We start from the raw sequence: 103,065 nt of genomic DNA on the forward strand, positions 1-103,065 counted from the left end.
TTGGCTTCAGCTGCTCCCAGCCTTGCTTCTCTGTTTTTAATTCCATGCCCCCAGGAAGGAACATTAACAGAGCCTGCCTCGGACTAATTCTGAGGCTTCCCCATACTGAGGACATGCTGTTTCTATTTTCTTAGACTGGAAGTTATTAAGTCAATTTAAGCAATTTCAAAATAGTTTCCAAATATAGACATGCCCTTATAGTCCTGGTCTTCACAACATCCTCTGGCAAGGAGTTCCACAGGTTGACTGTGTGAAGAAATATTTCCTTTTGTTTGTTTTCAACCTGCTAATATCATGGCGCACCCTTAGTTCTTCTATTATGAGAAGAAGAAAAATCTCTTTCCTTATTTACAGTCTCAACAACAGCCATGATGTATAGACCTCTATTTTATCTCCATTTTGTCTCCATTTTTCTAAGGTGAAAAGTCCCAATCTCTTCTCATATGGCAGTTGATCCAAACTTTCATAATTTTTGTTGTGCTTTTCTGGACTGTTTCCAGTGCCAATGGGAGCTGCCTGCCTGAAGCCCTCCCCCCTCCACTCAGGCTCTTATTCCCCCAGGCACCTGACACCTGCAGCCTGTGCAGAGAAGCAGCTGTCTGAGAAATGTGCTGGGGTGTTGGCCAGGGCTCAGCCAGGTGAGTCTCCCAGCCAGAGCCTGCCTCTGGCACCCCAGCCCCTCCTCTGGCTGGACCTTGGCAAGTCCAACATCCCCCAAGTGGTGGTGGCCTGCGGTGGCCTCCAGAATAGTTGTGGCCTGTGGTGGCCTCCAGAATAGTTGTGAGCATAAGGAATCTCTTGCTCCCAGCATCTTGCCGCCCAGCTTCTGCCCAGTCAGCAGCAGCCACAGCCCCTTTCGACCACTGGATCAGCGCGGGAAGGGAGGTGGGAATGGGGCCATTCTGCTCACAGCGCACTACATCATATCCTGCACGTGCAGGCTGCCTGCGCACAGCATCCCAGCCTGCACATGCTAGCAGCTGGCTGCTGAGCACAGGGAGTGGCTCTGGCATCGGCGAGGGCTTCATGTGCGGTGGCAGCTCACATTTTCCTAGGTCCTCCTGGCTTAGCTGGCTACGACACTTGTGCTACAAGTAAGAAATCTTGGGTTCAACTCGCACTGGTACCATCTTGTAGATTCTGCTCACATTTTTCTATTTCCTTCTGGGACACAGAAGAGGCCTCCCCTGGCCACCCATGGAACTGCTGGTTCAGGAAAAGGCTGATTGGGGAGGAACATTGGAAAGAAAGAAACCACAAGCCTGGAGCAGGTGCAGAGGTTGCTTTGCCTGGCACTGGCAGGCAGGGCTCTGACTGCAATTGCTGGGACAGGTGAGCCAGCGCCAAGTGCCCTTGTGATTCCCTGGGGGTTTCAGTGCCCAGAGACCCTGCAAGTGCAACCTCTGCAGCTCCTGCAACTGTGGAGAGTGACTCTCGTCCCCCCTCCCTTGGGATGGGCAATGGCAACAGGTGGAGGAGCTGGGAGAGGAGTCCCAGAGAGCAGCCCCATGACTAAGCTGGTCAAGCAGCTGCTGGGTATGGGGGAGGTGAGGGAGGCAGCCCCCAGTGGTGCCTGGCCAATGTGTCTGCTATTCCTGACATCCCTCCCTACGTAGCTGGAGTTGGCCATGTCCCCACAGCAGGAGGCCAAAGGGGGCAAAGAGCAGAAGTGCTGGAAGCTGGTGCAGGTGGCCTCTGGGTTTGATTTAGTGAGTCTTAGTTGGACTTGCTAAATCAAACGCTGTAAGATCGATTGTGGCCATTCATCCCCAGGTCCTTGTTCTTCTGCAGGACACGGCCAAAGGAGAGTAAGGATGAGCCAATGGGCATCCAGATCAGATCACACCCTTGTTGAACGGATGGAAACAGAAACCAGACACACACACAGAGCGGGTTTGAATTGGTTCCAGCTGAGGGACGGGTTTGTCTGGTTTATGTGCATTGGCACTAGAGCACGTGAGGGGTTTGTGGTCATTTGAAGAATCCCTGTTCAATAGAAATCCAAAGTGTGACACACCTGGAGATGTAAAAGTTTCATTTCAATTGATGAGCTTTTTAAGGGGGCTCTTGTTTCACCCCCAGAGCAACCGTGTGTTTGCATCCAGTGTTGGGAACTGAGCAGGAAACGAGGCTTTTGTGTGACTCACATCTCAGGTGGGAGGGACCCTCACTGACCCCAGAGTGTGACTGGTCCTAACAAGGAATTTGCCCTGAAAGCAGCAGAGCTGGGGCAGGACAGGGAGTCCTGGGAGATGAAGCAGCTGGAGGGAGCCAGGAGAGCAGAGGCCAGCCTGAGAGCTGAGAGTCAGAGGTGCCCACTCCACTTTCCCACCACAGGTCCCATGGTGTAAGGGGCAGCACTCAGGACTCTGAATCCTGCCATCTGAGTTCAAATCTCAGTGGGACCTGCTGGGGCCGAGCAGATTGGTACAAGTTTCAGGTGCTTCAACTTCTATGCACTGAGGTTCAACACAGAAAATTTTGTTCCTCTTGCTGGGTGTCTGAGACCCCTGGAGCTCCATCTCCAGACTGAGCAGGCAGGCGGGAAGGGCCTGATGCCATCATAGCTGAAGGGCAGGTCACCCGCTCGGCCCCTGAGCTCAGCCCCTGCTGGAGGCAGCTAGACAGTGTGAGCGGGTTAGAGGGGGGATTGGGGGAAGGGTCTTGGGTCCTGGCTCCCAGTCATGCACCTTGGCACAAAGACCAACAGCCCCTGCACAAAGTGCATTGTGGGAATAAGAGTTGGGGCAGCAGGAAAGGGGCTGGCCCCTCAGCACCAGGGCACAGGCAGGAGAAGGTGGGAGTGAATCCTGCTACCTCTGCCGTGGCTTGGCCCACGAGGGCTGGGGTTCAGTAATTTTTCACCCCAGCTTTGTGGGAGGCCAAGTAGGAAGGGGCCACTGCAGGTTCACAACCTCCTGGCCTGCTGTGTCTGTGGAAAGGGGGGAGAGGACACACACTTGTCACTGGGGAACAGGGCGCATGGATCCCACTAGTTCCTGCAGAAAATGAAACAGGCTGAGCATTTTAAAGAGAACAGGCCAGAGCCCTTCTCCTGTCCCTGGAGAGATGGAAATGGGGCCGTTCCGTGTGGGGAAAGAAGTGGGTGTGTCGGGAGGGGGGTTCGAGTTCAAACCTCTCCACAGACCAGAACCCCACATTAGGGGCAAGAAAGAGTCTTGAGTCAGGCAGTGGAGAACACTTGGCTCCTGTTATGCTGTGATGGGATATTAGTAATCTTTTTGCACACAGCCTGGCTAGCTCAGTTGGTAAAGCATGAAACTCTTAATCTCAGGGTCATGGGTTCAAGTTGGGAGCTGAATCAGGCAATTGAGAATGCTTGGCTCCTGCTGTCCTGTGCTGGTGTAGAAAACTTGGGGTAGCCATGCTGGCTAGCTCAGTTAGTAAACCAACATACCTTGTAGGATCATAAGTTCAAGCCCCATACTGTGCCGTGCTCTTCTTTAACTCACCTTCTCAGTCTACAAGCAATTCACTCTCAGCTTTCACTAGGCTTTTAGAAAGAAAAAGTCTAGTCCTGGGGTCCAGCTTTAGTAGAACCGGAGAGAGAACAAACTGCAATTTCCATCTTCTGAGGAGAAGGGAAGAGGATTTTCTTCTCCTCAGTTCTAGCCACATGAGCCCAGGGAGGAGAAAAAACAACCCTCCGCCCGCTGATTGTCCCCTGTCAGCTTCTGTAGTTTCACCTCCTTCCACAGCAGCTCCAGCTTTGAGCTACAAATCTCAAGGGGCTGGTGAGGAAATGAGGAGCTGGCAGCTCGGGTTAGTGGCTTCCCTGAGAACAAGAGGTGGAGTGTTCACAAGGTGCATTCCCCTCCCTTGCAAAGCAGTTTTAGAAAGAGCTAGTAACAGAATAGTCAGCCAAGTTCCACCAGCAAGTTTCACCCTTCATGTCTGTTTTTGTGGTGTAGTGGTTATCACATTTGCCTCACATGCAAAAGGTCCCTGGTTCAAAGCCAGGCAGAAATTGAGGGTCTTCTTTTATTGCCGCTCCCCCCTTGGTGCCCGAGTACGTGCAGCTCCTGCTACTCATACTGTGCCTGGGATAAGCCCAACTCCCATGCAATGGGGGGGGGGGGAGGCTGACATAAGCTGAGAATGCCCCTTGGTGCCAGCCTGGGGAAGCCAGATGGGTGAGGCCAGGCACCCGATGGACACTTGTGTCTTATCCTCTCCTGCCCTCGGAAGCAGGTGTATGGGGCCGGCTTCTCCTGCTGCTTCCCTTGTGTGACTTCCCCAAAGAGGAAGTGAGGCAGGAATGGGGCAGAGGAGGGAAGCCAAGCTGAGGGGGGCAGGACAAAAGCTCAACATTTCAGTGGGACTCAGTGGAGTGACCAGAGACCCCACCCCCTCTTGTTCTGCCAAATTCTGTGGGGTAGGGCTGGCTGTGGGGAGGCAGAGTCCTCAAAATCCAGCTTTTTTGGCTTCCTTTCCTGCAGGCTCCCCCGAGAGGGATTTGTGCCCCCTGCTGTGAGTCTGAAAATGCCTGCCCTCCTAGCAGCTCTGTCTCTTGTAGGGCAGTCTGGGAGGGGCTGGGGCCCTTGCAATGCAGAGTCAGGCCTACGCGTGGCTGCAGACAGCAGCAAAGACGTCCAAGAGGAGAAGGCTGAAAATTCAGCCTCAAACGTGCTCCGTGCTGTGGTCCTGTAAGGCGACCTTGACCCTGCAGCGCTATTTCGGGGTACGAAAGCATCTGTAATATCTACCCTGTGTGTTAACAGTGCCCCGTTATTTTGAAATACAATGGGCTCGCTAGTCCAACCTCCCTGTAAACCTCATTCCATGAGGAGGAAGGGACATTTCGGAATAGCAGGTTATTTCAAAACGTGGTGCTGTGTAAACACCGAAGCGTTTTTCAAAATAAGATGAAAATGACAACTTCTGTAGCTCAAAATGTTTACCATATGTCAACCCTCTGTCTACGCTGAACCCTAAACTTGAAATCAGATGCTACATCAGGGCTCTGTTTGCACTAGAGAGACAACACTTTAGTCCAGGGATCACATCTGCTCTTCCACAAAATTTTTCAGAAGAGCAGACATGCTTTTTTGGCATCTCTGTGAACTTCATTTTATGAAGAAGGGATGTTCCAAAAAAGGGTTTTTTTTCCCCACATTTGTCCCAGTGTAGACAGACCAAATGTCGGAAAAGCCTCTTCCAAGTAAAGAAGCAGAAAAAGCTATGCAAACTGGGGTTCATAATTTGCCCAGCTTTTTCAAAAGGACAGTGTAGTATAGACATAGCTTGAGTGTTGCACAGCACTGGTAGGAGAGATGGAGGGACGAAAGAGCACGTGGGCACTTGCAGCCTTTCAGAACAGCCCTTACCTCCACGCTCGCTGGGGTCTGCTGCGAACTGTCTGGACTAAAGCCCATCCTGGTGTCAGCCTAAGGATTTCTTGTTCTGTAAAAGCTGCCCTGGAAATGAGGAAGCAGCTAAAGTGACTCTGGTGGGATTTGAAGCCACAACCTCCAGCCACCCCATCCATGTTTCTGTGGGTGCTAGTGTCTCACCACACCATGAAACCAGACTGGAGATAGACACTGTCAGTAAACTCATATCGGAAACGCTCCTCTGGATGCTGGGCCCACCAGAGCCGTGTGCCCCTGCCATCTGCCTGCTCCATGGACATCTTCCCATTGCAGAGCGCGCCGAGCCAGACTGTGACTAGACAGCCCGTCTCTGGGCATGCAGGGGCTACGTCTACACTGCCGGCTTCTTGCTCAAGAATGGCCGTTCTTGCACAAAAACTTGAGGAGTATCAACACTGCATGCACGTTCTTGCACAAGTAAATTTACGGCAAAACGTAGGAAAAGAGGGCTTCTTGTGCAAAAGTTATTCCTCTCCCCATGAGGAATAAACCCTCTTGTGAAAGAGCTCTTGCAGAAGGTAGTATGAATGGGCAACAGGGCTTTTTGTGTAAGTAACCTCTATGGCTAAAATGGCCATCAGAGCTTTCTTGCACAAGAGAGTGTGCACACTGCCACGGACATTCTTCTGCAAAAGCACATGGTAGTATGGACGTGCTCTTGCACAAGACATTTTGCACAAGAACTCTTGCACAAAACAGTTCTTGTGTAAGAAGCCTGCAGGGTAGATGTAGCCAAGGGGTGTTTGGGTTTGTTACAAGCACTGAGCTTTGTACAACAGCCCAGGGAACATTGTGAAAAGCCAAAACCTACCCGCCCTGGGTGTCCCTGGCCAGCCTGCGAGTGGCACAAAGGTTCCTGGCAGTGCTGGCTTTGGGTAGCTTGAAACAAAGCTTCACAGCTCAGATGAGGTGGCTGAGTGGTTAAGGTGATGGACTGCTAATCCATTGTGCTCTACACATGTGGGTTCGAATCCCCTCCTCATTGGATATTCGCAGCCCTTCCTCTTGCTTCTCCCAGATCTCTCTTCAGTTCAGTGCCAGCCCCTCCCACTGCAGCCTGGGGAAAGGGGAAATCTCCACAGAGACACTCCCAGCTGGGACCCTCAATCCCTTCTGCCCTCAAGGGGAAACCTCACAAAGGAGACTCCAGGCAGCCAGGCCATGGGGGTCTCTGAGATGCCCTGCAGCCTGTCCCACCTGGCTGTTGCCATGGCCCCTCTGTGAGGTCACTGCCTCTCAACCAATGAGCTGAGGTGCTGCAAAAGGCCCTTGTGATGTCACTGCTGCCTCCCAGGGCTCATGTCCTGCCCCTGGCCAGCCCCTTGGCATGTGTGAGCTGCTCTCCCTGCCCTCCTTACTAAGGGCTGGTTCTGGGGCTCAAGCAGGGAACATCAAAAGCTGCTCAGGAGGCCACATGCCCCCAAGGTCACCTTTTAAATATCATGATCTATCCCGTCCCTTCCCCAAGACCCCACCCCTTTGCTGAGCCCCTGCCCTCCCCAAACCTTTCCATGGACTCTTGGTTACTAATGGACACTCTCCACTAATGACATAATCACACCCCAGCCATTTTGCTAAGGCTGCAGCTGGGGAGAACAGTTTCATTTAAATAAACAGTTTAAGCATTTGAACTGTCTCATGTTAGTTGATCAAACTTCATTTTAAAGAAAGGAAAACATTACGGCCAGCACACAAGGTTTCAATGTTGCTTTATTTATGGCAGGGGTAGGGAACTTTTGTGGGTCGGGGGCCACTGACCCGCAGAAAAATCGGGGAGCACAAAAGTGAGAAACAAAAAACCTCTTCTAAAGGCCCTCAGCCCTCTCTGATGTGGCCCCCAACTAAGACACCTCAGGCCTCTGGCGTTCCAGCCCCCATGGCGTGAGGGGAGGGACAGGCAGGACTGAGGTTCACATTTACTTTTCTCGGGCTGCAGAACTAGTGGATTTTGTGGACCTGCTTAGTCTATTGGTTTCTAATCAAAAACCTGAACCACTCAGCCGCCTCAGCTCTGATCTTAGCAGTGTCAGAGGGCCAGGTAAATTGGTAAATAATCCCAGTGCCCAGGCCTGATGGCACCTGCCCCACAGAATTCACACGGCAAACTTGGATCCCAGAGCACAGGGGAAGTTGGGGGCTCATTGCTGGGCCGTGGGGTGAAGCATCAAACCAGCCCCCTCCTGTGGGGCTGTGAGTGTTGCTGTCCCTGCTGTACAGACAGGGCCAGGGAGCCATTCACTAAAGAGGCCAAGGTCACTCAGAGAGTTAGAGCCAAGATCTGCCCCCAGCTCCCTGCCCCACCCACTGACGCTCTCACTACCTGTCTGCCATGGGGCTGTTTGCATTGGCCTCGCTGTTCTGAAACCAGGGTTAAGCCACGGCTGAGGCTCTGGGCAGGGGGCTGGGTATGGGGGGGGGTCTGAGTGTGGGAGGGGGAGCATGTGTTCCTCTGGCTCAGCTTTTCCCTTTCTTCTACCCCAGCAATTGCCCTGCTGCAAAGCAGAGAGAAGAGATGACTGGTGCTGTGAGCTGCAGTGCAATGGAAAGGGTGTTGGATTTCTAAGCTGTAGCCATCAGTATAAGCCAGACCAGCCATTTAAAGATTGTGGGTTCAAATCTCCCTGATTTCCAGGGCAGCTTTTACAGAACAGACCTGCCCCTGTTGCAAGATGACAGGGAGCTTGTGATCCCAAGACCGCTGTGTGAGACTCCCCTGGAGGGGGTCACAGCTCACAGGAGAGAGTCCCTGGGCCACTGAGACCTGCCGCCAGGCCAGCGCGAGCATCAGGAAGCGCCAAGCCCAAGGGACCCTAGCGGGAGCGCCCCGATACCCAGCGCCGGACCCCTGCCCCGCAGCGAGTAACGGCCCCAACGGCCCCTCACAATGGCTCCCGGCACAGGGAGCACGGCGCATGCGCAGTAACCGCGGCGCAGTCTGGTCCCTTTCCCTGCCCGTGAGCCGAAAACCCGACTGCGGCGGCGTAGAATGGCCCGTCAGACCGCGCATGCGCAGCAGGCCCGTGACTCCAGCGCCAGGTCTTAGCTCAGACAGGGCGCTGCTTGGCCACGCCCCGGGCCAGAGGCTACTTCCGCTTCTCGGAGCCCGGGCCGGCTCGCAGGTGGGGCGGGGCTTTTGCAGCGCGTGTAGCGACCCGGGGGATTCCCTCCCTGCCGGGCTGGGAGCGGGGGCGTGTCCCGAGGTGGGCGGGGCCGGCGCGCGCTGCTGGGGTTGCAGGGTTCGCTCTGGGCCCCACGTGGCGGGGGGGGGGGGGGGGGGGAGGCTGCGGCGGCGGCATGGTCGAGGGATGCCCACGTGGGCCAGTCCTGGATTCTGCCCAGAGCGTCTGGTTGGACCCGGGGCGGAGGGGGACGGGGGATGCTCACCTGAGAGGCGGTGCCACTGTGGGCTCCTGCCTGGTCACTGCATGCGCAGCGTTTCTGGCGCAGCCTTTGCCCGTGTCTCTGCCCGCGCGCTGTGTGTGTCCCGACGGGGAGGCAGGGGACGGGGCTGGGGTGGTCGGGGCAGACTCAGGTCTGGTGGGGGAAGGGGTGCCAGGTAAACTCTGCAACACCGAGAGCAAAGCCCCAGTGCCGGGGGCAGGGCTGTTAAAGCAGCTTCCCCGGGGGGATGAGGCGCGAGTCAGAGAGTGGTCCTGGCCAGGGACCTTTGTATTTGCTTCAACATTTATTTTAATCCCTTATTCACCTGGGAGGCGCTGGGCAGGCTCAGGAGGCTGCAGACCCTCCCGCCCGGCCCACTCGAGTTGTGTGTTTGTGCTGCTGCATTTGAAAGGTGTTTAAAATATAAAAAGGGAGCTAAAGACAGGACAGAGTCTCATCGCTTTTCTCTTGTCTTATTCCCGGGACTCACAGAATTGCTCTCCTGTCTCTGCAACCCATTTTCATTGTTTTCCTCTGTGCAAATGCAATGCCTTGTACTGTAACTACTCTATGCAATGCAACTCAAAGTCCTACTACTTTGAAACAAATATAAGTAAAAATCAAAGTAATCTTCTGTAAAACTACTTCAGTGAAAGTACAAAAGTATCCTATCTTAATTGTACTTAAGTATGCAAAGGTAAAAATTACTTGTCCTATGGAACCCTATGCTTAACCACCCGAGTTCTTGCAGGTCACCACTAACACACACAAACACGTGCTATATAAACACTTATAATATAAATCTGTATTATATGCACACCTATACTATACATTTTTCAATGATGGAATTTAACGATACTCACTGCCTTCATTTATAAAGATGAAGAGGGACCAAATTAAATACAAGTCAGATTACAGAAATGTATGTATTTTGTCCACATTCACAGTGTGCATTTTTCCGTTGTCATGATTAATTTCCAAAATGTTTGTTCAACCATAAGAGCTTCTTTTTTCAAATGTACCAATCCTTGCTTGTCTCTGAAAAAATGAGTCCCATCACACGGAAGAATCTCTCTCAGGCAGCTGCTGGAGACTGAGGTCTGTTGGCCCTGGCGCACAGCTCCCTAATTCTAGAAAAAGAGTGCAGCAGCTCCATGGTCTCTTCTGAAGACGCCAAATACCGATCAAGCTTCTTTTTAGTTTCATTTGTCTAAAATGACAGTCTTACCTTTTCTAATCCCAGTTTCATGCATGTTCCAAGTGGTCCTAATATTTGGCATCAAGATGTCAGTTGCTATTAGCTCCAGGTCCTTAATTATTTCACCAAAACATTTCTGAATGGTGCACTGAAGTGCATCTACCAGTGGCCTCAAGAGGGCATCCTGTTCCTTTGCAGTTTTGAAACCATCAAGTATAATTTAAACTTAAAAAACAACAAATGGTCTCGTAACACTTTATAGACAACAAAACAGATAGATGGTATCATGAGCTTTTGTGGGAACAACCCACTACTTCAGCTGACCAGAGTTTTAAGTTTAGGCTGTACAGACCTATTTATTTTGGCTCTGCACAGCCTAAACTCAAAACTCCAGTCATCTGAAGTGGGCTGTGCCCATGAAAGCTCGTGATACCACATATATGTTTTGTTAATCTATAAAGTGCTACCAGACTGTTAGTCTGTACAGGATAAACTGAAAAAAAAAATCTCTGCTACCCCCTAATGCTGGTATAATTTATGCAGCTGCACTCCATTCCATTAGTGTACTTATCTGTGCTTGGATAATATTTAGTGCTTTCACCAATGGGCCCATAACCATGGCATATTCTGCCAATAAAACCAGCTCTGCTAGATTCAGCCTTTTGACCAACCAATAAGTAATGTTAATAAAAATACAGAATGATCAGCAGGGGGAGTTTTTTAGCAAAAAGAATAGCATAAAGCGAAGAACTGCTTCTTGCATACTAATTTGGAGTCCTGGGAACACATTTCTCATGGACCTTTGTTGTTCATTCCGAATGCACCGAATTCTCTCCACAGCCATGAACACAGAGTTCCATCCTTTCTGGCATGGCCGAATGAACTGTGGCTTGCATTCTGCTTCCACCATTTTTGCTCCAATTGCTGAGTGTTCAATTTTAATTTATAGTGCTTAGCATCTGGCAAAAGTGGGCCTGGCCATCTTTTTTTAGGTGTCATTTGTTTCTTCTTGTACCACATCTATAAATGAAACTAGATTCTGCAACTGGCAGGCTCAATGTTGGTGTTTTGGTACAATTTCTTCATGGTTGTTATCGCTGTCAGGGACATCTTCAGTTTTCTGAAATTCAGCTCATCAACATGAAACCCTGTTGTTGAAAACACAGTTAAAAGACACCTCCTCCTCCCCCCCCCCCCCCCAAAAAAACCCCAAACAACATTAATATGTCCCGCAATTGATATATCATGCTGGGAATAATACACTGAGGGGACCCTGGGAGAAGCTGTCTCCCCACCCCCGAGCCACACATCCTCTGGTCCATCCCTCTCTCCTGCCCCCTGCACTCCAGGCCCCCCATCCAGCCCCCAGCTGCTCTCCACACCTGAGGATTCCCCTGCTCTTGGCCCCATGACTGCACCATGCCAAGCAGCGGGGCTGGCAGTGGGGCAGCCGTTCCAGCCAGGCACTGGAGGAACTGAGTGAGAGGGGGGGCAGAAGGGAAGGGGCTTGGATTAAAGTTAGGGAGCCTAGTCAGTGGCTCGCTTAGTATGAGAGAGGCATTGAAATTGATACCCACGTTCTCCAATGGTGTGGGGTCCCTATTTTTTTCACAAGCAGAGCCATCCAGAGGGCGAAGAGCCTCTAGTGGCCCCTCTCTCTTTCTACTCACTCACCTCAAAAGCCAGCCATGGCTTAGTTCCAAATCTGTAAACCTCACTGCATGAGGGATAATGCCTCTTCCGAAATAGCTATTTTGCAATAGCCATAGTGTGGATGCTCCACTGCTGCTATTTCAAAATATCTCCTGCCCAAGGCCATTCAAAGTCATTATTCCCCAGTGCCTCCTGGGGATCTAAGTCGAGGTAGAGCATCCACTGGTGGCTTCTTGTGCAACAACTCTTTTGCAGAATAGTTCTTGTGCAAAAGGTCTTGCACAAGAGAGCATCCACACTGCCATGTGCTTTTGTGCAAGAGAGGTGCTTTTCCGCAAGGGCATCCATAGCAGTGTGGACGCCCTCTTGCACAAGAAAGCACTGATAGCCATTTCAGATAGGGGTTTCTTGCACAAGAAATTAATGTTGCCTGCCGACACTGCCCTCTTGTGGAAGAGCTCTTGCACAAAAGGATTTTTCCTCGTGGGGAGAGGAATAACTCTTACGGAAGAAGACCTGTTTTCTGATGCTGTACTGTAAATTTACTTGTGCAAGAACATGCGTGCAGTATAGATGCTCTGCAAGTTTTTGTGCAAAAAGCCTGCAGTGTAGACGTAACCCCCGAGATGGATTGCAGCAGAAATCTCCACCTGAGTGAAGACATGGACTAATGCTGCAATTAATTAGACGTCAACACTAAGGGTGTGTCTAGACTACTGAGTTTTGTCGACAAAAGTGGACTTTTCTCAACAAAACTATACCAGGGTCTACACTACCGCTGAGTTCTGTCGACAGAAGGTGTTATTGCCTGTAGGGTTGCGTCTAGACTACAGGGTTTTGTCGACAAAGCAGCTTGCTTTGTCGACAGAACTGAATGTGTCTAGACGCTCTATGTCGACAAAACCCTGTAGTCTAGACATACCCTAACAGTCCCACTGCTGGTAACTCAGAGAGGCCCTTGTTGCCCTAGGAAGGGGTATGGCCAAAACATAGGCCTCACCGTGAGCAGGATTTGAACCTGCACAGGGAAACCCTATTGGATTTCAAGTCCAATGCCTTAACTGCTCGGCCACCACAGCTGCATGTATTAGGGAGGACCAGGGAAGCTGGTAAATAATTCCAGTGCACAGTCCGAACATCACCTGCCATAGAATTCACACAGCAAACCATTTCAACAGCTGTGCAGAGGAGTTCTGGCTGTTCTCGTCTTAGGCTGCCTTGGAGGTGAGTTCTGCTTCAAGGTCTTCTCTCCTCTTCCTTTCCTTTCTCTTCTCTTCTCCCCTTTTCCTTCTTGCTGGTCTCCTTCTTGGACCTCAGTTTATATAGAGAAACTCAATACTGCTTAGTTCTTCCTTAACCAATTCTTTTAGTATAATTTCACTAACCGAACATAACATACTGTAACAGAATTACCTAACCAATCAAACCCCACCACCTTAGTTGATTTACACCTAGCAAAATCAATTATACAGCAGACAGTAAAAGATCCAAACCAGACAGCGATCACACAGACAAACAACAGGAAAGTGAGGACAAGAATCATAGAATGTCGATTTCACAGCCACAACTATTGGTAATCAGTCTTTTGCCAGACAAAATGCTGTTAAGTTTTCTCTACTCACCATGAGATCTGTTTCCTGCCTGGTGACAGTGGGTGCCACTAGGATAAGACCCCCCCCCCCCCCCTCCAGCCTTGTGTAACACTATTTAAATGTCATATAGCTAGAATATGAGCATGTGACTCCAGGCTTTACAACTAATTGCTGCTGCTCTTTTATCTGGCTGCAGAAGAAGGCTTCAGTTTAGACCTACTGAATACCTACAGGCCTTCCAATAGGGTTACAGAAAAACCACATTGCTACATAGGACCTTTCCAGGCCAAAGATAGCAGGACCCACAAGCACTCACAAATGGAGGTAAATACAATTGCAAAGGGACTCACACCCTTAATCTTTTGATCCAAAGTCAGACACCTTATCCTTTAGGCCACACACTCTTGTGTCGGCTACGATTGGACACCCTGAAATGTGTAAGTAGGGAGTAGTTTCCCTAGTCCATCAGGTTTTATTATTTTCCCTGTTTGGCGGTTTAGAAATCACGTCTGAGCTGGTGAATTATTCTTATTGCAGCCCAGGGATTTTTCCTGAGTGTATGTTACTTCATGGCTCTCTACCACCTAGGCTATCTCCATACTGCATCTCTCTTCTGCAAAAGTTCATACAAATGAAGTACTGATTAGCATATTGCCATGCTCATTTGCATAATTAGTTGGGGTCTGTTTTTGCACAAGAGGCTTTTGCGCAAAGAGGGTCTGTGTAGACTGGCGTTCTTCCTGCTTCCCCTGGCTCCAGCCTGGCCTTGGATCTCTTTGCTCTCAGCCCCATGGGGCTGGGGAAATGCAGGGGGCCATTTCAGAGTCTGGTTGGGGGTGGCGACCTGTCCATGCCGTGATGGGGGAGGGGAGAGTGTCACACGGCTTCTACTAGAGCTCGTATTTAAGTAAAAACAAAAAATAAACAAGCAGCTGGGATAGGGCAGCTGGAGGGAACCAGGAGAGCAGAGGCAGCCTGAGAGCTGAGAGTCCCAGGTGCCCACCAAAAACATCAGCTGTTTGTCCCATGCTGCAAGGGGCAGCACTCAGGGCTCTGAACTTTGCAACCTGAGTTCAACTGTCAGTGGGATTTTCCTAGGCTGGTTGTTGAAAAACCCTCCTGCCTTAGATTTCTTGTTCTCAGGCTGGTGAGAAGAGATTTTTGTGCTTTCTGCTGGGTGTCTGGTGCCCACTGGCGTTCGGTCTCTCATCCGGCTGGCTCAGATGAGCTGGGGCCATGAAACCTACCAGCCTAGCTAGAGATGCAGGGGGCTGAGTTTGTGTTTCTTGCTCCTTCCCCTGATGCCCTCAGATCTGGTCCCAGCAGCTGCCAGGCTCTGCCTATTGCCCCCTGGCCTCTGCTAACCCATCCATTGGGTGTGGAGCTACTGGCTTGGGATCTGTCTGGGAGAGCGAGCAGCACAAGTGAGAGGCTGGCCCAAAATTCACTCAAACTGTTTGGTTTTTTGTGGATCTGCTCCTCCTGCACCCCAAGAGAAATTGAAACACAAGAGAAGCAGCCAACTATTTTACTTTTTCTGTAACATGAATGGATCTAGCTCAGGGGTCCTTCTGCATGGGAAGCACCCCTGTGCTCCTGGGTTCTTCTGCCCCTCGCCTGCGATGCCATCCACCTGGGGGAGCAATTGCCCTGACACTTGTAGATGGGCCAACATGGACAAACCAGTGACACTCAGGCACCTTCGATAGCTCAGCTGGTAGAGCGGCAGACTGTAGTGTGTGCTTAGCAAGTTATCCTTAGGTTGCACTGCAATTGACAAAAAGATTGTGGGTACGAGCTACCAATCACATTTCTTTGGCTGCACAGGCCTTGAGACCCCTCCCAGACTGATGGGGAATGGCTGCACTTTGGAATTGAAAGGTGTTGTCTGGGACCATTAATTAGAACAGTTTTGGACACACTTTTTTTTTTCCAGAAGATGATTTTCTGACATTTGGCCCATCTACACGGGCCCAAATGTGGGGAAAATCTTCTCTTTGGGAAGAGCCTTATTCCTAATAAAATGAGGAATACAGGCCTTCCGAAAGAACACGCCCACTGTTTTGGAAACTGATCTCAAAATGTTGACCCATTCAATGGACACGGCAGAGTTTTTCACAGATACAAAAGATATCCTGGAAAAGCTCGATATTTGGAATATAGCCAAGAAGGGTATCTGTATTGGAGGTATTGCCAGACAGGGCACTGTGGCTTAGCTGGCTAAAGCACTTACCTTGTAAGCAGGAGATCCTGGGTTTAAATCCTAGTGATACCTTGCTGTAGCTTTTGCTCATATTTTCCTGCATCCTTCTGGGACACAGAAGAGGCCTCCCCTGGCCACCCATGAAACTGATGGTTCAGGAAAAGGCTGACTGGGGAGGCGCATTGGGAAGAAGGAAACCACAAGCCTGGAGAGGGTGCAGAGGCTGCTGTGCCTGGCACTGGCAAGGCAGGGCTCTGACTGCAATTGCTGGGACAGGAGAGCCAGCACCACACGCCCTTGTGATACCCTGGGGCTGTCAGCGCCCAGAGAACCTGCCAGGGATGTGAATGTAGACACATGAAATTGAAAATGAAAGAGGGATTTAAATATGCTGCACTTCATTTGTATATTCACACACCAGTGCTATTTGAAAATACTTTATTTTGAAAATATAGTATTAAATATGAAATAAGCGTATCAACAGCGTTTTGTATTTCAAAATAAAGTATTTTGAAATACAAAATGCTGTTGAGATACGCTTATTTCGGGAGCCAACCCTTCCTCAGAAATAACCCTTAAACCGCATTTTATAAGGAGTAAGGGTACTTTTGAAAGAAGGGTTTTCTTTTGAAATAACTGCGTCTAGACAGCGCCTGTTCTTTCTAAATAGCGCATTTTGAAATAGCGGCCAGACGTGATAATGCAAATCCCCATTTAATTTGCAATTTCACTCAGCTGAATTTGCATTTGTCTCTCAAAAGAGGAATGACGAGTAGACAAACCCTCACATAGGGGAGATGCAGAGATCAGAATTTCCCGCCTCCCTCAGCTTGTTTGGCTCCTTTGCCCCATTTCCTGCCTCCATGCCTGAGCTGACCCAATGGCTGAAAGGGACAACAGCTGCTGATTGGTTGGGGCGGGGCGGGGGGAAGATGGGCAACAAGACCCTGGAAGCAAGAAGGACCAAGGTCCAACTCTTTCTGGGCCACTTGGCCTTAGATCCTGGCCACCCAGCATTCACTCTGATGAGGCCATAATCTGTGAAGGGGGAATTTAGACTGAATCTCCTCTGAGCTGGAATCCCAGCTCCCACAAGGCTCACTGGAAGGGGACAGCCCAGTAGGGACTGAAAACCACTGCTCTGGGTGACGTTAGAATTCACAGCCTCAGCATGTCTCCTGTGCACACTGCCTTATAAGTACTGTGCGCTGATCCATTGCGCAACTGGAGCAGATGTTTGAGAATTTTCTCCAAAGTCCTTACATTGAGAAAGTGAAGAAGCACAAAGTAGAACTGAGTGAGAGAGGCAAGAAGATCAGTATTCAAGGATTTATACAAACCAACTTTTCCCCAGTAGGGCCCACTGAGATTTGAACTCAGCTTATAGAATTCAAACTCCTGAACCCTGCCCCTTACTCTATGGGAACAACACACTGTGCTGTGCTTGAGGTTCTCAGCTGGTAGCTGGTACTCTACTGTCCTTGCTTTTTCCATTCAGCTGCTTCACCTCTCCAGACCCTGCTCCATTTGTAGGCAGCCTCACGGGAATGAGCTGGCTCCCTCTCTGCAGAAGAAGGAGAAAAATTGCCCTGTCCCTCCTGCTTAGCTGGCTGGCCCTAGATAAGATCACATGAGATTATCCAAACACATCCCCATAGCCACTGTTCTATATCTAGGGCCAGCAGTGGGTGGGCATTAATCAAGGAGGCAACAACTCACAGGAAGAAGTCAGGGACAGGGCTAATCAGATGGTCTTGACTTGGCCAAGCTGTGGCCATAACCAGCAAGGTAAGGATCAAACACAGGAATAATACCAGCTCAGCAGATATGTTCCTGCCCTATGTTGTCACATGCTAAAGCCTGGGATTGAATCAGGGACCTTTAGATCTTCAGTATAATACTCTGCCAACTGAGCTACTTTGGCTGCTGGATACAGACCTCTCTGGCCTGTGATTCTCTATCTGGGATGTTTGGCAGCCGTGCTGCACAAAATAGACATCATCATGCCCTGCCCAGGAAGGCAAGACTGGCCTTTCTACAGCATCCCTCCCCCACATCCAAGGTTCCCTATAAGCCAGGCCTGGGCAATATAGGCCAGTGGACTGGATCCAGCCCATGAAGCCACCGAAGAAGCCTCAGGCAGATTCCCTGCTTCCCCTGCCCCCCACACACAGCTGAGAGAAGGAGCTGCAGGGCCCTCTGTTTTTCACAGCTGAAGCCCTGGCACATCCCAACAAGCTCTTATTCACCAAGGAATACAATCTGTGCTGCCCATGCAGGGAAGGAGCTGCCTGAGAATTGTGCTTGGCAGGTCTCCCAGCCAGAGCCTGCCTCTGACATCCCAGCACCTCCACCTTCCTTCCCTCAACCCACTGGCACACCCTGTGATAGAGAAGGGCAAAGACCAGGCAGGTTTCATGACAAGGCTGGTTTACCTGACTGGGAATCGAACCCAGGCCACAGCAGTGACCGTGCTGAATCCCAGCCACTAGATCACCAGGAAGACAAGCACCTGCACTGCTTGCTCAGCTACACTAGCTCTTCTCAGGCCACTTTCTGTCCCCTTCAGGACATGGGTCCATTCTCAGAGAAGGCGCGTGATGACGGCGTATTTTGCAGCTCCAGGTTCTACCAGAAGGTGCCTCCCAGCTCTTTCCCCCGACCGCACTCTCAGGGCCGGAGACGTGGACCTGCCCCTGTGCATCGTTCGGGATGCCACCTGCCCTTTGCTCCCTGGGCTGATGAAGCCCTACACAGGACAGCCCTAAAGCAAGGAACGTTTCTCAGGCAGGCTCAGCAGGGTCCGTATTGATGTGGAGGAGCCTTCGGGCCCTTTAAAGAGAGATTCCGCTGTCTGCTCCCCTGGCTGGATCTTGGTGAGTTGAACGTCCCCCAAGTGTCCTCTAGAATAGTTGTGAGAACAAGGCAGAGACATTCCTGCTCCCTGCACAGCTGGCCCGGTCACGCAAACCCTGCTGCTTCAGCCCCTTGCCAGTCTCATTCCTACTCTTCCCTGCCGCCCCATCTTTTAAGTGGCATACCGGGCAATGTTCTCATGATGATCTGACAACCCTTCAATGATGGGAATGCCCAGCCTCTTGTTCTTAGTCACCCAGCCTGCCTCTTTCTAGTACAAACTCCCTGTCCCAAAGGCAGAGCTACAAGCAGCTCAAACTCTGTTGCATTTAAGAGCAGCCTCTGGAGTCAGATCCTGCAGCTTTAAGCAGAGCTCCAGTATGAAATCCAGGGAGTTCAAACTCTCCCACTGCCTTGCCAGTCACAGTGGCCTCTGCAACCACTCCAGGCTTGTGGTTTCCTTCTTCCCAACATTCCTCCCCAATCAGCCTTTTCCTGAACCAGCAGTTCTATGGGTAGCCAGGAGAGATCTCTTCTGTGTTTCAGAAGGACTTAGCAAAATATGAACAAAGACTACAACAAGGTACCACTGAGAGTTGCATCCTAGATATCTTGTTCACAAGGCAGGTGCTTTAACCAGCTAAGCCATGGTGCCTTCCCTGGACAGGGCTGTTCTGGTTTATGGTCCAGGACAACACCTTGGACTCAAAAAATGAGGAGTAACATTAATTCGAACCAAGGGCTTTGGTTTGAACTACCGTGTCCAGGCACACACTTACTGGTTCAAATCAGCTGTGATTTGGACTAGCGAGCCAGGCGAGATCTTGCTAATGAAGCAGGGGATATTTATCTCCACTTCATTAGCAATTTTGGTCACCTACATTTGCATCTCTAGTCCGAACTAGGGAGCAAATGTAGATGTACCCAAACAGGACTCCGAACTGAGCCCATTAAATAACAGAATATTTAATTTCCATCATAAAGTGTAACAACGATTTCATTTCATGTAGCAATATGAATCATCATAGCTTGTTTGCTAACTCAAGAAGCTGGACAATTTTGTTTTATGGCTCAAAGGAACAGTCCCTGTAAGATACCAAATAGGTATGGAATGTGTTGCAGAGTTAATGTTCTTTTTATTTGATTTCATACTAAACATATGAAGTCATGTACCTTGTTAACTATCCCTTGTTTCAGAATTTTTTCTTCTATCAAATTATAAAACTATATTTAGCTAAGCTCTTTGTGAGTAACTGGTGGGTACCACAGTAGCCCACATCCGCACAAGCGCAAACAACCTCACTAGTGGTGCACATTATGAAACTCACTCTGCCCATTGGTAGCCACTGGAACACCCTGAGAAAAGCAGCAGGAATGGGGCCAAGTGCAAGTCAGGCTAAGGGGGGCAGGCAAAACTCATTTTGCCTTGCAGGGCCACAGAGAGCAGCATCTCTCTTGTATACTGCCACAGAAAAATGTGCCTGAGAGAAGCATCAGCCTTAGAAAGCTGCAGACACTTGCCAAAGTAGTTCAGTTGAGAGAGTGTTAGACTGAAGATTTAAAAGGTCCTGGTTCAATCCCTGGCTTTGGCAGAAGCCTTTATCGAGATGGCTTAGTCTAGTTTGGCATCTCTGTGTCAGCCGACGGTCAGGGCAGCGTGTGTGTGTATGTGTTTCCGAGAAAAGGTTTAACGTCCGTGTCTTTACTGCTAGGACCAGGGTCCCGTCGCAGAGGGTAGCCAGCAGGCCAACAGATGCCCCTTATTTATAGGAAGAGCTTATTACACCTCAGATTTTAGCTGCTAGAACACAGGATTCCTTCGCAGAGGGCAGCCTGGGAAAGACTGAGAGGTGCCTCAACGGACCTGTCACCTGAGAGTGACACACATCCAAATGCCCAAGCTCTTCCTATACCTGTCCCTTATGACCGGCTGAAGTTCTTTTAAATTGTGCTTGGTTCTGTTACAACAACTGAAGGAGTCAGGTTAAAATCTTAAACAGTTACTGGTTTATTAAAAAGACTTATAAAAGCATATGGTTCAATGGGTATTGCTCTCTTTAACTGTTAGCAAATACAGATTTTAAAAATGGTTACAAAGAAAATAAAGATAGAAAATAGAATTAATGGTACCAAGTGACAGCTTAATTTTTAAAGAGCTCTAAGTTTATGTGTACACTTAAGGCAAAGGACCACATCCAGGTACAATTTTTACCCCCTTCTGTGCCTCTCGACTCCAGCGTGTCAGGCCAGGGCTGGTCTCTCAATTCCTAGGAAAGACGAATACGGGGTGGGTGTCACCTTGGAAGATCAAACATCTAACCCAACCAGCAGATAGATGGTAGATTGACACTCTCCAAGTAAATGTGCTGCTGGACCCATCTTTATACCCCTGGGGGTCCGTATCCTCTTTCTTATCTAAGAGGCCAAATTCTACTGGTCCGTTTTGTGGCACCAGTTCTTACAAGCAAGTTTCAAGTTAATTTACACTTGCAAGAGAGATTGTGAGTACCAGACATTTTTTACTGGGCGAGAGATTACTCCCCCTGCGGACGGCTGTGTGTTCGTATCAATATGGGTTAAGTCAAGGGCACTCCTTGGCAGCCTCTTGGTCAGCAATTGGCATATCTCTATTTACAGCCATTCACGGTCACACAGCCTGGGCCTTTTGCTCTGTGTGCCCTGTATGCTCCAGGCAAGCAAAAATGGATGTTACAAGGGGGGTTCCTGTCTGGCTACACTCTGGTAAGCAAACATCTGGGCTATGTCTACACTTTTGGGTTCTTGTGCAAGAAGTTTTGCACAAGAACACGTCCACACTGCCATGTGTGAGCTGTGCTTTTGTGCAAGTGCATCCATGGCGGTGTGGATGCTCTCTTGTGCAAGAACTTTCCAATGGCCATTTTAGCCATAGGGCTTTCTTGCACAAGAAACCCCTGCCGAGCATCCACCCTGCCCTCTTGTGCAAGAGCCCCTGTGCAAGAGGGCTTACACCTGTTAAAAAAAGTGCGGCATGGTAAGAGAGGGCTTATTGTAGCTCTTGCACAATAAGCCCTCTCTTACCATGCCGCACTGTAAATCTTTTTGCGCAAGAGCAAGCGGGCAGCGTGGACGCTCTGCGGATTCTTGCACAAGAACCCGCCAGTGTAGACATAGCTCTGCAGTTGAGTTTAAAAACTGTATCAAGAGGCCGGGAATGACATTATAAAGACAATATTTCAGGGTTAGAAACTGGAGAGGGGATTTTATGCCACCTCAGAGATTGTTGACACAGAACACGGCTCTTGGCTTCAGCTGCTCCCAGCTATCGTGGAAGAAACACATGCTACCTTTAGGGTTCAAGACAGACAAAACCACCTTAATAATCCAGCTTTGGGGGGGGGGTTGTCACAGATGGCAGGGAGTCATCCCTTACCAATACAAGCCCCTTCCTCACACTCAAATGCCTGAGATATTTATACCTTCTTACAAAGTCACAGTGGAAATTTAAAGAGAAAAGAGGAAGGAAGGCACTTTATCCTTAAATGGTAATCTCTGCTTGACCTGATAACAAATTGCAAGCAGTGCAATTTTTGTTTGTTTGTTTAACAGCATTGTGGTTTCTTGCTCAACTTGCTTAGGAAGCTCGCTTCTGACGCAGGATGCACTGCGTATGATTCAGTCTTTGTCCAGGCTAGTGAGGCCTACCTCCACAGTATGTATTGGAAATAAATATTTTACTTAATTTAAAATAAAGTTTGATCAACTAACATGAGAAGGTTAAAAGGTTTAATCTCTTTAATAATTTAAATGCAACTGCCCAGATGCAGCCCTAGAAAAATGGCTTGAGTAATTGTGTCATTAACAGTGAGTTTCCATTAGCAACAGTAATCTACAGAAGGTTTGCAGAGGGCAGGGCTGTGATTAGCTGGGCAGGGCCGGGCCTGAGCACCGCTGAGGGAATCCACTCAGGGCAAATTGCTCAAAACCAGGACTGCTGACAGCCCTTGACTGGAGACCTTTCCAAAATAGGCCACAAACCAGTCACACTGAGCACTTCAGCTGCCAATCCAGCCTGCAGGAAGCCTCATGAGCAAAACCCCTCCAATATCCCAGCTCTTCCTATGCCACAATCAGCCCTGGGCTTACACACAGGTGAGGGGTTATAGAGCCCAATCTCTCCAACCCAGAACAGATCCACCCAGTTCCAAAGAACCAGCCATGAATCCCTGGTCAATTTATACTTCAGATCTTACCCACAAGATCACAGTGGACCAATCCTTTAGAATCTAAAGGATTATTAATAAAAGAAAGAAAAGGTTGAGAGTAGGGCTGTTAAGGAGAATACATTATATACATCAATCAGCAAGTTCTTGATGCAGTATCTTAGTGGAGATGTTACAAACTACTAGCATAAGTATTTGGCGTACATCCTATGTCAGGATGGGTCAGCAATCCTTCCCATGTCTCTGTCCTTAGCAAGGCTGCATCTAGGATAAGTAGCAAGACGGAAGACAAGATGGAGCCCCCCTCATAGCATTTGATATTCATTTCTGGTGTCTCCCAAGCTGGAGCTAGTCACATGGTCAAGTGACCTGTTTCATATGCCAGCAGCCATTGTGCCCTGGCTGCTTTGCAGCTTTCCACACGCATTCCTCAGCTGTGTATTGGCCACCCTGAGAACCATTGTCCTTGGAGCCATACGCATTAGCATAGTAACTCATTGGACATTCCTTCCTCATGACAGGCAGTCCATACACAACATCAGCAGAGCCCATAGTCATAACTCTGATACAAACTCCAAACAAGTACATGAATACCACACATAGAATCAGCACAATATCAGCTTTCATTTGACACCTCGCATGGCCCACTTTGTACCAAATTTGGGGCAAACAGTTTCCCGTGAGCACAGCAATGATCTTAAGGTGAGTTTGCTCACCTTAAAATTCAATAACGTGACAGGGGCCTCAAGAAAGGGTTGGGGTCTTGAAGAAGGATCTGTGATGCAGAAATAGGCAGAAGTCTGTCCTGGGGGAAGGTGCAGTGTGTGGCCAAGAGAGAGGATGCAAGAAAAAAGGAGGGTGTCAGTGCAAGCTGGGGGTGCTGGCTGCTGGGGGGAAGGGAATTGAGGAGATTGGGAGGGAGTGTCTGGGAAGGACAGCAAATATTACCTGGCTTTGGGCCCCCTTGAAGCAACATCTCCAGTCACACTGTCCTTGTCACACTGGAGGGAGGCTCTACTGCTGCAGCAGCAGCCACACAGACTAGGACCAGCCCCGGACACCAGAGGCACCACTACTGCACCCATTCACTCCATGGCTGGAGGTGTTGCTGTTGCAGCCATGCAGCCCAGGACCAGCCCCAGAGGCAGCCCTGACATGGCCATGTGGCCCTAGAGGCCAGCAGTGCAGTGGCAGCAGTGCCTCTAGTGCTGGCCTCAGGTTCTGTGGCAAAGACTCAACCTAGCGCTGCCTCCTCTCTAGTGGCTACAAAGCACGAAGAGGGGTGGGGCTAAGCTCCTTCCCCCTCAGCACATGCTCATTTGGAGGTGGGGCCTGGCACTGCCTTGTGGACAGGATCAAAGTCTTAGGAAGGCTGAATTCTGCCAACTGAGAACATTTTGCTCACCACTACTATAGGGTTTCTCACCTATGTGGGTTCAACTATATACAAGGCTTGAACTATCACTATAGCATATCCCAAAGTCAGAGAAGTTAAATGATTTCACTCCTGTGAGAGTTCTCATTGATAACTAGATGTGACCTCTGACTGCAACATTTCCTACAGTGAGAGCAGTTGAATAGCTTCTTCCGTATGGGTTTTCCTATGTCTAACAAGGGTATTGGTCTGACTGAAGCTTTTCCCACAGTCAGAACAGCTGAAGGGTTTCTCTCCCGTGTGAACTCTCCTATGGATAACAAGCTGTGACCGGTCACTGAATCTTTTCCCATAATCAGAGCAGGTGAAAGGTTTCTCCCCTATGTGGGCTCTCCTATGGATAACAAGGGTTGAAATGTCACTGAAGCTTTTCCCACAGTCAGAGCAGCTGAAAGGTTTCTCTCCTGTGTGGGCTCTCCTATGGGTAACAAGGTATGACCGCTGACTGAAGCTTTTCCCACAGTCAGAGCAGCTGAAGGGTTTCTCTCCTGTGTGGGCTCTCCTATGCTTGGCAAGGGTTGACCTGTGACTGAAGCTTTTCCCACAGTCAGAGCAGCTGAAGAGTTTCTCTCCTGTGTGGACTCTCCTATGGATAACAAGGTGTGACTTGTGACTGAAGCTTTTCCCACAGTCAGAGTAGCTGTAGGGTTTCTCTCCTGTTTGGGCTCTTTCATGTTTAATAGGAGTTACACAGTCACTGCAAGCACAAGGTGAATGTTGATGGGGGATTTCCTTTTGAACAGTTTCTGTGATTGTTTTCAACCTTCTGCTCCTTTGACTGGATTTATCCTGTCCTGCTTCTGGATGGTTTCCCTGCTGCCTTTGTAGACTATGCTGACTCTCACGAGTCTCTCCTTGCTCAGGACTCTGAGAAACATGCCCTTCATATCTTTCCACTAACACCCAACATGGAGCCATTTGCTCAGGTCCTTCCTGCTGAAGATTCCTCTCACTGTTCTCATTTAGCATCCCATCACCTGCTGGGATAGACAGAGAAACCACACAGGAGTCATTCCCTGTGCTGAGCTGAAATAAAAATTCTGAATTGTGAATAGAAAATGGGGACAAAGCCAAAGAATGGCTGGAAACATACAATAATCATGAGCTGAGTTCACTCTGCTCCCCCATTACTCTTTTCCCATCCGGCACTCTGAGCTTGGAGTTGAAGACAGGCTGAAGGGCCAGTCAGACTTGATGAAAACACACAACCAACATCTGCTATGAGAACACAGCCATTGGTTTGAGTCAATTTAGCTGATTTCTCACCTGTGTGGGTGTCACTGATGATCTCCCCTTCCTCACAGCCTTGGAGATCCGGGATCTGCAGCTCTTCCCTTTGCTCCACCCAGAAGAGCACATGAGCTTTGGAGACTGGAAATCCTATTCAGGGAGCTATTAACCAAGTGCTGATCTTGTTCATTAAGGTCTGTGCCATTCCTGCTTCCAAAGCCAGGATCTGAGTCTCCTACCCAGAGAGGCTCCTTCCCCACCTTCCAGAGACTGGTCTCTGGCTGCTACAAGATCCCAGGACACACTAATTCCATCCTCCCTCCGCCCCACCACCATATTGGGAATAGCCCAGTTGACTCCCATGGGAAACTGAGCGCTCTGCTGCACTCTCCAGTATACAACTCAGTCTCCCTTAGGGCCTGTTCTATACTTGGGCAGGACAGGAACACACTGCTCATAAGGGGAGAGCTCTAGGATTTTCAGGACTGATGGACACCTCTAGCCAGGACTCATATTTGAGCTGCCACATGTGAGGTCACTAGGGCTGGGAGGGAAAGGATCCAGCAGAGCTCTAGAGCCCTATGGGCTCTGTCCACAAAGCTCTTGGCTGGGGGCTGGACTTGCCCTGCTCTTGGGCTCAGGTGCTCTACTTGAGCCAGAAGGAGGCAGGGGAATTGTCTGATCAGGAAAATGAATCCTTGGCTGGCCACTTCAGGTACTGCCTATGGTCTGCACTCCTGATCCTGACTGACTGTGCCAGGGTGGGCCCTGTCAGCTTCCCACAACAACTGTCAGTCCTGCAGACAGCCAGGGCAGTGCCGGCCTGTTCCTGTGGCCAGCCAAGGTGGAGACAGGATGGGCTGCTTCTCTGCTCCTTGTAGATGCTCCTGCAGCTCAGCTCCCCTTCTGCAGTCTTGTTTCAGTCTTGTCAGCAACATCAGCCCTCCTCTTGTGGCCAATTGGGCCTGCCATTTGGTGCCCCTCTGGCTTGCACAGAATCTACCAGAGGCAGGGAAGGACTCTGAGTTGGCACCTTCCTTCCAGAGACTCAGTACAATAGCACAAGGAGATCCTGCAGACGCTAAGAACAGCTGCACCCAGCCTCACAACTCTGGTCCCTGCTGTTCCTGCCTGGGCCCTTCCACTGACACTCCGGCCAAGGCACAACATGGACAAGATGGTGGGAACCACAATGAGAGCTTGGCTGTGGGAAGAGCAGAACCGCTATTATGTCACTGAACCTCCTCTCACACAGCAGCCAGGATTACTGGGACAGATACTGCTGATATTGGGGGTTCGGGCAATGAGGGACCCTGAACCAAACCCAACCCAGCTGCTCCAGAGCCCACCCAGCTTCTGTTACACAATTGGGATAGGAATCCTCACCGAGCCAGCTCACAGCCTCGTAATTCTCCTGCATCACATCCCTGTAGAGGGCTCTCTGGCCCGTGTCCAGCAGAGCCCATTCCTCCTCAGAGAAATACACAGCCACCTCCTCAAAGTTCACTGGCTCCACCACGGCTATTTCCTGTCCCTGGCTCTGCAGGCCGAGGGCTGAGCAGGAGACAGACATAGGTGTTCTGCAGCCTGTCAGGGGGAGAAGGGGAATTGGAGACATTTCAAAAAGGGTTTTAATCCTTTCCACACCTCAATTCTGCCCAGACTCTGTCCCTGGTGGAAAACATGCTGGACTCTGCAGTTTTGGGTAAACGTTGAGTCTAGCTATTCCATAAACTCCACATACGAGTTAGATCTGAAGGCCGTATTTATTTCTCTCAATACCTGGCTTGAGTTACATTACTTTGCCTGTAACAATGGGATTCAGTTCTCAACACCCAGGCTGTGTCTACATTGGCACCCTTTTCCGGAAAAGGGATGCTAATGAGACCAGTCGGAATTGCAAATGCCGCAGGGACTTAAATTTTCCCCGCGGCATGTGCATGAACATGGCTGCCGCTTTTTTCCGGCTTGGGGCTTTGCCGGAAAAAAGCTCCATTCTAGACAGGGATCTTTCAGAAAATAAAGCCTTTTCTGGAAGATCCCTTATTCCTCTTAAAATCAGGAATAAGGGATTTTCCGGAAAAGGCTTTATTTTCCGAAAGATCCCTGTCTAGACTGGTGCTTTTTTCCGGCAAAGCCCCAAGCCGGAAAAAAGCAGCAGCCATGTTCATGCAAATGCTGCAGGGAAAATTTAAGTCCCTGCGGCATTTGCAATTCCGAAGTGTCTCATTAGCATCCCTTTTCCGGAAAAGGGTGCCAATGTAGACACAGCCCCAGTGTTTCTGCTAACAAGCCAAATATTCATCTGCCTGAATGTGGACATAGGTTTAATTTAATTTCGGCTGCTGTATTTATAATCTTTAGTCTTCATACATTGATTTGCAGCCCAAACTTCGGATATCTCATCTGACACAGACTTTATAAATCCTCTCCATAAGAGAGAGGAAATAAAGTTAATATGAGGTTTCAAATGCATATTATTAAACATGTGTGCCGAGAGTGTTTGCAGGATAAGGCCTTACAATTCATGGATTCATGGCATCAGAAGATATCCTTAGCCATGCAGTCTGTCCCCTCTGCAGCACAAGCCATTATACTTAGCCCAGCTACCCAGGCACAAAGCTGTTTCCCCACAGCATGTTTTCTAGAAAGTTGCCTAGTGTTGATTGGAAGACATAAAGAGATGGAGAACTTTGCTCATTTGTTTCAGCAGCTAATCCTTTTACCAATAAAATTGTTGTGCCTTCTCTCTAGCCTGAAATTCTTCGGCTGCAGCTTTCAGTTATTGACTCTCACTGAACTGTATCCACTAGACCAGGGGTGGGAAATTCATTTTGTTTGGGTGAAGGGGAGGGCACTCCAAGATTTTGGAAAGTGGTTGGGAGCTGCACTCTTCCAAGACATTAAGCAGGAAATGGAGCGTATGGGATGGATATTGGGAGAAGAAGGGAGCTTTGGGTAAAGGGTTGGGATGCAGGAGGGAAAGAGAGGTCTGGAAAGGAGTTTCGGTGAAGGAGGCAGGTGTGATCTGGGGCACTGGATTAGCAACTACTCATGAGATTTAAAGTAAAGTTAATATAGAGAAGCAGCTAAGTGGACAAATAAGGGGCTGAGGGTTACTTGGATGCAGGAAGAGAAGAAAGAGTTTGGGTATGTGGAGTGGGAGCCATGAGGAGTAACAGTAGTTCAAATTACAGATCCTGATTCGAACTATCTACTCCGTGCCGCATGTAGCCGCGGGCACGGAGTATGCACTAAGGGGGATTTAAAAATGGCGGCACCTGGCAAGATGCAAATGAAGCCCGGGATATTTAAATCCCAGGCTTCATTTGCAACTTCAAATGCCTACATTAGCCACCCTTGTTTGAACGAGGGTGGCAGTGTAGACATACCCTGAGGCAGGAAGGGAGCCTGCTCAACCCTCACACAGGCTGCGGAGCCATGTGGGCATGTGAATAACTATGAGCGAAAGGGGAGGGGGCACAGTGCTTCCTTTCTGGCCAGAAACCAGCCAATGAGATTGTCCTGGGGGTGGAAGCAGTGCCTGTAGCCTTTCCACTTCACCTCCGGGCTCACCTTCGCTTTGAGTGGCTTGCAGATGGGAAGTAGCAAGCATGGAACTAGCCCATGGCCACCAAGCATCAGTGGGCTGCATCCGATGTCCTGGCGCGCTAGATGGGCTGTATTTTGCCCAGGCCTGCACTAGACCGAAGCGCCCTTGCGTATCCAGCAGTTTCTCACCATAAACAAACTGATACCGTGGAAGCCAGTCAGCTCTCAGCCTATTTATTGTTTGAAACCAACCCCATATTGAAACTGACTGAGCAGTGAAATCTGAGCCTGAAGCTGGCATCTGTTGTGTGCTTTAACTTCACCTCTTTAGCATCACACCCGTAGATCAGGGTTTCTCAAAGTGTCTGCAGGTCCCCATGCAGTGTCTCTGGGGCTCCTCACTGATCAGTGGGTGAGATTTAGGGCTGTGAGCACCGTGGTCATTGGGTTTCGTTGGTAACTTCAATGACAATCCCATGAAGATGTTTTCACGGGAATTCTCTCATCATTTAAAGAATCTCCACCTGCAAACTCACCTTGTCTGAAAGCTCCCAGGGATTTTCCTCTTGCTCTCTCCAGTGCAGAGGACAGAGTGTCTGGTGGAGGAAGGGATAAGAGAGGTGAGATTCCAGGCTCTCCTATTTATAACAATGTCCCCAAGCTGAACTCTGCATTTCACTTGTATCAGAGACCAGAGACACACTCAAGTGTTTAGTATGAAAAGGTCTGAAACCTTCTGTGTCCTCTCTCGCTTGGGCACCTCCCAGCAATGGAGCCAACATCTCTGCAGCCTCATCCCTGCCCAGGAGACACAAACTGAAAGTGAGATTTACTTTTCCCTCCTCATCCCCTCCCACCTGGTTTCTCTCAGTCACTTACCACCTCTTGTTATAACCTAGACCTGTGCTGGGGCGAAGACGTTGCCATGACATTAACTTTACCTATTTTGATCCCTTGACACCAACGGGAGGCTCAGAGTTTGTAAACCCCTGGTTCTATCTGCAAGCAGTGGACTCTGTTTGCTCAGTGCCTCTAAGGAGAGCAGCATGATGGGGCCGTCATTCTCCATGTGGGAATCGAGGCAGGGGATGGTTGGCTTCAGAGGCCAGATTGAATAGTTTCTAATAGTTAAACAACTTTCCCCTACTCCATCCCTTCTAGGTACCTTTGAATTCCCTCAGAGACTCCGACAGAGCAATCGTTTTCTGGGAGAAAGCATTGACTTGTTCTTCCAGTTCAGGGGAAATCTCCTCTGGCAGCTGGAACTGCCCCGTCTCACACCTGGACAGAAACAATTCCATGTGATTCTATTTCATTTACAGATGATAAGATTTGGCTAGGAAGTCTCAGCTCTAACAGGCCTGGAGTTAGAATTCCTTGAATTCCCCCAGCCTGAGAGCAGGGGCAACACAGTCCATGGCTGTGCAACCTTCTCCTGAAAGGTCCAATTGCTGTTCTTCACCTCTGGCCCGGAGACACCAGCTGGGGACAAAAGTGGAATTGAGTTTCAATGGCGAATTCACTCTTTAGCTTCCAGGCAATGAGGGACAGGATGTTCCCAGGTGAAGGGCTGCAGGAATCTGCCCACTAGGAACCAGACTGAGACACGAGCTTCTCCCTCCCCTGCTCCTTCCACACAGGTCTCCAAACAGCCCTCAGGTAGGACAGACTCTGTGTCCCTGCTGCCCTGGTCTAAATGTACCCAGTGTCCAGCAGTGAGAGACCCATATTCCAGCCCCACAGTCCTGAGGCAGCCAGTCCCCAGGGAGGTGACAGCCATAGGAAATATCTGAAGTCAGACTGTGCCCCTGAATGGGGAATTCCAGAGTCTGCTGTGCAAGGGTGAGACCCTCAGAATTAAGTGAGTCAGAGACATTTCTATCCAACATCTGGCTGTAGGGCCTTGGGGAGATGTGGTGCCAACATCAGCTCCAAGCTCTTTCCCTGCACTGTGCAGTGTGAAAGGAGTGCGAGACACCTACCAGTTCAAGGTGTTTTTTATGTCCTAGAGAAAAGAGACAGAAAAGAATCTCAGCTGCACTGGACACACACAGGGAAGGCATTTTGCAAATATGGGGAAGAGACGCCCTGACCTGGTCCCAGGGCCATAGATTCCGTGATCTAATGGGGCTTTGCCATTTCTAATAGCTTGGGGCCTGTGACTCTGCAAAGCACAACAGTCACTCGCATGGCAGCAATGCACACGCCGAGTTACACCCAGATCGGATGGCTGGACCCCAGTGCTTGTGCCTGCATAGTGGGTCTCCCTAGCTGAGGAGCAGAAGTTATGAGGGGTGGGAGAGAGGAGCTGTGAGGGGATGGGGGCAGGGCGAGAGGGGGAGGGTTGAGGGAGACAGGTGTCCAGTTTGGGACTGGAAGCCCCTGGCCCAACAGGCTCCTGGAGATGCCAGGCAGCGCCACTGGCCCAGGCTGTCAAAAACCCAGTTGGTGGCTCCACAGGCTCCCTACCAGCCCCTGTGCAGCCTGTGGGGAAGTCCCTGAGTCGGCATATCCGGCTCTTAGCATTGGAGCAACTGGGGGGGGGGGGGGGGAAATCAGCTGGGCCAGGGCAGGGCAAGAACCACTCTTGGGCAGAACAGTGAACAGGGTTGGCCACTGACCAGGCTCCCTAACTTTAATCCAAGCCCCTTCCCTTCTGCCCCCCTCTCGCACCCAGTTCCTCCAGTGCCTGGCTGGAACGGCTGCCCCACTGCCAGCCCTGCTGCTTGGCATGGTGCAGTCATGGGGCCAAGAGCAGGGGAATCCTCAGGTGTGGAGAACAGTTGGGGCTGGATGGGGGGCCTGGAGTGCAGGGGGCAGGAGAGAGGGATGGGCCAGAAGATGTCTGGCTCGGGGGTGAAGTCACAGCTTCTCCCAGGATCCCCTCAATGTATTGTTCCCAGCATGGTATATCAATTGGGGGACATATTAATGTGGCTTGGGTTTTTTTGGGGGAGGGAGGGGGAGGAGGTGTCTTTCATCTGTGTTTTCAACAACAGGGTTTCATGTTGATAAGCTGAATTTCAGAAAACTGATGACGTCCCCGACAGTGATAACAACCGTGAAATAATTGTACCAAAACACCAACACTGAGCCTGCCACTTGCAGAATCTAGTTTCATTTATAGATGTAGTACATGAAGAATCAAATGACCCACTTTTGCCAGGCCCACTTTTGCCAGATGCTAAGCACTATAAATTAAAATTGAACACTCAGCAATTGGAGCAAAAATGGTGGAAGCAGAATGCAAGCCACAGTTCATTTGGTCATGCCAGAAAGGATGGAACTCTGTGTTCACGGCTGTGGAGAGAACTCAGTGCATTCAGAATGAACAAGAAAGGTCCATGAGAAATGTGTTCCCAGGACTCAAAATTAGTATGCAAGAAGTAGTTCTTCGCTTTATGCTTTTCTTTTTGTTAAAGCCCTCCCCCCACCCCCCGCTGATCTTTCTGTATTTTTATTAACATTACGTATTGGCTGTTCAAAAGGCTGAATCTAGCAGAGCTGGTTTTATTGGCAGAATATGCCATGGTTATGGGCCCATTGGTGAAAGCACTACATATTATCCAAGCACAGAGAAGTACACTAATGGAATGGAGTGCAGCTGCGTAAATAATACCAGCTTCAGGGGGTAGCAGAGTTTTTTTTGTCTCTTTATCCTGTGCAGACCAACAGTCTGGTAGCATTTTATAGATTAACAAAACATATATGTGGTATCACGAGCTTTCATGGGAACAGCCCACTACTTCAGATGACTGGAGTTTTGAGTTTAGGCTGTGCAGAGCCAAAATAAATAGGTCTGTACAGCCTAAACTCAAAACTCTGGTAATCTGAAGTAGTGGGCTGTGCCCACGAAGGCTCATGATACCATCTATCTGTTTTGTCTATAAAGTGCTACCAGGCCATTTGTTGTTTTTTAGGTTTAAATTATACTTGATGGTTTCAAAACTGCAAAGGAACAAGATGCCCTCTTGAGGCCACTGGTAGATGCACTTCAGTGCACCATTCAGAAATGTTTTGGTGAAATAATTAAGGACCTGGAGCTAATAGCAACTGACATCTTGATGCCAAATATTAGGACCACTTGGAACACACATGAAACTGGGATTAGAAAAGGTAAGACTGTCATTTTAGACAAATGAAACTACAAAGAAGCTTGATGGGTATTTGGCGTCTTCAGGAGAGACCATGGAGCTGCTGCACTCTTTTTCTAGAATTAGGGAGCTGTGCGCCAGGGCCAACAGACCTCAGTCTCCAGCAGCTGCCTGAGAGAGATTCTTCCGTGTGATGGGACTCATTTTTTCATAGACAAGCAAGGATTGATCAATTTGAAAAAAGATGCTCCTATGGTTGAACAAACATTTTGGAAATTAATCATTACAACGGAAATATGCACACCGTGAATGTGGACAAAATAAATACATTTCTGTAATCTGACTTGTATTTAATTTGGTCCCTCTTCATCTTTATAAATGAAGGCAGTGAGTATCGTTAAATTCCATCATTGAAAAATGTATAGTATAGGTGTGCATATAATATAGAATTATAAGTGTTTATATAGCTCGTGTTTGTGTGTGTTAGTGGTGACCAGCAAGAACTCGGGTAGTTAAGCATAGGGTTCCATAGGACAACTAATGTTTACCTTTGCATACTTAAGTACAATTAAGATATGATGCTTTTGAACTTTCACTGAAGTAGTTTTACAGAATATTACTTTGATTTTTACTTACATTTGTTTCGAAGTAGCAGGACTTTGAGTTGCATTGCACAGAGTAGTGACAGTACAAGGCATTGCATTTGCACAGAGGAAAACAATGAAAATGGGCTGCAGAGACAGGAGAGCAATTCTGAGAGTCCCGGGAATAAGACAAGAGAAAAGCGATGAGACTCTGTCCTGTCTTTAGCTCCCTTTTTACATTGCAAACACCTTTCAAATGCAGCAGCACAAACACACAACTCGAGTGGGCCGGGCGAAGTGCAGGAGGGTCTGCAGCCTCCTGAGCCTGCCCAGCGCCTCCCAGGTGAATAAGGGATTAAAATAAATGTTGAAGGAAATACAAAGGCCCCTGGCCAGGGCCACTCTGTGACTCGCGCCTCATCCCCACTGGGGAAGCTGCTTTAACCCCCCCCCCCGGGGCTTTGCTCTCGGTGTTGCAGAGTTTACCTGGCGCCCCTCCCCTCACCAGAGCTGAGTCTGCCCAGACTCCGCCCCCTGCATCTGCCCCGTCCCCCGCCAAGTCCACGTGAAGCCGCTTCCCCCTCGAGACACTCACAGCGCGCGGGCAGAGAGACGGGCCAGGGCTCCGCCAGAACCGCTGCGCATGCGCAGTGCCCAGGCAGGAGCCCACAGTGGTCTCTCAGGTGAGCATCCCCCGCCCCCCTCCACCCCGGGACCCACCAGACGCGCTGGACAGAAGCCGGGACTGGCCCACGTGGGCATCTCTCGGCCCCGCCCCCGCAACAAAGGGCCGGTCCCAGCGCCCCGCGCGCGCACCCGCCGCAGCCTCCCCGCCCGCGCAGCCACGTGGGGCCCAGAGCGAACCCTGCAACCCCAGCAGCGCGCGCCGGCCCCGCCCACCTCGGGACACGCCCCCGCTCCCAGCCCGGCAGGGAGGGAATCCCCCGGGTCGCTACACGCGCTGCAAAAGCCCCGCCCCACCTGCGAGCCGGCCCGGGCTCCGAGAAGCGGAAGTAGCCTCTGGCCCGGGGCGTGGCCAAGCAGCGCCCGGTCTGAGCTAAGACCTGGCGCCGGCGTCTGAGCGGAGTCACGGAGCTGCTGCGCATGCGCGGTCTGACGGGCCATTCTACTCCGCCGCGGCCGGGTTTCCGGCTCCGCGCGCGGGCAGGGAAAGGGACCAGACTTCGCCGCGGTTACTGCGCATGCGCCGCGCTCCCTGAGCCGGGAGCCGTTGTGAGGGGCTGTTATTCGCTCCGGGGCGGAGGGGCCGTGCTGGTGGGTCCGGCGCTGGGTATCGCCCGCTAGGGGCGGGTCCGGCTGGGCAATGGCCCCCCCGCCGCTGCGGTCGCCCCCCCGCCTCGGGCTCTTGGCGCTTCCTGATGCTCGCGCTGGGCTGGCGGGGGGTGGTGCTAGGGGTGTGAGGGGCTGCAGAGTGTGCGGGGGGGGGCCCTGGCCTGAGGGGCGCAGCGATGGGGGGGCGGTTCTGGCCGGGGCAGTTAGCGGGGGAGGCCCAATGGACCCTGCAGGGGGGGAGCGAAGCTTTTGGGGCTTTTTCGGTTTTTAATTTAGATGTTTTTTTTTCCCTCAGTGCTGGTAACTCACCCCCGTCCCCCCACAGACCTGCCCCTCCACTGCCCCAGTCCCCCAGCCCAGAGGCAGCCATGGCTGCAGAGAGCCCCGTGGAAAGTGTCCGGGAGGAAGCGCCGCGTCCCGTCTGTCTGGAGGATTTCACAGCCCCTGTCACTCTGGAGTGTGGGCAAAATTCCTGCCAGGCCCCCCTCAGCCCTCAGGGCAGAGACACTGAGCAGCAGGGACCCCTCCAGCCCAACCTGCAGCTGGCAAACGTGGTGGAACTAGCCAAGCCGCTGAGTTTCCAGGCAGCAAAGAGAGCAAGACGGGACGGGGTGTGCGGGGAGCACCAGGAGGCTCTGAAGCTGTTCTGTGAAGAGGATCAAACTCCCAGCTGTGTGGTGTGTGACAGATCCCAGGCTCACATGGTGGTGCCCTTACAGGAAGCTGCCCAGGAGTACAAGGTACAGAGTGGCTGTCCAGTGTGAAGGGAAATAACATTGTGTTTTAATTACAGGCTAATTTCACTGACTGTTACCAGCCACACATGTGAACCAACCGGTGTAAAGCAGTGGTCTCCAGCCTTTTAAAGTAACACTTTTTGAATTTAAGTGCAATCCAGGATCTACCTCAAACCCAAATACCCTTGCCCCACCTCCTTTGTGACCCTTTTCCGAGGCCCCGCCTCTGCTCATTGCATCCCTTCTCCCTCCCCCATCTTATCTCCCTTTCATCAGGCAGGGGCAGAGGGTTGGAGTGCAGGAGGGGGTTCAGGCTCTGTAAGGGAGTTTGAGTTCAGGGGGCTCAGGGTTAGAGAACGGGCTTGGGGTGTGGGAGAGGTACATGACTAGAACAGGGATTCAGGATACAGGCTCCAGCTGCACACTGCTTACCACAGGTGGCTCCTCTGTGGAGGTGCACTGGGGCTAAGGAAGGCTCGCCCCTGCACCACTCTCAAAAGCAGCTTACAGACTCCCTCTGTTTCTGGAGATAGACTGCAGGGTGGGAGAAGGAAACAGCTCCAAGGCAAAGGGCAGGAGATATGCAGCAGCAGAGAGAGGGGGCAGCTGATTGGTGGCTGGTTGGTGACCACTTCTGTAAAGCCTTCATGATCCAAGAGATGCTGTAAAAAGTAAATGTTCTGGCTTTGTGGCAACTTATGTCAGGTCTTTACAGATACCTGATGTGGGAAATGTTTCTCTGAGGCTCTAAATCCTGAAACCCAGCCCTCACTGGTGGCAGGAAGGGTGTTTGCACTAGGGAAGATGTTAATAATCAGAGAGGTTTAGATTGCAGGAGCTACAGGCCACTCTGTCAGTGAGCTGCCTTGGGACTGTAGAAGAGGAGGTTACAAGCTGTTACTGATTGGATGACCAGGAATAATAATCTGTCATTTGCCTTATAGAGCCGCAATGACATCTGGGCCCTGCACAATACCCAGCATGGGAAAGTCCCTGCTCTGAGCAGATCGCAGTCCAGTTAGACAAACTGGGAAGGGAAGGTGGGGCAGCAAGTTGCTCATAGTCGCCAAACACATCAGGGATAGAGTTCGGTCCTGGACCCTAATCCAATTGTTAGACTACACTGCTCCCTGTCCCTCAGCATCACTGAACAGTGATGAAATGTGGCTGTTAGGAGAGAAAGATGCCTTGATAAAGCCCTAGGCTCGGCAGGGAGAAGAGGTTTCCCACTGGCATGCTGAATTTCTGGTCTGCTCTGTGAGGGGTTAAACTCTGATGCAGCAGCTGGCACTAGATGAGGTTGCTGGGCTGGATGCTGTGTGGGGCCCCGAGCACCTTCACTCCACCCATAGCAGGGTTTCAGGAAGCACAGGTCTATGCCAGGCAGAACTGGGATTCAACTGGATTGTAGCAAGAGTTCAAACTGGTTAACTGATGAGCTAATGTTTATCGGTGCCAAATACCGGTTAAACTCCCCACTGCCCCTGAAGTTCCCACTTGCCTCTGGCAGCTAACGTCAGTCTGTAGCTGCTGGGCGTTCCCATTGGCCAGCAGTTCTTGTGGCCACCCTGGCAGACCTCACAAGAGATCCCTGGCCCCAGGAGAGCCCATTTCCGCTACCAACCCTGCCTGTCAGCAGGTTAAAAAATACTGTCTCCGATAAAATTGTAATCGGTTACGTGATTAGAATTATTAACCACCTGCATCATTCTTTATGAAGGTGCCACCACCGATCTGTCCCCCATGGTCGTAGGTGTCCTGCTGCATCCGCAGTCTTATCCTGTGTATTTTTCTATGGACAAAGCCATGTCCAGGGCTGAGTCCCTGCTGGACAAGGGCAGAGTTCCACAAAACTGGGACTCTCTTAAAGGCAGATAAATGGTCTCCCAACATCTAATGTGGTTTGCCCTCGTGCTTATATGTTTCTTCAGGAAAAATTGGAGACTCATTTGAAGACTCTGAGGGAGGAGAGAGAAAAGCTGCAGAGAAGGAAAACAGCAGCAGAAGGGAAAAGCCAGGAGTATCTGGTAAGTGCTTGTGGCTATGGACCAACAGGGACTGGCAGTGGGAGGGCTGTGTTAGGAGGCAGACTCCTGTGTGGCCTTGGTGAGGTTGGGCTTGTTTGTGTTTCTCCTGGATCATGAATTGCTGGCTGAGATCCATGTGTAGAAAGGCCTTGAGCATCCGTGTCAGTGCATGAGTTAATGTCCATCCTTTGTGGCTTTCCCACTCATCCTCCCCAAGTGAGCTGAATGTGCCGCTGAAGGACTGTCTGCTCACTTGGTGCATTTATATGTTTGCTTCTTTTTCCTCCCTGGGTATCTCTGTCAGGCTGGTGCTGAGTCCTGCCTCCTGGTGCTCTGGATATGAATTCCCAGAGCCCGTGAATAACAAAAGATTCTGCCCATGACAGACATGGGAACATCCCTTTCAGAGGGACACGGGGCAAAGGAGATGCTGGGAGAGACACATCTACCTAGTAATCACAAAGAGGCAAACTTTAGAGCTTTCCAAGAAATTCTCCCTACTGCGCATTCAGCTCCCCGTGAAAGGGCCGTGGGCTCCATCCATGCCCCTGACCAGCCCTTTCCCTGTTTTCACACAGAAATGGACCCAAGCCAAGAGACAGATAATTGTGGCTGTGTTTCAGCAGCTGCTGCAGTTTCTGAAGGAACAAAAGCAGCGACTCCTAGCCCAGCTTGAGAAATTAGATGAGGAGATTGTGAGGTTCCAGTTTGACACTGTCAGGAACCTCTCTGTGCAGATTTCCCGTATCAGCGAGGGGATCGGGGAGCTGGAGGGGACATGTCAGAAGCCAGAAAGGGAATTCCTGCAGGTGAGACTGAGGGACAAACATCCCAGCTCCTCACACAGCGAAGAGAGGCTCCTGAATCAGACGTGCTCGGTCCCAGTTGACAGATCTCAGTGTAACACCTTGTGCATTGCTGCCATGTGAATGACTCTTGTGCTTTGTAGAGTTACAGGCACAGATCTATTAGAGATGGCAAAGCCCCATTCACTCAGGGGATCCATGTTCCTGGGGCCAGGGCAGGGCCTCTCTTCCTAGGTTTGCAAAATCCCTTCTCAGAGGTCCCCTGTGTGTGTCCAATGGGGCTGAGATTCTTTTCTGTGTCTTTTTTTCTAGGACGTCAGAAGCGCCCTGAGTAGGTACGTGGCTCTCCCTCTCTTCACACTGCACAGAGCAGGGAAAAGGCTTGGAGCGGATGTTAGCAGCACATCTCCCCAGAGCTCTACAGCCAGATGTTAGACATGAATTTCTCTGACGCATTTAATTCTGAGGGTCTCATCCTCGCACTTTAGACTCTGGAATTCCCCATTCAGGATCAAGTGTTTCTTAGAGCTGTCACCTCCTTGGGGATTGGTTGCCGCCGGACTGTGGGGTGGAACATGGGCCTGTCACTGCTGGGCACTGAGCACATTCAGCCCAGGACAGCAGGGATCAAGAGTCTGTCCCACTCGAGGGCTGTTTGGAGACCTGTGCGGAAGGAGCTGGGGAGCTGGTGTCTCAGTCAAGTCCCTAGTGGACAGATTCCTTCAGCCCTTCACGTGGGAACCTCCTTTCCCTCAGCATCTAGAGGCCAAGGAGTGAGTTGGCCATGGAGACTCTATTCCCCTTTACTCCCCCAGCCAGTCTCCCCAGGGCAGAAGTGAAGAACAGAAATGGGATCTTTGAGGGGAAGGTTGCATGGCCATTAGATGTGTTGTCCCTGCTCTCAGGCTGGGAGAATTGGAGGCCTGTTAGAGCTGAGACTTACTAGCCAGAACTTACCAGCAGTAAGTGACATACAATCACAGTGAATTGTTTCTGTCCAGGTGTGAGACGGGGCAATTCCAGCTGCTGGAAGAGATTTCCCCTGAACTAGAAGAACAAGTCAGAGGTTTCTCCCAGAAAACGATTGCTCTGTCGGAGACTCTGAGGGAATTCAAAGGTACCTAGAAGGGATGGATGAGGGGAAAGTGTTTCAAGTATCTGAGACCATTGAATCTGGCCTCTGAAGCCAACCTTCCCCTGCCTCAATTCCCACATGGAGAATGACGGCCCCATCACACTGCTCTCCTTAGAGACACTGAGCGAACAGACCCAACTGTTCTTATGTTCTTATGTATGTTCTTATGTAACTGCTTGCAGATAGAGCCAGGGGTTTGCAAACTCTGAACCTCCCATTCAGAGATCAAAATGGCCAAAGTTACTGTGATGGCCACGTGTCCCACCACCACTGCTCCAGGATATGATAAGAGGTAGTAAGTGAGTGAGAAGCCAAGTGGGCGGGGGTGAGGAGGGAAGAGTAAATCTTATTTACAGCTTGTCTCTCCTGGGACAGGTGTGAGGCTGCAGGGATATTGGCTCCATTGCTGGGAGGTGCCCCAGTGAGAGGAAATGAAAGTTTCAGACTCTTTCATATTAAATACCTGAGTGTGTGTGTATCTGGTCTCTGATACAATTGAAACGCAGAGTTCAGAGTGGGATATTGTTATAAAAAGGAGAGCCTGGAATCTCACCTCTCTTCTCCCTTCCCCCATTAGACACGCTGCCCTCTGCACTGGAGAGAGCAAGAGGAAAGTCCCTTGGAGCTTGCAGACAGGGTGAGTTTGCTGGTGGAGATTCTTTAAATGAGAAAATTCTTTAAGTGATGTGAGAATTCCTGTGAAAACATCTTCATGGGATTTTCATTGAAGTTACCAACCAAACCCAGCGAGCACGGTGCACAGAGCCTTGAATCACCCAGTGATCAGTGAGGAGCCCCAGGGGTGCTGCATGGTGACCTGTGGACATTTGGAGAAACACTGGTCTATATGTTTGTGATGCTAAAGGGGTGAAGTTAAAGCACAAAACGTTCGGCACCTTCAGGCTCAGATTTCACTGCTCAGTTTCAATATGGGGTTGGTTTCAAACAATAAATAGGCTGAAAGACTCCTTCACCCAAACTCCCTCCTAGACCCCCTCTATCTGTCCTGTATCCCAAACCGTTACCCCAAGCATCCTCCTTCTCCCAATGCCCATCCCGGATCCTCCATTTCCTGCATTTATGTCATGGAAAAGTGCAGCTCTCAGCCACTTTCTATTTGGCCCCCCATGAAAATTTGGCCCACCTCTTCGAATGGATATGGCTCAGTGAGAGCCAATAATTGAAAGCTGAAGCCAGACTCTTTCAGACTAGAGGAGAGGCACAAATGTTTGATAGGGAAGCGGATTAGCTGCTGAAACAAATGAACAAAGAACTGGTGGATTCTCCCATCTCTTGATGTCTTCAAATCACTGGGGGACTTTCTAGAAAATACACTGTGGGGAAACAGCTTTGTGCCTTCGTAACCGGATTAAGTGTAATGGCTTGTGCCACAGAGGGGGTCAGACTGTATGACTGAGGATATCTTCTGATCTCATGAATCTTAAGATCTCATCCTGCAAACACTCAGTGCAAGTGTTTAATAATAAGCACACGTATTTAATAATAACACCACCATTCAGCTGCTTAACGTCACTGATTCTCTATTTTGGAAAGGGATTATAACGTCTCTGTGAGATGAGAGCAATGTTTGTGCTGCAAATCTGTGAATGAAGACTAAGAGTTTTAAATACAACAGCCTGCATTTAACCTATGTCTATGTTCAGGCAGGTGAATATGTGCCTTATCAGAAACACTGGGTGCTGAGAACTAAATCCCATTGTTGCAGATGCAGTAATCTTGTAACTCAAGCCAGGTGCAAAGAGAAATGAATATGGATTTGGGATCTAAGTCCCGTGTGCTGTTAATGGAATATGTAGACTAAAACTTTTGTCCACAGTGGCAGAGTCTAACGTGTGTCACGTCACTAGGGACAGACTGTGGGGAGAATGGGGGTGTGGAAAGGATTAAAGCCCCTTCTGAAATGTCTTTAATTGGCCTTCTCCCCTGCGAGGCTGCAGAACACCCATGTCTGTCTCTAGGGGTACGTCTCCAGAGGCATGTAGATTAGGCTACCAGACATAGTAAAATGAAGCGGCGATTTAAATAATCGCCGCTTCATTTAAATTTACATGGCTGCCGCGCTGAGCTGACAAACAGCTGATTTGCATGAAGCCGGCCGGCGCCATTTTTAAATGCCGGCTAGTTCAAACCCCGTGCCACGCGTCTAGACGCGGCACGGAGTAGCTAATCCGAACTAGCTACTCCGTGCCGCGTCTAGCCGTGCGGCACAGGGTTCGAACTAGCCGGCATTTAAAAATGGCGCCGGCCGGCTTCATGCAAATGAAGCCTGGGAAATTCAAATCCTGGGCTTCATTTGCAACTGCGGATGACTATATTACCCCCGCTAGTTCGAACTAGCGGGGTAGTGTAGACATACCCTATGACATGCTGTTCTTGCCAGTGGGAGGGGCTGGATGCTGGGGCTGAGGGAGGGTGGGTGAGGCAGTTCACGCTCTGTGAGTATTTTATCCGAGGTAGCTCTGTAGTAGAGAAACATGAGCAGAGCTCTCCTTGCATTTCAGGCACAGGTTGGGTTTCCTTTCAAAAGTTCAGCTTCACACTCTCTGGGGCTCACTTGCCTCTGTGTGCAGTGGAGCTAAATCACATCATCTGTGTTGTCTTTTTAGAGTGAAATATCTTTGGGTAGGGACTTTTTCTTCCTGTGTGAATGTCTGGCTTCATGTTCAGGAGAGCTGTGTTCACTTCTCTGCCCATCACAGTCTTCCTGTGTGACCTTGATCAAATCCCTTAGACTCTCTAGCTGTGTCTAGACTGGCAAGATTTTGCACAAAAGTGGCCACTTTTGCGCAAAAACTTGCCAGCTGTCTACACTGGCTCCTTGAATTTGCGCAAGAACACTGACGATCTAATGTATGATTGTCAGCTTTCTTGCACAAATACACTGACGCTCCCTCTCGGGAAAAAGCCCTCTTGCACAAATGCTTTTGCGCAAGAGAGCCAGTGTAGATAGGTTAAAACTGTTTTGCGCAAAAAAGCCCCAATGGCGAAAATGGCCACCGGAGCTTTCTTGCGCCAAACCACGTCTAGGTTGGCACTGATGCTTTTGCACAAAAGCATCTGTGCCAATCTAGATGCTCTTTTCCGCAAATGCTTTTAACGGAAAAACGTTTCAGTTAAAAGCATTTGTGGAAAATCATGCCAGTCTAGACGCAGCCTCTGTGTGCAGTCACCTCTCTCTTTAATAGCTATTATAGTGTGTCCCTGTTTCTCAGGGCTGGGAAATATACCTACATTAAAGAGGGATAATGCTTAGCACAGTGGGGTCCTAATTTATACCAGAGTTCCCAGGTGCTGCTGTGATTGATAGTTTTGCTTCCCGCAGCAACTGCAGTGCCATTAGAATTGCTGCTAGTGCCACAGAGCGTTGTTATGGCTGTTCAGGGTGGCTCTTTCTGGAGCTCTGATGCCAGCAGCACTGGCAGAGCCTGCGGCTTATCCATGCAGCACAGTTCAGGATTGCCGCTAAGAAAGATCCAGGCTCCATTTGGAGGCTAAGGCACTTGGCCAAGTTTATTGTGAAAAGGAGCAGGATGCTAGTGTCCCAGCTCCTTAGGCACAGGTATAGTGAGACTTGTGCCAACCCAATAACGGTACCAATAAGTCAGCAGTGAGAATGCTGCCCCTCAGCCAGCATCAACATGCCCCTCCTGTGACTTCTCATATATTGACACAAACAAGATGCATGTTCCATGTGTTCTACCCCCTTAGCCTTCTGCCTGTTTGTTTGAACAAAACATCCGTATCCATTATCCCCTCATCCCGCTCTTGTGCACAAGGGTCAGTGTCTTTCTGAGCCATCTCTTAGGATTGTGTTTGCAGCTACTGTGGAGATGTGTGTTGATTGGCCTCTTCCTGCTCAGGAATGCGCTTTCCTGGTTAGTTGGTCCCCAGTGTTCCACCATTCTGCCAAAGCCCAGCCTGTTCTAGTTCAAAAAGAATGGACATACACAGCTGCAATAAACCTTTTGCGAAGTGTGCTGAGTACCACGTCAATGTGAATGTTCTGATGTGATGACTATGATTATTTTATTTAACAGCAGTAGCACAGTGATCTCCATGGTCATGTCACAGGTGGATCTTCTGAACAGAAAATGAAGTTCCAAGAAGGGGTGGGGCCAAAGCTGAGGGAAACACGCTCACAAGGTGTAAAGGTGATAGATGCTGTGCAGCCCTGGAGGGGCACCAAATCAAAGGCCAGGCTGGCCACAAGAGCCGGACTGGGAAACCACACAAAGGCTGCTGCTGGCAGAGTAGAACGGAGGCTGCAGAGGGGGAGCTGAGCAACTGCCACAAGCACCGGAGAAGCAGCACGGCCCAGCTCTGCCCTGGTTTGCTCCAACAGAAGCCCAGCACCACCGTGGGCAGCCATGAGAATGGCAACTGTTGTGGGCAGCTGGCAGGGCCCACCCAGACACAGGCATTTGGGATCAGGTGTGTGGCACATAAGCAGGGCGTGAAGCAAGCAGCCAAGGATTCACTTAGATGCTCAGGCAACTTCCTCTGCCTCCTCCTGGCCCAAGTAGAACATCTGAGCCAAAGATCAGGGCAAGCCCAGTCCACCAGCCAGGGGTTTTGTGGACAGAGACTTGGGGAGCTAGACATCTCCTGGGTCCTTCATCTCCAAGTCCTAGTGACCTGCCATGTGGCAGCTGCAGTCTGAGCCCTACCTGGGGACCTTGGTGTCACACCTTCATGCCCTCACTAGAACTCCCCTTCTGAGCAGTGTGTTGCTGTCCAGCTGTGGGATTCTGGGCGGATGGACCAGGCTGTGAGGGGATCTGAGTTGTACCCTAGAGAGTGCAGCAGAGCGCATAGCTGCCCTGAGGAATGAGCTTTGCCATTCCCAAGGTGGGGGAGTGATGCATCTTTACTGCAGGTGAGTGTGTCCTGGGATCTTGTACCAGCCAGAGCCCAGTCTCTGCAAGGTGGGGAAAGGAGCCTCTCTGGGTGGGGGACTCGGATCCTGGCTCTGGAAGCAGTAATGGCAAAATCCTTAATGAACAAGATCAGCACTTGGTTCATTGCTCTCCAAACAGGATTTCCAGTCTCTGAAACTGATGTGCTCTCCTGGGTGGAGCAAGAGGAGGAGCTGCGGGTCCCAGATCCTGCAAGCTGTGAGGAAGGAGAGATCATCAGCAATACCCAGACAGGTGAGCAATCAGTTAAACTGACTCAGAAACCAATTTCTGTCTCCTTATAGCGGATGTAACTTGTGTGTTTTCATGAACTCTGACTGACTGTTCAGCTTGTCTTCAACTCCAGTCAGAGTGTGGTGGGCGAGGAAAGGCTGGGTTCTCTTCTCTGTGGAAGGGTTGTAAAGGAGGACAACGAACTCAGCTCCTGATAATTTGACCATTATTTGAGCGTGTATCCCCTTTTCTATTCCGCTTTTAGAGTTTCCTTGCAGTTCATCGTGGAGAATAACTCCTGTCTGGATCATTCCTTTGTTCCAACAGGTGACGGGACACTGACTGAGAACCATGAGAAGAGCCTTCAGCAGGAAGGACTGGAGCAAGTGTCTCCATGTGGACTATTACTGAGACGATCTGAAGGACATGTTTTCCAGATACGTGAGCAAGGAGAGAGCTGTGAGAGTCAGTATAGCCCAAAAAAGCAGCAGGGAAACCATCTAGGAGAGGGTAACTCCAGTAGCAGAAGCACAGGGGAGAGAAGCACAGAAACCGTCCAACAGGAAATCCCCCATCAACAGTCATCCTGCACGTGTAGTGACTGTGTAACTCTTCTTGAACATCAAAGGGTCCATACGGGAGAGAAGCCCTTCAAGTGCTCTGACTCTGCGAAAAGCTTCAGTGAGCACTCACACTTTACAGACCATCAGAAAATACATACAAGAGATGCACCCCATAACTGCTCTGACTGTGGGAAAAACTTCAATACAAATTCACACTTGGTTATCCATAGGATGGCTCATACAGGAGAGAAGCCTTTCAATTGCTCTGCGTGTGGGAAAAGCTTCGGTCAGAAGTCAAACCTTGTTACCCATAGGAAGAGCCACACAGGAGAGAAACCCTTCCATTGCTCTGACTGTGGGAAAAACTTCAGTAGTAGCTCAAGCCTTGTTGCCCATAGGCGGAGCCACACAGGGGAGAAACCTTTCAGTTGCTCTGACTGCGAGAAAAGCTTCAGTCAGATTTCACACCTTGTTAGACATAGGAGGACCCACACAGGGGAAAAACCCTTCTACTGCTCTGACTGCGGGAAAAGCTTCAGTAGTAATGGAGAACTTATTACCCATTGGAGGATCCACACAGGAGAGAAACCTTTCAATTGCTCTGACTGCGGAAAAAGCTTCAGTCAGAAGTCAAACCTTGTCACCCATAGGAAGAGCCACACAGGAGAGAAACCTTTCCATTGCTCTGACTGTGGACAAAGCTTCAGTATCAGCACAAGCCTTGTTAGTCATAGGATGACCCACACAGGAGAGAAACCCTTCTACTGCTCTGACTGTGGGAAAAGCTTCCGTAGAAGCTCAAACCTTGTTACCCATAGGAGGAGCCACACAGGAGAGAAACCTTTCAATTGCTCTGACTGCGGGAAAAGTTTCAGTCACAGCTCAAGCCTTTTTGACCATAGGAGGACCCACACAGGAGAGAAACCTTTCGATTGCTCTGACTGCGGGAAAAGCTTCAAAAGAAACTCAGAGCTTGTTACCCATAGCAGGATCCACACAGGAGAGAAACCTTACAATTGCTCTGACTGCGGGAAAAGCTTCAGTCACCGCGCAAGCCTTTTATACCATAAGAGGACTCACACAGGAAAGAAACTTTTCAATTGCTCTGACTGCGGGAAAAGCGTCAGTCAGTGCTCCTGCGTTACTAGCCATCAGAATTCATACAAGAGTGTTGCCTTATAAAAGCTCTGATTGCAGAAAAGGCTTCAAACACAGGTCAGACTTTGTTAAAGATTAGACAGTCCACAGAGGGGAGAAAACCATTCAGTTATTCTGACTGTGGGGAAATCTTCAGTCAGAGCTCAAATCTTCTTAGCCTTTGGAGGACCCACAGAGGGAAGAAACGTATACCCTGAGTTCCCTTTAAGCTGCCTGGCCAGGTGGCTGTGGTCCCAGAAGACCCCTTGGGGAGGGCCTCCTGGGGTACTGACCTGTCCTCTGCCACTCACCTTTCTGCTCTCTGGGGCTTCTCATCACCCGGTCCTGCTGGGGCAGCTCCTTAGTCTCCCATGGCCAAAGCCCTGAGCTGAGATTCCTGCCCCCATCCCTGCCTCTGAGCAGCGGTACAGATGCTGAACCTCTTCAGGTCTGAGGAGAGAGCAGTTTAGGGCCCAGCTTCCTGGGATTGCACTCCCCAAAAAACGGGGTAAGCCCCATTTAGCAATGAAAGGGGAATGTGCACACTGATTGCTCCCATAGGTAGTAATTGTTTACACTGGGCTTGATAGTAAGTAAAAGTGGTTTTATTAAGTACAAGCTGTAGGATTTAAGTGGTGATAAGTGAGAACAGGCAGAGCAAAGCAGATTACAAACTCAAAGGTAAAAAAAAATGCTTTGTTAGTGCTACACTGAAACTTCAGTACAAACTTCTACAAAGTCCCCCTAAAACCTCTTTTCCAGCTGCCCCTCCAAACCAGGGCTCTCTCCCACCCTGGGGTCTTTGGCTCCTTCCTTCAGATGCGGCCCAGCCAAAAGACGAAGTACTCCAGGTGGTTGTTATTTCCAAATAACGGCTTGCTGTGTAGACATGCACTGTAATTCCGAAATAAGGCTGCTCTGTAGATGCATCCCAAGGGTCACTCACCGGTGGCCTGGGCTCCCCAGATTCATGAATCCCAGTGTGGTTTCTGTGGTCCTAAGTCCGGCTTCTGAGGGCTGCAGGAGAAAGACCTGGTGTGGACAGGGAAATCCCAATGAACCTCCCGGCAGAGCGTGACTGGTACCATCTCAGAGCCCTGGTTCCGTCTCTGGGTATAGTTCCTGCTGGGCCTTTTTGGACTACTCCAGATCATTTGTTCAGGTGAACTTGTGTTTTTGTTTTAGTAGAATGACATATAGAACTTTTTAACTAACACAGACATGTAATGAGGAAAGAAATAAAGCAGGTTTAGCCACTGCAGAAGAAAACAAGTAAGTTTATTTATTTCCTAGATTCTGAGTCTTAAAAGATTTCCTTATGTTTCACTCTTATAAATGTGAACGTGTTGAATAACCTACCCTGTGTTGTGGGTTTTGTCTCTCTGTGAAGGCCATTGGGTCATGCACTTTGATCTCTGGTTAGTTAGATGTGCAGACAGCACAACACAAATGAGAACTTACCAGAATAATGCATCTGAGGGAGTGGGTCTTTGCCCACGAAAGTTTATGCTCCAACACGTCAGTTAGTCTATAAGGTGCCACAGGACTCCTCGCCGCTTTTGCAGATTCAGACTAACACGGCTACCCCTCTGATAACTTACCAGAATGTTCATTGTATTTTAACCATATGCTAGCCTTTGCCACAAGCTCTGTGTGCAGTTTAAGCAATGACAATGGTCAGTGTCTCTCAGCAGTGGGGCTGTAGCAAAGGAAGATTGGGGGGGGGCGGGTGGGCATGACAGCTGCCCTGACACTGTGACATCCTCCCCCTGCCCCCCAGAGATGCCCCTGTCTGCAGGTTTCTAATCTCCAAACCAAAGCCCTCCAGGCCCGGTATAGCTGAGCTGGGCCAGCTACAGCCTGGCCACCGGGCTGCTATCTCAGTGCAGACATATCCAGAGTGATTCCTTTTGAGTTGGTGTCTCAGGGAGTCTCTCCACTTTCCAGCCCCCTATATGTGAGTGCTGCTCTCTGGGGGTTCCTGGAAGAGTTGGGCTGGGGGCAGGACCGGCCCGAGCCATTCTTGTACACGGGGCAGCGGGCGCATGTTGCATGCATGCCTCTGCCCCATGGCGGAAACCTATAGGGGCACCTGATGTGGCATCCTTTACCTCTTCAATCAGGTGCCTCCATAGGTTGGCACCCCTGCTAGCCCATGAATTAATCCGGCACTGGCTGGGGGTGCAAAGTGCCAGGGTCAGCGGTGTGGAGATGGGGACAAGAGTTTATCTTTGTTTCTCCTTTGCAAATAAAGCAGATGGTTAGTTTCTCCCACTCCTGAGCTATGTCTACACTCGTGGCTTCTTGCGCAAGAAAACGTCCACCCTGCCATCTGCGAGTTGTGCTTTTGTGCAAGAGCGCCCATGGCAGTGTAGGCGCTTTCTTGCGCAAGAAAGCTCTGATGGCCATTTTAGCCATAGGGCTTTCTTGTGCAAGAAATCCCTGCCGAGCGTCCACACTGCCCTCTTGCGCAAGAGCTCCTGTGCAAGAGGGCTTACACTTGTTAAAAAAGAGCGTAGTTCTTGCGCAAGAAGCCCTCTCTTATCACGCCGTACTGTAAATTTACTTGCGCAAGATCAGGCACGGAGTGAGGACGCTCTGCGGATTGTTGCCCAAAAACGGCTGTACTTGCGCAAGAAGCCGCGAGTGTAGACATAGCCCTGGTGTCCTTTGTTCTGCAGTAACTGACTCCCACCATCCCATGGCTGCTGCCGGAGATCCCCAGCTGTGAACCCCTCTCCTGGAGGCTGGGGCTTGTGCCATTCTATGCAGGAACCCCAGGGCCGGATTAAGGCATGGGCGGGCTGGATTAAGGCATGGGCTAGCCAGGCAGCTGCCTGGGGCGCCTGATATAAGGGGCTTTGTGCCCCCTTACAGTTGATAACTGCCATCAGGCACCACGCCCCCATATCGCGAGCTGCAGCAGCTCCCACCAGCCACCCTGCAGCGGTTGCCTGAGGCAGGGGCTGTGTTAACCCCTGCAGCGCTGGCCAGCAGCACCGTTCCCCCCGCGGCTGTGGGGTCCTACACGGCCAGCCTTAGCTTGCTCCCAGTGGCACCAGGCTGAGCACCAGCGGTGGTGGCTGGGCAAGGCACATGCCTCCTGCCGTTGCCAGCTCCCTGCGCCCTCTCCCACATTCCGGGCAGGGGCTGGGCCACGCATGTGCCCTTCCCCAACCCAGGGTGCCAGAATGGCTCGGTCTGGCCCTGAGGAAAACCCCTCCAAGGGGAAGCAGGGATGCTGCTGTGGTGTCCCTGAGAACAGTCAACCCACTTGTCTGTTGACCCAGGGGGGCAGCAGCCTGTGGCTCATTTCCCTTTCCTCACCTTGGCGGGGACACGGCTGGGAGTGAGGGTGTTCTCTTTCTCAGGGGGCTCTGACCAGTGGGCTGGGACTGGGCTTGGCAGAAATCTTTCCCAGAGACACAGGCTGGGGAGATGTTTGTGGGGAAGCATTTTGTAAATGTGGATGGATGTAAACTGTTCCTGCAAGTGGGGGGGTTGAAGCTTTGGTTTAAAAATTTCCTCTGTCCTGTTGTTTCTGCTCCGTGGTGTTATCCCATTTGTCTGCCATGCAAAAGGTCTGTGTCAAACCCAGGCGGAAAGAGCCCCCCTCTTTCTCCATTCAATTCCTTCTCTGCCCGCTCCTGTCTCTCACAGCCCCAGCTGCTTTGCCTTCTGCCCCGGTGTGTACCCTTCCCTGGCACTCTAATACCATGGGAAGGGATCCTTTGCCAGCTTCTTAACTAGTAGCTCAGTTAGGGCATGTTTTCATCGCAGGGCAAAAGTCAAACTAAGATACACAACTTCAACTACTTGTTTGTGTAGCTGAACTTCTCTTTTGACAGCAGGTAGTGGAAGGAAGAGAACTCCCTTTGACTTCCCTTACTCTCCTTGAAATGGGGGTTACTGGAGTCAGAGTAGGAAATCTGCCAACTTGTACTTAATTGGAAATTACAGCTTGCTGTGTAGACAGGCACTTTATTTCCAAATAACACTCCAGTGTAGACATGCTCTTATTGTCCCATCACAGAGCCAATGCTGAAGGACAGGAAGCTACAGAGTGCTGAAGGGGAGCAATCAGATACTGAGGTGTTCCCCCCCCTTCTTTCTTGGTTGGGGGTGGGGGTGAATTTGCTTCTGCTCTCCTATGAGGCTGGAAATGTCAGTCAGTGTCCTCCCTCCTGGGTTCTACTAGAGAAATCAGACACTTTTCCTACCTGAGAGCTGGAGAAAGCTAAGACTGAATTGCCATGTAACTGAAGGGAAGTCATTGTCTAGTATGGGGCTTGAACCTATGCCTCTGAAATTAAGAGTCACATACTCTACCAACTGAGCTAGCCACTCTGTGTGCAGTGTCCTTCCTGCAATACCCTGTCACAGGATAGAGGATCAGCGCGTTCTCAAAGGCTTGATTCAAGGCTCTGTCCTGTCCCCAGTGGGGTGCTCTGGTCTGTGTGGGGAGGCCTAGGCACACTGGCCTCTTTTACCACAAGAATGGCCCCATTTCAGTCTCTCAAGTAATAGGAGAAGAGTCCGTAGCAGCAAGGGAAGGTCCCCTGAGTGAAACCAGGCAGAAACGCCACGTCTCACGTTCTGCAGCAACCCTTTCTGCCCTGGCAGGCACTGCCCCTTCTCGCACTGGCCTGGGCCTGGCATCCCTCTCCTCCCAGCACCACAGAAAGCCCCTTGGCATGAGCCTGGGAAAGCTAGAGGCCCCAGACCTGTTGCCCCCAAGAGGCTTGTGCCTTGGCCTCCTCTGCCCATGGCGGCCGGCTCTCCCGGCTGCCCCCTGAGCGCTGCTGGCCAAAGGAGGCAGCAAGGCAGGAGTGGGGAAAAGAAGCAAGTCCCACTGAGGCCGACAGCTCAGGCTTAAGCCTCCAGCCCCAGCACAAAACCTTCAGCCCGGCCTCTGTTGCTCCCTCCTCAGAGGGGAGGAAGAAGCCCTGTTGCCTCAGGCCGGGGGAGGCAACAGGAGGCCTCCTCTCACAGCCTTACACTTTGCTTCCATGCCGGCTAGAGTTGCCAGGGGTCCAGTTCTGAACCGGACTGTCCAGTATTTGAACTTTCTGTTTGGGAAACAAACTGAGAGAGTGTAAATGAGGAAATAGAAATGTCGGGTATTTTCTAAATAAGCTGGAATGTAGAATGTAGATTGCGAGGTAGTGTCAAGTAAATCCAGTATTTCTGTGGAACCATCTGGCAACCCTAATGCCGGCAATGGCAGGGGCCAGGGAACTCCCAGGCTGGTCGCAGCCTCAGCCACTTCCTGCTTCATGGCCCAGGCCCAGGCAGTCCAGGTGGGTCTCTGTGGGGCCCCGAGACATTTTGTTTGCTGTTGTCCAGGCGCAGGAGGCCCAGATTCTGCAACACTCACAGGCCCCACAGGAGGGGGCTGGTTTGATGCTTCACCCCACAGCCCTGCAACAAGCCCCCTAACTAACCCTGTGTTCTGAGAGCCCCGTTTGCTGTGTGAATTCTGTGGGGCAGGTTATGTCAGGCCTGGGCACAAGCAGGGTTCAGAACCAACCCACAAGTAAATTCCCGCTCAAGAGGATTGAGTGGTGTTGTTTGCCAGCCATATAAGTGTCCCACTCACATGCCCAAACTTTCTCCATACCCCACTCACAGTTGCTGCCCTTGCTCAGGGCAGATAAGAGCTCAGGGGTGGTTTTCAGTCCCAGGGACTCCAACCCAAACCCTGAGATCCAGGGGTTTATAATCGAGATGATCAATGTTTGCTGCACTTTTCCCTCCCCCCAGCAACACTAAATCTCAAGGTAAATCCTACAGTCCCAGCGGCTGGGGGAGATGTGCATTTTAGAGCCTCTGCCCACTGAGCTGTAGCTTTCTGTGCCCAGGGAGCCAGACACCCCCAGGGCTGGAGGGAAATGGGGAATGGCTGCACTTTGGGAGTCAAAGGTGTGGTCTGGGACCATAGAGTAGAACAGTTTCACCAAGCTTCCTGAGGAGGGCACCATGGCTTAGCTGGCTAAAGCACATGCCTCATAAACAGGAGATCCTGGGTTCAATTCCCAGTGGTACCTTGCTGTAGCCTTTGCTCACATTTTCTTATGTCTTCCTGGAACACAGAAGAGGCCTCCCCTGGCCACCCATGGAACTGCTGGTTCAGGAAAAGGCTGATTGGGGAGGAGTGTTGGGAAGAAGGAAATCCCAAGCCTGGAGTGGGTACAGAGGCTACTGTGACTGGCACTGGCAAGGCAGGGTTCTTGCTGCAATTGCTGGGACAGAAAAGCCAGCAGCACATGTCCTTGTGATTCCTGGGTGGGGGGTCAGCACCCAGAGATCCTATAAGTGCAAAGCTCCAGGAGCTATGGCACTTGCTCCAGTGGTGCAAAAGTCCAATGCACAGTACTTATAAGGCAGCACTTGTGGGAGACATGTTGAGGCTGTGAGTTCAAACCTCATGTGGAGTAATGGTTTTTACACCTTGCTGCTCTGGCCCCTTCCAGTGAATGCTGGGGGAGCTGGGATTCCAGCTCATTGGAGGGTCTTTGTTGCCCATTTTCTCCCCCCACCCCCATCAGCAGCTGCTGTCCCTTTCAGCCATTGGAGAAGCTCATGAACAGAGACAAGCTACTTTGTTCCATTTCCCACTTCTTTTCCTGGGCTGACCCAGTGGCTGAAAGGGGCTGCAGCTGCTGCCGGGGGTGGGGAAGATGTGCAACAAGACCCTAGCCACCCAGCATTCACTCTGATGAGGCCATAATATGTGAAGTGGGAATTTTCACTGATCCCTTCCTTTGGGGTGGAATCCCAGCTCTCCCAGAGTTCGCTGCAAGGCATGGGTTCCCAAACTGGGAGGGGGGATGCCCCTGGAGGGCACATGAGGTGACCCAGCCCTCCTCCCATCAAGTTGTTTATTTTTTTTTTTTTTTTTGCTCAACAAGTTTTGCTGCTATTTTGGATAATTGCTCAGAGTCCTTGAGGCAGTTGCCAAAGTAGCTCAGTTGGGAGATCATTAGACTAAAGGTCTGTGGTTCAATTCCTGGCTTTGGCAGAAGTCTTTGCCAATATGGCATAGTCTGTTTTGGCATCTCTCCATCTCTGGTAAGCAAACATCTGCAGTCAGAGTTCAAAGGCTGAACCAAAAGGCCCGGAATTACATCATAAAGACGATGATATTTCAGGATTAGAAACTGGAGAGGGGATTTCATGCCACTTCCGAGGTTGTTGACACAGTAGAACAGGGCTCTTGGCTTCAACTGCTCCCAGCCTTGCGTCTCTGTTTTTAATTCCATGCCCCCAGAAAGGAACAGTAACAGAGCCTGCCTCGGACTAATTCTGAGGCTTCCCCATACTGAGGACATGCTATTTCTGTTTTCTTAGACTGTAAGTTATTAAGTCGATTTAAGCAATTTCAAAATAGTTTCCAAGTATAGACATGCCCTTATAGTCCTGGTCTTCACAACATCCTCTGGCAAGGAGTTCCACAGGTTGACTGTGTGAAGAAATATTTCCTTTTGTTTGTTTTCAACCTGCTAATATCATGGCGCACCCTTAGTTCTTCTATTATGAGAAGAAGAAAAATCTCTTTCCTTATTTACAGTCTCAACAACAGCCATGATGTATAGACCTCTATTTTATCTCCATTTTGTCTCCATTTTTCTAAGGTGAAAAGTCCCAATCTCTTCTCATATGGCAGTTGATCCAAACTTTCATAATTTTTGTTGTGCTTTTCTGGACTGTTTCCAGTGCCAATGGGAGCTGCCTGCCTGAAGCCCTCCCCCCTCCACTCAGGCTCTTATTCCCCCAGGCACTTGACACCTGCAGCCTGTGTAAGAAAGGAGCTGCCTGGAAAATGTGCTGGGGTGTTGGCCAGGACTCAGCCAGGTGAGTCTCCCAGACAGAGCCTGCCTCTGGCACCCCAACCCCTCCCTTCCCTCAATCCGTTGCCCCTTCCCATGATGAAAGAGCAAAGACTTAGCAGAATTCATGAATACAGAGGAGGCTATTTTCCCTGACTGGGAGCCCAACCCCGGCCGCAGCAGTGGAAGTGCTCAATCCTAGCCACTTGACAGACACAAACCTGCAGTGTTTGCTCAGCTACACTAGTCATTCCCAGGCCACTTTCTCTCCCTTTCAGGATGTGGGTCCATTCTCGGAGAAGGCGCATGATGCCGGCATAGTTTGTAGCTCCAGGCTCTACCAGAAGATGCTCCCCAGCACTTCTCCCCTGGCTGCACCCTCAGGGCCGGAGATGTGGACCTGCCCCTCTGCATCATGGGGGATGCTGCCTGCCCTTTGCTCCCGGGCTGATGAAGCACTAGACAGGACATGCTGCCTAAAGCCAGGAACGTTTCCCAGGAAGGCTCAGCTGGGCCCGCATTGGTGTGGAGGCACCTTCAGGCCCCTCAAAGGGAGGTTCCGCTGTCTGCTCCCCTGGCTGGACCTTGGCGAGTCGAATGTCTCCCAAGTGGTGGTGGCCTGGGGTGGCCTCCAGAATAGTTGTGAGCACAAGGGGGAGATGTTTCTGCCAGGGTGGGGGCCAGAGGCTGAGCAGCTCGCAAGGGCCCTTCAGCAGCAGTACACAGCTGCCATCCAGCAGCCCGTCAGGGGGCTTGTGCATCTGAGAGGCCCTGAGGGAGAATTCCAGACAAGGACACCTGTGAGACTCTCCCCTGGGTGCCCCCACAAGGGGTTTCTGTATTGCCCCTCTGTGCCTCCCACCCTCCGCTCCACACCCCCCCTTCCCCTGCCCACCCGTCCCACTTTCTGTTCCCGCCTCCTCTGCTGGTAAAACGAACAGGACTTTACCCTGCTGAAAGAACAAACTCTCTGGATTTTATGTGGGGAATGTAAAACTGGGGAGGAGCTGGAGAAAGAACCTGGAAAACGGGAGGCGGCTGGTGGAAAGGGGAGGAAGTCTCAGTGATGGGGCTGGGACTAGCCACTGACTCGGGTGGTCCCACTGCCTCATACGCAGGGAGCTCGGCAGCCATGGGGAGAAGCTGGAGGAGGAGGGACAGGTGTGGGTTCAGGAGGGGATTTGAACAGGAGAGAGTTTGGGTTGGGGGGAGCTGCCGGGCTATTGAAGCAGGCGACCAGGTGGTTGGCACCAGCACTGTGGGTTGGGTACATGCTCTAAGCCTCCTGGACATATTGAGCCTCCCTCTGTGCCTTGTGCTGGGGAGCCTGCCCCCCACAGGGAGCCTTGGGGCAGCCACTGCTGTAGCAGGAATTCAGGCATCAGGTCACCCCACTGGGGACAATGGAGGGAAGAGAAGAGTTTCCCTGCTATTGGGGGAAGCTGGCCAGGCCAAGGCCCTTTTAGCCTCTGGGTCCGTGCAGGCTGGAGCCTCCTCCTACCAGTTCTCTGGCCTGAGTCCTGCAAAGCTCTCAGCCTTTTGCTTGTTTCTGCTTCCCTGGCCATAGCAGGTGGCAAAATTAGGGCAAGTCAAGAAATCAAACAACCCCGTGGCCAGCATGGGACTTGAACCCATGGCCTTGGTGTTATTAGCCAGCCCTGTTAAATGAGAAGGTCACAAGTGGCCCTTTCAAGAAAGGTGCCTCAGACAGTTGCAGTGACATCTCTGCAGCTGCCAAGGGCTCTTCTCTGATAGGGCTACTAGAAACTCACTGTCATGGGCTGGCTAGTCCAGCTGGTTTGAGGTTTGGTCAAGATGGCTGGCGGTCGACATGGTGCACTGAGACTCAGGGCAAAGAGGCAGCCAGAATCTCTTGCTGCCAGTATCTTGCCACCCAGCTTCTGCCCAGTCAGCAGCAGCCGCAGCCCCTTTCGGCCACTGGGTCAGCACGGGAAGGGAGGCAGGAATGGGGTCATGCCATTCCGCTCACAGCACACTACATCATATCCTGCATGTGCAGGCTGCCTGCACACAGCATCCCAGCCTGCACATGCTAGCAGCTGGCTGCTGAGCACAGGGACTGGCTCCAGCAGCGATGAGGGCTTCATGTGCGGTGGCAGCTCACATTTTCCTAGGTCCTCCTGGGACACAGGAGAGGCCTCCCCTGGTCACTTATGGAACTGCTGGTTCAGGAAAAGGCTGATTGGGGAGGAGTGTCGCAAAGAAGGAAACCACAAGCCTGGAGCGGGTGCAGAGGCTGCTGTGTCTGGCACTGGCAAGGCAGGGCTCTGACTGCAATTGCTGGGACAGGAGAGCCAGCACCAAGTGCCCTTGTAATTCCCTGGGGGTTCCTGTGCTCAGAGAGCCTGAGGGTGCAACCTCTGCAGCCATGGAGAGTTAGGGTACTTGGGCATCAGGTGCTTTTCACTTGTGGTTTCCTTCTTTCCAACACTCCTCTCTGATCAGCCTTTTTTTGAACCAACAGTTCTATAAGTGGCCAGGGGAGGCCTCTTCTGTATCCCAGAAACACATAGGAAAATGTGATCAAAGGCCACAGCAAGGCACCACTGGGAATTGAACCCAGGATCTCCTGTTTACAAGACAGGTGCTGTAGCCAACTGAGCCATGGTGCCCTCCCCAGGAAGCTTGGTGAAACTGTTCTATTGTATGGTCCCAGACAACATCTTTGACGCCCAAAGTGCAGCCAATCCCCATTTCCCTCCAGCCCTTGCAGTGTCTGGTTCGCTGAGCACAGACGGCTACAGCTCAGTGGGCAGCGGCTCTGACATGCTCATCTCCCCCAGCTGCTGGGGCTGTAGAGTGGCCTTTGAGGTTTGGCCTAGATGTGGGGAGGGAGAAGTGCAACAAACATTAATCAGCTGGCTTGTAAATCCCTTGGCCCTAGGGTTTGGGTTAGAGCCTCCAGAAGGGGACGTGGCCTTCTTCAATTTGCTCCCTTCCTGAGGACACAGAATTAAGGAAAGAGAATTTCTTAACCCCACAGCAATTGGAGTTGGCCAAGGAGTTAGTAACAAAACTTTTGTCAACATTTAAGTAGAGGCAAGGAAACTCTCAGGGGTGTTTCTGTGAGTTTCTAGACCAAGGTTCATTCAAGTGGTTTGTTTTTTTGTGGACCTGCCCTGACCGCACCCCTAGAGACTCTGGAACAAAGAAGACACGTGAGAAGAACCCAACTTTCTTCCTTTTGCTGTGACATGGATGGATCTAGCTCAGGTTTCACTCAAGGGGTCCGTCTGCATGTGAAGTACCTGTGTAGGGATAACATATAAAGGTATTAAAAATGATTCCTCCAAGTGGAAGTGACTCCCCATAATTTGTTCTCCACAACTTAAAGTGTTTAGATTTATTATTATTATTATTTCTTAAGATTGTTAAATGTTTAAAGATTGTTAAATGTAATATTAGGTCATGTAACTTAAAACTGTTAAAAATATAATACTATGTAGCCAGAAACAGCTCCCCTTCTCTGTGTCCCAGGGCACGCTCAAACTTATTGTTACACAATTGACGCCCATTCTCTTCAAAGCATTGTGAAGCAATTAACCCTAATCACAAAGTGAAACATTGTAACTATAACAGTAACTCAGCACTCAGAGAGAGAATGTTTTAAGAAATGCCACCCAGAAACTTGTGACTTTTTGTAACTACAACTCTTGTATATGTAAAGTAGTTATTATACAAAATACTGTATGGGAAACATGAATTAGGGAATGCATGTAAGAAAGAGAGTGCTTGGACGATGAATGAATGGTTTTGAGAGGTGCCAGCCTGAGAATTCAGCATCAAAGGGCTGAAGAAGGCATCAGGTGCCAGTGCAACAAAAAGGTGTCAAGTGGAGAAAACCAAGTACTGGAGGCCCACCCTATGAGATCACTGACGAGCACCTGACAGCCACCCTGGACATCAGCATGATGCAGCAATTCCCATAGACTGGCATAGGAAGAAATTCCTATAAGAACTGGACTAAAAGACTATGGAGTCAGAGTCCAAGGTTCTGCTGCCAGCCCACCAGGAGCTTCAGATGCGCATCTGATCAGGACTTTGCTCCCCACTACCCTCACTTGTGTACAGAATACCCAGCCAGTATTCTGTCATAAGCAACTTCCAGGCTGGTAACTATAACAACTACATAGAACCTGAATGAATGGATGAATGATTGAATGAATGAATGTGTTTATATATATATATATATATATATATATATATATATATATATATATATATATATATATATATATATATATAAAAGTGTATAAGGGTTAAGTAGTGATAGGAATAAGTAGCTAAACCACATTGTTTGCTTCTCTCTTTTCTTTATTCTTTATTATTATCTTTACAATAAATGTGGCTTTTTGCCTTATCCCCCTCATAAGATCCTGCTTGCTTTTATTGGTACAACACCTGTGACAGCACCTGGCTCCTCTGCCCCTCATCAGCAATGCCATATACTTGGGGGAGCATGTGCCCCGAGACTTGTAGAAGGGACAACCTGGACCAGCTACTTTTAGTCAGGCTCCCTTCAATAGCTCAGCTGGCAGAGCAGTGGACTGTAGTAAGTGCTTAGCAAGTGATCCTTAGGTTGCTGGTTCAACTCCACCTCAAAGGAGTGATTGTTGTTCCTCCAGCCTGGCCTCAGCAGAAGGCAATCAAGGTGGTTGCCTTGGGTCTATGTCTTCAGAGCTCTCTACTGCAATTGACAGAAAGATTGTGGGTACAAGCTGCCAATCACATTTCTTGGGCTGCACAGGTTCTCTCCACACAGAAAAGTTCTTTTGGAACAATGGCCGTTATTCCACAATAATAATGCAAGAGTCTACACAGCAATTCCGTTATTTTGAAATAATTCTGAAGTAACAGATGGCTTGTTTCGACTTCTGCAAACCTCATTCTACAAAGAATAACGCCTATTCCAAATTAGCTATTTTAAAAAAAGGCCTGTGTAGCTGCGCCACTGCTGCTAGTTTGAACTAGCCCCTCCCCGGGGCCATTCTAAGTTATTCTTCCAGGGGCTCTAAATCGAGGTAGCTCATCTATACTGGGGAGCCTGCCTCGGACTATGCTGAGGTTTCCCTGCAGTGTAGACGTGCTAGTTCGAAATAAGATATTTTGTAATAACTATTCAAGACCAGCTTTTTCCAAAATAAATGTGCCATGTAGTCGTAGCCAGAAGGATGAAGCAGAAGGAGGGAAGCCAGAAGTGCAGAGGCCAGCCTGAAAACTCAGTATTCCATATGGCTACACACATAGATTTGTAGCTCAAAGCTGGAGCTGCTGTGGAAGGAGGTGAAGCTACAGAAGCTGACAGAGGACAATCAGCGGGTGGAGGGTTGTTTTTTCTCCTCCCTGGGCTCATGTGGCTAGAACTGAGGAGAAGAAAATCCTCTTCTCTTCTCCTCAGAAGATGGAAAATGCAGTTTGTTCTCTCTCCGGTTCTACTAAAGCTGGACCCCAGGACTAGACTTTTTCTTTCTAGAACCCTGGTGAAAGCTGAAAGTGAATTGCTTGTAGACTGTGAGTTAAAGAAGGTCACCACCTAGCATGGGGTTTGAACTTATGACCCTGAGTTATGCTTTACCAACTGAGCTAGCCAAGCTTTATGCTGCAGTAGTCCCCCATCCCAGGACCATCTCTCTAGTAACGGGTAAAGAGGCCCGTTTCTGGATTTCTTTTAGTGTAGCAAGGGGAGATGGAGGAAAATCAACCCCCTTTCCAAGCTTTGTTCTCACGGCACCAAGTGCACTGCAGAGAAAGCCCTTGAGTGTTAAAGGGCGTCGGGGAGCCCAGAGCAGAGGGATCCCCTCGACACACAAACACAGTCCCAGCCCCAAGACTCCCCCCATCCCAAATCCTGTGCCCTGACTGCTCTACCTTCCACATCCTCACCCGTCTTGCACAAAAGAGCGTCCACACTGCCATGAGAGCTCTTGCGCAAAAGCACAGCGTGCACGTGGAAGTGTGGACGTTTTCTTGCGCACGACTTGTTGCACAAGAATCCTTGCACAAGATGTTCTTGCGCAAGAAGCCGCGAGTGTAGACATAGCCTTAGAGATATATCTAAAAGGAGAAGATGTTAATACAAAGTTATATGAGAGTGATAATATTACAGGGAATTATACACAGTTGTCTGTATATGCAAATATAGATGCAAATATCTTCTTTCACATTGATGGGCATGAATACAAAGATTAAGGCAAGACTACACAACACACAGGTCCTAAGTAAATCAGTTCTGCTGATGTTAATAAAATGCAATATTTTCCCCATTTCCAACCATATGACAGCAGTTTTAATGAGCAAGGGCAATCCAGGAATTTAACTACTAAAACACATCTCAGCAGAAATTGCAGAAGAGGCTCTTGCTCAAGAAGGAGCTGTCTACGCTGCCCCTTCTTGCACAAGAAAAACGCTTTTGTGCAATGCCGTTACATCTATTACCTTTCAGGAAGAACAGCATTGCACAGGAGGGTTTTTCTTGTGCCAGAAGGGGCAGTGTAGATGCTCCTTCTGGCACAACAGCCTCTTCTGAAACAAATGGTGGCCCATTAGGTATGCAAATGATGCTCAGCGATATTCCATGCTTAGCCTCATTTGCATATTACTCACACAAAAAGCCGCGAGTGTAGACATAGCCCTAGGCAGGTTAGGCTGAGGTGGGAGGAGGCAGCGCTGGGGTTGAGGCTCCTCAGTGGTGCCTTGGTAGGGACCAGTGCAGTGCAGCCACATAGGCCAAGGCCAATGGCAGCACCTCCAGCCCCTGGGACATCTGTGGCCTTTGCTGCAAGGGGACACAAAACCAGGTAAGACCCCCCCCCCGATGCTCAAATCCCCCAAGACCCAGCAGCCCCAGCTTGCTCCAACACCTTCCGTTCTCCCCACCCTCTCTCCTGGCCACACACGGCACTTCTTGGCGCTTCTCAAGCCAGGCCCTGCAAGGAGCCACCAGGGCAGGAACCAGCCCTTGGAGCTCGGCTTGCACCGGAACCGGAACTTTCCCACCACATCACACTTGACAAGAGGCGACTTGTTCCCCTTCTTCTACCTCACGTCTCCCTTGTCTCTGTTCCCTTCAAAGGTTTCCTCTGCCTCAGGACCCACCTCCTCAGGGCGCTGTCCCTCTGCCACTGGGCTGGGAGTGGGAGACTCCACTGTCTCTGCACTTGGGCTGAGAAGTCTCACTGGGACTCGTCTGTTGATGGCGTTAGTCAGCCCGATGGCCAGCCGGATCCATTCCGTAGAGCTGCCTGAGAGGGAGCTTTCCCAGGTATTTCCTGGGGCTTTGTGTAGGGGGATTGGGCTTGGCCATCTTCTCTGCTGGAAATGCCTCTTCTTTGGTAAGCAGCTCCCAGGAGTTCATGGAACTTCTTCTTCTCAGCTTGGGAAAGGGACAAGCAAGGGGCGATGGGACAGGGGTTTATGTGATAATGACAGGGGTGCAGAAAGCAAATAAGAAATTATTTTTTCACCTACTTAAGAACCAGGGTGACAGAATAAAACTGGTTAGTAACCAAGTTAAAAAGGAAGCATTTTTGCTCCCAGTGGAACTCCTTCCCAGAGGATGTTGTGAAGATGAAATCTATAAGAAAGTCCAAAAAAGAACTGGATGATTTAATGTAAATGTCAATCAATGGCATTTAACCAGGATGGACAGGGCTGGTGTCCCTAGCTGGTGTATTCCAGAAGCTGGGAATGGAGGGATCACTTAATAACTGTCTGTCCTGAGGATTCCCTCGGGACAATGAAATTGGCTGCTGTCATGAGACAGGATCCTGGGCTAGCTGGACAACTGGCAAGGCCCAGTCTGGTTGCTTTGATGTCCTGTGGAAGGCTAGTGTAGGTGAGCAAAGATGCTTGTGCCTTGTGTCCCTGATGCTCTAGTGGTTAGGTTCCAGTTCTCCCACTGCTGTGGCTTTGGTTCAATTCCCACTCAGGGAAACTGTCCTCAACTTTCACATAACAGTTCCCTTGCCATTTTTCTCTCCACATGTTACAGCAGCTGTGACCCAAAAGGTTAACTCAAGTCCTCTTTCCCACCTCGCCCACACTGCTAAGACAACACTTGCCATTTTCAGAAGGGGCAGAGCTGGGTGACTCTAACCGCCCCTCCCCTCTCCTGCATAGGCGCACACAGCACTAGCCCAGTGCAGTGTTCAGTTTTGCTGTTGAAGGAGACAACCCAGAATTGGCTCCAGCCCCCACTCAGTAACCTGGGGAAATGTCCCACCAGGCCTGGGCCCCTTGGAGAGGCAACGATTCCCCACTGGCCAGGGCAGAGCCTCCCTCTGACACAGTCATGGAGCCTTCTCCCCCTGGTCCTGCCTCCCCCTTCACTCAGCTCTCACTGCTCGGTGCTACCAGGGAGGGGCCTCACTGCGAGAGCCGCCTGGGCAGGTTCCTGCCACAGAGACACGTCCCAGAACAGGACGGATGCTCAGACCGACACTGAGTGTAGCTCAGAGCTGGGGTGAGACAGGGAAGGACAAAAGGGTCTAACGGCACCTGCAGCCTTTCAGAACAGCCACCAGCTGCACCCAAAACAGCCACCAGCCCTTCCCTCCACCCTCGCTGGGCACTGTCTGGACTCAGGCCTCCCCTGTGCCAGCCTAAGGGCTCTGGAGAGGACAGGGCAGCTCCAGGAGCAGAGTCCTTTTTTCTGCAGTAGTTCAAACCCAGCCCCTTGGTTCGAACTAACATTACTCCTCATTTTTTGCCCTCTGTGCCTCCCCCGCTCCAAACACACCCCAACACCCCCTTCCCACTTTCCTCTCCCCCTCCCGGTAACACAAACAGGACTTTGCCCTGTTGAAAGAACAAACTCTCTGTTTTTTATGTGGGAAATGGGAAATGTAGAACTGGGGAGGGGCTGGGGAAAGAACCTGGGAGGGGGAGGAGGAGGAGGCTGGGAGGAAGGGCTAAGGCTGGCACCTTCCTCTGATGGTCCCACTGCCTCATGTCAGGGGCCTCAGCAGTGCTGGGTGGCTCCAGGGGGAGAAGCTGGTTCAGGGGAACTTGAGCTGCTGGGCCACTGAATCAGGCCACCAGCAGCAGCCTCTGTGCAGGACACACAGGCTCCAGGCCTCCCAGTCATATTGAGTCTCCCCGTGTGGCTTGGGCTCCAGAGCCTGCCCCCCAGCTGGTGCCTTGATGCCTTGAGGTAGCCACTGCAGCATCAGTTTAAAGGAGCAAAGGAGCAAACAACAGCAGTGATGTTGTGGTTGGGCATCAGTTCCCCTGCTTTTGGGGACAGGAAGCCAGGCCCAGGCCCTTTTAGCCACTGGGGCTGTGCAGACTGGAGCCTCCCCCTACCAGATCTCTGCCCTGCTTCCTGCAAAGCTCACATTTTGCTTATTTCTGCTTTCCTTTCCTTTCAATAGCAGGCAGCTAACAGAAGGGAAGTCACCAAACCAAACACGCCTATGGCCAGCATGGGGTTTGAACCTATGACCTTGGCATTATTAGCACCATGCTCTAACTAACTGAGCTAGCCATCCTACCAAAATGCACTTCACCAGTGGCCCTTTCAAGAAAGGTGCCTCAGACACCTGCAGGGACATAACTGTGATGTGCTTGGCTAGTCCAGCTGGTTTGAGGGTTGGTCAAGGTGGCTGGCAGCTGGCATGGCACATGGAGACCCAGGGCAAAGAGGCAGCCGGAATCTCTTTGTGCCAGCACCTTGCCTCCCAGCTTCTTCCCTGTCAGCAGCAGCCGCAGCCCCTTTCGGCCACTGGGTCAGCCCAGGAAGGGAGGCAGGAATGGGGCCTCAGATTCCAGGGTTCCGAGTTGTGAGCGCTGCCCTCGACACCATGGGATCTGAACCAACCACCCCTCACTCAACTGAGCCAAACTGGTGCCCCAGCTCATGCCCCCTGGGACCAGCTTTACCTGGTTTCCTTCCACCCAGAGCCCCCTTCTTCTCCTGGGCTGCGAGGAGCATCACTAGAATCCTTTCTCATATCCCAGCACAGGGCCATCTGTCCAGTGACAGGAGACGGGGCTGGTTTCAGGATTTCTTTTAGCCCAGCAACAAGCAAGGGGAGATGGAAGAAAATCAACGCCGTTTGAAAGCTTTGTGTGACAGAAGGGGTGTGAGCTGAGGAGCCTGCCTCTTCTAAAGAGTCACGTTACCGAATTTGTGGGAAGCAGCCAGATCACTGCTGCACTCATAGGTGGGGATGTTGGCCCCAAAAATGGTATAAAAGGGGGCCATCTGGGGTGTTGAATAGAAGCTCACTGTCTGCTAATCATATGTACGCTAGTCATGTGATTGTATAATGTCTGTGTGTGTAGTTAGGAATCTGTAATCTGTGTGGATACTGAATATTTCTCTGCATGTGGTTGAGCAGTGGGCAGAGCCCGGCCTATGGACATGCTAATTAGAGAGGCCCTTTTGGACAATGGCACTCAATGGGCCAAGGACACACCTAAAGAATGAGGGCTGAGCCTAAGGGCTGCCAGCAAGGAACAAGGGGATAGGCTGCTGGCCAGGTGTCCTGCTGCAGCCAAGAAGAGACCAGGAAGGATGTATAAAGCGGCCATGTGGCTGACTCCATCTTGGTACTCAGCTCAGCACTTCATCCCAGAGGCAGCAATGCAGGGATCGAAGAGCTGGAAAGAACTGCGGACCCATCCTGATCCTAGGATGCGCAACAAGGACTTAAGTCAGCAGCTGTAACATCTCTGCTAGAGCCTGCATTGAGAACTGGGAGATTCTATCCTTTAACAACCTTACTCTGATGCTTTTCTTTATTGTAGTAATAAACCTATAGATGTTAGATGCTAAAGGATTGTCTCAGTGTGATTTGTGGGTAAGGTCCAAAGGGTAAATTGACCAGGGATCTGTGGCTGGTTTCTTGGAACCAGAAAGAACTTGTTCGGGGTAGGTGGGATTGGGTTCTAAGACCCCCCCCCCCACCTGTGTATGAGGCCAGGGGCCATCTGGGGCATGGATATTGCTGGGGTGTCAGAGGGGTTTTGCTCGTGAGGCTTCAGGCAGGCAGCTGAAGCGCTCTGTGGGACTGGTTTGTGGCCTGTTTGGAGAGGTCACCAGTCTGGGGGCAGTAAGGAGCCCCGAAGTTGAGCAATTCACCCTGAGCGGACGCCCTCAGCTGTGCCCAGATACGGCCCGGTTGGTCACAGAAGGGGCATTTGGGTACACCCAGGGGCAGCAAGAATTCAGGCCCTCAGGCCAGTGCATTGAGGACAGTGTGTGATCCCTTCCAGAAGCATTTTCTGCTCCCACTGGGGAAGGCAGCTGGGCAGGACCAGCCTGCAGCTCACGTCCCTTTCAGCCCCAGGTGCAGGAGGTAACAGAGAGGGGAGGAAAGTCCATGGCCAGAGCCTCCTCCCAGCAGTCTGGCCTGGCACAAAATCTATACATGATGGAGCATCTCCAAGCAGAGCTATGGCCTGTTCTCTGAAAAGTGCTCAGCTGTTTCATGTTTCATTTTTTTGCAGGCCCATTGCATGTGTCCCTGGTGGCTTCATTTACAGTTTTCAATCTTTACATTTGCATCCCTTCTTGGAAAGAGGGTACAAGTGTAAACATACCCTACGTAGCGAGAGTTGGCTTCCTTCAGTTGAGCCTGGCTGTGTCCCTACTGCAGGAACCCAAAGGAAGCAAAGAGTAGAACTACTGGAAGCTGGTGGGGTACCCTCTGAATTTGATTTGATTTAGTGAGTCTTAGTTGGACTTGCTAAATCAAACTCCAAAGGATTGATTGCAGCCATTCCTCTTCTACTGGGTGTGATTCGTGTTCTTCTGCACAGGACAGCCCATGCAGACCAAGGACCTGCCAACAGGAATTCAGATCTCAGCTTTGTTGAATTGATGGGAATAGAAATCAGACACACAGCAGGTTTGAACTTGTTTCAGTTGAGAGATGGGTTTGCCTGGTTTACAGGCATTAACACATTAGGCGTTTATAGTAATCGCTGCACAAGAGAAACCCAGAATGTGACACACCTGAAGATACAAAGGTTTCATTGAAGTTGATCAACCTTTTGGGAGCACTTGGAGTTGAACCAGGGACCACTTTGCCTGTAGTCAAACACTCTCCCACTGAGCTACACCCCCATTACATTTGCTTGTTTGCATCCAGTGTTAGGAAATTAGCCACTGGGAGCACATTCTGCAGGAGCAGGTGGTGCCTTGCACACATGGTGTGGGGGGACGGCCCTTTATGAGGTCAGACATGTGTGGTGTCCCCCCACCTACGATCAGCATGATGTGTCACGATAGCGCATCATCCCCTGTGCTTCCGCCTGCCCTTTGTGTGTTGCAACCTCACAGCACTCACCTGATGTTCCCTCCCCAGTGCCCGAAGACATTTGGGAGGCCTCTTGTATCTGGGGGACATGTTCCAGGGTGAGGGTCACAACGTTCCTGGAATCCTCCTTCTCCTCATCCTGGAGCTCCTGGTCATCAGGGTTGTCATCCTGAAGCTACGGCCATTGCTGCCCAGGCGTCTCCATCCCAGACTCTACAACTGACCCTGGAGACAGGGGTTCCCCAGGACTTGGTCCAGTTCCTCGCAGTATGCACAGTGCTATGGTGCTTCCCCAGTGTGGGAGCTATGCTCACAGGTCCTCACATACCCCTGCAGCAATTCCTTGACCTTGGCTCTGACTTGGTCTGGGGTGGGGGGAGGTGGCCTTTCTTTGCAAGGCCGTTAGCCATACGGCCATAAATATCTGCATTCCTCTGCCTGGACTGCCAGGCCTGCAGAGATTCCTCCTCGGACCACAGCTTTATCTCTGGCCTGGACCATGAGAGTGCCCAGCACTTGCTGCCACTTGCTTGGTCCTGCGATGTGTCCCTGGAAGGGCCAGAGGGGGTGTCTGGGGGCTTGTGCCTGTGACATGGATCTCTGAGTAGCTGGAAGCACTCGATCTTAGCTGAACGGCCGAGAAACACTTCATGACAAAAAACATGAGGGCAGCTCTTGGTCTGTATCCCTGTGCCGCACAGAGGCTATGTCTACTCTCGTGGCTTCTTGCGCGAGTAATATGCAAATGAGGCTAAGCGTGGAATATCGCTGAGCCTCATTTGCATACCTAATGAGCCACCATTTTTTTCAGAAGAGGCTCTTGCATAAGAAGGAGCATCTACACTGCCCCTTCTTGCGCAAGAAAAAGGGGCAGTTACACCTATTACTTGACAGGAAGAACGGCATTGTGCAAGAGGGTTTTTCTTTCATATTACTCGCGCAAGAAGCCACGAGTGTAGATATAGCCACAGTGTCTGACAGCCACTTTCCTGCCTCCCCCTTGGCTGCTCTTGAACTTAGCCCAGGAGACAAGAAGCTGTACTCGCCCACTCAGAAACCTCTGCTATTCCTATGCCACCCAATCCCTCACACCACAGAGAGCGACAGGGCTGTTTCTGCCCCAGCATCACCCCCCCCCTCGTCCTCCCCATGATTTTAGCCAATCGGGCAAGAAGTTATGCTTTACCCCAGACCACATGGGCACCCTTTCGCCTCAAGTGTGCTTCATGGCAGATATGGACTTTCCTCACTAATTTTCACAGGCATGCTCAGCATGGGCATTGGTGGTATAGTGGTGAGCATAGCTGTCTTCCAAGCAGTTGACCTGGGTTCAATTGCCAGTCAATGCAATGTGGAGAGGTTAGATTATGATTCTCTGCAGAGTTTTTACTTTAACCCTGGGGGAAAAAAAGGCACAAGTGGGTCCTGCTGCCTCTCACCTTGGTCCCTACAGCTGACACCTAATGGGGGCCCCTTGGGCTCTCAGGTTGGCCTCTTCTCTCCTGGCTTCCCTCCAGCCCCTTCATTGCTCAAGACTCTCTGTTGTGCCCCAGCTCTGCTGCTTTCAGGGCAAATCCCTTGTTAGGACCAGTCACAATCTGGGGTCAGTGAGGGTCCCTCCCACCTGAGACGTGTGTTACACAAAAGCCTTGTTTCCTGCTCAGTTCCTAACACTGGATGTAGAAACCAAATTCCATGGGGGTATAGCTCAGTGGTAGAGTGTTTGACAGCAGATCAAGTGGTCTTTGGTTCAACTCCAAGTTCCCCCTTGGAAAAAATTCCTTCTCATGAAAATATTTTCCTTTCCAGTCCTATCGCACTCTGGCTTTACATTGCTTGAGGTTCTTGACATTAATAAGAACCTTTAATTCAGAACTACTCAACTTTGGAAGTCTCGGGGGCCACAATGAATGGCATTTAGCCAGGATGGACAGGGAAGGTGACCCTAGCTGGTGTATTCCAGGAGCTGGGAATGGAGGGATCACTTAATAACTGTCTGTCCTGAGGATTCCCTCGGCACAATGAAATTGGCTGCTGTTGTGAGACAGGATCCTGGGCTAGTTGGACAACTGGCATGGCCCAGTCTGGCTGTTCTGATGTTCTGTTTGGCTGTTCTTGTCCCCTCTGGGCAACGGAGAATGGACCCTCCCCCCATCCTGAAGTGGACAGAAAATAGCCTGTGAAAGGCTAATGTGGGTAAGCAAAAAGGTATACTTCTTGTGTCTCTGGTGATCTAGTGGTTAGGATCCAGCACTCTCCCTGCTGTGGCCTGGATTTGATTCCCACTCAGGGAAACCAGCCTGATGTTTCACATAGACACTGCCTAGTCATTTTTCTCACCTCACTGCCACATGTTACAGCAGCTGTGATCCAAGAGATTACTTCAGGCTCCTTCCCACCTCTCCCTCACTGCTAAGACAACACTTGCCATTTTCAGAAGGGGCAGAGCTGGGTGACTCTAACTGCCCTCCCCTCTCCTGCATGGGCAGCGCTGCAGGAAGCTCTGTGGCACACACAGCACTAGCCCAGCGCAGTGTCAGGTGGGCACAAGATCCATTGGTTCAGTTTGGTTGTTGAAGGAGACAACACAGAACTGGCTCCAGCCCCGACTCAGTAACCTAGGGAAATGACCCACCAGGCCTGGGCCCCTCGGAGAGGCAACGATTCCCCACTGGCCAGGGCAGAGCCTCCCTCTTACATGTCCATGGAGTCTTCCCTTCCTGTCACCCCCCTTCCCGCACCCAGGTACTGCCTCTTCCCTTCACTCAGCTCTCACTGCTCGGTGCTGCCAGGGAGGGGCCTCACTGCGAGAGCCGCCTGGGCGGGTTCCTGCCACAGAGACACGTCCCAGAGCAGGACGGATGCTCAGACCGACACTGAGTGTTGCTCAGCGCTGGGGTGAAACAGGGAAGGACAAAAGGGTCTAATTGCACCTGCAGCCTTTCAGAACAGTCCCCGGCCCCACCCGCAAATTCCAGCCATTCCCTCCACCCTTGCTGGGCTCCCCTGGGCACTGCCTGGACTCAGGCCTTCCCGGTGCCAGCCTAAGGGCTCTGGGGAGACATGGCAGCACACTTCAGGGCAGGGGTGGGCAATGAGTTTTCATGGGGAACCACTCCCAGGGCTGCACTTTTCCATGGTATTAACGGAGGAGGTGGGGGTCTGGGATGCAGGTTGGTGCAGACAGGAGCTTGGGGCAGAGGACTGGGGTGCAGGAACGGTTGCAGCGTGTTGGGTTGTGATCTGGGGCAGAGAATTGGGGTGCAGGATCTGGGAGGGTTGGGCGTTCAGGGAGGCAGAGAGTTTGGTTTAAGTGGGGTACCAGTGGGTTGAGGGAAGGGAGGGGCTGGGGTGCCAGAGGCAGGCTCTGACTGGGAGACACTCCCAGCAGCCAAGCACATTTCTCAGGCAGCTCCTTCTTTGGCACAGATCATACCCCTGGGTGAATAAGAGCTTGTGGGGACTGGCCAGGGCTTCAAGCAGGCAGCTCCCATTGGCCACAAACAAGCTTGGAGCAGGGACCAGGCATGAAGCCTTTTCCTCTACAGCTGAGACACAAAGGGCCCAGCAGCTCCTTCTCTCAGCTGTGCATGGGGGCAGGGCGAGCAGGGAATCTGCCTGAGGCTTCTTGCTGCCATATTGGGTGGCTTCATGGGCTGGATCCAGCCCACTGGCCTGTATTGCCCAGGCCTGGCTTAGAGGGAACCTTGGCTCTGGGCTGTGAGGGTGGCCCAGCTGCCAAACATCCCGGACAGAGAATTACAGGCCAGACAAGCTTTTGCAGCAGCCAAAGTAGTTCAGTGGGGAGAGTGTTAGACTGAAGATGTAAAGGTCCCTGGTTCAATCCCAGGCTTTGGCAGGTGCTAATAACTTCAAGTTGGTGTGTTTGCTTAGAGCTGTGGTCACAAGTTGCCCTGCAGGGGTGAAAGGGGAGCTGTGCTGCAGCTGCAGCCTGGGCTCTTCCTGCTTTCCCTTGGCCCTGGTCTCAAGCAGGGCGGCTACAGGGGTGGGGTGGGAAGTCAGATCACACCACAAGAAACACTCCCTGTTGGCCTGGCTGGAACATGGCAGGTCATCAGCCTTGTTCTGCTGCTGCCCAGGTGTCTCCATCCCAGACTCCACAACTATCTCTGGGGCTCCCCACACCCTGGGATTGGGTCCAGGTCCTCACAGTATGCTCAGTGCTTCCCCAGAGGGGTGCTGGCCCTCACATACCTTTCCTGGAATTCATTTACCTTGGGTCTAACTTGTTCTAGGTGGGGGGAGGTGGCCTTTCTCTGCAGGGCCATATGTTAGATAATTTAATTTCATGGAGGTTAGGTCCATAAAAGGCTATTAGCCAGGGGATAAAATGGTGTCCTTGGCCTCTGTTTGTCAGAGGCTGGAGAACAATGGCAGGAGACAAATCGCTTGATCATTGTCCTTGGTCCACCCTCTCCAGGGTACCTGGTGGTGGCCAGGCTTGGCCTGCCTCAGGCTGCGCACTGGTAGCCGGGCTGGGTCAGGCACATGCATCCTGCTGCCACCAGCTCCGCGCATGCGCCCTCCCTCAACCCCAGGGCACAATTGAACTGTCAGCCCGGGGCACCGGAATGGCACGGTCCGGCCCTGCCTGTGATGTGTCCCTGAAGGGGTCTCTGGGGCTTGTGCCTGTGACATGGCTTTCCGGAAGGCAGAAGTGCTTGATCTTAGCCAAACGACCCAGAAACAACACTTTATGGCAAAAAACATGAGGACGGCTCTTGGTCCTCATCCCCCGGCCACACAAAGTATCCAGAAGTCACTTCCACACCTCTCCCTTGGCTGCTCTAGAGCTTAGCCCAAAGTCTGATAAAAGCTACTCTCCCACCCAACAACCTCTGGGACTCCTCTCCCGCCCGGCTCCTCACACCACGGAGAGTACAGGGCAGCTACTACCCCAGCATCACCACTCCTGATCTTTGCCAAATGGCCAAGAAGTTATGCTTTACCCAAACCACACAGGCACCCTCTCGCCTCTGGCCAGCCTCATGGCAGTCGTGGGTTTCCCTCACTAATTTTCCCAGCAGCTTTGCAGGCAGGCATTGGTGGTATAGTGGTGAGCATAGCTTCCTTCCAAGCAGTTGACCTGGGTTTGATTCCCAGCCAATGCAGTGTAAAGAGGGAGCATCAAAGCTCCATGCTGAGCTTTTACTTGAACCCTGAAAAACAGGCACAAATGGGTCCTGCAGCTGTGGGCTTCCTCTCACGGCTCTTCATCGGCTCCTAGATCATGCACAGTCATGCGGTGCCTCCCTCACATACCTCTGCTGTGATTCCTTGATCTTGGCTCTGACTTGGTCTAGGATGCAGGGGTAGGAGGAGGTGGCCATAAATGTCGGCATTCCTCCGCATGGATTGCAGGGCCTACAGAGACTCCTCATTTGACCACAGCTCCAAGAGGGTCTTTATCTGTGGCCCAGACAATGACAGTGCCTGGCGTTTGCTGCACCTTGCTTGATTTGATTCCCAGCCAATGCAAGGTGGGAAGGGAACAGGTGACCTCCTGGGGGAGATCTTATTTAACCCTGAACAACAGGCACAAGTGGGTCCCACAGCCAACGGTTCCCTCTCACCGCTTTTCATGGGGAGCAGCTCAAACAAAACTAATTTGGCTGTTGTGGGGTCTGAATGGGGCTTGTACCCGTGACCTGGGCATTATTAGCATCAAGCTCTAAACAGCTGAGCCAGCAGGCCCATTAGTAGCCCCATAATAGAGGGAAAAGAAGAGTTTTCCCTGCTATTGAGGAAAGCCGGCCAGGCCAAGGGCCTTTTAGCCACTGGGTCTGTGCAAGCCGGAGCCTCCTCCTACCAGTTTTCTGTCCTGTTGCCTGAAAAGCTCACAGTTTTTTTTGCCTATTTCTGCTTCCCTGTGTATAGCAGGCAGCTAAAGGGTGGTGGTGCACACACTCACAGGGATAGAACAGTAGCCACAGCAAACTTACCTGTGGCCAGCACAGAACTTGAATCTATGACCTTGGCATTACTAGCTCCATGCACTAACCAACCGAGCTAGCCAGCTGACCAAAACACAGCTCACAAATAGCCCTTTCAGAAAAGTGAAACTGCTCTATGGTCCCAGACAACATCTTTGACTCCCAAAGTGCAGCAATTTCCTTCCAGCTCTGGCAGCGTCTGTGGCTGAGATGCACAAAGGAAGATACAAGATCCCTGGGGGGGTCTTTGCCGGATGAACGTGCCTGAGGAAAGAAGCTGGAAGCGCAACAGACACATAAAAGGGGCACGAGGGACAGTTTGAGTCACACACATGGCAGGGGGCACAGCTCAGCCAGGGACCTTATCCACTCACAGAGCTTCCCAGCTTCTCCATGCCCCAAACCGCACCAGGCAAACTGCCCCATGGGCCTCGCCTGCACCATGCTCAGGGCCTGGGGATTTTCTGTCACTTTGCCAGACCAAATAACTAGCCCCCCACTGCTCTGGAGTCTCTACCTCTCATGGGTCTACTCATCCTCCGGCTCCGCTTTGTCTCCAGACAGACCCTGCTCTGCTACAGCCACCTCCCTCTGCCTGTCACTTTTAGAGCAAAATGTGCTCCTTCATTCTGACTTTGAATACCTGGGTTTTTAGCACTCAGATCTGCATCTAACATCAGCATTTGCTAGGGAGGGGTCTGAACACCTTCTGCAGAGAGGGAGACAGCCTGCTGTAGAGCATCCTTGCCAACTGTTTCAGGGAGCAGAGGAAGGTAAACTCTTTGTCACTGAGAAAAAAACTGTTACCCTAGGTGGGACTTGAACCCACAACTCCTGGCTTCAAAAGTCAGTTCTTTGTCCATTAGGCCACTGTGGAGAACAGGAAAAAAAAACTGCTGGATACAGAAATTCACCCTTCTAAATGTCCCTTCTTCAACTTTTAGCTCCTGATGAAGCCCCTTTAAAGAAGCCAGATACACAGGAAGGGCTGATCACACCCCTCTGAAAATCAGCTTTCCATGGGTATCTGTAGCTGGCTACAAGTCATGGGCCCTGACATCTTGTCTCCCTCCCGAAACCAGGGAAGTGTCTCCCACCGCTTCAGCCTCCTGAGGCTCTATGGCCGGGTCTGTAGAGCAGGGACAGCAACACTCACAGCCCCACAGGAGGGCCCCTGGCCTAGCAATGTGGTCCCCTGAGCAGCCTCTGATGTTCCCTGCTTCAGCCCCAGAACCAGCCCTGAGTGAGGGGGGGCAGGGAGAGCAGCTCACACATGCCAAGGGGCTGGCCAGGGGGCAGGACATGAGCCTGCAAGGCAGCAGTGACATCACAAGAAACTTTTGCAGCACCTCAGCTCATTGGTTGGGAGGCAGTGACCTCACAGAGCATCCTTGGCAACAGCCAGGAGGGAAAGGGGCAATCTCAGAGACCCCCAAGGCCTGGCTGCCTGGAATCTCCTTTGTGAGGTTTCCCCTTGAACTCACCTCTAAGGCAGCCTCAGACCAGAGCACCCAGGACTCCTCTGCATGACGGGTGAAATGGTTTGCCGTGTGAATTCTGTGTCAGGTGACATCAAGCCTGGGCACTGAGATTATTTACCAGTTTCCCTGACCCACTGTTATTTAGAACTGTGATGGCCGAGTGGTTAAGGTGTTGGACTAGAATTCCCATAGGGTTTACCTGTGCAGGTTCAAATCCTGCTCACAGCTAGGCTTGTGTTTTGGCCACATGCCTTCGTAGGGCAACATGGAACCCAAACCCTGAGAAGAACATGCCTGTCCCATTAGAAGGGACAACTGCAGAAGGCAACAGAGGCTACAAAAGCAGGAGAAAACATGGATTGCAGGTTCCTGCCTAACAATAGGAAAACCAGTCTGGTTTTCAGCAGAGCCACCTCCCCATGGATACAGCCAGGGGACCAAGCAGCTCCAGTGGCCACTTGCTCTCCCCAAAAGCCAGCCCTGGTTGGGTAGAAAGATGCTGGGCCCAGCAGCCTCCCTTCACCTGGCAGAGGCAGAAGTGATGGAGACAGGCCCACGGGTGTGTGGGCTACAAGAGCCTCTTGTTCCCTTCTCAACAGTGCAAACATCAGGGAGAGTAGCTCAGTGATAGACTACAAATTATATGAGCGTTACTTCAAATCCAACTGACCATTCAATGGAAACATTTATTTCTCCAATTCCATTACATTCTAGGTTTCTATTCTTTGGATTCTTTAAATGAAATGAATCCTTATTGCTGTCCTCTGCCAACGCACATAAAGCAGGCAAACCCGTCCCTCAGCTGGAGCCAGCTCAAACCCGCTGTGTGTCGGGTTTCTGTTTCCATCCATTCAACAAGGGTGTGATTTGGAAGCCCAATGGCAGGTCCTTGGTCTCCATGGGCTGTGCTGTGCAGAAGAACAAGAACCACACCCAGCTGGTAAGGAATGGCCTAGTGTGTATTGCAATTGGTGGAGGAGTTGCCCAAATCTACCGGAGATGGGCAGGAGCCTGTTACACACACACACTAAACACCATGGCTACGTCTACACTGGCACCCTTTTCCAGAAATGCTTAAAACAGAACAGTGGCCAATGTAGACGAGCTTTTCCAGAAAAAAGCCCTGAGCTTTTCCGGAAAAAGGACTTTTGCCCAAGCAGGAGCAGCATAGTTTTTCTGGAAAAAATGACAATTTTACAAGTAGATCATCAGTGCTTTTCCGGAAATTCAAGGGGCCAGTGTAGACAGCTCGCAGCTTATTCCGGAAAAGCGGCTGCTTTTCCAGAATAAGTGGCCCTGTGTAGACACAGCCCATTATCAGACTGCCCTGTGCATATTCCTATCTTCCTTTGTGCACACAACATACCTGGGGCTCTCATTACTGGCCATCTGCCTTTCACACAGATCATTGATCCTTGTGACTTTCAGGTACATTCATATGGCAGCTGTTTAAACATAATGTGCTTCTATTGCATGCTCAGCACCAGAATCTCCGGCTATGTCTACACTACGAATTTTCTCAGCAAAAAAGGTGCTAACGAGGGTCTCATTTGCATGAGTCATGATCTTATTTGCATATTTTCTGGCAAACTGATTTCGCGCTGGGGTTGTTGTGCAAAAACAAGCAGTATGGAAGTTTTCTTTTTGTGCAAAACCCCCTTTTTCTGCAAGATCAGGATACCTCTTGGGGGGGGCATAAGAATCTTGTGCAAAAAAAATGTTCACACTACTTGTTTTTGCACAACAATCCCATTGGCAGAAAATATGCAAATGAGATCGTGACTCATGCAATTGAATCCCTCATTAACATATTTTTTTAAGGAGAAAACTTCTAGTGTAGATGTAGCCTCTGTGAGTTACCAGCAGTGGGGCTGTTAGTGTCGGCATCTAACTAATTGCACCATTAGGCCATGTCTTCACTCAGGTGGGGATCGCTGCTGCAATCCATCTTCCAGAGCTTGATTTAGCAAGTCTAGCTAAGCCTCACTAAATCAAACCCCGGTACCTCTTGCTCTTTGCTACTATCCTACTCCCACTGTTAGGGCACCATCAAGCTCAGCTGAAGGTAAAACCAATTCCAGATACATGTTGAAGAATGGTGGGAAGAAAAGACACACTGACCTGGCAGCAAGGCACTACTGGGAGTTGAACCCAGGATCTCCTATTTACAAGGCAGGCACTTTAGCCAACTAAGCCATGGTGCCCTCCTTAAAATCAGCCTTATAACTGTTCTACTTTATGGTCCCAGACACCCCCTTCCCATTCCAAAGTGCAGCCGTTCCCCATTCCCCTCCAGCTCTTGCCATGACTCAAGGCCTGAGCAGCCCAAGACATTAGATTGGCAGCTGGTACCCAAAACCTTTTTGTCAATTGTAGCACCAGGCCCCAAAGGGACAGACCCAAGGCAGCCGCCTGGTCCTAAGGCCGGGCCTGCAGCCAGGGGGAGGGAGAAGAATCTTTCCTTTCAGCTGGAGTTGAATCAGCAACCTAAGGACACTTGCCGAGCACCCGCTACAGGCCTCTGCTCTGCCAGCTGAGCTATGGAAGGTGCCTGGGGCAGGCTGCTTTGCCCAGGTGGGCTTTTGACGAGTGCCAGGGCAAGAGCCCCCAAAGGGGACGGCCTCCCAGGGGAGTCACAGGCGCTTCACCCGCAGAAGGACCCTTGAGTGAATCCAGGCAGAAACGCCGCGTCTCACTCCCTGCAGCTTCCCTTGCTGCCCTGGCAGGCGCTGCCCCTTCTCCCACCGACCTGGGCCTGGCCTCCCTCCCCCGGCCGGCACCACAGAAAGCCCCTTGGCATGAGCCTGGGCAAGCCAGAGGCCTCAGGCCTGTCCCCTCTGAGGGGCTTGTGCCTCGGCCTCCTCTGCCCTTGGTGCCGGCTCTCCCGGCTGCCCCTGAGCGCTGATGGCCAAAGGAGGCAGCAAGGCAGGAGAGGGGGGAGGAGCAAGTCCCGCTGAGGCCGGCAGCTTGGGCTCAAGCCTCCAGCCCCAGCACAAAACCTTCAGCCAGGCCCGTGTGGCTCCCTCCTGCCCCCGCACACGCTCACAGGGGGAAACGTGCCCCATGTTCCATCCCCGCGCCAGGCCTGGGCGACGGGCTCAGCCCTCGAGCAGCCCACAGGGCCTGTGAGGGATGGACTGAGAGCAGGGCCCCACTGACACCCCCCGTCCTGCCCCACTGGCCTGCGTGCGGCGCTGGCATGGGACAGGCAGGAACGGCAGCCGGGGAGAAAGTAGCTTGGACTGACGGGCGAGTCTTACTTGCTGACCAGACTCCCAGGCCCTGGGCTCTGGGGCCAGCCCCCCTGTGGGTCAGAGCCCCCTGGCCACAATGCTACTCCAGGGGGCCTGGTTCCAGGGCCACCTAACCCCAGGGCTGCAGGGCCAGAGGCCTTTGCCCTGGAGTCTCAGAGCTCCCTCAGTGTTGGCTGCAAGGAGGGGGAAACCTTCTCCCCAGGAACCTCTCCCAGGGCAGTGCCCCCATCCCAGTCCCTGCCCCTTGCAGAGGCAGGTAAGAGAGACCCTCCCTTCCCCAGAGAGCAGCCCCCTGGGGCTGTGGGAGGAGGATCTGGCCCTGGGCTGAGGGGGTTTGATCCCAGCCTGGGTCCAGGGAAACTGCTCCCAGCACGTGCAAGGTTGGGGGAGCGAGCAGATCAGTGTTTGCAGATATCTACACTTATTTGCACAATGTGTATGCAGATATGCAGGGCTTGGCAATTAGGGCAATCTGCCCGTGGTGAGTAGATTTTAGCCCGGTGTGTTGCTCAGTGCAGTCTGTGCATGCGCAGTGTGCGATTCTGCGTGGCTGGTGAGTGGGGTTCGCAGCCCCTTGGCAAGCCCTGCAGACATGGAAATGTAATGCTACTGGTCTGGTGAAAGTTTGTGAATGGGTTTGGCTGTCCATGCTGTAAAAACAAAGGCTGGAAATATTGGCTTGATCCATGGGGGGGCTGGCCTAATGCAAGGTGGGGATAATACTGGGTGAAGGTCTGTGGGAGTGGGGGGTTTCCCACCAGGACTTTGTCCCTCAGAATCCCCAGGGATGTTGGGTTTTGTCTTGTTTGGTTTCCCTTTTCCCTGCTTTCCTCCTCACTGGCAAGGAGGGGGCGGCTCTCTCAGCCTCGCGGTGGGAAGCCCTGGCACAGAGATGGGATGGGCAGATGCTCTGAGAGGGAGTCCCTGGGCTGTTTGGAGAGAGAACTTTCATTCTTCTGCATTGCTTCATGCCACCAGGATGGTTGCGTGGTTAAGCCGTGGGTTCAAACCCCACTCCTGGTAGCTCTCTGATTTGGAGAAACATTAATGTGGGTGGTGTTTTGTCCTGCTGTGAGGAAGGGGACTGGACTTCAGCTCCAAAGGTCTTTTTGTCTATGTCTGCAGTGGCAGTTTCTTGTGCAAGAAACACCCACACTGCCATGTGCGAGATGTGCTTTTGAGCAAGAGCATCCATGGCAGTGTGGATACTCTCTTGTGCAAGAAAGCTCTGATGGCCATTTTAGCCTGAGGGCTTTCTTATACAAGAAACCCCTGTCCAGTGTCCACACTGCCCTCTTACTCAAGCACTCTTCTGCAAGAGGATTTACACCTGGTAGAAAAGAGCAGAGCTGTTGTGCAAGAAGCCCTCTCTTACCTCGCTTTACAGTAAACCTTCTTGCGCAATAACCCACCACTGCAGACACAGCCCACCAGTGCAGACACAGCCTTCCAGTTCTAGTCCCAGTTCTGATTGGCTGAGCAGGGGCCAGTCACAGGGAGGAGACTCAGGACTTTGTTGTTCTCCTTAAGTCCCAGCAAATGAGCCAGAACCACTCATCTGCTCGGGGAATTGTTCTGCTTCTCGCCAGTGGCTGTCTCTGAGCAGCTCCTGAGTCTCTCTGTGTCCCGGTGCTTCTAACCCACTGGCTGAGCCATCCCTAGGCTGGGCTGTGGGGCTGTAGCTCCTTTGAGATACTTTATTCTGATCTGTCAGGGTGTGAAACTCCAGACTGAGGGGGAGTTTCAGCATCAGGCTTCTGGGTCCTTTTCTTCAGTCCCCCCCCCAGTCACCCACCCCCAGCCTCTTCCAGCACAGCCTGCCCCACCTCTTCCCCACAGGGCTTCCACAGGGGCCTCTGTCCAGGGAGAATGGGGAGCCCCTGCCCCCGGCACCCACCCACCCTGCTGCTGCTCCCACCAGAGCAGAGGATTCACCTGACACAAGTAAGTGCCTCTGTCCCCCCTGATCCCGGCTGCTGGGTCCCCTCCTGTTTAGCTGCCTGGCCCCAGGTAAGGTCACATGAGACTGCTCATATCACCCCCGCAGCACGGCACCCTGGGCAGCCGCCCTGCTTGCTCAGGTCTCAGGCTGGCAGGGCCTGCAGGGATACTGGGTTTGAATGACAAGGTGTTGGAGCAGCTATTAAAAGGCTTCTTCCTTGGCAGGGGCAATGTGCTTGTGGGTTGGCTGTTTTTGGATGACTGGTGCTTGCACATGCAGCTGGGCGTTAGCAAATCAGAACGATGCAAGTCGTGAGTGACCCAGCACCTCTGGAAATGGGAGTGGAGTAAAAAGTACAATATTGTCTAAAAAAATAAAATAACTTGAATAAAAATCAAAGTGTGACAAAAATAAATTACTTGAGTAAAGTACAAATACCCAAAAAAGGTCTTGAGTAGTGTAATCAAGTAGTTCTACTTAGTTATTTTTCACCTCTGCTCAGCAGACAGGGGTTATTGGCCCCTTGCTGGTCTGCGGACTGGCAGTTTGTTACCACTGACTTAGAGGAGCCCCAGGAACTGCAGTTTTAGGAAGAAACAGCAGGAGATTTTGATTGACTGCCAGGTGCTCCACATGCTAATCAGGAGGCGTGTTTCTGTAAACAGGGACACGGCGCATATTCTAATATACAGATTTCTAAACCTGGTGGAGTGTGTTTGAATGGGACAAGCACTTTGCTGAGATTATTTCTGTTCTTTAGTTTTCTAAGTGTTGTGTGAAAACATTCCTCATGAGGAGAAAGTGAATGCACGTGAGTGTGGGTGTGTAGGAGCAGGCTGCTGTTAAGACTGTACTTTCAGGGATCATTTCTATAGTTTGAACTAGAGAAATGCAGCTGAAAGTGGTTGGTCTTGCTAAGCATGAGGATGAGTGACAATGTTCTCTTCTGAGCATGAAGCAAGCTGATAGTGTTGCTTTAATGTAATTGCTGTCTGCTGTTGATGATTGTTTCTTTTTTCTTGTTGGGAAGCTGGAGGTAGAGAGCACAGGCTGCGTGGCTGGCTACTGTCAAAAAGTTCAAAATGGCTATGTCTACACTGGCATCCTTTTCCGGAAATGCTTAAAATGGAACAGTTTTCTGTTATAAGTATTTCCGGAAAAAGCACGTCTACATTGGCAGGATGCTTTTCCGGAAAAGTGTCTGTGGCCAATGTAGATGCGCTTTTCCGGAAAAAAGCCCCGATCGTCATTTTAACGATCGGGGCTTTTTTGCGGAAAAGACTACTGTGCTGTCTACACTGGCCCTTTTCCGGAATAATTTTTCTGGAAAAGGACTTTTGCTCGAACGGGAGCAGCATAGTTTTTCCGGAAAAACACTGACAATTTTACAGTCGATCGTCATTGCTTTTCCGGAAAAGCAAGCAGCCAGTGTAGACAGCTGGCAAGTTATTCCGGAAAAGCGGCTGCTTTTCCGGAATAAGTGGCCCAGTGTAGTCACAGCCAATTAGTTTTGAAGTAGAGAGGAGGAGGAGGAATTTCAATTTCTGGGGCCAACACCCCCACCTAGGGGTGCAGCAGCGATCTGGCTGCTTCCCTCCAATTAGGTAATGTGACACTGGGTTCTTCTGCGCCTCATCTATGATGCCACCAACTTGGGGTAGCACGTGCCCTGACAGTAGTAGAAGTACCAGTCCCAACAAACCAACGTTTCTCAGACACCTTTTGCTAGCTCAGCTGGTCGTGTGGAAGGCTGTAGTGTGTGCTTGGTAAGTTATCCTTAGGTTGCTGATTTGACTCTGGCTTGAAGAAGAGAGCCTAGAGCCCTAGAGCCCACCCTTTGCACAAGCTGGTTCCCTTGAGTCCATGTTTTCAGAGCGCTGCACTCAATTGACAATAAGATTGTGGATACCAGCTGCCAATCATGTTTCTTTGGCTGCACAGGCCTTGAGACCCTGGAAGGCTGGAGGGAAATAGGGAATGGCTGCACTTTGTAATTTAAAGATGTTATCTGCAACCATGCATTAGAACAGTTTTAGAGACACTGCTTTTTTTCAGAAGAGGCTTTTCTGACATTTGGCCCATCTACATGGACCCAAATATGGGGATAACCTCCTCTTTCGGAAGAGCCCTTATTCCTAATAAAATGAAGAATACAGGCCTTCTGAAAAAACATCCCACCTTTTTGGAAAATGATCTCCCTTCTTGCACAAGAAAAACCCTCTTGCGCAATGCCGTTCTTCCTGAAAAGTAATGTGTGTAACGGCATTGGGCAAGAGGGTTTTTCTTGTGCAAGAAGGGGCAGTTTAGACGCTCCTTCTTGCGCAACAGCCTCTTCTGAAAAAAATGGTGGCTCATTAGGTATGCAAATGAGACTTGGCAATATTCCATGCTTAGCCTCATTTGCATATTACTCGTGCAAGAAGCCGCAAATGTAGACATAGCCACAGTGTCCTCCCTTATTGTAGCTCCCCTTGGTGCCCAGGTAAGTGCCGCTCCTGCTACCTGGCCTGTGCCTGGGATAAGACCAACTCCCACATGAAAGAGGTGAGATCAGCTGATAATGCCCCTTGGTGCCAACCTGGGGAAGGGAGATGGGTCAGGCCAGGCACCTGTTGGGGGCTTGTGGCTTGGCCTCCCCTGCCCTGGGAGGTTGGTGTATGGGGCTGGCTCCTCCTGCTGCCTCCCTTGTGTGACTGGCCTAAGGAAGACGTAAGGCAGGAATGGGGCGGAGGAGGGAAGCCAAGTTGAGGGAGGCAGAACAAAAGCTCAATATCTCAGTAAAACTGAGTAGGGTGAGCAAAGGCCCCCCCAACCCCTTTCTTCTGCCAAAGTTAGTGGGGTGGGGCTGGCTGAGTGGAGGCAGAGTCCTTTGCCTGTCTCAGGGCATCTCAGGGAGGCTCCTTGCATCCCAGGAGAAGAAGGGGGCTCTGGGTGGAAGAAAACCAAGCAAAGCTGGTCCCAGTGGGCCTGGGCCAGGGCTCCAGTTGGCCCAGATGAGTCACAGGTGTCTTGTGTAGGTCCTGTGGTGTAAGGGGCAGCATTCAGGACTCTGAATCCTGTAATCTGAGTTCATATCTCAGTGGGACCTGCTGTGGCTGGGCTGGCTGCTACAAACCTCTCAAAATCCATCTTCTTTGGCTTCCTTTCCTGCAGGTTCCCTAGAGGGGAATGTGTGCCTCCTGCTGTGAGTCTGAAAACACCCCCCCTGTTAGCCTTGTTTGGCAGCCTGTGAGGGGCTGGGGCTCTGGAGATACAGGGTCAGGCCTATGCGTGGCTGTAGACAGCAACAGAGAGTCCCAAAAGCAAAAGGCTGAAAATTCAGCCTCAAACCTGCCCCCTGCTGTGGCCCTGTAAGGCAACAACACAGTGCTATTTTGGGGTACTAAGGCATCTGTAATAGCTATCTTTTGGGGCATGAAGGCATCTTTAACGTCCATCCTGCATGTTAACAGTGTCCCATTATTTTGAAATACAATGGGCTCGCTATTCCAACATCCCTGTAAACCTCATTCCATGAGGCGTAAGGGACATTTCAGAATAGCAGGTTATTTCAAAATTTGGTGCTGTGTAAACACCAAAGCATTTTTCAAAATAAGATCAAAATGACAACTTCTGTAGCTCAACTTGTTTACCATATGTCAACCCTCTGTCTACACTGAACCCTAAACTTGAAATAAGATACTACATCAGGGCTCTGTCTACACTACAGAGACAACGCTTTAGTGTAAAGAACACATCTGCTCTTCCACAAAATTTTTCGGAAGAGCAGACATGCTTTTTTGGCATCTCTGTGAACTTCATTTTATGAAGAAGAAGGGATGTTCCAAAAAAGGGTTTTTTTTCCCGAAATTTGGCCCAGTGTAGACAGGCCAAATGTCAGAAAAGCCTCTTCCAAAAAAAGAAGCAGAAAAAGCTATGCAAATTGGGGTTCACAATTTGCATAGCTTTTTCCAGAAGAACAGTGTAGTGTAGACACAGCCTGCAAGTTGCACAGCACTGGTAGGGGATATGGAGGGACAAAAGCATCTATCGACACCTGCAGCCTCTCAGAACAACCCCTGTCCCAACCCCCACGTACCAGGTCTTCCCTCCTCTCTTACTGGGGTCTGCTGGGAATTGCCTGGATGCCAGCCCACCCCAGTGTCAGCCTAAGGATTGACAGGTCAGTAGAAGCTGCATCCTGGAAATGAGGAAGCAGCTAAAATGACTCCAGTGGGACTTGAACCCACAACCTTTGAATGTCTAGCTGGGCTCACATTAACCATTACAGCTTAGAAGTCCAACCTGCTTTCCATTGCACCATAGAGCCTGATAGGTTTGATATCTCCACTCTCTGCTTTGCAGCATGGCAATTTCTGGGGGAAAAGAAAGGGAAGCCAGGTGTGTCTCTTTTGGGCGAGCAGGTAGGAAGAGAGGGGGGGGGTCACTGAGCCCCCAACAGTGAAAATTAGGACAAAGCTGCAGTTGGAGAACATGGGCATTGATCCCACTTCCTTTTCCACACAAAGCAAGGGGCCTCTCACTTGAGCTAGCTCCCCTGTGTGTGAACACCTCCTCTGCCACATCCACCTCGTTCCAGACCCCACAGCATCTCTGTGGCAGCCTGAGGCTCCTTTCTGAAAGAGCCACTTGTGGGACTGACACCCGTGGGCCGGTTAGGACGTGGTACTCAAATCACACAGACGTGTCTTAAGAGCAAGCCCCTTGTTTCAAGCCATAACGGGCTCACTATTCTGACGTCCCTGCAAACATCATGGCACGAGGAGTGAGGGGCATTTCGGAATAGCGATTTATTTTGAAATAAGTGCTGTGCAGTAGCACCAAATTAGAAAATAAGCTATTTCAAAATTGACTGGAAATAAGCTACACAATTTCATTGCTTATTTTGAGCTATGGGACACAACCCTAGTGAGTTAGAGCGCAGCTCTGTCCCCAGCTCCACTCACCCAGCCACCCAGCAACGTACTGACTCCCTCGCTGCCACGGGGCTGTTTGCATTGGCCTCTTCTCTCTGTAGCCAGGCTTCAGCCAGGACTGAGACTCAGGCAGGAGAATGTGACCCGGCTCCCTGCACCTGGGCCCTGCATTTCTCTCCCTTCAGAGACACTTGCTAGTGGAGGAATAAATCACATTCACATGAGTGTAGATTATGAAATGTTGTTGTTGCCGTGGAAACTCCCCACAGACCTTCCCCTGGGGGCCCTGTGAAGCCTGCTCACACTGCACAGGTTACTTGGAGGTAAGAGTGCTGTGTAGATGTGCCCATACTGTTGAGGACCAGCCTGCCGGGGGGAGGTTCTGGCCACTTCCTTTCCTTGTCTCTCTCAGACTATGTCTATATTCCAGGGCTACGTCTACACTGCAAGCTTTTTGTGCAAGAGCAGATATTCTTGAACATGTAAATTTATAGTACAGCATCAGATAACAGGGCTTCTTGCACAAGAGTTATTCCTCTCCCCACGAGGAATAAGCCCTCTTGCGCAATCACTCATCCACAAGGAGGCAGTGTGGAGAGCCAACAGGGGTTTCTTGCTCAAGAAAGCCCTATAGCTAAAATGGCCATCAGAGCTGTCCTGCGCAGGAGAGCGTCCACCCTGCCATGGGCGCTCTTACAGAAAAGCACTTCTCTGGTGAAAAAGCACATGGGAGTGTGGACACACTGTTGTGCAAGACCTTTTGCACAAAACAGTTCTTGAGCAAGAAGTCTGCAGGGTAGGTGTAGCCAGGGGCTGTTTGGGTTTTTTACTAGCACTGAGCTTTAGGGACTGGTCCTAGCCAGGAATGTGTCCAGGGCTGGTTTGTGACACTCTTAGGCCGTGTCTACACTGGGCGTAAGAGCGACGCTGTTGCAGTCGATGTTCCGGGCTCTAGGGAAGACCGGCTGATTAGAACTGAGCTGTGCAGTGTCTTATAAAGGGAACCGCAACTTCTCTGGAGATTTGCTGAGTTTTATATGAGGTTTTATCAGAAGGGACGTTGTGGGCTCTGGAACAAGGTGGATGGGGCAGAAAAACTCTTCACAGGTAGGAGAATAAGCTTGAGTGGTAGAGCGCTTGCTTTGCACGTGAGAGGCAGTGGGATTGATACCCACATTCTCCAGTTGTAAATGTTTGCTGCTTCCTCTTTTCCACAGACAGAGCCAGCCACGGGCTAAGTGCTTCCAGGGCCTTCTTCCCTCTTCCATAAGGCAATGGGCTGGTTTCAGCAGTGCAGGGGGCATCACGTTTGCCTCACAGGGAGCAGTTCCCTGGCTAAGAGTCAGGCAGACAAAGTCCAGCCTGTAACACCCAGAGGAGGGGATTTGCTTGCCAGGGGAGGGCAGACACAGACCAGCACTTGGGAGCTTGGCTGCCAGCTGCTTAGCACATCTGGACACAGAAGAATCCCAAGACTTGGTTCTGCCAGGCTCCAGTTTCCCCTCTTCTGTTTCTTTTCAGCTCCATGCAAACTGCCTCCCAGCTGTGGGTGAGGCTGAGTGTGTGTGAAACCAATTGCACTTTGGATGATTTTGTTAATTGTTTAAAAAGCCTCAGGCACCTCTTCTGCCTGGGGAGGTGGCTGTAACCATCCTTCCTGTGTGTCTATACTAGAATCTAAGACACAGATTAGAGTTTACTTCTCAGTGGTCCCGCGTCCCTCCTTTATCTCTGTGGTTACAGCCCCTGCTCTCTCCCATTTCTGACCCATCTCCCAGGTGTCCATGTTGTTCACTTGCCTGTGGGCTTTGGGCATCTGCCCCAATCAAACCTAGTTTAAAGCCTCCTCACTAGGTTAGCCAGTCTGCACCCAAATACTCTTCCCTTCCTCCACAGGTGAACCCCATCCCTGCTGAGCAGCCCTTCCTGCCACAGCATCCCATGGGCAAGGAAGCCAAAGCCCACTGCAGACGGAGCTGTAGCTTTCTGTGCCCAGGGGGCCAGACCCCACCAGGGCTGGAAGGCAGGAGGGAAGAGGACACCCTCACTGGGGTCTGCTGGGAACTGTCTGGACTCAATCCCACCCCAGTGTCATCTTAAGGATTGCCTGTTCTGTAAAAGGTGCCCTGGAAATGAGAAAGTAGCTAAAGTGACACTTGAACCCACAACCTTTGAATGTCTAGCTGGGCTCACATTAACCAGTGGAGCTTAAAAGTCTAACATAATTTCCATTGCACCACAGAAGCCAATGGACTGCTGAACTTGATATCTCCACTCTCTGCTTTGCAGCATGGCAATTGCTGGGAGAAAAGAAAGGGGAGCCAGGTCTGTCTCTTTTGGGAAAGCAGGTAGGAAGAGGGAGGGGCCACTGAGATGAGTCAAAATAGGGGATGAAAACTGAGCTGTAGTTGGAAAATGTGGGCATCAATCCTCCCACTGCCTCTCACATGATAAGTGAGCGCTCTACAACTTCAGCTAATTCCCCTGCCTGCGAAAGTCTCTACTGCCCCACCCACCTTGTTCCAGAGCCCACAACATCCCTGCGACTGCCCGAGGCTCCTTTCTGAAAGGGCCACTTGCTCAAGAAATCCCTATGGCTAAAATGGTCATAAGAGCTTACTTGGCAGGAGAGTGTCCACACTGCCATGGGCACTCTTGCAGAAAAGCACTTCTCTTGTGCAACAGCACATGGCAGTGCGGAGACTCTGTTGTGCAAGACCTTTTGCACAAGAATTCTTGCACAAAACAGTTCTTGAGCAAGAAGTCTGCAGGGTAGATGTAGCCAGGGTTGTTTGGGGTTGTTAGCAGCACTGAGCTTTGTACAACAGCCCAGGGAACATTGTGAAAAGGCAAAACCTTCCTGCCCTGGGTGTCCCTGGCCAGCCAGTGAGTGGCACAAAGGTTCCCTGAAGTGCTGACTTCAGGTGGATTGAAATAAATTTTTACCACTCAGTTGAGGTGGCCAAGTGGTTAAGGGGCTGAACTGCTAATGTGTTGTGCTCTGCATGCATGGGTTCGAATCCCATTGTTGTTAGGTGTTAATGACCCTCTCTGTTGCTTCTCCCAGAGGTTCAGTGCCAGCCCCTCCTGTTACCCTGCCTGCCCCAGCCCCTCCCACTGAAGTCTGGGGAAAGGGGAAATCTCCACAGAGACACTCCCAGATGGGACCCTCAATCCCTTCTGCCCTCAAGGGGAAACCTCACAAAGGAATTCCAGGCAGCCAGGCCAGGGGGGTCTCTGAGATTGTTGCATTCCCACCTGGCTGTTGCCAAGGATGCTCTGTGAGATCACTGCCTCCCAGCCAATGAGCTGAGGTGCTGTAAAAGTTCCTTGTGATGTCACTGCTGCCTTGCAGGCTCATGTCCTGCTCCTGGCCAGCCCCTTGGCATGTGTGAGCTTCTGCCCCCCTCACTCAGGGCTGGTTCTGGGGCTCAAGAAGGGAACATCAGAGGCTGCTCAGGGGGCCACATTGCTAGGCCAGGGGCCCTCCTGTCTGTGAGTGTTGCTGTCCCTACTGTACAGACAGGGCCATAGAGCCTCAGGAGGCTGCAGCGGTGGGAGACACTTCCCTGATTTCAGGAGGGAGGTGAGATGTCATGGCCCATGACTCAGAGCCAGCTACAGATACCCATGGAAAGCTGATTTTCAGAGGGGTGTGATCAGCCCTTTCTGTGCATCTGGCTTCTTCAAAGGGGCTTAATCAGGAGCTAAAAGTTGAAGAAGGGACATTTAGAAGGGTGAATTTCTGTCTCTGGGAGTGTTTTCTGTGTTCTCCTTTGCCCTAATGGACAAGGCAGAGGCATCCTCAGTCAGGGGTAATGTGTTTAAGTCCCACCTGGGGTGATAGTTTCCTCTTACTGACAAAAAACTTATCTTTCTTTGCTCTCTGAAACAGTTGGCAAGGATGCTCCTTACTGGCTCTGTCTCTCTACAGAAGTTGTTCAGACCCTTCAATAGCAAATGCTGGTGTTAGGTGCACGTCTGAGTTCTAAAAGCCCAGGGCTGCATCTAGACTGGCACCATTTTCCGCAAATGCTTTTACGGAAAAATGTCCGTGCCAATCTAGAAGCAGTTTTGTGCAAGAAAGCCCCGATCGCCATTTTCACCATCGCGACTTTTTTGTGCAAAACAGTTTTTAGCTGTCTACACTGGCCCTCTTGTGGAAAAACATTTCCGGAAAAGTGCTTTTGCCCTAACGGGAATGTCAAAGCCACTTGTCCTGTGGGCTCTGGAACAAGGTGAGTGGGGCAGGAAACCTACTCCCACAGAGGGGAATTAGCTCAAGTGGTAGAGCGCTTGCTTTGCATGTGAGAGGCAGTGGGATCGATACCCACATTCTCCAGTGATAGATATTTGCTTTTTCCTTTGCTTTACAGGCAGAGACAATAAGGGGAGCTAAGTGCTTCTAGGGGCCTCTTTGCAATAGGCAGTGGACTGGTTTCTGCAGTGCAGGGGGTGTCACGTTTGCCGGGCATAGAAAAGTTCCCTGGCTAAAATCCAGACAGGCAAAGTCCAGCCTGCAACACCCAGCGGGGGGATTTGCCTGCCTGGGGAGGGCAGGAACAGACCAGCACTTGGCTGCCAGCTGTTTGCACATCAGGACACAGAAGCATCCTCAGCCTTGGTTTTACCAGCCAGTTTCTTTTCAGCTCCCTGCAAATTGCCTCCCAGCTGTGGGTAAGGCTGAGTGTGAGTGAAACCAGCTGCACATTGTATGATTTTGTTAATTGTTTAAAAAGCCTCATGCACCTCTTCTGCCTGGGGAGATGTCTGTAATAGACGCCTAGTGTGACATCACCATGGGGTTTTACCCCTTTAACCTCACCCAGAGATTCCCGACAAGTCCACTCCTGTGTCCATCTCCACCTCAGGCCAAGTGTTTGCATGTTTCATATCTAAGGAAACTCCTTCTCCCTTTTTCCTGCAAATCCAGAGCAAGCTGTATCCTTCTGTGCCAATATTCCAATAAAGTGTATTATCCCACCAAGTCCCTGTGATACCAACTTCTGCCTGCTTATTACCCATCATCCTGTGTGTCTGTACCAGCATCTAAGACACAGATTAGATTTTGCTTCCCAGTGGTCCCACGTCCCTCCTTTATCTCTGCAGTTACAGCCCCTGCTCTCTCCCATTTCTGGCCCATCTCCCAGGTGCCCATCTTGTTCACTCACCTGTGGGCTTTGGGCACCTGCCCCCATCAAACCTAGTTTAAAGCCTCCTCACTAGGTTAGCCAGTCTGCACCCAAATACTCTTCCCTTGCTCGACAGGTGAACCCCGTCCCTGCTGAGCAGCCCTTCCTGCAACAGCATCCCATGGGCAAGGAAGCCAAAACCCCCTGCCCACGGAGCAGTAGCTTTCTGTGCCCAGGGAGCCAGACACTGCCTGGGCTCAATGGCTGGAGGGAAATGGGGAATGGCTGCACTTTGGGAGGCAAAAGTGTTGTCTGGAAACATAAAGAGCCATTTCAGCAGAGGGCACCATGGCTTAGCTGGCTAAAGCACCTGCCTCATTAACAGGAGATCCTGGGTTCAACTCCTAGTGGTGCCTTGTTGCAGCCTTTGCTCACATTTTCCTATGTCCTTCTTCCCCACACACCTCTCCACTCAGCCTTTTCCTGAACCAGCAGTTCCATGGGTGGCCAGGGGAGGCCTCTTCTGTGTCCCAGTATAAGTAAATGTGAGCAAAGGCTGCAGCAGTAACTGAATCCAGGTGCTGCTTTTTATTTGGCATGTGCTTTAGCCAGCTAAGCCGCTGTGCCCTACTCCGACCCACCTATAAACTGTTCTACTGTATGGTCCCAGACAACACCATTGTCTCGCAGAGTTCGGCCATTCCCCATTTCCCTCCTGCCTTCCCACCCTGGCGGTGTCTGGCTCCCTGGGCACAAAAAGCTACAGCTCAGTGGGCAGAGGTTCTAACATGCACATCTCCCCCAGATGCTGGCACTGTGGAGTTGCCTTTGAGGTTCTGCAGGGTTGGGGGAGGGCAAAATGGAGCAAACTTTGATTATCTGGCTTGTAAACCCCTTGGTCTCAGGGTTTAGGTTGGAGTCCCCAGGTGGGGGCCCGGCCTCCTTCAGTTTGGTCTCTTCCTGTGGGCACAAAATTGACATGAGAGAATTCCTTTGGCCCGCAGCAATCTCTGTTGGCCAAAGGGTTAGCAACCAAATATTTGCCCAAGCTTAAGTGCAGCAGCAGAAAATACTTTCAAGTGTGTTTCTGTGGTGTAGTGGTTATCACATTTTCCTAACAGGCAAAAGGTCCTTGGTTCAAAACCAAGCAGAAACACAGGGTCTTCCCTTATTGCGATTCCCCTGGGTGCCCACAAGGCAGTTCCAGGGCCTGCCCCCCGGTGCGGGGATGGGCGGCCTGTGTGCTGGCGTTCAGGAGCATGTGGGAGACAACTCAGCAGGTTAGGCAGATAGCTGCAGCGGCACAGGAGCCAAGCAAACAGAGCTGTAAACAGGGGAGTTTGAATGGGAGTTTGTAAGGGGAGTTTGGATATTGGAACTTGTTTGGAGTTTGTTTTTGCTGTGGAGGGGGTGTTTTGGTTTGTTTTTGTGTTCACCGGACTAATAGGATTTTGGTGAGAAAGTAGATAAAACATAGAGGCATTAGTGGCCATGGCCCAAGTAGTAGAGAACACAAGGAGGATGATTGGATGTGGTAGCTGCGGTATGTACATGATTCTGGAGGGGGTACCTGAAAGGAGTTTTGTTTGCATGAAGTGCCGCCTGATAGAACTGATGGAAGAAAAGATCCGAGGACTGGAGATGCAGGTGGAAACTCTGGTCGAGCTTAGAAGGGGGTTTGAGCAGATGATGGGGCAAAGGCATGACGTGGCTAAAGGGGAAAGCTTAGATATGGAGATGGAAGCAGGATCAAGGGCCTCAGAGGGGGGACTGCTGGGCAAAGAAAATGGACAGTGGAAGCATGTGACTCAGAGGACCAGGCAGAGGACCAGGTCAGTGAAGGAAAAATAGAGCTCAAGAACAGGTATGTGGTGTTGGAAAATGAAGAAGAGGTACAGCAGGTAGATAATGAAGATGGAAGGATAAGGAAGAAGAGAAGAGTGGCTAGTCCCATAGATAAAGGGGAAGACTTAATGGAGACAACACCAATAATGAGCATTAGGTTTACAAGGGAAAATAGGAATGGTAAGGACTTGCAGCCAGAGGAAGCTAGAGATAGACCAGAGAATTTCACTGTCACTAAGAAAAGGCAGGTCTATGTGATTGGGGACTCCTTATTGAGAAGACTAGATAGGCCTGTAACCAGAGCTGATCCAGAGAATAGAAGGGTGTGCTGTCTGCCAGGTGCTAAGATACGAGATGTGGAACTGAGGTTGAAGAGAATTATTAAGGGAGCAGGAAGGAATCCATTGATCATCCTTCATGTAGGAACAAATGATACGGCTAGATTCTCGCTGGAATGAATTAAGGGAGACTATGCTAGGCTGGGGAGGATGCTCAAGGAAATTGAGGCTCAGGTGATCTTTAGTGGAATTCTGCCTGTTCCTAGAGAAGGGCAACAAAGATGTGACAGGATTATGATGATCAATAGATGGCTTAGGCAGTGGTGTTATAAGGAGGGCTTTGGGATGTATGGTCACTGGGAGGCATTTATGGACAGAGGACTGTTCTCTAGGGATGGACTTCACCTAAGTAGGGAGGGAAATAGACTTCTAGGATGGAGGCTGGCTCAACTTATTAAGACAGCTTTAAACTAGGAATTTGGGGGAGATGGTTGGGAGATGCCAAGGTAATCTCTACGCCAGATTTTAACACTGAGAGGGAGGAAAACAAAGTAAGAAAGGATATAGCTGGGGGTAGGAGAATGAACATGAGGAAGGGAGGGGTGGATACTAGTCTAATAGGTCATATTGGAGGTATAACGTCCGTGCCAAATTGGGTAAAGAATGTGAATGAGGCCAAACAGCAAAAATTAAGATGTTTGTACACCAATGCGAGGAGCCTAGGTAACAAAAAGGAGGAACTAGAGCTATTGGTCCAGGAAGTGAAACCAGATATTATAGGAATAACAGAAACATGGAATACTAGGCATGACTGGAGTGCAGGTATTGAAGGGTATGTGTTGTTTAGGAAAGACAGAAATAAGGGTAAAGGTGGTGGAGTCGCATTGTATATCAAAGATGAGGTAGATTGTAAAGAAATAAAAAGTGATGGAATGGAGAAGACAGAGTCCGTTTGGGCAAAAATCACATTGGGGAAGAAAACTGTCAGATCCTCCCCTGGGATAGTGCTTGGGGTATGTTATAGACCACCAGGATCCAATTTGGATATGGATAGAGACCTCTTTAATGTTTTTAATGAAGTAAATACTCATGGAAACTGTGTAATCATGGGAGATTTCAACTTTCCAGATATAGACTGGAGAACAAGTGCTAGTAATAGTAAAAGGGCTCAGATTTTCCTAGATGTGATAGCTGATGAATTCCTTCATCAAGTAGTTGCTGAATCAACAAGGGGGGATGCTATTTTAGATTTGGTTTTGGTGAATAGCGAGGACCTCATAGATGAAATGGTTGTAGGAGACAACCTTGGCTCGAGTGATCATGAGCTAATTCAGTTTAAATTAACGGGAAGGATAAACAAAAATAAATCTGAGACTAGGGTTTTTTATTTTAAAAGAGCTAACTTTAGTAAATTAAGGAAATTCGTTAGGGAAGTTGATTGGACTAAAGAAATTATGGATCTTAAAGTGGAGGAGGCCTGGAATTATTTTAAGTTAAAGTTGCAGAAGCTGTCAGAAGCCTGTATCCCTAGAAAAGGGAAAAAATGTATAGGCAGGTGTGTTAGACCAAGCTGGATGAGCAAGCATCTCAGAGAGGTGATTAAGAAAAAGCAGAAAGCATATAAGGAGTGGAAAATGGGAGGGATCAGTAAAGAAAGCTACCTTATTGAGGTTAGAGCATGTAGGGATAAAGTGAGAAAGGCTAAAAGTCAGGTAGAGTTGGACCTTGCAAAGGGAATTAAAACCAATAGTAAAAGGTTTTATAGCCATATAAATAGGAAAAAAACGAAAAAAGAAGAAGTAGGACCACTAATTACTAAGGATGGAGTGGAGGTTAAGGATAATCTAGGAATGGCCCAATATTTGAACAAATACTTTGCTTCAGTCTTTAATGAGGCTAATGAAGAGCTTAGGGATAATGGTAAGTTAACAAATGGGACCGAGGATAAGGAGGTAGATATTACCATATCCGAGGTGAAAGCCAAACTTGAACAGCTTAATGGGAGTAAATCGGGGGGCCCAGATGGTCTTCATCCAAGAATATTAAAGGAACTGGCACATGAACTTGCAAGTCCATTAGCAAACATTTTTAATAAATCTCTAAACTCAGGGGTTGTACCATTTGACTGGAGAATTGCTAATATAATTCCGATTTTTAAGAAAGGGAAAAAAAGCAACCCGGGTAACTATAGGCCTGTTAGTTTGACATCTGTAGTATGTAAGATCCTGGAAAAAATTTTGAAGGAGAAAGTAGTTAGAGACATTGAGGCTAATGGCAATTGGGACAAATTACAACATGGTTTTACAAAAGGTAGATCGTGCCAAACCAACCTGATCTCCTTTTTTGAGAAAGTAACAGATTTTTTAGATAAAGGAAATGCAATGGATCTAATCTACCTCGACTTTAGTAAGGCATTTGATACAGTACCACATGGGGAATTATTGGTTAAATTGGAAAAGATAGGGATTAATATGAAAGTTGAGAGGTGGATAAGCAACTGGTTAAAGGGGAGACTACAGTGGGTCATACTGAAAGGTGAACTGTCAGGTTGGAGGAAGGTTACTAGCGGAGGTCCTCAGGGATCAGTTTTGGGGCCAATTTTATTTAATCTTTTTATTGCTGATCTTGGCACCAAAAGTGGAAGTGTCCTAATAAAATTTGCAGATGACACAAAGTTGGGAGCTATTGCCAATTCAGAAAAGGATCGGGATATCATACAGGAAGATCTGGATGATCTTGTAAATTGGAGTGATAGCAATAGGATGAAATTTAATAGTGAGAAGTGTAAGGTTATGCATTTAGGGATTAATAACAAGCATTTTAGTTATAAGCTGGGGACACATCAGTTGGAAGTAACGGAGGAGGAGAAGGACCTCGAAGTCCTGGTTGATTATAGAATGACTATGAGCTGCCATTGTGACATGGCCGTGAAAAAGGCTAATACGATCTTGGGATGTATTAGGCGAGGTATTTCCAGTAGGGATAAGGAGGTGTTAGTGCCATTATACAAGGCATTGGTGAGACCCCATTTGGAATACTGTGTGCAGTTCTGGTCTCCCATGTTTAAGAAGGATGAATTCAAACAAAGAAGGGCCACTAGGATGATCCGAGGAATGGAAAACCTGTCTTATGAAAGGAGACTCAAGGAGCTTGGCTTGTTTACTTTAACCAAAAGAAGGCTGAGGGGGGACATGATTGCACTTTTTAAATATATTAGAGGGATAAATACCAGGGAGGGAGAGGAATTATTTAAGTTTAATACCAATGTGGACACAAGAACAAATGGATATAAGCTGGCTAGTAGGAAGTTTAGACTTGAGATTAGACAAAGGTTTCTAACCATTAGAGGAGTGAAGTTCTGGAACGGCCTTCCAAGGGAAGTAGTGGGGGCAAAAGATCTATCTGGTTTCAAGATTAAACTAGATGGGTTTATGAAGGGGATGGTTTGATGGGATAACAGGATCTTGGTATCTAATTGACCATTCATTATCAGTGGGAAATAGGTCAATGGAGGGATGATAGGAGTTATTGTAGAGAACTTTCTGGGTGTCTGGCTGATGAGTCTTGCCCACATGCTCAGGGTTTAGCTGATCGCCATATTTGGGGTCGGGAAGGAATTTTCCTCCAGGGTAGATTGGCAGAGGCCCTGGAGGTTTTTCGCCTTCCTCTGTAGCATGGGGTACAGATCACAGCTAGAGGATCTCTGCATCTTGGGGTCTTCAAAGTATTTGAAGGCTTCAATATCTGAGATATAGGTGAGAGGATTGTTCTAGGAGGGGTGGGTGAGATTTTGTGGCCTGCACTGTGCAGGGGGTCAGACTAGATGATCATAATGGTCCCTTCTGACCCTGGAGTCTATGAGTCTATGAGTCTATAGGAGGAGGCAGGGCTGGGGCTGAGACTTCTTAGCAGTGCCTGGATTGGGAGCAGGTCATTGTGGCCACACAGTCCAGGGCCTACCCCAGAAGTGCCACTACTGTGGCTGTCGCCTTTGGTGCAAGCGGACACAAAGCCACATAAAATCCTGCCTCATGCCCAGAGCCCAGCCACCCCATTTCCTTTGCTTTCTTCCCACCCAGCACCCGCAGCTTCCTTTGACACCCTCCCTTGTCCCTGCTCCCCCACCCTGCTCCTTCATCCACGTACCTTCTGCACCCATTCTCCTGGCCACACACAGCTCCTTGGCACTTCTGAAGCCAGGCCCTGCAAGGAGCCACCAGGCAGGAAGCAGCCCTTGGAGCTCAGCTTGCACCGGATCTGATAGTTTCCCACCACATCTAACCTGGGAAGAGGTGACTTGTTCTCCTTCCTTCTGACCTTACGTCTCCGTTCCCTTCAAAGGTCTCCGCTGCCTCGGGACCCGCCTCCTCAGGGCGCTGCCCCTCTGCCACTGGGCTGGGAGTGGGAGACTCCACAGTCTCTGCACTTGGGCTGAGAAGTCTCACGGGGACTCATCTGTTGATGGCGTTAGTCAGCCCGATGGCCAGCCGGATCCATTCCATAGTGCTGCCCGAGAGGAGCTTTACAAGTGCCCAGTGTCCATTGGTATTTTCTGGTGCTCTGTGTAGGGGATTGGGCTTGGCCAACTTTTCCACGGGAAATGCCTCTTCTTTGGAACAGCAGCTCCCAGAAGTTCATGGAACTTCTTCTTCTCAGCTTGGGAAAGGGACGACTAAGGGGTGATGGGACAGAGTTTTGTGTAATGATGACAGGGGTGCAGAAAGCAAATAAGATTTTTTTCTCCTACTCAAGATCCCAGGTGACAGAATGAAACTGGTAAGTAACCAAATTAAAAGTAAATGAAAAGGAAGTATTTTTGCGCCCAGTGGAACTCCTTGCCAGAGGATGTTGGGAAGGTGAAATCTACATGAAGGTCCAAAACGGAACTGGATAATTTAATGCAATCAATGGCATTTAACCAGGATGGACAGGGTAGGTGTCCGTAGCTGGTGTATTATAGAAGCTGAGAATGGGCAACAGGAGGGATCACTTAACAATTGTCTGTCCTGAGGATTCCCACTGGCCAATGGAATTTGCTGCTGTCGTGAGACAGGATCCTGGGCTAGTTGGGCAGCTGGCATGGCCCAGTCTGGCTGTTCTGATGTTCTGTTTGGTTTCTGTTCTTGTCCCCTCTGGACAATGGAAAACGGACCTCCGTCCTGAAGGGGACAGAAAGTGGCCTGTGAAAGGCTAGTATAGGTAAGGAAAGATGTTTATTCATGTGTCCCTGATGGTCTAGTGGTTAGGATTTAGCACTTTAACTGTGGTGGTCTGGGTTCAATTCCCAGTCAGGGAAACCAGCCTCAGTTTTCACATGACAACTGCCAAGTCATTCATCTTACCTCATTGTTACAGCAGCTGTGACCCAAGAGGTTCACTCAGGGCCCCTTTCCCACCTCTCCCTCACTGCAAGACAGCACCTGCCATTTTCAGAAGCCCTTCAGAAGAGGCAGAACTGGGTGACTCAAACTGCTTCTCCCATGTGGGCAGCCCTGCAGGAAGCTCTGTGGCACACACAGCACTAGCCCAGCACAGTGTCAGGTCGGCACAAGATCAATTGGTTCCCTTTGGTTGTTGAAGGAGACAACCCAGAACTGGCTCCAGCCCCCACTCAGTAACCTGGGGAAATGACCCACCAGGCCTGGGCCCCTTGGAGAGGCAACAATTCCCCACTGGCCAGGGCAGAGCCTCCCTCTGACACAGTCATGGAACCTTCTCCCCCTGGGCCTGCCTCCCCCTTCACTCAGCTCTCACTGCTCGGTGCTGCCAGGGAGGGGCCTCACTGCGAGAGCCACCTGGGCAGGTTCCTGCCACAGAGACACGTCCCAGAGCAGGACGGATGCTCAGACCGACACTGAGTGTTGCTCAGCGCTGGGGTGAGACAGGGAAGGACAAAAGGGTCTTACGGCACCTGCAGCCTTTCAGAACAGCCTCCGGCCCCACCCCAAGTACCAGCCCTTCCCTCCACCTTTGCTGGGTTCTGCTGGGAACTGTCTTGACTCAGGCCTCCCCAGTTACAGCCTAAGGCTGGCCAGGGCTCATTAAGGATTCCCCATTGGCCAGGGCAGAGCCTCCCTCTGACACAGTCATAGAGGGATAAGGGATCTTTCGGAAAAGGCTTTATTTTCCACAAGATCAGCGTCTAGACTGGTGCTTTTTTCCGACAAAGCTCCGTGAGGAAAAAAAGCGGCAGCCATTTTTATGCTAATGAAGCGGGGGAGATTTAAATTCCCGCTTCATTAGCAATTGCGATACGTCTAATTTACATCCCTTTTACGGAAAAAGGATGTAGTCTAGACATAGCCCTTGAGTCTGGGAACAGGGAAAGACACACAGGGCTGGTCACCAGGGCCCACAAGTCGCTGTGTGAGGGGACTGTGTGCTCACAGACAAGCCAGTGAAAATGGGGCTGGAGCAAAATATGACCTCTGGAAGAGATCTTCTGGAAATGCTTATTTCGAAAAAGAACGTCTACACGGAAAAAGTGATCTCCAAAAAGTGATTTCCAAAAGCTTCTTGGAAAGATAATGTCCACATTGATGGACGCTGTCTTGAATTTCACTTGGGATTACTGTGGCTGGAGTGACCACCTGTGTTATTTCCTGAAGGCCTCTTCTTTCCAAAGAACTCCCTCTTCCGCGTCCACACTCGCCTTTCCCCAAAAACGCTTCTTTAGAGAAAAGGCTTCTTCCTCGTAGAAAGAGGTTTGCCGCCATCAGAAAACCCCTCGGTTCTCTTGACTGTCAGTGGCCCCTCTACCAGCAATCTAATGGGGACGTGCTCTATGTCGATTTGGAGCCCCAAGAAGTGCTGGGGAGTAATGATTTTCAGTGGCTCTGGGGAGGAGTGTGTTTGAAATAGCAGCAGTGGAGCGTCCATACTACGGCTATTTCGTGTCACTGGCTCAGGGGTTCCTCGCCTCAGCGCGCTGCAGAGAAAGCCCTTCTGTGTTAAAGGGCCTCAGGGAGCTCGGAGCAGAGGGAGCTGGGAATCTAGTCCCATTGAGCCCCTCAACACAAACACACAGTCCCAGCCCCAAGACCCCCAATCCTGTGCCCTGACTTCTGTACCCTCCCACATCCTCATCCCTGCCATGAGCCCTCCACCCCACTCGAGCTCCCCAGATCCCTGCCTTGAGCCTCTCACACACTACACTTTAATTTCTTACAGGTACTATCCTATCACACCCCCTCCCCCAACTTCCTGCCTTTAACTACACATGGGAGTGCCAGTGGGTGGAGGAAGGGAAGGGCTGGGGTGCCAGAGGAGACTTAGGTGCAGGTACAGCACAAGGAGCCCTCCCCTACCACTGTGAAAGAGCAGTACCCCCTTTTCTCAGGAGAGTGCGGGGGCGGGGGAAGCAGGGAATCTGACCGAGGCTTCTCGTTGAGTTTGCAGGCCAGATCCGGTGGCTTGATGGGCTGGTGTATTGCCCAGGCCTGGCTTAGAGGGAACCTTGGCTCTGGGCTGTGGAGGAGGGGTGCTGTGGAAAGGCAGTCTCTCCTTCCTGGGCAGGGCATGATGACGTCCATTTTGTGCAGACAGGCTTCTTTACAGCAGTCAGTGTAGCTTAGTTAGAAGAGCATTAGACTGAACATCTGAAGGTTCCTGGTTCAATCCCAAGATTACTCTTGTGTTTAATCGTCATGTTTGTAGGTTCAGTTACTGTTTGGAGCTGACAAATTGGCTGTGTCTACTCTTGCCTGAAAAGAGCAGCTCTTGCACAAAAACATGCTGCTTGTTCTTGTGCAAGTAAACTGACATTGTACTGTAGAAAATCAGGGCTTCTTGCGTGAGAACTCTGATGCTCCTTCTCAGGAAGAAGCCCTCTGGTGCAAGAGCTCTTCCAGAAGAGGCCCATGTAGACAGGCAACATGAATTTCTTGCACAAGAAGCCCCTAATGGCCATCAGAGCTTTCTTGAGCAAGAGAGCGTCTACACTGCCATGGATGCTCTTGCACAAAACCACATGGCAGTGTAGATGCTCTCTGGTGGAAGACTTTTTGCACAAGAACTCTTCCACAAAAGAGTTTTTGCACAAGAAGCTGACAGTGTAGATGTAGCCATCGCATTCATGGGATTCACCCCCTCCCTGCACCTCTTCCACAGAAGCCTGCTTCCTTGGCTTAATGCCCACCCAGTGCTGGCTGTAGAGCTTGGCACAAGGGCTGTGGCTCAGGGTCCAAGGCCTTTTCAGCCTCTAGAAGAAAGGATGTTGCCAGAGTCCCCTGGCACCAGGCTGGGGCTGCACAGGATCTGTGTCTGCTGGTCCCACCTCCAAACTAGGGCTCCTGCCTGTTCCTTGCAACCTGCCCTCCCAGAGCAGGCAGCTGAAGAAGAACAGGCCACCCTGCCAACACTGCCCAGCAAGGGCTTGAACTCAGCACCCTGACATTATTAGCACCAAACATTAATTAGCTGAGCCTGCCAGTCCATAGCAAAGTGACTGACTAAGGGCCCTTCCACAGAAGAGCTGGAGGTAGCTGCAGGAAGGTTGTGGAATGAGCTGGCTCTGAAGCAACCCAGGGCCACGGGGGAATTAGCTCAAGTGGCAGAGCGCTTGCTTAGCATGCAGGGGGCTTGATGCTACGTTCTCTATTTAACGGGCAGAGCCAGCCTAGGGGGGTCTAAGTTTGTCCAATAGCCCCTCCCTACCACTCCCTCTTCCTGCTGGGCCTCCCAAAAAAGAAATCCAAGTGCTGTGAAGCAGAGAGGGGACGTCCGGTTGGGCAACCTGTGGCACAATGGAATGGGAAAGTGTGTTGGACATTGAAGCTGTGGTGCTTAGTGTGAGTCAGGCCAGTCATATGGGTTCAAATCCCCCCCTGTCACTTTACCGACCTGCTCCCCAGAAGCAACCCCTTGGCTATGTCTACACTGGTGGGTTCTTGCACAAGACTGGCTGTTCTTGTGCAAGACTTCAGAGCATCCACACTGCCTGCCTGCTCTTGCACAAGATTTACAATACGGCGTGGTAAGAGAGGGCTTCTTGCGCAAGAGCTATGCTTTTTTCTTACACGTGTAAGCTCCCTTGCACAACAGCTCTTGCGCAAGAGCGCTTACACTTGTAAGAAAAGAAGCACAAGTGTGCATGCTCTCTTGCGCAAGAAAGCCCTATGGCTATTTTACACTGCCATGGGCACGCTTGTGCAAAAGCACATCTCGCACACGGCAGTGCGGACGTGTTCTTTTGCAAGGCTTCTTGCACAAGAAACCTTGTGCAAGATGTTGCCCGTGTAGACATAGCCCTTGTGTGTGGCCAATGGGGCACAGGACAATGGCAGAAGCACAGGGCAGGCCACCAGCAGCTGAATCCGGGCACCCCAGGGAGACGTGCTTGCACCCTCTGCCTCACACACGCAAGTGAAAAGTGGGGAGGAGCAAAAGAAAGTCCAGCTGCCCCTTTCCAGAAGTGTCACTGGGGGAAATGCTGCTGCCATTTTGACTTCTCTGCCCCTCTCTGATTTTCGTGGATGGTCTTTTCTGCTCCCCTGTCTCTGTTCTCTGCCTTACCCCTTTCCCCTCCCCTGGTTCTGCCCGGTTCTGGCTCCCTCCCAGCTGTCTGGCTGCCTCCAGGCACTTCCCCCAGTGAACAGCTCAGCTGTCTCCATGGCTTCTGCCTCAGCCAGGCAAAGGAAGGCCACTGGGACCCAGCCTCTTTCTGCCCAACCAGGGCTGGCTTCTGGGGAGAGCAAATAGGAGAGGGAGGGGCCCACTAGAGGCCCTTAGCTCCCTGGCTGTGTCCATGAGGAGATGGCTCTGCTGAAAGCCAGACTGCTCCGCCTATCAGTTAGGCAGGGCCCTATTATCTATGTTTCCAGCTGCTTTGTGTAGCCCCCCTTTGCCAGGAGTCCCTTCTCATGGGACAGGCGTGTTTTATTCTGGGCCAGGGGTCTCAACCATGTTGCTCTACCAAGGGGTCTGGCCAAAACACAGGCCTCGCTGTGAGCAGGATTTGAACCAGCACAGGGCAACCCTATTGGATTTCAAGTCTAATGCCTTAAGCACTTGGCCATCACAGTTGTGAGCTCAACAAGGCCCCAGGGCCAGGGAAACAGGTAAACAATCCCAGTGGTTATTTTTGATTAGCCTGCTGTTACTCAATGGTATGCTTCTGTTTTGCACACCAGTTTTAGAGGATTTGAGTGGATTACTTTATTGTTCAATTATTAACTTAAAGGTGGCATGTTTTAGTTTCTCTCTTGTACTGCTGATTAGGGTTTTTAATGTGTGAAGCTTCAAATTATTGTGATGAGAGAATTTACTGCTAGAAACTCTTTTTTAAAACAAGGCATTTGCTAGTTACTATTCCAGCAATCAAAAAGATTTTTTTTCTGGAAAAGAATCATATACAGTGTTACAAGCTTACAATCATATGCAGTGGGCCCCACATTTTTCTGAACTAAACAGGCAGTTTGTTATTCATACAACCTTGGATCTGAAAGCAAGCCAAAAGTATATGATTTGTTTTCTTAAGAGAGCAAATTTAACCTTTAAGGGTGCAGCTTTTACAATAAATTTACAATGTATACATTCCATTCTTTTATGCAGTTAACCAGTTAAGTGTTAATAGAATTTATCTTTTTTTTTAGTAGATTTAACAAAGTGTCTGTAGCCAAATGTTTAAATTTGATTTTTAAAAGATTTCAATTGACTTTTTAATTTTTGGGGGGAGTCCTTTAGACTCCTTACCCAGGATGTATTTAAGCAGTTGGACGTTTTCTTATAACACTGCAGATCAGATTTCAAGGAATAGCCAATTTTTCTTGATTTGTTTTAAATGTAATTTAAGATTTTATTTTTGTTTTTTGCGAGTCTTTTGGACTCCTAATTTGAGATTCTGTTTTCCTTTTGGACACCTCCTCATACTAATTGAAAAAGATATCCCATTGAACCTGGGGTATATTAGATCCTCTGGATTCCAAGGTACCCTTCAAGTGCACTATTTTACCTATGTTAAAAGTACCTTTCACCAGAAACTGTCTAGATGAATCATTTTATGTGTACGCATCCCACTGATCCAGAAACTTGCAAGTTTTAGGAGAGCAATGCATATACATATAGTATGCTGGAGTCCCCTTAAGGGGGAACGGGAATTTCCTTTGACTGTCCAGTATCTATTACCTCATCTACACAGGGAAACATGGGTACACTAGTGGGGAAGTCTGCACTGTCCAGGCATCATCCCACGATTTCTGTCTCTGAGGTGATCCTGACCCCCCGATAACAGGATGTAGCTGGAGACAGGAAGGGGTAAATGGGGTTAGTCACCACTGAGACCTCATACCATCCGAGACTTTAACTGCTAGAGCTGGTTACTCCTTGGCAGCGGGCAGCCAGGGTGACTGATGGATGCCCCAGGAGTCTATCCTAGGGAGGTAACAAGACTCAATGCTCATTTCTCAGGAATCATGCATTCAGTCACATACATTCACACACTCAATAAACGCATGATTTAACAACCGGACTTATATACCAGACTCTCCCTCCAGAATGTTCTTATTTCCAAACTCCTGACAGAACTGTGGTTTTAAGCAGGCACACTGGTTTTGAACTGACCTGAGTTTAAAGGTTCGGATCCAGCAATTCCACCAAGCACCTGAAGCCAACTGCAAGCCCTCTACTGATTCTCAAAGTAGGGATTTAAAAGGCTCCTCACCTTGCTTGTGGTGCCTGCAGTTAGGTAGGGAGTGGCCCATGGTTTTTCCCGAGCGAAAAGCAGGATGTGTGGATCTGAGTCACGGCATCAGAACTGCCGTGGAATAAACACACCCTAGGTTTAGGGTTCAAGTAAGACAAAACCATTTTAATATCCCAGCTGGGGGTGGTGGTGTTGCAGATGGCAGGGAGTTACCCCTTACCAATACAAGCCTCTCCTCACACTCAAACGTCTGAGATAATTATACCTTCTTACAAAGTCACAGTGGAA

General features: G+C 50.5%; 2 protein-coding genes and 12 non-coding genes across 16 annotated transcripts; 10 read left to right on the top strand and 4 right to left on the bottom strand.

Annotated features, from left to right (window-relative positions):
• The first annotated feature begins 2,336 nt into the window (after positions 1-2,336).
• TRNAQ-CUG (transfer RNA glutamine (anticodon CUG)) lies at positions 2,337-2,408 on the top strand. Its single transcript has one exon. It is a non-coding gene; the product is annotated as a tRNA-Gln (tRNA).
• A 3,888-nt stretch (positions 2,409-6,296) lies between these two features.
• Positions 6,297-6,378, top strand: TRNAS-GCU (transfer RNA serine (anticodon GCU)). Its single transcript has one exon. It is a non-coding gene; the product is annotated as a tRNA-Ser (tRNA).
• Positions 6,379-12,622: 6,244 nt separating this feature from the next.
• Positions 12,623-12,704, bottom strand: TRNAS-UGA (transfer RNA serine (anticodon UGA)). Its single transcript has one exon. It is a non-coding gene; the product is annotated as a tRNA-Ser (tRNA).
• An 8,619-nt stretch (positions 12,705-21,323) lies between these two features.
• Positions 21,324-34,450, bottom strand: LOC142821500 (uncharacterized). The gene is made up of 7 exons (XM_075912628.1): positions 34,355-34,450; positions 33,426-33,542; positions 29,861-29,976; positions 29,232-29,291; positions 26,530-26,730; positions 25,180-25,293; positions 21,324-24,893 (listed from the first exon to the last, which is right to left on the bottom strand). Exons 2-7 carry the CDS (start codon positions 33,485-33,487, stop codon positions 24,037-24,039), a joined length of 1,410 nt encoding a protein of 469 aa, XP_075768743.1. The 5' UTR covers positions 33,488-33,542; positions 34,355-34,450; the 3' UTR covers positions 21,324-24,036.
• LOC142821489 (uncharacterized) lies at positions 33,933-47,677 on the top strand. Of its 3 annotated transcripts, none has more exons than XM_075912543.1 (8): positions 33,933-34,056; positions 34,962-35,406; positions 37,335-37,430; positions 38,549-38,571; positions 39,238-39,353; positions 39,949-40,008; positions 44,429-44,542; positions 44,849-47,677. In XM_075912543.1, exons 2-8 carry the CDS (start codon positions 35,035-35,037, stop codon positions 46,264-46,266), a joined length of 2,199 nt encoding a protein of 732 aa, XP_075768658.1. In that variant the 5' UTR covers positions 33,933-34,056; positions 34,962-35,034; the 3' UTR covers positions 46,267-47,677. The 3 variants fall into 3 exon arrangements, with proteins under 3 accessions (XP_075768658.1, XP_075768657.1, XP_075768656.1); XM_075912542.1 differs by lacking the exon at positions 33,933-34,056 and adding an exon at positions 34,383-34,648; XM_075912541.1 differs by lacking the exon at positions 33,933-34,056 and having other exon boundaries at positions 34,383-35,406.
• An 8,932-nt stretch (positions 47,678-56,609) lies between these two features.
• TRNAT-UGU (transfer RNA threonine (anticodon UGU)) lies at positions 56,610-56,683 on the bottom strand. The gene has a single exon. It is a non-coding gene; the product is annotated as a tRNA-Thr (tRNA).
• Positions 56,684-67,611: 10,928 nt separating this feature from the next.
• On the top strand, positions 67,612-67,683 carry TRNAG-UCC (transfer RNA glycine (anticodon UCC)). The gene has a single exon. It is a non-coding gene; the product is annotated as a tRNA-Gly (tRNA).
• Positions 67,684-68,031: 348 nt separating this feature from the next.
• Positions 68,032-68,103, top strand: TRNAC-GCA (transfer RNA cysteine (anticodon GCA)). Its single transcript has one exon. It is a non-coding gene; the product is annotated as a tRNA-Cys (tRNA).
• Positions 68,104-70,120: 2,017 nt separating this feature from the next.
• On the top strand, positions 70,121-70,193 carry TRNAF-GAA (transfer RNA phenylalanine (anticodon GAA)). Its single transcript has one exon. It is a non-coding gene; the product is annotated as a tRNA-Phe (tRNA).
• Positions 70,194-71,394: 1,201 nt separating this feature from the next.
• On the top strand, positions 71,395-71,466 carry TRNAG-UCC (transfer RNA glycine (anticodon UCC)). The gene has a single exon. It is a non-coding gene; the product is annotated as a tRNA-Gly (tRNA).
• Positions 71,467-73,915: 2,449 nt separating this feature from the next.
• Positions 73,916-73,997, top strand: TRNAS-AGA (transfer RNA serine (anticodon AGA)). Its single transcript has one exon. It is a non-coding gene; the product is annotated as a tRNA-Ser (tRNA).
• Positions 73,998-79,809: 5,812 nt separating this feature from the next.
• Positions 79,810-80,024, top strand: LOC142821663 (small nucleolar RNA U3). The gene has a single exon (XR_012898351.1). It is a non-coding gene; the product is annotated as a small nucleolar RNA U3 (small nucleolar RNA).
• A 3,145-nt stretch (positions 80,025-83,169) lies between these two features.
• On the bottom strand, positions 83,170-83,274 carry TRNAR-UCU (transfer RNA arginine (anticodon UCU)). Its single transcript has 2 exons — positions 83,238-83,274; positions 83,170-83,205 (listed from the first exon to the last, which is right to left on the bottom strand). It is a non-coding gene; the product is annotated as a tRNA-Arg (tRNA).
• A 6,822-nt stretch (positions 83,275-90,096) lies between these two features.
• TRNAV-AAC (transfer RNA valine (anticodon AAC)) lies at positions 90,097-90,169 on the top strand. The gene has a single exon. It is a non-coding gene; the product is annotated as a tRNA-Val (tRNA).
• Positions 90,170-103,065: the final 12,896 nt, after the last annotated feature.

This window comes from Pelodiscus sinensis, chromosome 31 (genome assembly GCF_049634645.1).
Source record: "Pelodiscus sinensis isolate JC-2024 chromosome 31, ASM4963464v1, whole genome shotgun sequence".
NCBI classification, from domain to species: domain Eukaryota; kingdom Metazoa; phylum Chordata; order Testudines; family Trionychidae; genus Pelodiscus; species Pelodiscus sinensis.

What these genes read in the sequence shown, in the direction of transcription:
- LOC142821500 (XM_075912628.1), bottom strand. Translation starts at nt 33,487, where the DNA reads ATGCCTTGTACTGTCACTACTCTGTGCAATGCAACTCAAAGTCCTGCT. An exon ending in CCTGCTACTTCGAAACAAAT is followed by an intron (nt 29,977 to 33,425) that starts GTAAGTAAAAAT and finishes GTTTCTGTCCAG; the next exon opens with GTGTGAGACGGGGCAGTTCC. An exon ending in CGAGGCTGTGAGCTGGCTCG is followed by an intron (nt 25,294 to 26,529) that starts GTGAGGATTCCT and finishes CTCCCTGAATAG; the next exon opens with GATTTCCAGTCTCCAAAGCT.
- LOC142821489 (XM_075912541.1), top strand. Translation starts at nt 34,843, where the DNA reads ATGGGGGGGCGGTTCTGGCCGGGGCAGTTAGCGGGGGAGGCCCAATGG. An exon ending in GTCAGAAGCGCCCTGAGTAG is followed by an intron (nt 38,572 to 39,237) that starts GTACGTGGCTCT and finishes GTTTCTGTCCAG; the next exon opens with GTGTGAGACGGGGCAATTCC. An exon ending in GACTCTGAGGGAATTCAAAG is followed by an intron (nt 39,354 to 39,948) that starts GTACCTAGAAGG and finishes TTCCCCCATTAG; the next exon opens with ACACGCTGCCCTCTGCACTG.